Here is a 144,179-nt window from a genome sequence, read left to right on the forward strand (position 1 = left end):
ATCTCTTTTTTGTGCAGTCCTCATCCAGCCTCTGTGATAAATTGAAAAAGTATTTCACACTCAAATCTCTGTGGTAGCTTTAAAGAGATAAAAAATAACAAGTGTATAAAACATCAAGACAGTTCCCTTAGAACATCAAAAGAAATGATTCCACAGAGAGGCCAGCATTAACCTAAACTGAGATAGGGTCTTCAGCTACTCCTTCTTTACTTCTGTGTGAATTAGTCTTGGGGATTTTTTTTACTGCTGGTTTTCATTGGGGGTTTTCTGAAGCTATTTTCAGCAGCTGGTTGTCAAAACTTTTTCTGGAAAGCATTGCTGATATAAACAGACTACTGATCTAATCGTGCAGTAGCCCTGTATTTAATTAAACTTACAGTGTGTCTTCACATTAAGGAATTTTTTTAGCCCTTGAAATGTACATATATAGCCAAACTCTTGGTTTGCTGGAAATGCTTCTTTGGGAAGAAGGTAATGATTTGAAATGTCATATTTCAAAGAGTTACCACACAAGTAAATACAAAGCTTACCTCCCCTGGGAAATACCATATAATGGATTTAAAAGATGAACAAAATCCCAGTGTTTATTCACTCTAGTGGATAAAAAGAGCAAACTCATGACTTATCACAATGGTCAATTGTACAAGAAGCTGAAACAGGTCATTTCTGACAGCCAGTGAAAAGTAACGTTTGTGCTCATAAAAAAAACCCAAAAAACAACCAAACCACTCATGTTGTATTTCATAATGAAAAGCCAATAGAAGTCTCCAGCCAAGCTTTTTTTATCACTGAACTATCTTGATTTATACTTTTTTTGAAGTTCTCAAAATGAAACTTTCGGTCTCTAGCTCACTAAAAATAGCCTTGCTCTAGCTGGTTTGGGAGGCAGCTGAGGCAGGTAAGATTTGAGCATTCAGCCCTTAGGAGAACAATTGAGGCATTACTCTCTTGTTCTTTAGAAAGCAACCATTTCTCCTACATATTCAAGTCTGCAAATTCTTAGTAATAAATAGTCCATCTGAAGCTGATTTGTGAGATGGATTTGCAGAACCTGATTTTTTTCTGAGAAAACTCAACATTACTAATGGAAAAATGTGCCCTCTCTGCACGTATTTCAGTTCAAACACTTGTAGTTACCTATTAGCAGTTGAACCACTGAGAGATGCTGTGAGACCCTTAAAATAAAACAGCCCTTTTTCCTCACAATTTTTTTTTAGTAAGAAATTAGGCAAAACTCTGTCAGGACTGGTCTGCAGTAGCTGACTGCTCTGGGACTAGCTGACCTCTCCAGCATTCCACTTACCTATTCAGATTCGGAGAGTTTTCACATCAGAAAATCTGTTACTTATATAGGTAGGTACAGCATTGCTGGTTCAAATATGATTTATGAAGTTGGTTCTGAACTCAGACAAGGCCAACAAACACTCTCAGACCTGGATGTCGGTTCCTGAGCCACACATAAAGACATACCTGACCCTCTGACAGAAAAACATTCAAGATAATATTATAATGACCTGCAGGACAAAAGACATAAAAATATGGAAAATAAATTCTTAATCTTGCAGACGCTGTTCACCTTTCCTTGGATTTACTGTAGCTTTGTATTAGTGTTGTACTGAGGTCAGTTTTGTGGGGCTGCATGATGCTCTCATATATAAAACTTTGGAGTCAGTTGTTTTTTTTGCAGCCACTAATGTATTAGGGGAAAATTTCTTTTTTACCTTACTAATAAACAGCTTAGTTTAAAATTTTCTCTGTTCTCTCCAATTATTTTAGAACACTCTTTCTTAACCCAAAAGCAATGGAAGATAAAAGTGGAAAAGCTGCAATCTGTTGGATCCCTGCTTGTGCACAGGTCCTGAAATTCCTCGTTGTCCTCACCATTTCTCACACACAGCTTCATAAGCTTCAGAAGAGCCCCAAGGGACTATTTCATTCAGAATTTCACACAGCAGACAACGAGAAGGAAAGAAGATAGAGACATCAGAATTGACGATTGAATGTTTAAGGGATTCTGTTCAGCAACTGGGCTTATTTTAAGCATTAGTGCTGACATTGTTAGACCTATTAAAAAAAAAGTATTAGAAAATCAACTGCTGAAAGTTCTTGAAGTTCTTTAAACTGGGATAAATGTCATTTATGCTACGCTGGAAACTGCATCAGAAAGGGTGGACGTTGTCTTGCTTTGAGAGTATTCTAAATTAAAAGCCATAAGGAAACTATTGTGCTTGTGTTCTGCAGAACAAAGTACATGTTGTAGAGTATATTCCTCAATAAGTCAAACTTTAAAAGGTATGGTATTTCAAGCCTTAAAATAACAAAGCTACACTCTTGCAGAGGCTATACCACATGGGGGTGTTCATTTCCCTTTGTCTTAGCTGCATAAACTCAAAATCAACCCTATACAGTAAATGATGTCTGCCCTATTGTCTTGTATAAACACTGTTTTGTTTTTCTTCAGCTCAAAGCTGTGTTTAAAGAAAGCTCTGTACGAATTCCAATAAAGAAACCAGTGTAAGAAAACTGGATTCGTAAAATGACTTAGAACAGCTCCACTGTTACCTCGCCTGGTGCTGCAAAGCCAGCAAAGTCAGATAATATTTTATTTGGAGCTGAAATGAACTGTTGTGAACTCTGACAAACCAGCACTTCAAAGCATTCTGAGCATACTGCCACCAGCACAAGGAAATTTATCGTGACTAAGAGCCTGACTCTGACCCTCCTTGCACCATCTTTACTCGGATGGAAGAGCAGCAGAAAGTCATTCACGGCTCTCTCTGTTGTCTCTGATTTAGAGAAACAGGTCAAAAATAAAGATGGGAACCATACTCAATACATCTATTTCACTCCCAAGAAAAAGCAGCTCAGAGAAACCTCAGACAAAAATTTGGGCGACTTCATGGGTGGCCCATGAGGAACTGAAGAGAACTGATGGAAAGATTCAGATCTGGTGATATTGCTGAATCTTTAGAAATTCAAGCTTTCTGGGATTGGGATACAGCCCACATCATTATATTATTTTTACTGAGCCATAGAAATGCATCAACGTGGCTAAATTATAATATAAACCACAGTAAAAGTATTTGAAGGCTTTAAGAAAAGATACATATTTTTACAACCTCAAGCCCATTCTGGATTTCATGGAGACTGGTGTGTAGCAACTTGACATTATTACGATGATAATTTATTAATGATCTGTATATTTCAGTGCCCCTCTGGCTCTCCTGAGACAACATCAAGACTTCTCTCTGCTATGCATTTTGCAGACATAAAGAATGGACTTTTTTGTCCTCATAAATCAGCAGAATAATGCAATTGCTGAATGCACATAAAGGCCAGAACACAAGAGGATTGTTACAGAGCAGGGTATAAATTGTGTTGCCATTTATCCCTAAATGTTCCCTTTTTGGAGCTTTACAGGTTTTTTTTAATCTGTACTGTGCATAGATGTCCTCAGACATGAAAAACGGTTGAAAACTTGTTAAATTCCTTGATCACACACGAGTGAGTGAATAGTAAATATAGCGTAGCCACCAAGAAGAATTCAAAGGACTTCGAATCTTTAGATCTGATGTGTAATTCAGCTGACACATGGCACGTGAAATTTAACATAAAGTAATGCAAATTGGTTACAGAAAAGCAGTTCAGAAGTAAAAAGCGAAAGGGGAAAAAACACAGAGGGGCTTAATAACAGTGGACACCCAATAAAACAATCATAGGACCTGGCCTGCTGCCAGCACAGCACAAATATACACATCCCTGGAGCTGATGGAGCAAAAACCCCACCAACACCCCACAGGGGAGCAGGGTTAATCTCAGCCACAGCTATGATGTCATCAAAAGCTATTATTTTGTTCCCATTTTTTAAAAAAATTTAAAACTTGAGCACAGCCAAGACAAGTTACACAATGGAACTGCTCTCTCTGTGCTAACGTGTGCCAATGGCACGGTGGCTGGAATGCAGATTTAGGTGAAAACAGGGCGGAATTTTTAGGGATTTATCAGCACTGTGGGCTTTTCAACAGCATCCCTCAATACAGTTTTGGGGTGGCCTGTCAAGGCTAAGAGGACCCTCTCTACAGTGCAGTATCACACATCAGCCCTGCCCAGAGGACCACCACAAAGTCTGTGTACCGTGTGTACATTTTTGAGCTACCATGGCCCATGTTACCTCCTTAGTTCAAAAAAAAACCAAAGTCAGGATTAGAGAAATACGTGAAATTTTGTGGCTGCAAATAATGAATTGCTGGAGTCATTCTTTAAAGGTCCTTTGAAATTTTTTATATTTTTTTTTATCACTTCCAACTCCCTTCAAATTCAGATTATGTGTCTCTAATGAGGTTGCATTAAACACTGTGGTATCTTTGTCATTTTTTGAACTCCCTTACACAAAACACTTTTTCATTTCTCATTGTCCCACTATCTCTGAGCCTTCACAAACACAGCCTGAGATGCCAAAACCAGCAAAGAATCCCACGTTTGTACACACAAGACGAGAGAAGTGCTTAGCCCTGCCTCTCTGCAGTTGGAGCTTCGCAAAACCACGCTGCCTCGATAGTTTAAAACCTCCTTTCATTGACCACTATAATGTGCTTTTGCAAATCTCTTGATGAATCCCAGGTTAGTTGAACTGTTCAATTACAGCTTTATCCTAATCCTACTTGCTAAGCATTAATGCCAGCAACCTCCCACATCCTAATCCTGTGCCACTTGACACTGACCCACACTCAGTCCCACATGATGTGTGTGTTAGCACAAAGCCACGCAAACAACATATTAATCAGGAATGCAACAGGAAAGGGAAAGAAATAGAACAGAGCAGGGAAGAGTTTTTTAGCAAAAAGACACCACTGGCTCCACACGCAGGCTTGGCACATGCACATTTAAATACATCTTAAAAACAACACAAATGCACACACAAATGTGCTGAATGGTTACAAATCTTGCAGCTAAGCTCTTAGAAGGTCTCTTGATCATGATTTAAAACAAGAGAAAAATCCAGTCTGAGGTCAGATTGAAACTATTAGAATTAGATACAGTCTTAGAAAATGGAAAGACTTTTATGTGTGATAGATTCCCATCCTCTATAATTCACTGCAGACTGGGAAAGTGATTCCTTCAGATCTGCTGCTGACAGCTTAATATTCCCAACGATAATGTTGTCAGGTGATAACACAGGGCCAGCCTATACGCTTTGATCTGAATGGAAAGTTTGCTTTAACTGTAATATTCAGAGAGATTCTGCTTGGGAAAAAAGAGCTCAGCTAAGCTGAAAGATTGCCTGAAAAGCATTCAATTGTGGTCAAGTTAGAAATGCCTCAACCCTGAACAGGTCTAAGCTGCTTTCCCTGAACAAACCCTAAAGAGTGACCAAAATTCTCTCTCCAAAAATATTACTGAGGCAGACAAAGGCACACAAGAACAATCCTAAAGAACCTCATACCCAGTTTTTAAAGTGAGTGTGCTGTCAAATGTATTCTCTCAAATTTCAGGAACATGAATATATGGCTTGTAGAAACTCTTGGTTTAAATGTCTCTCCACATCTTTCCTTAGCTAACCACAAGACCAACGAAATTCCTGTAGGTTTCTACATCCATACAGCTAAATATGCTTTCAATTATTTTCCTGGCACAGTTAAAGAAGAATTTCTGTAGTGTAAGGCCTTTATATCAGGCTAGTAGAACTGTGTCTTTTAGAACGCTGTTGATACTGTTCTGCTCATGCCCAACACTGTAATTGCACTGGTGGAAGGCTGGACTGTCCCTGTGGGTACTTGAGCAGGAGGGAAGAGCTGAGCAGCGCTGCCCACCATACTTAAGGGCTAAGGACAATTATTCCCTGCCCATGGGCAGAAAGTGCACAGAGAATAGAGAAAATAAAGTGATGCAGGGACAGGATTCTTCTCCTCAACTCCATATTAACCATTGGAAAATGTAGAAGTACAACTGTAGCATGAGTAGTAGGAAAGAAGCAATATCTCCATCTTCCAGGGAGCTCTAAATTTTAGGAGGAAAGGCCAAACAGGAATGGCCAGGTTTTGCACTGACCTCAAGAGCAGCCCATTTACATGTTCCGAAGTTCTCTTGTTATTCAGAAAATCCTTAAAGGCTTTCAGTGCAGAGAAGCCGATTTGTGCTGTGTTTGAATCCACGCCATAATTGATCTGTCCCTGTTTTCCATGTCATGTTTCTGTGTCCAGTGTAAGGAACACTCTGCTTGAGGGTTTGGTCAGAAAACAAGAACCTTGTCAGTGCAACCCTCTAAAGTATCACATGCTGAAACTGAGGGGTTTGAGGTGGCAAGCAAAGTGGCACTAATGGTTAAAAACCCCCAACACAAACTGGAAATGGGATCTGAAAAATAACCCAACTGTTTTGGAGATTACTCTGCACTAGAAATCAGGGAATAATTTGGAAATTGCTTTCAAGTATTATGTTTACTAAAATTGCTTTCCTACCCTGACTGAATTGCAGAGTTATTATCACTTAGCACACATACTAGATAAGCTGTAGAATTTGTAACCTGAGCATTATTCATATCATAAGGTTTTCATTAAGAGCTTCCATGTGATACTCCGGTGTTTATGTGCACACATACGTGCCCCAGTGCTCTGTGTGTGCATCATCAAATTACTTTTCTTTTAATTGCAAAATCCAGGTCATCTTTGTGCTTAATACAGGCATTCTGGAGTGGGGAAAAAGAACAGCATAAGAATAAGAGTCACTCGATTTCCTGAAATTCAAAGTACTACTGTCAGTGAGCATTAAATGCACTTAGCAGAGTGGTCAGTGAAGTGGAAAAAAAAAAGAAACAACAACATATTTAAAAAAAGAAATTGAGTATATCACCTAAGCACAATAAACCACTTAATAACACAGAAACTTGAACTTCAGCAAGGAGAAGGACAAGAGCAGCCATTTCTCTTATCAGGGCCTGGTTTTGGCAGAAGTGACAGATTGGATTGATTTCTCATTAGGCTGTCAATTATTAATTTTAATCCTAATACACAAAGTGAATGTTGCATCTTTAAAATCTGGACTTGAAAAAATCATATTGTCAAAGGACTGCATCTTCATTCCCCCAAGGAACAAAGTCTCTGTGAGCTGAAGTCATGGTGCAATTTTCACGCAGAGCAGAGTGGCACCAGGACCTTCTCCTCACTGACCCCATGGGATTCATTTCCAGGGCAGTTTCAAAAATAAACCAGCTGAGTTTTGTTTTATCTTCCTCTATACAACAGTTTAAAGTTTCTCACTTGGACACACCTCCACAGGCAGTGGGATTCTCCCTGAAAGAGCAGAATCCCAAAAGGAAAAGCAGAAATAGTGCAGGTTGTCAGCAAGTCTGTGTGGAGACCCTCTTTGAACAAGGCATTCAATCCCCCTCAGATTTCCACTAAACCTGCTGGCCACCTCTAGGATTTTGCCTGGACTTACACTTGCTTTTTTTTCTTGTCACCTATACAGGGGTTTTAAGTTTTGGAAACGACTCTATTTTTTCCATTTTGACCCAACAATGGCCTAAAGGTGTCTGGCTACATATTATTATCAGCCCATTGGGGAGTACTGCAGAACAGGCTACAAAGATAGAGCTATCAAATCCACGTGAGCTTGGTTAGAACATGTTTCTTTCATGTAGAGATGATAAAAACCTGTGGAGTAATGGTAGGTCATGCATCATCAAAAAGTACACATGGAAGTTGTCCCTTGCACAGTTCTCCCCTTTGTCAGTCCATTATTTATCATAAATACACCTTTTGTCACTACCTATGTCACTACCACCAGGCTGTTTACGTTAATGAAAAGCAGACTGACAAAATACTGGTCTCATATACATGGAGAAAATATCCACTGATTTCAGAGTGGTCCAAAGCTACTAAAACCCTGTGTTTGGTTTAAATACTTACATATGGACATGTGCTGCTCCATGTTTTCTAGATCTTTTTAAAAGGATTTTTCCACATGGTCTTCTCTTAAATTTTCTGGTCTACAATGAACTTTTTCAAGCCAATGTTAAAGTCTCACCTAACTCACCAGATAAGATGGAATCTGTGCCTTCTGAGCACCAGCAACTCTCACTCTCTGTTACTGGGTGTCAAAAGTGCACTAAAAAAGAAATCAAACAATAAACCGCTCTAGACAGTAAGGAATAAAAGTATTCCTGCCTTCCCTTACCCCTTTTACAACTCTTAGTATATCTTACTGATGCTATACTGCTAAAAACACAGAGAAAGCGTTTCCATTTGTGCAGGAGTATAACATATAAAATAAGTTAAATAAATTATAAAAATGGTGGAAGACTTTACACTGTTCTCAGCAATATATTTACTTGCCTGTATTTATTTAGCATTGCTTGTTAATGTTTTTATTCTTCTTACTTCTAGTCTTTGCAACCTTTTCTGCAATGTAAATCTGACAGCTCCTCCTGCCACCCTTCTCACTTTTTCTTTAAACTTTCAGTCTTACGCTCTGCCCTCTTTCCCTCAAAACTTAACCACAGTTTTTGGGAGTGTTTCTGTTCCTGGCAGGGCTGCCAATGTCTGGTGGCAACCTCTGCATGGGCAAAGGCTCCCTGCAGAGAAATGGCAATGTTTTCCTTCTCCGAGAATGTTGTGTCCCCTCGCTGTTCCGCTCAGTGTGCAGTTCCTGGCCAGAGGAGCACTTTGTCCTAAGTGTCATATGCTTGAGCCCTCCCTCCTTCCTGCTTGGGATCATGAGATTACTGCTAACAATAATAATGTCAACATTCTGAATTTACAAAATAAAAGGCACAGAGATTAAGCCCTTTAATTAATCTGTGAGGGGAATAATCCAGACATTGCTACCAGAGATACTGATTTTTCAGAGGTGGGGGGAAAAAACCCTCAACCTTGTTTAAAATAATTTTCAGAACATTGCAAATTACTAAAACCTAAGTAGCAACAAGCCCTCTCCATGCTTCTCAGCAGACATTTAGAAGCAGCAGCTGCTCAGGGCAAATCTCCTTTATGGGCTAAGGCTGGGCTGTTGTACCCTGATGCAGGGAGATGGGCTGTTAGCAGCACAAAACACAAACAGGGGCTGTCACAGGCATCTTAGGCACTCTCCCAAACTCAGATGGAGTTTTCCTGAGCTGGTTCAGGCACTGGGGATTTTTCAGTCCAGTCCCACTTAGAGCACCCTTGAACGAGCTTGGGGCTCTCCATGGCTATGGACACGAGGGCACAGCGTGGTACCAACTCCTGCTCCTGCCCAGGTGATGCTGCCCCCTGTTCTCTTGGCAGAAACAAACCAGATTTCACTGTCAACAACAGAAATCTTTTTCCTGACCTTTAATGAGGGCTGAATTGGGTCTTTTTTCACACAGCTCCATGACTTGGTATGAGTAAGAACATTACATCTTCTTTTAAGGGTATTTAGTCACTGTTGACTTTTCCAGTATTGGTGCCAGCTTTTCTCATCTTGTTGGAAAAAAAACCCCACAGTGAAGACCCTGGCAGTGCTATAGTGGAGGTTTCATGGTTGTAGAAATCCTAAAACTATCATGTATTCTTCTAACACATGTGTTTGGGAGTGCTAAAACACTGACTTCACCCACAAGTAGTTCAGCATTTTACAGAGTTCCACTTCCCTGCCCTCGAGAGCATTCTATCTTAAATGGCAAAAACAAAAGAAGTGAAGACACCAGAGCAGAACTGAAAAATATTTATTTTTTAAAAAAACCTCTGGTCCTTTGTTTCATCATTTTTGTCAGTAGCTGTAAACAACTTTCATTGCAACAGTATATGAACTAGTATGTCTATGAGAGAGTACTGAAAACTATATATAAAACTATGTATAATCACTTTTTAGTGATTAAACCTTTCTTCTGTCCTTCAACAAAGCTTGAAGGTGGAAAATGGCTAGGAATTGCTTCATGGGCTCTAACAGGAGTCAGTCCAAATTCCATTAGCACTGGTGGGAGGAGGTTCAGACCCACAGTTTTGTTCTGTGAAATGAATGGAATAATTTCCCAAGAAGATGGCACTGATTCAGGAAGACTAATTGTAGAATTAAATATGAATAAAGGCATCTTTAAAATTATACCCCAATAAGGCTGGTGAACATTTCTTACCCTACAGCCATAAAATACTTTTCTATACTGAAAAAGTTCTTATAGTGTCAATGAATTTTTACCCCAATCCTAAAAATACTAAGAAAAAGATTTTGCTACATGAAATGCAAGGAAACACTTGGAACATGGATTTATTTGATTTATTAATGACATTAAGTACATTTAGGAGTTTCAGTATTAAGCAATGTATTATTACTACTGCTGTACTAGGACCAGCAGTTCTGCTCAGAGGGTGATGTTGATAAGTCTGAAAAGAAAGGACACCAAAGTTATGCAGATGTTCCTGGAACAGCAATAGGAAGCACAGCACCTACAAACTGAGTTCCTGGGAGGAGGAGGCGATTCAGACAGCTGAACTGGTATGCAGAGGACTGAGAGGGAGCGAGGATAAAGGCTGCAGTGGAACAGGCAGGGGTCTCCGGGTGGTTTTTGCTCCATGGCTTGGAACAGTAGGATTTGAAAGCATTTTTCCATCAAAAAAAATTACACAAAATGACAACAGTGAGGCCCAGCTTTCAACTCTGCGTATAAACATCAGTGCTGGTTTTGAAACTTGTGGTCCTTTAGACCTCCTATTTTATTTTCAAACAGCATACCCCCTGCCAAGAAGTTACATTTTTTCCCTCTTTAAATAAGCATCTAGGGTAATGGCGTGATGAACAAATTTCATTTCTTTCTGTTCAGTTTTTTCCATCTTTAATACAGCCTCCAGCAGGCCAGATGGCACCAATGCAATTGCTAGTAAGTCAATACATCTGGCTGCATTCCTGAAATGACAAATCTGATGGATAGAGCCCCAGCTCCTATACAAAGCCTCTTTTCAGAACGCTCTCCCTGGTACTTGTCTGCTTTAAGCAAAACCTAATGTGTGAAAACAAAATAAAATTGAGCTCTTTCACCACCCCGCGCTAACGTTTCATTTGCAGTGTTTTTATTAACGCTGCCCTGCTCCTGTACCTCGGCCCTGCTCTGCCCAGAGCTCACTTTTTGGCACAAGACAGGCTCTGTTCGAAGCCCTCCCTCCTCTGGAGCTGCCAGCAGTTCAAAGCAGGTTACAATAAACACTCTAGGCTTTGCTCATTAAGAGCTGCAAGATTGTTTAGGAAATTGTCCTCAAAGAGAAAAGAATCTGAGAAAAGCAGAAATTGAGCAAATGTTTCTTTCAGCCTCAATAATCTCTCGTAGGGCAAATTGGGAGTTGGAAATAGGTGTGACCTGCTGGCATCAGCAGAGCAGCAATCTGTCAGCCAGGCACTGTGCTGGTGCTGCTGCTGCAACCCCAGCCATGCAAGGTGCAAGGACTTGCACAGCATCCCTGGATTATTCACAAATCTGCAGATGAACTCCTGGAGGAAGTCGTTCAGACCAACAGGAGGGTGTGTAGCAGACAACCTACAGACAACAGCAAGTCAGGGGTTACCCACCTCCAGAAAATCACAGAGCACTGCACATCAGGTGTTCAGCACCTCCTAGACAACATTAGACCTCATCTTATTTTATAGGAATGACTTGGGAAAGCAACCAGCACCAGACAAAATGCAGAAGCCCAAAAATTTGCCACTCCAGCAAAGAACCGCTCTGTCCCCAAAACTGTTTTGCAAAAATAAAGCACTGTGTGAGGTGTGATGCTCGTAATTTGTGTTTATTCATCACTGACAGACTTGTGGAAAGGGAGAATTTATTTCTGTGGTAACTGCAGTCCCTGCCATGATAAATATCAAACAACTGACAGTTTTAAGTCACGGCCCCCAAGTTACTTATACAAGAACTGGCTCAGTCCTTGAAACATTTACCCTTAAAAAATAGTGCTTTGCCTCCTGACTAAACCTGCTGAAGGCGCTGAGATGGCTCAGGGAGTAACAAAGCTGTAAAGAAATCAAAATATAGAAATCAAGAAACTCATATTATACACACTAATCTCAGTAGTTAACAACTAGTGAGTAAAATGCTGTGTCCAGTGGGTTAAAGATCCATCATTCCATCCCAAATACAAGCCATGATTTTGAGTCTGAGCAGCCCAGCCCCATTATGAACATTTCTGTCTGCAACCTGAGCTGAAGAGTCTCAGTCCAGAATATTAGGAGAGCAACACGCAAAAATCTCTGATTTATTGGGTACAGTCTTTGGGCATAGAAACAAAAATGACGACAGTGAAGCTTTCCCAACCTTTGTACTCTGCACCAGGGCTTGGATTCCCTTGGAACTCGGGGTTTTCTTCTTAAAGGGGCAAACCAGCTCAGGTGGAGCATTTCAAACACACCTCCTGCAGCTCAGAGTTCATCTCCAGACAAAGAGCATTGTGTGTTCAGGGGAAAATCCCTTTTAAAAACCCCTGCCCTATTCTTCTGAAGGCTTTTAGGATTCATTCTGCCTTAGTTATATCCCATATGGCGAATCAAGTTACTCGCAGAGCGGCTTTTTGCATAGTTCAGTAATATCAAAATTTAACCTCTACTTAAGCAGATTTCATTGTTTTAACTTTATTTATTATGAATCATAGAAAGAAAAATTATCAAAGCCACAGCGGGACTCAGGGTCTGGGTTGTACAGCACAGATAAGGACCCATCTGTCCAATTCTCTGTAACACAGCATCCTTGGCCTGTTTCTCATATGTGTTTGGGGAAGAAAGGAGAGGAGTTGTGGTGTTTTCAGTCTCTTGCCAGATAATGTGGGTAGCCCTAAAAGTTAGATTCACATTTTTTGCATTTTTCAGTGAGCAGTGAAAATAAAATCCTTGGCCTTATCAGTAGTTTGTGCGTAAATTATTTCAGCCTTATTTTAAAAACAGCAGTGCAAAAAAATACTTCACATACCTCAAATATCAGCAATCAGCAATAAAAAAAGGGAACTTTTCCCTCACCATATAAATTAGAATGTAAATAGCTATACACAAACTTACACATGGAAACACCCAGCCAATGGATTATTAAAGGTTATCTCTAAATTTATGACATGAAACTGTGTCTTCAGAGCATGGTTTCCACTGGTGAAGACACTGAGATTTCAGACCTGAGGTTTTAGATACTGAGCTACTATTATTTAAAATATCACCAAACATCAGAGAGATCTATAGAATTATTCTCTAAATGTTTTACCTAAGAGTTTTAAAAAAACCCAAAATCTGACAGCTATCCTTATGAGGACAGTGTTCAGATGAGGAAAATTGAGACTAAGAGAGCATCCCATCAAGTATAAGGGGCTCTAGGATTGGAAGAGAGTGAAAGAACCTTATCCTCCACAGCCTTCCATCATGTTTCTCTCACTGTCTTACTGTTTGTAGTTCTCACTTCTTAACCATTATTTCACCTTTCAATCCACTGGCCATTAATTATTTGACTTTTAGATTCCTTTAATCTCACCAGGTTGCTTCTCTAGCTGTCCTTTGAGAAGATACTACATGTGGGTGAATATTTTCAATTTTCTTCATTTGTTTTTATCAAATGACATATTTTAAATTGCCTCATTTTTCCATGCAGTTTTTGCCTACCGGTGTAGTTGCTGCAAGGACTTAAATCATGTAATATTAGAACATTCTGAAATAGCAGTAATGATCTAAAAATAGAGAAGACTTGAAACAGCTTTCGGTTATGGAGAATCCAAATTATTCTAATTTGGAAATATATTTAAGCAAATTTGGATGTGTTGTGCAGCCAGTGATTTTTCACCACTTTCATTTTGCTCAGCTGCATTCCATGCTGATTGTCTGAAATCAAAACTTCACTGGCCTTGTCACCCTCCTTAACTTGCTCAGCAAAACAGCACTGAGAAATCGCCCTGTTTTTGAATATTTATCCACTGAGTCATGTACTGAAGCCTAAAACACAGCAGTTGAGGGGGAGTCTCCACACATTAAGTCACCTTTCAGGATTTGGCCAGGGAGAAAAGGAGAGCACACTGGCTGTGTTTGGAAAGAGGCTGGGGGGAGAAGGGGAATCAAAGTAAGCACCTTGAATGTGCTGATAGTAAGATGAGCATGAAAATCCATGTTTTATAGGCACTTACGTCCCATTGGAGCTTTTTTTATATTTTAAATCTGCCCTTAGATATTCAGGTGATAGGGACTGTGGAAAACAGATGGTACCCAGCCCTGGGAATACTAATTACTAGAAAATTAGCATAGCCGAAAATGACATAATCCAAGTGAGCAGGGATTGTATGTTAAAGCTTGTGCATTATACAAAATAATAACAAATGGACTTGTCTTCTGGTTGAGGGATAGGACAGAGGCCCTGGAGGTGGTTACTGCTCTCTCCAGATTTGATACAGGTACCTTTTTTCACTGGACTTGATGAACTTTTCCTGTATTTTCCCACTCCTGAGAGTGGTGCAGCCCCAGCCTCCACCAGGATTTCCAGCCATTACTGCAACATTATTGTTAATAGAAGAGAAATCAGTCCAAGCCACATTAGCAATGCAAATATATCTGAACTTTGGGTGGTTGTATTAGATCTGATGCCATTATGGAGAAAACCAGTAATCCCACTGTAATCTATTCCTAGGAAATTCAATTAGGTCGTTCGATGTGGGCGCTGCTACTTCGTGATTAGCACATCACAGGGATTCACCATCATTAGCAAAGGTAATGACTGTTTATCTCATCCCTCAGGATCACCTACCAGCTCTGAGAGCTTCACCTCTCTCATTTTCTAGTCTGAGTGGAGTCAGGAAGGTCTTGGAAAGGTTGTGGGATTTGGAGATTGCTCCTTGGAAACACGTGCTCAATGAGGAGAGGCTCAGGCATAACTGACATAGTTTTGATCTGAATTCAGACCCACAGGGTTTTATTCAACACAAGAAATGATGCTGGAATCACAGTTTGGGCCTTTGCCTGCTTGGGTTGATTTTCTTAAACCACTAGGTACTTTTATTCCTGTTTTTCAGCAAATAACACAGGACAGATAATCAGTTTTGACTGACGTTTTGAGGGATTCTGAGCTTTTTTGTGCAGCAAAACATAGTGGGTAGGAGAGCCCTATCTCTTGCTCTCACTGCACCTCCTCAGATGCAGAATAAATGTCCTGGATTCAGATGTCCTCCTCGTTGGAAAGAACCCCTTGGCACCTGATACCCTGGTGTATCTGTGTAAGAGATATCATGTTATCAGTGCTGCTCAGAACAAAGCAGCCCATTGTCTTTGGTTTAGAAGAAGTTATATGTATCAAATCATTCACCAAAGACTGTGATTCTGGGAAAAAAATGGAGCATATATGAACATAATAACCATGTATGTGCCCCACTATTTTGGGTTTTGTTTCAAGAGAAAACTGAAAATTGGAGATCATATCTAGGCAAGAGCAACCTGTGGCCATTGTAAATAAAGGTACTTTTCAAGGTCCATTAAGCACTAATCATACCTGAGATTAAGGGGAGAAGGGGGAACCATGGGTCTAAGGTTGTTTAAAGGGTACATTTCATACTATTAAGAAATTTAAGACAGAGACAGGTCAGGCTGAGTTCTGTTTAATTTAAAAGATACTAATCTCAAGCGTTAGTCAGAGGTCTCAGGATACTGGATGTCTTTCTCGTGACAGTGCACAAGGAAAAAGTGAGCAGAGAGAGTTTCAGGAGAAGAAAGAGGAATGTAGTCCTGCTCAGGCTTAGTTTCCTCCATTTCCCCCAGAAAAACACAGTTTAGGAGCCAGTTCTGGAATTATTCTCACAAATTTTCAAGTTGCTTGTCTAAAACACATATTTAAAATATCTTTATCCTCCCCTAACTTTCCATCTGACTTGCTGCACTATGGAACATCCCTCTGGGTGAGTTCTGCTGCTCTGCAGGAGTGGTTTTCTCTCAGTGCTTCAGCATTGGCACCACTCACCCAGGCAGGGACTGTCTGTCAACTGCACCCCTGCCCGCACACTGCTGGGACCCAGGCAGGCACCAGGCACGTGCTCCTATCAGATAAATCAGATAAATCTGATAAATCCCTGTGCTGTCAAACAGAAGCACTGCTTCCTGCTGAAAATGGTCTTGCCAACTACTGTACACAGTTTGTCGTGACTAAAATTTGAAATACGAGTGCAGTGATGAAGTTCTTTAAGCTGGAGAGGGACTTTTGACAAGGGTTTGTAGTGATAGGACAAGGTGGGACGGCTTTAAGCTGCCAGAGGGCAGGGTTAGATGGGATATTGGGAAAGAACTCTTCCTTGTGAGGGTGGGGAGGTCCTGGCACAGGGTGCCCAGAGGAGCTGTGGCTGCCCCATCCCTGGCAGTGTCCAAGGACAGGTTGGACAGGACTTGGAGCAGCCTGGGATAGCAGAAGGTGTCTCCCAGCCCATGGCTGGGGGTTGCAATAAGATGATCAAGAAGATGATCAACAAGATGATCAACAAGATGGTCCCTTCCAACCCAAAACACTCCATGATGCTAGGATTTTAGATGTCATTCATCAACATGGGCAATGATAATTTTAGCCTGAGCCTAATGGAGAGGATCTGGTGACTTAACACAGAGTTCTGGCAGCCTGTTCCCAGCAGCAGGTGAATTATCCAAGGGTACCAGCCACCCAAGCCAGCAGGCACTCATCTTCCTTCCAGCCTCAACACAGACCAACCACTCAATCCGTCACCAATTTGGATAAGGGACCAAAGCACTCAAGACCTGATCCAAACCCCAGTCAGACCCACTGGTCCCTCCTCAGCTCCAGCCCATCCTGACCTGCATCCCCCTCATCACACCCCCATTCGCAGCAAAAACCCGACCCAGGCACAGCAGTGCCGAGGTGATTCCAGATTCCTGCTCTGTTGGCTGGGCAAAACAATCCCAAAACAAGGTCAGGGAGGAAAATGTCGCCTTTGAAATAGAAGGAGGTTTCTGTAGCACATTATCACGTAACGTAAACAACAGTGACACCAGAGACAGCTAAAGTTTGCAGCTGTATTATAAACTTTCTTCCATCCCCCCCTGCCTAGGAATAAGTCATCCAAACAAGCCCTGGCAGTTTTGACTGCTCAAGAAACTTTATGGCTGAGAGCTGCACAGATGATTTACTGCCACGTCCCCTTTTTCCCCTCAAGCTCACACCAAACTGAAACCTCACAATTGTTTAATGGGGGACAGCACACCCGCCTTTTTCTCTTTTTTTTTTTCCTTCTTGCTTCTCATGAGAAAACTTGTTTTATAGTTCTTGTGAAAGAATCTATGATGTCTGATTACAACATGGAACTATAAATCCAAGTCTTAAAAACAGCGTCTCCCTTTTTATTTTCTTTCTTTTTTTTTTTTTTTTTTTTGTGCTCACCAATAGCACACTTGTTTTAATGAGCCAACTGTCTAGGTATGAGAGCACACGACTGGAGAGAGAGAGGAGATAAGACAAAGCTCCCTGCTGCATCCCTGACGTAGCTGTGATGGATGCTGCTCTAGCAGAGCACAGAGCTGGTACTTAAAGCTGTTTATAAACTTCAGGCCAGCTCGTTTGTGCTCGTGAAACAGCCTGAAAAATGAAGGCCCAGAGCAAGCCTTGATGCACTGAGGTGCTGCAGAGGAGATGCTGCTCCAAGTGCATTGCCTTCACTGGTCTGAGATTTAATTCTGCAAATACTACAAGAGTCTTCATTTAGTCTGTCAAAATTGACATATGAAAAGTAATTGGGTTTGTATTAATTTAAACAGAAGACAACATCAGAGGAAATGTAGCCACCACTTTTATAGGAACAGGTGTTTCACTGAATAAAATGCTTCAGATTCAGTACAAAATATTTCATCTTCTGTTGTAAAAACGGAAAAATCTCGATTTTCCATTTTCCGGTTTCGGGTTTTTTCCTCTCTCTTCTGTTATTCCTTTCTCTCTCCAGAAAGGATGAAGCAGTATGAGATACTAGAAATACAAGGAAGTCCAACTTTTTTATTTCACTAAGATTTTTTAGTTAGAAAAAATTATAAACATTAAAATGGTATAAAAGTGGGATTGAAGAAACCTGATTTAATGCTTAACCTCTAATTTAGAGCATTTTTAAAAGTTAATTTGATGTGTAGATCTTTCAGTAAGATATAATCTCTCAAATAATCACAGAACAATCAAAAACAATATTCAAGCTGATTATTTTATTCAATGAAGTTTTCATTCATCTCTAAATAGCATGGAGGTCTTGGGGGAATAACTTGTTTATTTTTTCATTCATTGTGACAAATGCTTGACTACATCATGAGTTTTTCTGTTGATACTAATAATTTATGTTTCAGATTCATGTACTGCTGCTTCAGAAACAATGGGGCTGACCCCTTTTGTTAAGAACCATCAATGAAACAGCAATGTTTATTTATTTAATAGGAAAACAGCCTGGTCTCTAAATTGCTTTGCTCAAGATAGAGCAAGATGTCAGCAACAGTTCACAAACTGCATTGTGTATTAAAAACTCAGAGCTGCAATTTAAATCTAAAGCAAGGTTTGAATCTTATTCAGAGAAAAACTCCTTAATTTTTCCTGTAAAATCAGAGCTTTTACAAGATCAGCTTTTAAACTGAGTTTTCAGTACCTTGCAAATAGGTTTCCAATAATATTTACCTGTCACTCTGAACCAAATCCCAAATGACTTTTGAATTTCAACATTTAAGATTGAGTCCTTGTGAAATTCAAAGGAACTGTAAAATGAGGTCTGTATCTGGTGGCTGTACATGGTTTTGTCTTCGTTTTTTAACAAAGAAGCAGCAGGGGGACACATGATTTCATTTTTTAATTCATTCATTTTTTTATCATCTTGTCTTTGATGCCTTGGAACTATATTCAGAATGCAGCAGAAAATGAAAAGTCATTTGGCAAAACCCAGTAGAGGCTCAGAGTTCAGGGGCAGAGAATCCCACAGGGCTTTGGAGAGCAGGGAGATGTTCAGATCAAAATTCACTATCTGGAATAAAGAACATCTCTAGTAAGCAACAGAGCAGTGGGCTGCCCTTCTCTCCCACATGAGCCAGTAGAGGGGACATGGACTCATATGTGAGATTAGATCCACATCCAGATCAGGATTTTAGCTGCAATACCATTGTCCATAAACAGGAGTGGGCAACATTATGGATTAAGTTCAGAATCCTTAAACACTCTATTGTGCTTTTATGTCCTCCCTATAAACCATATAAATATATAAATATAAATAGAAATAGAAATAGAAATAATGAATGAAAATAAAACTAAAACTAAAACTAAAACTACATATACATATACATATAACTAATGAATGTAAATAAAGATAAAGATAAATATAAATAATATATACACACACGAGGTCTGGGCTATCCAGGCAGCCTCCCAAGCCAGCCATGTGTAAAGTTAAACTTTCCACATTAATATATTTATCATGAGCTAAAACAAAATCTAGGATTTCTCAAATAGACTTATTACTAAAAAAAAAAAAAATCAAATAATTTGCAAAGAGATCAGAATTAGTTGTGTAGGGATCCAGGGACTCTGTAACTTTTGGAAATTCTAAGGAGAGAAGAAACGTTGCAGGCTGGGAAAGCACTGCCTGCCTGTTAGGAAGAGAAACTGTTAAAGTAAACAAGATTCTCTCATTCCAGAAGTATTTGAATATTTGAATAATGGTTAGTTTCAGTTTAGCTGCTGAACTTTCCAAAGGCTGGGTGTGCTCACAGCACAAGGTGTACCAGCCCTGGACAGCCATCCATCAAGCTGCAATGGCTCTGCATTTGCTGGTTGAGCTTTTTGACTCGGGCTGCACAATTTTAAACCAGAAAGTGTCAGAACTCTGCTTTTAGCCTGGATCTGCAGACTTTAAAGCTGAGCACAATTTCCTGCATCCCACCACCACCACCATCCCCCGCACCTTTCATAACACACACTCCACTTTTACTCACCACTGCCCCAAAAACGCTGCACACACATTTCTGGCTCCCAAGGAAAACATCAGGGAGTGGGTGTACTTCCTTCAGAGTGCATTGTGCTCAAAGATAAGCCAAACACAAAACAAAGAGCACATTATGAGCAACTGGAATAGCAGCTTCTGAGGTTTCCAGTGCTTCAGTAAGTTTAAAGTGAAGTGGATATTAATGACAAGCAGCTCCACCATTGCTTTTTCCTGGGTGAATCAGGAGAGGACAGTCCTTGCTGATAATGCTGAGTTTGTGGTGTTGGTCAATGAGGGGAAGGTCAGAAATGCTGTGGTGCACATCTACTGTAGGAAATACCACCCAGGATATGGACAGAGAGGTAAATTTACCCACTTTTGTTACTTTTCGGTGCATATCAGAGCTCCACAAAGCCTCCCAAGAACCTGGTTCACTGGGGTGGAACATCCTGGGTGAGATGGGTTAGGCAGGGCATGCTCCAAATGGAACTTACCTGTGTTGCATAAAATGTTTCCTTATAAAGGAGTCTAGCAAGCTTTTCTCAAAATATTCCTCTCCCACTTCTGACGTTTGCAAAAAGCTTCTGGCACTTGGCAAGCAGAGCATCTTTGAGTTAGGAAAAGGTCCTTTTATTTGTCTCATCAAATTCCTTTTGGTTTGTGTTGATACGAAATTGTTAAAAATCTCCATTTCCTTTCTCCAGCCTGCCAAAATAGCAATTAACTGCAAAAGGTGGCTGATTAAAGTCTCAAAGCAGCACAGAGTTTGGAATGATTTTAGCTTTAAGTGATAGTCCCTGCAAGTGAAACCATTTGTTTTAAATTCTGTTATCTGGAATGTACTACCTAAGAGCAGCTTGTAACACACAGAGATTAAAAGCATTGGCTTAGAAAAGAACTATGAAGGCTGCATTCAAATCTTGGGGGTTTTTTTTAAAGGGAGAAGAAACTACCATCGAGAAGTTCTCAGAACTGAACTTTACCATGAAATTGTAGAATAATTTGCCATCAGCTGAATAACTGCTTGCTAAGACAGCACAAAAATTCAGGATAGTTTGGGTCTAAGGGTATTTGTAAGTATTTTAGTGAATACCAGCCCTAACAGAAAGGGTAAGGGTTCACCACATTATTTTTTCCCCAATACAAAAGTTTGGACAGTGCTAGGATTGCCACTCTGAAGGACCTGGCTGGTTTAGGTAAGAATACACCGCCTTTAACCTCTGGAGAAATTCTGTCAAAGCTGTCCCCAGGTCAGTATTAGCACTGCACATGATGCAGCATTTGTCTAGTGACAACAGCAAATCCAGTAATGACAGATGTAGAGATTTCTAAAATTAAATTACTACAGAAATGCTTCCCCTGAAGCATCATCAAGCTAGCAATACCCCCAGAGCTGTGGGGTCTCTGGATCCATGAGTTACGCCAGGTACAAGAAATGACATAGAAGTCATGAAAGTCATCCATTGGCCATTGATTTTTTTAAAAATCACATATATTAGCAGGGTCAAGATATGAAAAATTAACAGTCATGTGGTCCAGAGCAACTGTGCTGCCCTGAGCTTAAATATAATGTGGAAAAGGCTGGAAGCCCACAAATGGACTCTTGTATTTACATTATGTGTTATCATAATCCAATCCAGCACAGAAACATTAATCACCTGTTTTGATGTTTTCTATTTTTTAAGTGATAGTTCCCAAAATGCAAAACATGAAAAAGAAGAACAGAGCAGGGGAGACTACAAAAGCAGTCAAATAATTTGGTTACACACCTTATGATTGCTCATATTACATTTTGTGTCCATGTAATTCAGATAATTAAGCATCAGATAATCCACACAGACTCTGCTTTGGCCATGTTACAGGGATAATATTGTAATAAGAATGATTGAGAACAACTGGCATGGTGCAATACATGGCTCTTTACAGCCTGCCAATACCCAAAAAGTGGGGAAAAGACCCAAAAATGCATATTTAAAATTAATGGCATAGGAAATCTAAAATGACAGGCATTTAACTGTGTAAGAAGGAACAACATTTCTAATAACCTACGCTTCAAAGGTCTTCTAGGCTGACACAAAACCTGACTTTGAGAAGCAAGGTACCACAGAGAATGCAGGAAGGAAAGTACTGGGATTAGAAGGAAACCACTTTTTCCTAACTGCAAAACCTGGTCTGTGTCCAAACATTCATCATGGGCAATCTCTTTCTTGCCACCACCCTCCAGTTCTCCTAGAAAGCCAAAAATCACTGATGTGATAAAAGATGCTGGATCTATCATTCTCAGCAGGAAATCCCAAAGAAAATACACCTCTGTAAAACTCAGCATTTAAACATGGCTTGGTTTTGAGCTTTCTTTGACATAAATAACTTGGTTCATTCTAATTTCATCCTTTTGCATGACCTCCCATATTCTAAAAATTTATTTGGTATTTTTTCTTAAAGTGTCCATGTTTAGAGTGATCATATGAGAACTTTGGGCTTCATTAGAAAAGAGGTCTTGTGAACATAAATGCTAAAGATCCAAACTCCAGAATTTTAATAAAAAATATCGGAGATTTTAGCTGTTCTATCACCTAGCTAAATATTAGAAGGACAGACAAGAGGTTTTATATATTCAGCTTTAGCAATATTGAGCTGCAGATTTAATTTTTATTGTCAGAGCAGATAATGCTAGTTTTAAGTTCAACACAATTTATATCCTCATCATGCCATAAAGTAGTGACTTTGCAAAATAAATAGTGTCCTTCCAATAAGTACTCCTACTGAAAAAATATATATATGAGTGAGAATTGAAGTTATTATAAAGCAGTTAAATATTTAAATCCAGTGTTCTGGGATTTTTATGGAGTTGGACTTGCATTAATAAGAATTGCTTAGAGTTTCCTGAAAAATCTGGATTAGAGAGAGGATGTGGAAAAAATTCTGGTTGGCAAACACAAGCCACACTTGAAACCAGCTCAGAAAAATGTCCAAAACTCACCTTGAGAGACAGTGCAGGGCTGACTGTCATGGAGCAAGGCTGAAAACTGCTGGTTAGCTTGTTAAATGCAGCTCATTCCAACTCTTTATATTTTCATGCACCACAAACATCAGCCTTGACTCCCGAATCCCTGCTCTGAGCCTTCCCAGTTCTCCTTGGAGGGACAATCAGAGCCCCATCTACAGCAGGAGACACATGGACCAGTTCCAGTCCGTTCCCTAAGCAGCCTGGCCAGAGCTGGCAGAGGTTTTTTGAAGGCATGGCCCATGTGCACATCTCCTGTGCAGAAAAGCCTCTTTGTTCAAAGCTCGTTGCCTCTTCCACCTCCCTCCAATTATCTGCACAGAGCTTTAACTTATGGTGTGTGTGCTCTTCACACATTTCCTCTGCTTAGAGGAAAAAGAAACCAAAACCCAAAAAAAAAGGCCCCCACACCCAACAAAACCACCACTTTCATGGCCATAAGCCAGGTCTTGCACTAATAATGAGATTTGTACTAAAACCAGCAGTCTGGTACCTCGATTCCTATTTTCTAGGGTCCTGTGATGTACAGAACAGCCATAAGCTGTGCTGCATTTGGGGTACAACAGACTCAATGTATCCTCTGTGCCTTGGTACAGGGGGGTCATTTTGCTACATATTTATTTCAAGTCCCAGTGAAGCACAGGAATGGGGAAAAGCAGTGAAAGGATTAAACTCTCAGTATGGAAGGAGAAGTTTGAAGCAGGATCAGCCCAGGAGAGACTTTTAGGAAGCCTAAAGGAGTGATCAAAGTATGGAACTTCCTCAGGACTTGGTTTGTTAATGTTACCACGGGCTGGTGAACATGAGGTATGAAAAACAGACAGATCCTTTAGCCATGAGGACAGATTCCAGGAAAAATCACCCAGACTGAGCCTCTGCACATGGCAGATGTCACAGCTCCACATTGCTGCTTCTCCCTCGTGGACAACTCCAGTTTGCCTAAGAAAATATTCGTCTTTATAACCCCCTCCTTCATCAGTATTCCAAAAGTTCGATGGCTTTGTGTGAATATGGTGGCATCCCTTATTTTAACTTCCTCCACAGCAAGAATCAGACTTTTGGACATGAAAACCAGCAATTTTTAGGCTTTAGAAGCTTAAAGGAAAGTGCCTTGGGGAAAAAGCCTCTGGGAATGGGGTGCAGGTGGACAGTGGTGGTGCTTGCTGTACCCAAACCTCAGCAGCTTATACTGTCTCTTCTCAGGTGCCCTTCCCTGGAAGCCTGCAGGAGTCCTCATCCTCAGGCTCAGCTTTCCCAGGAGTGATGAGAAGGACAGGAGAGGAGAGACAATTACGGCTCCTAATCTCCTTTGTGGAAGAATTTTAAGAATTTAGGTAAATATTCATCAGCAACAAGCTGGAGAGCCTAATTTGCCTCAACCATTTGGAAGGGGGAAGGAGAAAGGTCCCAAACACTTGTGAGGTCTCAACAGTTCTTGAAATATCCCAGAAGAAAAAAAAATAAAAGAAAAAAAAATAAATAAAAGGACCTGAAAATGCAGCTTTCAAAAACAGCTGACAAATTTTTCTCTTTGCCTATAGTAAGTACAAACCACAGGAGCAAGCTGAAACCCTTCTTTTTCTTTGCCCAGTTATTCAAGTGAGGCAAAAAATTTTCTCTCTCCAAGGTGAATAAACTTCAGCCATAAGTAAAGTCCTGCTTAAATATTGACACAGACCAGTATATTCTCCACTACCCAGTGTTTTGTTAGCAATTAAAGTATTAGATAACAAGGCACATGTACACAGCTGGATGGAGAAACCTCAAATTTCTGAACAGCGTCCCAGTTTCAAGAGTCGGCATGGAGTCCAAATGACCTTTATCTTGCCAGTGTTAACAAATTTAGATTAAGTACACAGATACCAAATTCCTTGCATGATTTATCGACTATGTAATGCTAATTTTTGTACCCCTACCATTTGTACAGGCTCATTTTACTCGGTACTGTATGAAGTGACACGTCAAGCATATGGCAGTGTTGAAGAATGAATAAAGATGTTGGGTTTTTTTTCTTGGATTATTTTCCTCTCTGAAGTAACCTGTGAACACCCTGATAACTGGAAAATCACACAGGACACCTTGCAGGTCAGGTGGGCAGAGGACTCACCGAGATGCTGCAGAGCAAGTGCACTGCTCTGAGTGGGATGGAGCAGGAATCCCCCTGGGAACAACGACCTGCTTGGATGCTGCCTAGGGGCTGAGGCCAAGGTCCATCTGCATTTTTAGGAGAGAGAAAGAGAGATGAAATATGGAAACAGCAACTTCCATTCTGTAAAGCAGAAAGGAATGAGAAGGCTGACATTGAGAACACAGATCTGTCCTGCTTTATTTAAAGCAATGCTAAGCACAAAGCAATCGTCATCGAGATGGAGGTAACAGTGAAGCTCAGAATATTGCTCTGCTTTCCAATGTTTAAAGTTTCCAATGTTGTTAGAAGTCCTCTCATGACATCAAATTCCAAAACAAATGTATCTGTTTCCAGGTGTCCACCAGTAGTACTTGAAATACATTTGTGTTTGTCTATGTACACCTGCATCTTTCTATTCAATGTTCTGAAATGATTACATTTTCATTTGTAGGTTGAGTCTGGCAATCAGGATGCAACAACATCAGCCTCCTTCCAAGTGTAAAACCAATTTTAAAGGTTTCTACTTTCACACCCTCCACACATGCCTGATCATTCCAACATCACTGCTCACTGCCCACCACTTGCACCAGTACAACATTTTGCAATGGTCTGCTAGAAATTGTATTGGTGAAGTCATAAAAGTTATAAAACTGAAAGCAAAAATGTGGGTGCAATCATTTTCCAGACCTATGACTGCAGAACAGGACTCTCAAAGAGCCCTTGCAGTGTTAGGTGAGTTCACACCACTCATTGCAAAGGGAACTCTCTGCCAGTTGATCTGACTCCTCACTAAGGCATCAAACAGCTCCTTGTATTTCAGAATAATTCACCTGACCCTCTCAGCCTTATAGCTTTTGAGACTCAATATCACTGTATAAAAACCCTCTCAAGCTCTATTTCATGGGGTATTACTCTTAAAGAACAGCAGAGCAGCACTGTAGTTAAAAGTGGCATATTTATCCATACTCACAGTGATAAGGAGAGACAGTCATAAATAACACTTAAGTCCTGGTAAAAATAAGGATTTTAAACATGGTGCTTTTAGTAGCTGTCTCTTGTAGGCTGGAACATGCTGCGTCTCTGACTCTCCTTTCTACAGCAACTCAGAATAATTATTTTTAAAATTAACCAAACACAGGTCTGTATAAAAAGAAATCATTGAAGTATACAATTCCCTGAATACAGCTGGGAGGTCAGGAGGTCAGACACATGCTGTGTGCCAATAGCAAAAGGTTAGAGTGAATTTTTAAATCCATTATGCTCAGGAGTGTGTTCAAAATCGTGAAGAAAAGGTTGGCTTTTTACTTGATATCCTCGCAGCACATGAAAATCCTGAACACCAAACATAGATTTATATTAGTAGACAGCTTCTTTTTTATGACAAAATAATTTTGTAATCAAATGCCACAACCAGATACCACAAGAACAACTTAATGATGTAGGAACACAGATCTGGCACAAAATAAAGTGCAGCTCACAACCTCAGGCTGTGTAAACTGATGCAACTTCCTTGGTTATCCGTTTATACTCTTTTATTCATTTACTTTGGTAATTCAGAAACCCAATTTAAGATTTAATATGATCTCAGGAAAGAATCCATAACCCTCAAACATCTGCAGTGATAGTCAACTGATCAATACAATGATGGCATTCACATGAATTTCAGCAGAGCACAATTGAGGGCTTGTGCTGAGGTCTGGGATATGTGTGAAAAAATATTTTGGTTTAAATCATTCTTGTCTGAAAGGTAAACTTAATCTAGCAATTCAGGATTCTGGCTTCTCCAGAAGGATAAAGGAAAACAGATTTACCAGGCTGCAGTTGGAAACTCAGCTTTCTGCCTTATGACAGTCAGTTATTCTAGAAACTCATGTTTATCTGCCGGGTTTTGTGTTAATTTAGGAGTTGAATGAACAACTTGATGGCTCAAATGAATTTTGAGACAAGAAAGTACTTGACAGGTTTAACTTCCTTGAATGCAGACACTCCATGAACAGATTACAACCCGTTTGGATGCTCTTCTTAGGAAAAACCACAGCAGGAATACTTTTCTTGTATTTCTCTACTGCCCTTCTTTCATCAATCGTTCACAGAGCTGCTATACTCTCTGTGCTGAAGCCATTTTCTCTGACACTGATCCACCCTTGTCTCCCCAGATATATTTTCCAGCCGCTGCTACCAGGTGCCCCATTCCCTTGCACCAATACTCACATTTACCCTGTGTGAGACAACCTGGGGACAAACCCTGAGCACAGCTTGCACCCAGGCACACAAACATCACCTAAAATAGCAGAAACTTTCACCAGTGGCAACAAAAATCCTGCTGTAGAGCCCCAGGTGCCAGTTCCCACTCCCACACTGTCACCTGAGATCTACCTCTCCTTTGGCATCACATACTGGTTTCAGGATTGGTGTGACCACCCTGGGGATGAAATGCAATCTTCAGCAAAAGGGAGGAACAAATACATTTTCTGTGCTTTTTCTTTTTCCCCCCAAAATTATCCTCCTGCTATGCTTACAAGGCAAAACTGGCAGCATTATTCCTTTCCTTGTCACTGCGGTGGCTTTTGTGATCAGACAGAAGTGCTGCACTCACTTTTTTCTCCCTTCTTCTGGAAGTGTTGGGCAACTATCTGCAATACAAAAGTGGCAAATACAAAATTCAACTTCTGCTGACGCAAATGATTTTAAAGGTTGCTTTTATACGTGGTCAGGGATGGCAAGACTGAAATGCTCTTGGTGTGTGAGGTTCACGGAAGGAGGAACAAAGCCAAAGTGAATTCGCTTCAAAACCCAAGCAAACATTCATGGAATATTTTGGCAACTATTCACCAGGTCTAGTCTGCATCACATTTTTAATCTGTGTCCATTTCTCATTGCCAAACCAGTGACACACTCCTGCTGTCGACAGTATTGTCCAGAAAGGACAGCATCTTTGTAATGCAGAATTTGGAAGGGGGTTAAACAAACAAAAACCCCTCCAGAATTACTTGCCAATGGTTAGAAGTGATTTGTTTGTAATTGCTTTTTCCTCCTTGGGACAGCTTTGGCTTGAGCACTGTCTGCACCAGCGTGGAGGTGGCTCCAGACAGGTAACCCAGACCTGTGCTATGTCCTGCTGATGTAAAATCAGTTTTGTGTTAAATTCATGAAGCCTGTAGTCACTGAAATAATACTGCTGAGAAAGAATAAGCAAAATATGTAAATGGAGCACAATTTATACTCCAGCAAATAATTTACAGTATGATCAGGAGTGACTGAGAGTTAACAGGAGATAATAATTCCCCTCTGCATTAAAACATGCTTGCTCCCCCTCCTCATCCTCATGGTTTTGATTACCTTAGGATAGACAGATTGTTCAGTAGGAGATAAAATAAGGACAACACCTTCAGGTTAGAAGTCTGCTTTATATCCTTAACCAGCGAGTTTGGCAACGACACTTTGTTATTAATGTCCCCTGATCTCAGTTTGCATGCCAGGTTATAAAAAATCCCAACCAAAAAAACCACATATCAAAAAGCCTGTCAATATTGTCATGATTGCAGTCATGGCTAAATAACTTTGGATGCCTCTTTAAACCCCCAAAAGTCCTCGCTGGAATTCCTTTATTGCTGCTGGCAGAGGAGGGTGCTTCATCCACTGGCTCCTTTTAGACTTCTGAGGTTGCTGACATTCTCACTGCATTCTGTGCCAAGTTTGTATTACTATATCTGTAACTTAAAAAAAAATGGTTTTTGGCATCCAGATATCCTGCTGGTCATATGTGCAATTTGAAAGTAGACATCCAATGAGAATAATTTATCAAAAGGCAGCTCCAGTAAGTTTGCATTAATTTAAGGGTATTTTGCATGTATTTGTTATAGCCTCAATGTCAAAACTACATTTTTTATATATTCATTTTCCTCTTTATCTAAAACAAAATATTCAAATTGAAGAGCCAGTCTTTTCAGATACAAACAAGAAGCTGCTGGGCTGTGTGTGGAGATTACTTCTACCCCAAGAAGGCAATTACTCCAGGCACTTAATTCCACCCTTATCAATTAACTCTTGTGATGGAAGGAATTTTATCTAGTGGAAATTGGACAGAGATCTGGTCTGAAAACTTCCAGCATTTTGCCAATGAACTCATAGCAGGAACACTACTGTGCATATCCAAAGTCTCCAACTATTTAAATCTTAACAACTCCTCCAACCAAGTATAAACAAAACACAACAAAAACTGTCCAGCAAGTTCATGAATCCCAGAGCCAGACTCAATACAATTGAAGGAGTCAGCCCTCATCCAATGAACGAGTCACCCCAAATCTTTCTTTACCACATATTCTTCAGTAAGTCTCATTAGGGGATCCAAGAAGAAATTAAATTGCTCTACTAGAGCAAGTCATTGCTCAGACACACCAGTAATGACAAGGATGTTGTGGCAGTGCGTGGAGCTCATCAGAACCCTTCATAAAGCATAGGGAAAGAAGAAACCCAGGATGTTTTTGTGCTCTATGTGCAAAGCTAAGTGACGGACCAGCAGCAGATGATATTGGTCAGAGAAGGCTGAACCCGAGTGGGTCCTTTTCATTGCCTGCCAAAACAGAGCAGCCTTGGAACGTTCCTGTAGGAAGGGGAAGAATTAGAAGTGTCTCTCTGAATCCTGCTGTTCCAGCTGCCTCTCAGACTTCTGACTTCAAACTACAATCCAGCTGCTGGTATTTTCATTCCAATTAAGTTCTGAGTGTTTTTTAAACAAAATATTTTCATAGACTGACTATTAAACGATTTCATCATGATCTGATTTCAAACAACAAATGCTTACTGAACTGCAGAGACGGAGTCCGAGAGATGAAGAAACGTGTGTTTGGAGATTATAAAAATGCTAAAAGGATTTGACTTGGCAAGTAGAGGCCTGAGAGCTCAGTTTGACTCAAGGGATGCCAAAGTACTGAGGGCTGTGGTAAACAGTAACCCAGACCTCCTCCATGAGCTGTCCATTAATAAGGGACCTGAGGGACACATTATAAAATTAACAATTGGAAAATTTAAAACAAACCCAAAATCCAGCTGAGTGCATGCAGTGTCCAGGTTATATGGTCAATGCAGTAGCTGTCTTTAGAAGATCATCTTGCAGAGACCCTGGAAGTGGGGTTTTTTTGTTCCAAAATAAAAGTGAGACACATTTTTTAGGAGGCAAAGTGGGAACCAGTAAAACCAGGATGAGAGCTGCTTGCTGCTGAAGCCAGTAGTGCTGATGTGGGTCTGGCACACGTGTCTTGGGGAGCTTTAACAAGGATGGGGTTCCCTTTTGGGGAAAAAAGCAAATGAGGGCGAACACACTCTCCTCCATCAGCTGCTTCTTCTGGTGCTGCTGCTGTAGGCAGAGAAGCTCTGGTGGGTGGTTCTGACACAGGAAGCAGAGAAGGTGTTCAGAGAGAGAAGATAAATCTTACAAGCAACAATCCTGTCAAGGAGTTGGATTTGGAGTTGCAATGATTTTCTCCAAAGCCTTCCAGCTGCCCTTCTGGAGACAGCAAACTGCCCTGGGCATGGAGCGCCAGGAGCAGCAGCTGCTGGACTCTGTGGTCCAAGACTCTAGTCCAGAACTGGATGTCAACCAGCAAACCACCTGTCACAACGTGAACATATCACAGGGCAACCACAAGGTTTTCCAGAGAATCCAACACTTTTCTATCAATTATGGGGAAAACATCACGATCTAGATGTCTGTGGCCATTCCACCAGCAGGAGAAGGTTGCTGGCTGCCTTTTTCAAAGCAGTGTGCTCGCAGTCAGGCATTGCACCCTTCAAATACTCCTCACCTCTCAAAGAATGGTATAAAATGCAGATTTAGAGATGGAGACAACTTCTCCACCACATTACCCTGAAACCATGAGAAACTTAATCATGGAGCTCCTTGCAAAAGGCCTGCTTTTAATGGCATCAAATGTCCACAGACTTTGCTGAGACAGATCCTTGTTTGGTTTTTTATGGTGAGTATTGAATACTGGCTCCGTAGCAGACTCAGTGCAGAAGTAGTTCAGATAAAGATAAGTTTGTAGGGAAAAATAAATATACAAATATGGGAATTGGCCTTTGTTGACTATCAAACACAGAACTAGGTGCCAGAAACACCAAAACATTTATAAAGTGACCTAACAAGCAGATCAAGTACAAAGACAAAAACTTATTTATTTTTTAAATTTTGTTTGCTTATTGCTGTGGAAGTTGAGTCCCTTTTTTTGCATTGTCAGAAAGCTGCCAAGATTTTTTCCACTAGGTAAGGACACTTTTGGGACATTGCAGCTTCCCAAGTGTGTATAGGAATATATTCTTTATCTCTTTTGTAAGAATCAACCCAATTTGTGAACTGCATATGAGCACAGGCACCAATACTTGAGTGTCTTTTTCTTTTCACATTAAATGAAGAGCACATGGTAATTTACATATGTTTGTAGTGGTAAGAGATAGAACAAAAATATTGACAGTTGTTAATATGTGCAAGATCAAGGAACACCAAGCATTTCTCCTCAAAAGACATACAATGGATGGAAGAATAAAAATTTACTTTTTTTTTTAATTTTCATTACCTCTGTATCACAGCTGCTTGGAGGAAAAAAAGATTGCTACAAATAGCAAATACATAAATGAATAAGTGAAATTAAGCTGCTTCTGGTTGTTGGTAGTTTCCTGGAAGTCATCTGGTGGACTAAAGATGTACACAGCAACACTGTGGAAGTCAAGAACTCCAGAGCTGTTCAAGAAAGGGTTTACAAATCCAGCAGGCAACTCTGTCATGTTTGTACCGTATCTTTTCTGTTAATTAATGAAGTGGGAATGTTCCTCCCAAAAAGGAACATGCTGTTCAAGTCTGCTGTGCCTCTCAGAGCAAAAGCAGACACTGAGCCTGCAGAAACCACACAGATTTAGTGACTTACCACTTTGTCATCTGATGCTCCTTTTACCCCCCACTTCTACTCCAGGACTGAAAGCAAACCCCTACAAGCCTCTCTTCCCCTTGGCTCTTTATTTTTTAACATCTTTTTAGACCTTTGGGGATCTTTGAGAGGCTGAAAACACCCTTGAAAAACCTGGAAAAACAACCATCTTTCCTTTGTTTTCACTCCAGTCTTCTCGCAGCCCTGGCTCTAATGACGTTTGAAAAGGATTTCACGAGCAGAATCTGGGACCTTCAGCCCAGCTGATTGATTGTGTTTAATTGCCTTTTGGTTTCATCAACCCAGAGCCATAAATCTGCTGTGTGTCAAACAGAGGGGGTTGATTAATGGGGCAGTGGCTGTCTAGTCAGGTTACAAAGAAATCTCAACAAAATACGGGTCTTTGAGGATGTATGTTTTTTAAACTGCTGATGTGGTGGGTACTGTGATGAGGGCAGGAGGTGCTGGAGGCTCCAGCAACACAGACAACGAACAAGGCCAGGAAAAGCGAGGAGCTGCTGCCTCTTTCCTCCTCATCTGCCTGCAATGAGTGAAACAAAGTCTAAGGAAAACCACAGCAGATTTTTCCTCCTTTTTTATTGCAACAGCAAGAATAAAGGGAGCTCAGCACACATGCTGAGGAGCCAGCTGACACAGGCAGAAAAACAGAGGTTACAAGACTCGAGTCTGCATCTAAGGGACATCCTTCATGTTTAGGGCTATGGCAAGAGAGGCCAGGCATGAAATTCTGGGGTGATTTTAAGGCTTGTTGGAACCATCCTGAACATAACTGTTGTTTCCCAAATATTAAGCCAGATGAGGATCCAGAGTATTTGTGAACAATGAAGGAAAAAGTCAAATGAGGGGCAAGCAAAGCAATGCCAAATAATAAGGGGGGAAAAAAACCCACTACTTTTAACTCACAATAGTAACATTTTTCCTTTTTTACCATTTTAATCTGGTTAGTAACATTTTTATTGACTCTTTCAGAACCCTGTCATGATTACATCTATTAAGTGATTACTGAACATTTATGTGGCATCAGCCTCCTGATTTAAAAATCTGCAAACCTGGACCTACAAAATTTCTTGTACAGACCTAGGCTGCATACATAATTAGAAATAAATATACTATTTCTAGTTAAAAATACCATAAAAGGGCTACGTAACTCTAAAGAACAAATCAACAGATTGTATTTCATTGACCAGTTGTTAAATAAATATTACCTCTCCACTGATATGACTGAAGTTTTGGATCACATCAGCTGAAGAAGCCCCACCATTTGTTATAACAGCTGTCAGGGAACAAGTCTTGGAACTTTTAAAGGAGAGAGGAAATACCAATTTGAAAAAATAAATAGGCAAATTTTTATTACTTACAGGTCCCAGCAGAAACCAAAATGTTTGGGGTTTTTTCTCAATTCTGTGACCTGAAAAATGAAAATACCTTTAAAAAAGAAACTTATGGAAAAATAAGTGAGATACACTCAAGAAAATTGGTAAGAACAGGGGGTATTCATGAAAGAAAATGCTTCAGCATTCTCACTGCAGGCCAGGATTTCCTCGGGAGTTTTCGTGGTGGTGGCAAATTGTTCTCAAGTGCTTTTGGCACTCAGGATTTGGCACATGACCCTTGAAACTCTGGGACCATGTAAGAAGATGCAACCCCAATTTCTCCAGTAGTGTCACCCCCACTCTGACCAGCCCTGGATGGAGCTGCTCTTCTGGACACTCAAAGCATCATTCCCATGGCAGATCCCTCACTTACTGAATTTAGTACAGCAGTATTCAGCTGGCAATTTGTGCATCTCTGTGCCAACAAACATTGGGAATAGAAAGTCCTTCATGCTGCTGAATAGCCTTAAAAAAAGTTATAGTTTTGCCAGGGAAACATGTCTGGACAAAATATTGCACCTTGGCTACCTTCTCTCAGATGTCTTTACAACAGTCCTTGGGAGTACTGATTTTTTCCCCATAAATTCTATTTCCTGTTGGTTCTGGTATAATGGGCCATCGATTTCCCCAGACAGCAGTGACACCGGGGCTCCTGTTTGCTGGCCTGTTTCTCCTTCCTCTTAGACAATTCAAAGGCATGATGCCCCAGCAGAAGGGATGAGCTACTCCTCTGCCAGAGAGAAATATTAGTCCTCCCTGGAAATCCTTTGAGGCTTTGGAGAAGCTTTCCCAGTAATTCACTATTTCAGGGGAGGCAACCTGGTTGCAGCACCCTGTGCTGGGTGAGGGAAATGGGACCAGGTTCCTCACAAATCATCCCAAAATATCCTGGCCCCTGGCCTCACTCACAGCCTCTGGTTCCAGGGAACAAATGCTGGAGCACCAGGAAAAAGCCTGTCAAAATACTGGCTGTCAATCTGAGCAATATGGACATCTTTGATCATTCAAAGTGCATTCTTCAAGGAAACCCCATTGTCAGCCTGAACTGGAAATAAAACATTTGAAAAGTGCAATTATTTGTGGTACCCAGTTGTCACTTTGAGTTAGTCTAACCACTCTGGTTTGATGAAGCCTAAATACTCCATTCCTTCTTTGACTTTATATGCCATTGTCCACTATGAAATAGCTGCAACATAAAATTACTTCATTTCCTTCTGACTCTGATAGGGTCATGTCATTCTGATAAAGTCAAAATACTCCATTTTCTGCAGGGCACTCTAGAAAGCTTCTGACAAAACACTGCTTTCCACTGCACAGGAATCCAGTCACAACATTTTTGGCTGGCTGTGACACTCACAAACAAGCCAGGACCTGACTTTTAACATCCTTAATAGAGGGGAATCTCTCTTGTTAAATGCATCACTAAATCGAATTTACTGAACAATACATCCCACTGACAGCCTCCACATGTGCCAGCCCAGCTTTCCAGGACTCTGCTGCAGATCTGGGTTACCTTTGTCCAACAACACAGATTTGCAAAATCACAGAGAAGCTTCAGCTGGAAGGGACCCTGGAGATCGTCTTGGCCAACCTTGTGTCGAAAGCAGGGCCGTAGATGAGGTTATCCATGGCCCTGGCAAGCCAAGTTCTTGAGTATTTACGGCCAGGAAGATACCACTGCTTCTTCAGGCAGTTTATCCCAGTGTCTGAGTGGTCCAAAAGTGAAGAAATTGCTTCTAAAATTCAGATAGAAATACCCTGAATCAACTGGTGCCTCTTCCCCTTGTTGTCTTAGAACTGTTTCCATCTTCTCTCTCCTCCAGGAGCCTTACAGAAAATCTGGTTAACATGTAAATCTGATAAAATGGGATAAAAAAGAAGACTTGTTCCATAAAATCTGTTGCATTTAAGCTGCTTGTGACATCCAGGACTCATGGTAACAAAAGCTCAGAAGTACAGACATTTTCCCAGGCACAGGATTGACAATCTTTCCAAGCACAAATTGTTGGAGGTAGCTTATGCTTCATCCCAACAAATTTATTACATTTACTGTGGAAAAATCAATGAATTTTTTCTAATTATTAGATCAAATTATGCAACTACAGAACTTCCTGATTACAGAATGGACAGATGACCTTTCAAAAACAGGTGTTGGTTGGCTTTTTTTCCCCTTTCTACAGCTGTTTTTTGGGGTTTTTTTATGAATAGCAACTATTTACTTTTTTTCCCCCCCCGTCAAGTATGTTTGGCTGCTTAAAAAAATGTAAACAAAACTAAAACATATTAAAGTTCCTAGGAAGCTTGCTGAAGGATTTGTCTTCTGACAATTCTTTACTTTTCCTGAACAGATGCACGCTTAAAATTTCCTGGACTACAGAAAATATCTCTTAAACTCATGACTGGTATTAACCTTCTCTTGGTTTAATTTATTCCTTTGAGATCATGGAACCTTTCACTGAAATGATGCTCCCTAAACCTCGGGGTTCTGTGGTGCTTTTTTCTCAAGGGCTAGACATGAAAACTGTGGAAGTGTGGAATACGTCCAAGGTGCAAATCTAACTCTCTGAGAGCTAAAAAATGAACAGAGAAAAACCAAATCACCTGTTTGAAACAAAATCAGGGTAATAATAAATTTACACTAATTAACAGCACCTTTCCATCACATTTCTGCAGGCTTCCATCCTGTTACTTTAAAAAGATATCAAAGTAATGAGATACACTTAAATCCACTTCAAAACAAGCAGAGAAAGATTCAAGATCTTCTGAGAGCCTTTAAAAAAATCTTAAAACCAGACGTGTGTCATTACAAACACTGTGGTTTCTGTCACAGTAGCCACTGCTGCTGCTAATAGTAACAGAGGTTGTGGGGTAAGGGAATTATGGTTTCCAGTGAAGTCAGTGGGAATTGTCCAATCAGATAACTCTTAATTGAAAACCACCAGTTTTTAACAGGAACTTTTCTAGAAAGTTTATTAGGGTTGGCATGAGATTTTCAGAGTAGAAAGAGGCAAAAAGGAACCAAAGAACAGTTTGGTGTCTGGAGCACTTCTACAGCACGTGGTGAAGATCACATCCAACATCCCTCTCCAGGCTAACCTGCAGCAATGTGACCATAAAGTTCCCATTTCTGCCTCAAGCACAGGCTGGTTTGGGGTGTCTTCCTTGTGTTTCCAAGCTAAAAAAAAAAACCAAACAAAACTCCAACAGAAAACTTTTAAACTCTTTCCATGATGCCTCTTTCCTTCTGCTATGATTTTTTTCAAATCTCCCATGCAAATGGTCCTCCAGCCTCTCCAGAATGATCAGAAACCTCACTAATTAAAGGATACAGCCTAAATAAAAAGAGAACATATTTTAGGTCTACATTATGAACACTTCAAGCCACTTTCCACAGAAGACTGTACATATGTTTACTCAAATAACCCATGCTGCTCACGAGTAGACATCTTACAAGCATTACTCCTGAAAGGATTGCTTTGTAATATAGGATCTATGATACGGTCTAAAGGAAGCTTTTCTGGATGTGTTCCATCACTTGATGTTCAGGAAACCATTTTGTATGACACAAAGGATTAGGAAAAATAAGCTGCATGACATTTATTTTGTACTTTTAACATTAATATCTGTAGAAACATTTTATTGTCAGTACAAAAGTTAACAGATTTTAATACTTATTTTACCCAATTAAAAAAATTATTTAAAAAAAAACCCCCAAAACAAAACAAACACACCACCACATAAAACAGTGAAATTTGCATTCATATTCCATGGCCGTATCAATGCGAGTGTTCTGAAAGTAAAAATACAAGATTCTGTAAAAAAAAAAAGACACAAACAACAGTGATATTCTAGCAGAGGCCAGTGCTACACCTACTGTTATGGACTGGTTCAGAAGGAAATACTGGAGTCAGCATGAATTAATCCCCTAAAAAGATGCTGATATTCCTATGGCAAGTTGTCATTATAAACAACTTCTCTCTTTTTAACTTAAGTTACAATAGAGGGATAAAGGCAAAAGTTCCAGGCCAAAAGGTCTGGAACCCATTATCCAACTGAGGCAAGAGAATTGTAGATAATTTGATGCATGTGCAACTCAGGGTAGAAGCTCAGCTCCTTTTAGAGCAGTCTGTTCTGCTGTGGTTATAGACAAACTCATGTCTTTCCTTACTTTAAGAACCTTCTTCAAAACGTTCTTTTTCTGGGTTTTTTTTTTTTTTGGAGTGGAATGACTCTGCTTTTTGGCCATGGGAAACCTTGCTAAAGGGGTTGAATTGTTAAAGTGACAGGTATTGAGAATAAAAGACTTTCTTGTTAAAGGATTTGGTTTTGATAAGAATAATCATCTGACACTGCAGTTTTTAAACACAAATAAATCAAAAGTTTAATTCCCCCAAATTAGTTATATACTGTAAATATTTCTTTTCTTAAAGATCTGAAAACTAGTAAAGTCTGAGCAATATATCTACTAGTCCTCTGTGCTGCCTGCATAGAAATGCCATTTAAATTACAAAAACACAACAACCCTATAAACGATTAACTGTTTTGTACATTACCAATTAGTTAATAAATTAATGATATACCATTTTCCCTGAAAGCAAAGTATTTTCCACCTTTGGATGGTGAAAATTAAGAAATTCTGTGTAAGAACAGCATTTAGCAAATAGCTGTTAAAAAAGAGACTAATTTGCTAGGTGGATTGGGACATCCATTTTTTAAATCAATACAAAAAATAATTCCTTGTAAATATATATAATATATATTTATACATATTTTTGAATATATTTACATACATCCAGCACCTATATACTGCATTTGTGCTCTGTAAGTGTGTGCCAACATATATTTTCTCCAAATATTACAAAATAAACAAGAAAGGCAGACCCAGAGTTTGCCTCAAGTCCAACTGGTCCATTGTACAAACAAAGTCTGTTGCAGCTCACAGGAAGCCAGAAAATGATAGCAATGGGTATCTAGACACAACTCATAAACATTCTTCTTTCTTGGGAACATTTAAAAGTTGCAAGTGATGAGAATCTTTATGTAGGTTCCGCTGCTTTCCTCCAAGTTTTCTTTTTTTTCCTTTTTATTTTTCCGTATTTCCTATGTACAAGCAGAAACGTTAAGGTCCTGGAGAAAAGCTTTTGCTTTTGTAGGTAGCTTGATGTTCTTGCCTCTTTGTTCCTCTGTGTGATCGCTGTTCATGTTTTCACACTCCCGTTCATGTGCTGGTACTTGGGGAGACAAGGTTCGTAAGGCATTGGGTCGGGAGAGAACACGGAGTCATCCCCCGAGGAACACGAGCTCCTCGTGTCGGGGTAGCTGGGTGAATACTGTTCCAGAGGTCCACTGAGGTCCAGATACTCCTGTGGCAAGAGGAATAAAATCCATTTTTAGACAGTGAAGAGAGCTGACAATAACACGTCAGCACTGCTTGGATTTTGGAAAAGAGCAGTTTAAAAATGACGCACGCTTCCGTAAATCAACTGCATTCAAAACTGCCTTGTTGCCTAAATACCTCATAAAACAAGGAGCTCGACTAGAGAAAGAAAAACCAAGCCAATAACACGGTATTTTCTGAAGTCCAACATCACCAGCATTAGCTGTGTCAGTGGGAATAAACATGGCAACCACATCAAAAGAGGACTTTTCACTCGCAATGATAAAAATGAAATTTCATCCTAAATGGAACCATTTTTCTTTAGCACATGGTAGTGATTTGGAGAGGGAAAGACGCTTCCAACTTTGTATTCCTTAGGTCACTTCGAATATCTGTTTTATATTCTGTGATATTAAATTTGTGTTTCAACATGCAGTGGCATACGTGCAAAAAAGATCTGAAAGAAAAACAAAACCAAATTCACACGATTTGGGTTTTTTACACTACATATTTGTGTGTTGTGTGCCCCAGAGTAGCCATGACCAAAGCAGTCATTAAAAAGGGAAATATCATCTGCTGAATCCAAGTTTTGGGTTAAGGCTCTTTTGCTAGAAACAACAGTTTTGGCAAGAGAATAAAGTTATTTTTCCCCTTGAAATGTTCCTTCTCTTTCAACTTCTAAAGGCAGCTGCATTCATTTAAATGCAATCTCTTCATTTGCTAAACCACAAGTCATGATTGTACTGATGGGACAAGTCTTCCACCTCAGTCAGTATTTTATGCTGCTGTGCTTAGGTTTGGGGTAATTTAGTCCTTTGGCTAACATTCCTTTTTTAAGTCAGAGATTCAATCATTACCATCTTACAGTTAAAAAATGGTCACCATTTTAAAAGGAGAGTGTGGAATGCAAGTTTTAAAATGCTGGAAAATACAACAGGGAGCAAAAGGAGGGAGTTTGGATCGATTGATTACTGACTATGTGGCAGCCCAGGATTTTGAAAAATCCACCAGGGCAATCCTGATACATACTTATGGATTAGAAAATCAGTCCCATGTGAGCAGAACTAATCAGACATTTTCTAAATAGACAGAAGAGGAAAGGACGCCAGTCTCTGAAGAAACGGGGCTTTCCCGAGAGCTATCAGACACAGCTCATCATATCAGACAACTTGCTGTAACTCAGATATGAATTCAGCATTGAAAGTAGGGTCCTTACCCAGTGTCAACAGCCAGAGTCACATCGAGGGCATAAGAATTAACACCAGGTTGGTTCCTGGTGTTGATAAAGCAACACAGCTACGAGGCTCACTCCTGGTGACTTGTGCATATGTGGATTACAGAAACATGGGAATGGGAGTCTTTTGGGGAAAAAAAACCCCAAGAAAATCCATTAAAAACACAACATGTGATGATTCAACATGGAAAAGAGCAAGACATTACTACTTAAGCAGAAATCATTACTTGCACAAGAGCAGAAGAGATTATTGGCTGCCCCAGCAAACTGAGTAGTTGGGTAAACCAGGCTGACCCTGTGCCAACAGTGTGATTCTGGGGGGAAAGTGGGGAGAGGATAAGCAGAAGTGAAGCCTGAAGGATCTGCACTTCAGGAAAATCATGCAGATTACATAGAATCAGAGATCTCAAAAGCTGTGGAGGAAAATGAGACACGTTGGAGTCCTCAGGAGACACCGAGATGACGACGAGTGTTCAGGACCACAAAACACCACGAAGACAAGTGGAATAATTTGCTTTCTATGTCCAGAGTAAATAGGACAAAAGCACTATCTGATGTTGAAAGATTAGAGATTAGGAAAACAAAGCAACAGGCTGTCAAGGGGCGGTGCCAAAATACGGCAGTGGAGATCTGTGAGGACAAGTTACATAAACATCTGTCAGGAATGACAAACGTATAGCAGGCCCTGAGATAGACCCATCAGATGGACTGGACGTGTTCCTAAGCTTTTTCCAGCCGTTTTTTCCTACAACTCTAGTCTAAAGTAATTTACATAAGCCTAAAGGCCTTTCCAGGTTAACTGAGATCATTCCAGGACTATGAGCAGCACGGAGTTGGGAAGGCACACACAAGAAGGTTAAACACACGCAAAAAAGAAAGCAGTATCCTTTCCCAGGCTTGGAATTGCAGCCCAGAACCTCCCTCTTGAATTTGCAAACACATATCCAGTCCAAGCCACCCAGCACTCCGCAGTGGCAGCCAGCCCACCTCCAACTGGTCTTGTGAAATCATATATGAATTAGGCAGGAAAAGATGCAGGCAGTACTGGATGAGGTGAAAATGGCAACAGGACACAGAGCTACATCCATGAGTCCACAGGGAGAGCATATTCCTGCCCCATCTCTGAGCCAGCCCTGAAGGTGCCACTTTTTAGAGTAAGCCTTAAAAACACAAACCAGATAAATTTACAGCTGCTACTGAAGCCAAAGAATCTTTTTCAATCAGATCTACTGGGCAAATTATGATCATAAAAAATGCCATCTCTTTACTCAGGTTCTCCTGTCATCTCCACTGTGCACAGCCTTTCCCAAAGCTGCTCCATAATCCGTTTTTTATTTCTCTGACAATTCTAAAAAACTAGAACACAGTGTGGAGGAGCCACATAAAGTGATTAAAATCTCTTTTTTTTTTCTACAAAGAAGCAATAACAACTACGAAAATCTTGTTTTGACATTGTCAAATCAAGTTGTTGCAATTTTCCTGTGTAACTGCTTTGTTCTTTTTTTGCTCCCATTAAACACTTCATTTCTCAGAAGTAATAGGAGTTTGTAGAATATTTCTGGGACACCAAGTATTTTCTCTCAAAAGAAATTTCCACGGAAAGAATCAACATTTCCATCACTGGTGATTTTCCTCAAAGGTGCATGTGGTTTAGTGATAAGAGGACTGATTCCTGTGTGAATACCCTAATCAGTGTGTTCCTTGCTAAAACTAATAATATCTCAGACCTCTGAAAGAATGTTCTTCAAATAAAACCTTTCTGCATTCACATATCCCAACCTGAAGCAGTGCTAGGCAGGACCTTTGGATAATTGGATGGCTGTTTGCACATCCCCCGTGGGTCCTCATTCCCTCCACAGAGAGCTATTTCAGTGAACCTAATTCACTCTCAGACACATCATCTGAAATCTGCCATTGACGATTTCTCCTCTTCTGACCTACATAGCATGGCTGGGAATCAAACTGAGCTGGCAAATGAGAACCACCACGAACTCCACATCTCTCCCTCACATGCAACTCCTGCTGAAACACAAACACTGCCCCTCAACCTGCCACACGCAGTCCCTCAACGCTGCTATGCTGAAAACATCCAGAGATGCAGCGAGAAATAACCAAAAACTGCTCAAAGATGTGTTTCTTTTTAGTTACATAATTCCAGGCATAGTGGCAAGAGACCGAGGATTTCATAGGATACATAGTTTCGCTGCTTGTAACCTCAGAGGGCAATGACAAACAGAACAAGAAGTGAACTTGAGCAGGATTTCATAATTGAATAAATTCCATCTGTCTCCTGAACCATTTGTCCCAATCAGCAGCTTATGGGGGGAAACAATTTACCTACCTCATTAGTTGTGAGAGTGAGAATCCGATCCAAGTCCTCCACCAACTGTTTGAAAGTGGGTCTGTGAGAAGGCACAGCATGCCAGCAATCTCTCATCATCATATAGCTGTAAGAAATACACATTTGCTTGGCTTAATTAAAATCACGCGTCCTCCTCACAAACCTTTTCACGCACAGTCAGTGCCTGCCCCTCACAAGGGAAGCAGACAGCACACACAGCTCCACTCATGGACCACTGAATCCCCAGACCTGGGCAGCACTCCCTGCCTGCAGAGGGGCTTTCTACTCCTGTCTCTCCCTTGCTCAGTGTCTAAATTACCTTCTTGTGGGCTCAGTTCTGTGGCCCAGACACTTCAAAGGTAATAAATCACACACGTGTCAGTATTTTTTGCATGTTAGGGATTGCACTCTTTGTGGAGAAATCAAAATAGGGAAAACAATAAATACAGTTAAGGTCTGTATTGAAATACCAGAAGTCACACTCCCACAACACCAGGAGATAATGCTGTGTTAACACAGAACTTCCCAGATGTATTTTGTTGGGTACAAAAGCAACCTGATGTACCTCACATTTGATTAGTGGTATGTGCAACATTTATGGATTTCCATGTTAGTAATATAAAAATCAAACAAATGTGGGTGTTAAAACACTGACAGAGACTGGCTTGTAGATGATTTCTTCTTTCTGCAATAGGATCACAGCAGGGTGTGCAAAGAGGCATCCTCTGCCAAACATTTCCTGAAATCCTTCCCATACCTTTTCCTTACACATCTATACCCTCACAAAAATCCACAATTTTAGAGTCGAGCACTTCTGAAAGTGTTTGATTCTTCTGGGGGTAGCATTAGACATGTGAATTCAGTGCAGCTGTGCCCTTCAACCCTGGTACAGCAAATCAGGGTCCTTACAGTTCATTGGTGCAGTTGGCAGGTTTATCCATTCGATGCCCTTCTTTAAGCAGCTTAAAAAGTTCCTCCACTGGAATTCCTGGGTAGGGTGACCCTCCTAAGGTGAAGATCTCCCACATTAACACACCAAATGACCAACTGCAAACCAAAGAGAAAACTGCATTAGTAGATCTGCCTGGCTGCTGAAAACAGACAATCCCAGTCCCTTGTAAGAGTTAAATCAGCCCATGCCCAGGTCTGCCTGCCCAGAACAGGACAGGGGTCTGGGAAGTGCATCAGATGCATGGACAGCATACAGAATGGGGACTGACCCCAGCATGCTCCCAAACACCCTCTTTGCCTCTGTCTGGTGTGCTCTGAGCAGCTGGGGGCTACTGCCCAGCACTGCATCTTCAAAGCTTAATGACTTACAGAGCACTAACAGCTCTGCTGGGGCACAATTATGTGGCAGGATATTTTGGAAAAAGCAGACTGTTCAAAACAAAAATATTTTGCATCACTCTGCCTTTCTTTCTTTCTTTCTTTCTTTCATTTTTTTTTTCTTTTTGTTGCTAACTTCTGCTAGGGAATGAAGGGGGATAATTTTAAGCCAGTTTTCCTGCCTCATCCTGCCTGGCTGGCAAGCTGGGGCTGGCTGGCAGGTGAGCACCAGCACAAAGCCTGCACTGGGCTCCCCAGCTCCTCTCAGCTCCCCCAGCTCTGCAGCACGGTATTTTAGTAAACCGTTTGCACAAACTTACAATAATATTTTCTTTAACCATCTTCAAAGCCACCATGGGGCCAAGAGTCTCCAAGTCCCAGCACTGAAATCCTTGTGCTTCCTGGCTTCTGAGGAGCTCAGACTGACTCTCAGCCCCGAGTGAAGTAGTTTACTTCACATTCACTTAAATATTTTGCCAAGATGTTATTTTAAAACACAAGTTTGATCCACCCTTAACCTGTGTATATAGTTTCCTTTGTAAATGATGTAGAGATTGCAGGAAACACCTCGGTAAATGGTTTTCTTAAGGAGAGAACAGCTTGGAAAGTGCACCCAGGTTAAAGAAAGAGGAGATACTTCTTATTTTCTCCATCCTGCCCTTTTCCTTTTTAACCCTGCACTGATGTGCATAACCTTTTGCACCTCTGCTGGGAAGCATCCAGCCCTTTACAGTTAACAGCTTCTCTTGGAGAAATAAAAACCAGGATCTTCATCTGTATTGCATAAGAAATACACCTCTACTTCAAGCACAATGCACACAGAACTGTAACAGGAAGCAGCACAAACCCTGAGCAGTTGCATCAGCCAATGGCCCTGTGCACACATTAAAAGATTTTTGAAGTGTCAGAGTCCAATGATTCCCTATTACATGTGAAGTACTGCTGGGAAGCAACACCACTTCTGAAAATCAGAGAAAACTTTTCCAGCATACCCAGCCTATGTTTTATTACACTAAGATTAAGATTTTTAATCTTAGCACAGATTGTTAAAAAGAAGTTTTCAGGAACTTTCTTTTTTTCGTTCTTTTCTCTCTCTCCTCTTTTTTAAAACCTGAAGGAAGTCCAGAGTATGTCAAAAGGCAAGCAAATTAGATAGACTCTTTGTAGCTGCACATCCGTAAATAAGTTCAAGGGGGGAAACTTCCGCAGTGACAGAAGGAGGTTAGCATTTTCCACCTTTCATGTGCTTTGAAGCTGGGCAGATTAGTAACAGAGCACTGGTTAGCAGTCTACCATAAAATCCTCACTTTCTAAGGGCAAGTCCTGTTCCATCTATTAATATGTGAAACAGAATGAAAACTCTTAAAGGTAAAGGACAACAGCAAAACACATTTGAAATACCCAAACTCTAAAAAACGCAAAGCAAAACAACCCCCTCCTTCCCACCCCCAAAACCCCATTGAAATCAGGCCACTTACACATCACTTTGATGTGTGTAAACTCTGTCAAACAGAGCTTCTGGAGCCATCCACTTTACTGGAAGCCGTCCCTGTGAGTTTGGAGGGGGAGAGAAATTAAAATGGCAGCAATTTACAGGATGATTTCTCTAAGAGCAGTCTGCTAATGCAAACCAGCACATAATTTACCTGTAGCATTTTCAGTGAGAAAATAGTAAAATGGGCTAAAGTACAGAGACTGTTATAAAAATGGATATAAGCATTGAAGGTAAAATTAAAAGCATTGAGAGTTCCCAAAATTTCCCAGACTGCTTGCTAGGAGAATGATAGGATAAGCAACCAAAATCAAAAGTATCATTCTGCTATAGCTCTTTAAAGACAAAAACCCCACAATTAATAAACTTCTGAAAAACAAGCTTGCCTGAAAATATAAATTGATTACTAAACTCAAGAATTTTGTTTTCCTGTCCCTTTTGCAGGGACTCAAAGCTCACAGTAAGAGCTGCCTGTTGCTTTGCACACACACAGAGCCCAGGAGCTGCACCAAGTCTGAAATGAAAAGGTTCAATTCTCTCCAGTGCTGCTGTACGTGGTGGTTCCGGCTTTTGGAAGTAGGCAGATGTTACCATTAAAATGCCACTAATTGCTTTTTGATTTTCATAAATAAGCCACTTAACATGATTGTTAATAAGAAGTCGTATTTATACATATAAAATCTGTAGTTCTGCAGAGCTCCCATCAAAATCCAAGTGCAGCTCAGCAGGACATTAAGAGGCCCCCCGAGGAGTTCAAACTAGGTACCAATGCTATATCCAAAATGTTTTATCTTCTTGATTTGGTACAGGCTAAGCAGCAAAACACTGACAGTGTGGGGAATACAAATCAATTTTCTCAACCTCTAGCCCCACTCTGAGATCACCACCACAACCTGTCCCTAACAAGCTAAGTACAGGCACAGGCAGAAGGCAGAATGTGACATCACCACAAGTAAACAGGATTTTTATTGTGGTTATTGCTGGCATTGTTTGTACAGCATTTTTCAAGATCCTAGGTTGGGTACTAAACCAGCTGGAATCAACAGCAATGTTTCCACTTATTACAAGTGACTGGAGTCAGGGACACAATAAAAAAAAGGTTCTTGTATTTTATCATTTCTAATCCTACAATATGCAGCCTCTTTGCTTATCTTTTTAACGAACTATCACTGTAAGAGGAGACAGAAATGCTCATGTCCTTGATCCCTGCCTTTTGTCTGGGATGAAAAGTGAGGCTGCTGTACAAGAAGCCCATTAAGTTTACAACCATAGCTCTGAAATGAATCACTGAAAGAAACACTTGTTTCCAGAGATTAGAAAACCATCCACTTACATTAGTAGTCTTTTTATAATAATCTATATTGTTGATGTCTCTGGCTAAACCAAAGTCTGCTATTTTCATGACATTGTTTTCGGTTACCAAAACATTTCTTGCAGCCAAGTCTCGATGGATGCACTGGAAAAAAAAAGAAGAAAAAAACAGCCCACTGAAATAAACTGCTGCAAAAGTGGAAGTGCTTCAACACCATAACTAAATCTCCTTTATGGATTTTAACCTAAATGACAAGGTGGGAAAGCCACACATTTACTACAAGGCTGTGAAATATGATTTTCTTAATTACTGCAATCCATCCCCTCAGCTGGTGTTTTCAAGCTGAACAATGGCCCTAAGGAGTGTCTTAGAAAGTCCTGGTCCACTTAAATGTGTATTTTTGCTAAAGCTGAAAGCTGGGTGGTGACCCAAGTTGTGCCAAGCATCCACTCTCTGTTACATGTGCCCAGGTACATATTTCCTTACAAATCCTGTTAATGAACACTTTTATTGTGTTGCTTTTCTTAAATTATATTGTCTCACCAGAGCTAAAACCTGACAGCCAGACTGGATCAGTGCAACCATTTTTAGTATTAAAGATATGAATACAGTTGTAAACTAGATGTCTAGGGTGTGTGTAATTACTTCAACCACAAGACTGTAAGAATTTAATTATGAAAAGGCAAAGAAAAAAATCAGGGTTTGACTGTTTGTTTTTAAGACAGCTTTGATAGTGAAACTAAACCTATTACCTCCTGAGAGATGTTTCCTTCATGTCAGCATTATGCTGACACTGAGGGGACTCTATGACTGCTCTGGATATTATTTCTGTGTTCAAATATTACTAGGGTTGATACAAGGTGGCAATGGGGCCATGGTAGGAAGCATTGCATTTGGAATTCCATCAGGATATTTGATTTATTTTCAAGTTAAAAAAAACTTTTCTCCTCCTCAATTTTGGACTACTCTTGATGTTGTACGTTTTATTCCAGCATGTGCTGGAAATGGGATACTGTTTCTAAGTACCACTGCTTGTAAGGCAAAAACTTCTTATAAGGCAAAGGGTAGGTGAACAAACATCACCTTCACCTTTTTCTTTTACTGAAGTCTCAGTGAGCCACTTACTGGATTGAAATAACAAGAACACTGCCTTTCTCACAGCTTCTGCATGATGGGAATACCATGAGAAGAGCAGCTCTCTCATTATTCCAGCTCTGTAAATGGATCCCTAAGGGGAGAAGAATGGGTGGAGTACAAACAGAAGAGGTGGGGTACCTGGAGCACAGGAATGCACAGGTCTATTGCGTGCTGCCCCTGTTCTCCCTCTGTCTTGTGCAATGCCTCTCATTCTGTCCAGCTCAGCCCAGCACCAGTCAAGTGTTTTTGCAAATAAAAAAGGCTGCAGTGGCTCTTGTGAGTGTCCTACAGCAGCACTTCAGAGCTCCTCAGGAGGACACTTACTCTCAAGACTACCGATTAAAAGATTTATGTTTTCCTTTCACATCAGCTCTATTTTCTTGGGACGTGGCTCACTGCCAGGCAGGAGTTTCATTAATCTCAGAAAGAGATATCCTGAGGTGTGTCACCTAATCAATACCCCTGCTTTACCCCATTAGAAGAGTTCTGCCTTGCTGTCACACACGTCACCCTGCTGACCCTACTGTGCTAAGATTTACTGTTTCAAAACAAAAGAATAAAAGCAAAATTAAACCTGGATTCCCTCTCTTCCCCAACCTCTACAAGTGCAGGAAAAAAACAATAACAAAATCATGACTCCACACAACAGGAATGGAGCTCAGCCCTGGTCTTTGGTTAAAAACAGCTCCATACTTGGGAGTGGATATGACTGGAAATCAGTGTAAATCCCACTAACCACTCCACACCCTGCAGGAAGTACTTATCATTGGTATCTGCTGCTCTGGTTTAGCCTTTGGGCCCAAACATCATCCAGGGTATCCAGGATTGCTCATCCACCAAGCCACAGTATGTTTACAGAGTTAGTTATACAGGGCTATTTAAGGTTTTATAACTATAATTTAATCAAAATGCTGGTTAAAAAGAAATTGTTTGAAGACAGGTTTTAGAAATAAGTGTCTGGGGACATGACAGGATAAATAAATTCTTTCAACAAGCTCACTCTCCTGAGAGCACCAGTTTTAAGTAAAGTGCATCATTTAAGTGACTAATACACTCCACTTATTTTTGCCTCTTCTACCCACTATTTTTGCCCTGCTGTCTTGGGTCTTCTCAACCCTGCCTGTTGTTATTCTGTAAATCCTTTCAGTCACAGAATTCATTTGTTTTACATCACTAAGTGATAGGATTTGGTTGGTTTGACTGGAAACAGAAGGCAAACAGAGCCTGCTGCCTCATGGGTGGAGTGCTCTGACTTGTGTAATCAAGTGACCACCTGTGCTTATGGATTCAAACTGCAGATACGTGCACAGTATTTACTTTAAATGATCCACTCCAGGCCTCATTTTAGCAATATTGCTAAACAAAGATGAAAAACTTCCAAGTGAATGAATTCTCCCACTGATCTGCAGGGGTGTGGATTACACAACCTGTTTGAGACAGCTCCTTCTCCCAGCAAATTCTTGAGCACAAAGGAGACGAGGACAAAATCAAACTGGAAAAAGTGCTGTATTTGCTGAGTTCCACCTACTTTTTGGGAAGCCAGGTACTCCATGCCTCGTGCCAGCTGGTAGGTGCAGGACACCAGGTCCTTGAATGTCATCTGCTCCTCGGGCACCCTGTTGATGTCAAAGGAATACTCCATGCCGGGCGGGCGGCGCGCTCGCAGGTACTCCCGCAGGTTCCCCTTGGAAGCATATTCCACTATCACGTACAAAGGACCTTGGGATGAGCAGAACCATGGGGAAAAGCAGGGTCAGGTCCCAGGGTAAAATGTTTTTTATGTAAAGAAGCTTTTAGTGCTCTAAAATAAATTAACTGTATCGATAAAATGGGAAAGCAGTAAGTACCACTTGAAAAATAAAAAACAAAAGGTTTGGATATGGGGAAGTGACTGCCCAAAGCTCCACAGCAGGAGAGTGGAAGAGCCACAATTAGTGGCTTAAAGTACCTAAACCCTGCCCCAGTGCCTGTTCCTTTCAGACCACGCCACGTACTGTAAAACAAACATTTTCAATCAAAAAACACACTGAGATCTCCAACAAAGGGAAAGTGCTTCCTAATATTTTTTTAATTTCCAGAGATTTATGCCATTCTGCATCACTTTATGTGGCATAATCAGCTTTTCCAAGAGTAAAAGTGCTCATTTCAAATTTGTGGGGTGCAAGTTCTCCTGAAGCAGGGCTGACAATTCAGAACAGCAGTCATGGGTAAAGGCCCTGCAAAAGGTCATTTGTTCCTTACAGCAAGGGATTAGAGAGTTTTCATATGATATAGGACCCTTTCTCATATTAAGGCTGCAACTATAATGAGAAACAGAAGTTAAAATATTGCTGTTAAACTAGAGAAATAGCTAAAAATCCTATCACGGCATGACTGCTTCCTTAAAACCTCTTGAAAAATTATGATTAATGAGACTTTTGCAGACCTGTTGGAAAGTCCTGGTTTGCTTTCTTCTCCCTACTCACCATCCTGGGTACAGGCTCCAAGAAGATTGATGATATTTTTATGCTTCCCAATCATCTTCATCATCTCCATCTCTGACACCAGGTCAGACAGGTCTTTTTCTGTGGCATCATCTGTAGAAGACACACGTTCAGTTCATATATTTTAGTGTGCCAGCCTGAGCTCCAGTAAGGCTCACCAGCTGGTGTAAAATAAGCATGGCCCAAAATGCAGAATGTGGGATTTGTTTTCCAGTTTACACTGCACATCATATATTATGTCTTAACAAAAAATAGTCTCAGCCTCTTTGGTGGACTGTCCAGCTCTTCGGTGTTATAATGTAAGGAGGCAGCACAGCAAGATCAGGCATAAAAAAGCTGTCCTTAGCTATCAAACCTCCAATAACACCACCTTTCCTGCAAACTAACCTCACAATTAAATTCAAAATAAATAGGCACCAACCACCTGGACTGAATGGGCTCAGATCTACACAAGGATAGCCTCTGACATGAAATAAACTGAAAGCAGAGAGACCCACACGATGCTAATACATCTCCTTGCTCCCAAATACCCACTGCTCAAGATAAACAGGCTGTCAAGGGTGCAGATTTACACCCCAGACTGCTGAAGGCTGAGGTCAGCTATGCGCTCTTTGACCCCCCCACAACGATGACAGAGTTCAGATGCCACAAAAGAAACTTCTGCAGATGAGAGCTGCCATATTGCCCATTCTGATCCCCAATCACCCAATTTTCTTACCTTTCAACATCTTCACTGCCACGGTCACTGCTTCTTTTGGCCTGTCTTTGTCAATTCCCACCGCTTCGGCCATGACCACTTGCCCAAAGCAACCTTCTCCCAGGGGTTTGCCCAGCGTCAGCCTGGAGGTGCAAACAGTGCATTAACACACAACATCTGGTGAAGGGGTGCAGCCAGTGAAATTCCAGGGCTAAATATAAAAACCTTTCAACAACTTGCTGCAGCGTGAGGCGTTTATCGTATGGAACCAATAAGGCCCTGGCTGCGCACTGGTTTCCACGCAGGCCGGGGTATGTATTCTTAGGGATGGTGGAGTGCACATCTCAGAAAGGCACATCAGTCACTAAACCCAGCTCTTAAGCTCTCCTCAAGGCTGCACGTGATGGCTTGTGGGGAGACACAATGTGGAGGGGCAGAGCTTTCAGAGAGTGGCTGGAATTTGGGAGCAGCCAGCAACAGGCCAGGTTCTCCGGTCACTGTAACACAGCTGGTCATCTTTGTTTCCACACTGACTGCAAGGAGAGTAAAGTCTCAGCCACAGAGGGTCCAGCACGGTGGCTGTTTCTTGTGCAGACTCTTTGCAGCCACAAGAGTCTTGGCTGAAGGAACCAGAAGATGCCTCCTGCCCGCAGAGCCCAGGCTCTGCTCAGAGAGGGGAGGCAGAGACTGGGACAAACAAATTCAGCTGTAATCACAGCACCAATATCAAACCCTCCTAAAAGGAGCAGTCACTAAGTGGGCTCTGCAGAATGCATTTTGTGGAGCATATTCCTGGTTGCAAAACCTGCTCAGCTCTAACAGATACAGAGATGTCGATCTCGACTCCATGAGGAGAAAGAGATGAAATTAAAAAGAAACTTCAAAGCCTCTGGGTAAAATCCTTTTGATTCCAGCCTAAGTCTTAAGAGCCAGACGCAGGCTCCTTTACTTGCAGAGAATACTACCTACCATCCAGCAGCAGTGCTGTGGCAGGAATCAGGGAGGGTGCTCAATGACTGTGATGCTGATAACATTATCCAATATAGGGGCCAGATTCAGATAAGCATTTTCATAAACGAGTTCTTAAGGACTTGACTCTCCATGGTCAACAGGAGGATTTCACAGATACCACAGATGTAGGGACTCATTCTTAAAAGCATGGACACCTGACTTTCACCATGAAATACAAGGAGAGGCTGTCATACCATCAGCAGAAGGGTTAGACCAGGGCTAAGTGATTTGAAACCTCGTTTATCTGCTCCGGCACGGGACAGAAGTGAGGTGGCTCCTCCTGAGGGCAGCCAGCTCACTCTGTCAGATGTGGGCTTTGACTTGGTGAGAATTCCTCGAGCTGTTTTGGATTGGTTTCTAAAGCAAATGCAAGTTTAAAAAGGTGCAAAGACTGAAGGGCAGCACATGCTATGCTGAGGTCACCCTGCGTTTTCTCCAGAACTAAAACTGAATTTAGGGTCTTGGCAGAGAACAAACATTTGCATTGGAAACTGGTTAATTTATGTGCTATTGCCCTGCTAGGACCAAAGTAACAAACCCCTCGTTGTGTGCCTGCTGCCCCCCAGCCTAATAAACTGCCTCTAAATAGCCTCCTTTCATTGCCCATCTGCTCCACCTACATTTGTGCTGAACACTGGGTTTAAATGTTTAGCAACTCTAAAATTTTCCGCATTTAGTGCATCCCCCCAGGGCCTGGGCTGACAGGAGCACACATACAGGCCCCCACTGTTGACCAGAATGCTGCAGGTGGCAATTACAGCCTTTTACTCCAGTTTTCAGCTAAATCAATAAAATAATTTCCAGAACAGTTGTCAGAAGGTTCAATACTACAGTTCTCCTATTCAAAAGTCACAACCCTAAACTTCCAAAGAGAACTGTCCATGCTAAAAGGTGTTATTTTCTCAAAGCCAACTAAAGACTTCTTAAAGTTAGCACTAACTGATAAATAATCATGCTTCTACCTGTGTTACCATTCTCTCTCTTTTGCATGTCTTTTTTTATAGTAGGCAACATGGTTACAATGTTAATTAGATTATTCAAAAGCTCATTTTGCATGTTAGTCAACAGTTTGAAGAAAATATTAGGTAGCCACACGAATTTGCATGTATTAAAATTCAGTACGCTCTGCTTGGAACCTAATACTTTTAAGCCACAGAAGTTGCACATACATGCACCCAACATGCAAAATGTTCCCCTAAATTAAAAATAATTGTCTCCATTAATACATGTCAGTACAAAGCCAACACCAAATCCTACCCAGAGACGTGACAGAAAGATTGTCTAATAGCATAATTTAGACTTTCTCTATCTCCTACATATTGCATTACCTGTTTTTTAAATATTAGCCAATTAAGCAGTCGACTAAAAAACATGGTTTAATGTTCAGAGGTACTGCTCAGGGAAATCTCCATTGCCCTGTAACAGTTGCTTGTATGTGGATGTTTTCCCCAGTCTAGATCATACCTAATTTTCCTGACTCTTTTCCTAATAGAGGAGCTACACTTCAGCAGAGAATCTGAAAACCTGCAAGAAATCTGAAAATATAATCAGGATGGCAGGCAGAGAAAATTTAGCTTCTATTTAACCAAACTGATTTCAGATAATTGAATTGAATCTTAATCTTCAGAGGAGCTTCAGGTGACTGAGATTTTTCTTTAAACTAGAGAAACCCTGGGAGACATGAGGAGAGATGCTTCCTCCTGCCATACTGTGTAAGGTTATTCAGACATGCAGAAGTGGTGTCAGAGGAAGCAGGCTACGTACTTATCTCTTGGGAACTCCCACTTTGGGTCTTCTGGCAGTTCATACTCCGAGACTCCAGCCAGCATGGGGGCATCAGCAGTGGAGGAGAGGCGGGTGGTGATCCTCACCAGAGGAGTGTTGGAATTCATGGAGGAGCTCGAGTCGGCCGACACCTGTGGTTGCAATGCAAGATGCAACAAGAAAAAAAAAGACAGAGATGTAATCTTGGCCCAAAATCTGAAAACCACCAGTACCTGATACCAAGCCAGCTCAGAACTATGGTATTAGGAAGTGGTTGGATCTACAGTCTTGATTCTAGTGCTCTGCTCTCACATTTAGCCTCCCTGTAAAAACAATACTGACTCTAATTGCTGCCAAGGCTGTCAGTCTGTCCCATGGGTCAAAAACCACATAAGTTTTAAATATATTCCCTCAGAAGATATTTTCAGTTACCACATTAAGATTTTTTTTTAATCAATGCCAATATTTACATCACTACTCTTAGATATCAGTGGGCATCTTATACCATAGGCAAAGGTGATTAAAACATTCTCTTCTTCAACTCCTAGTTGTCCATGTCACCACGTCTTTTCCCAAATCAGCACACAGCCAAGTGGGGATCCATCTCTTCTCCCAAGGAAAAAGCAACAGCACAAGAGGAAATGGCCTCCAGGGGAGGTCTGGATTGGATACTAGGAACAGCTCCTTCAATGGATGGACAGTCAGGCATTGGAGGAGGCTGCCCAGGGCAGTGGTGGAGTCACCAACCTTGTAGATGTGGCACATGGGACATGGTTTAGTGGTGGCCTTGGCAGGGTTTACATTTGGACTCAACGATCTTAAAGGTCTTTTCCAACCTATATGATTCTATTATTCTCTATTTTCCAAGCACTCAATATTGAAAGCATCAAAAAGCTATCACAATACTTCAGTTTTCAATTAGCTACATTCTTAGCAAAAGACTCTACAGGAAATGTGGGGAAGAGCTCCTAAAAATAACTCAGTTTTGAAACTTTGGAGTGTGATTTCTCATCAGCCCCAATATTTTGCTTAGAGTACCAAAGGTATTTAATGACAAACATTTTGAAGGAGGAGGCAGCTGCTCCATCCATGTAACAAAATTTGTTTTGGTGTGAATCTTCCATAAGGCTCTTCCCTCAAGCCTGCAAACAGCAGCCTGACATCCGCTGACCTCAGAGCTTCAAGTGAATACCAACACAAAATAAAAATGCTTGTATTGCCAGTCTTCCCTTCCCAAGTCTTCAGGAATCCTCCTTCTCTCTTCAGGCCATGATCTCTTGGCCAAGCCCAAATCCGGTGGCCAGGCTGGGATAAAGGTTGTTTCACAAAGCCATTAGGATGGCACCCATCCTCTCACCAGGCAGCAGGAGGTTCTTCTCTTGGACCCATCTGGAAGCCTGGAGCACCAGAGAACCTACATCCTCCTCACCTGGATGAAGATCGACTTCGGCACCAGGTTTGCTTATGTAAAATGTCACCAGGCTACAGTTTTGTCCCACAGGTCTTAGATTACAAAAAGTCATCTTTGTAAGACCAGAGATAAAGAGTGGAAAGAGGTTTCATAAGGAAGAAAATGTTAAGGATTGCTATCAAAAAATTAATCTTGATAACCAGATTTGCAGCTGACAGACCTTTCTGATATCAGAAACCGCTCCTGCATGCAAGATGTCCATGAAACAAGAGAGTAAAACTGACAAACACAAGGCCACCATTCAGAAGAAGAAAGGTGGACTGCTTCCCCCTCATTCATCCCACCATCACGAATATTAACATTTACTCTCAGCAAATATAAGTGCCTGGCACATTCCTCTAGGAAAATAAATCCAGTGACCACTTGGGATACAAACAGAAAAGTACTATTAAGGCAGACTATGGAGCTGTAAATAAATCAGTGAGTGAATACTGAATGGAGTCCTGAGAGAGAGATGCTGCCATGCCCAGCCTGCAGAGGGGAACCCACCTGCTGGACAAACCAGCAGGAGAACCAGGACTGGAATCTGATCTGCTTTTTTTTTTTTTTTTTTTTTTTGCTCATTTTCATTATTTCATTACAGTTTGAAACTGATGCTTCATGAAATGAACCATCTCAGCACAAAGAAATGTGCAAATCTCCAAGAACAATGTGGCAGATCCTCTGCCCCCAGCCCTACTGTCCTGAATTCCATTTTTCTGTTATTTCTGGCTTCCATTTTTCCATCTCTCACCACAAACCTATCAATACTCTGTGGCCACTTCCTCCATATTTCCAAACTCTGCTTACTATTCTCCAGTCATTCTACCAAGACCTTTATTAAAGTCTTGATTCATATACTCTTTATTAACTAACATTGCCTTTACTTTCATGCCTGTCTTTGCTATTACAGCCATTGTTTTCAAGGGACAGAAAGGCATGGAAGTGAAGCTACAAAATTTAGATATCTTAGGTATCAGAAATGGTCCAGAATTCTGGGTTCTGGTTTTGGGTTTCTCTTTCATGAATACAGTAATTGTACTAGACACTGTTTGGATCTCTTCCAGAGTTTCATCTTTTCACTAGTTTTCACACTCACCATTCAGCAGCCTCAGCATGGTTAAAGCCTAAAAATATAAACTTGCAATAAACTGAAATACTCTGGTGATGCGTTTTAAACACAGAGCTTAAATAGCAATAACGTATAGAAAAAAGCAGATTAAAGGCTCTGCCAGTTTCCCTTTTAACACTACTGCACGTGTTTACTTCACAGAAGAGCTGTCCATTGATGAGCCAGAGATGCTGGAGGTAACCAAAGTGCATTAATGTGGACAGGAATGATGAGAAATCCAGAGGAACTACTCTGTGTCTGGGAGAAGATAAATGGACTGTACTCCCAGGGAATATTCTCCTGATTGATTAACTGGAGCAGTACAAGGAGTTACAGGAGCTCAAGGGCTATAAAAATCCGCTCCAGAAAAGATGTAGCCAACCCAGTCTGGCCGGTGGCTGGGGGAGATTTTCTGTTTCAAAATGGCCTTTCACCTTTCCTGCAATAATAAAGAATTAACCTTTGATCTCCTCCCTCAAGCATCTTTTTTCACTGCCTTAGAGCACATTATAAAAGAGTGAGGAAAATCCTACCTATTCCAAAGTCAGTAGACATGGTCAGCTTTAATCCACATTTAAGTGGCAGCTTTCTATATGCTTTTTTTCTTTTCTCCAGCTTGCCACGTGCAGCTCTGCTCTCCACACAGGTTCACCTGATACAGGTAAATTAGGAATCTTGGAGGCCCACTCAGTGTGCTGACACCCTGTTTTAAGTGATGACACTGCACTAGGGAGGTATTTTGAGCGTTTAATTAAGGAAAGAAAGGCAAAAGTCAGCTTGAATTGAGCAGAGCACTGAAAGGACCATTATGGTCCATGTCAACCTCAACAGGAAGGCAGAACTCCACCAGAAAATATTCCTTGTGTGCTTCCTTTGTGCTTTTAGCAGGCCAGAAGTGAGAAAAGCACCAGGCTCAGACAGACCTTCAGCTCCATATCTGTACTCAAGAAGGAGAAAAGCCCACTGCATCCAAACCTCATACATCAATGCATGATTATATCCCCATTAACTTCATATTCTTCCTCTGGCCAACACACTGTGTTTAATCAGCTCTCAGTTAATGCTTTACAAGCATTTCTAAGCAGCGGAGCATTTAAAACAAACAAATCTTTGCTGGAATCTTTAAATGCCATGTGGCAAAATCAGCTGCAGAGCAGTGTGTAATTGTCTGTAATTGATTATGAAGGGTGTTTTTCCTCCACTGATAATTCATACCATGTCCTGGAGCCTGGATCTGTCAGTGCTGGCACTCATGCTGGGACATTTTAGCAGCCATGCAGTGATTTCCTATAACTGTCAGCCTTTCTGAAGGCTCTGCTGTAGAAGTTAATTTGAAGTCATATGCATATTTGTATATTACAATTAGTAAATAACGCTGTTAGCTGCTGGTAGAAACAGTACATCTGAGTGACCAGATCCAGGAAAATATGAGGTTAAATGCACTACAGAGAACTAAGTAATCCTAATGTTAAGCACTGACATTTAAAACACATGCACCACCCCTCCACGAAAAGCACTCATTTGGAAACACTTACTCACAAAATAATATCCAATGAGTGCTACTAGACAAGACAGTGGTTTCCATATAGAAAAATCCAAGGATAAAGAAAAAATAAAATAAATCCTTAAAGTAAATTCCATTCAACAATATCCTACTGACAGTTGTGTATTAATCTTTGTATTTCATAGTCTATTCCTCTAAAAAAATGATCATTTTACTGCTCCATATTACATGAAATACTACATTAGTTTCCTTTTTCCTGATCACTTTTCTTTTTTTCACGTTCCAGATGCTATTATCATTTTGAATTATTGAACTATCATTTTGAACTAATTTGCTGGGTGAGCTCAAGCCTTGCTTTAAACCAACCAATCCTTGTTCATCACAAATATTATATCTTATGAAGGATTAGACTCCACAACAACAATAGACATAAATTATTGGGAGTGTATTTTAAATACTAAGCATAAAAAAAAATCGTTGCTTCCTGTTTAAGACGCGCATGTTGAGGGGGACCAGATTTGACAGATTGACTGTGACAGCCCTAACAAAAACCTTCAGTGATGACAAACATTTGTACTTGACTTTGAGCAAGTCACAAGAGGAGGGACTGTCTTTTTGTCTGTTTCAATTATAATTTATTTGTTAAAATAAAGGTTCTACAAAATAGATGTACATCCTATTGAAGGCTACTCTTCACCTTTTGGTTCAGTGGCCCTGTCACTTAAAGCCTCTCCTGCAAATCAGCCTGTGAATCCTACAGATTCCTCATCCCCTTGCTCCTCTCAAGCTGGTGCCTCCACACAGGCCATGGATAACACTTGAGCTGCTTTGATGAAAAGAGGAGCTGCCTGCTGGATTTCCCTGGAAAAACCTGAAAACCGAGTACCAGATCCTGGTGAGGCTGAGGATTGCAGGGGATGGGAACTGATAATGTCTGACTTCATCCTGACCCCTCCTATGAATGCAAAAAGAACCACGTTTTGGCAGGAAAAAAATGCCTGCTTGTGGGGAATGATAAAATCCTGTAGTAGCTCAGGCTAAATAGCGCAGGAGAATCCAAACCAAACCATCTGTTACTCAGCAAGACTCTTCTCCTGCTCAGACAAGATGGCATCAGAGTCATGCAAATGTCTCTCTGTGAACCAGGATTATTTTCCAGCCCAGATCCTCAGGGACCCTGAGCCAGCAGCCAAAGAGCTTTGAAAACAGTATCAAGAATTTCCCAATCTATGGCCTCATTTCTCTGGAATTCCATCAAATCCCATCACCCAGCCCTGGATCCCTGCCCCATTCTCACAGCCTACCTGCCATGAGCATCTCCCTTGCTCGCTCTCTCCCATCCTCCCACCTCAACCACTTCATCCCTCCCCCTCACAGCACAAAGGGAGAACCTTCTGCAACCCACAGATACATAAAGGTTTACTGACAAAACCCCACCAAGTTTAAACACAATGCTCTGAAAGACATATAAACTGAAACAAAGTGAGCTTGGTGGCACAATAAAACAGGGTTGAATGATCCAGAAACATACACCCAATAAATAAAACATCTGGATTATTTTTCAATTCTTCACTTGTGACAACAGCCCTGAAATCCAAAACCAGCTTTAAAAGATGCAGAAACTAAAGAGCTGCTGCAACCTCAGCACCAAGGAGATGATCATGAAAAATTAAGGAATATTCAAGAGCAAGTCTTCAGGGACTGCTTGTCTCATCCTGCCTCTGCAAGCTGACCAGTGAAATCATCAGATCAGAAATTCAGATTTCAGGCAATGCTTACAGTAGTTACACTTTCTTCCTTGCAGACACAAAAGCAGAGAGACCTTCAATGAGCAACTGCTGCTAACAAAACAGTACCAGGAACAATTGGGAGTAGTGGGATTTTTGCTTAGGGGTTGAATCAGCGTTTGCACTTTCAAATATAAGTAGTTTTTCAAAAAACTTTATTCCCACTTTTAAAAGCAAAATGCCACTGCAGCTAAAAAAAAGGTAAAAAAACTGAAATTCATAAAGCCCAACGTGACAAACATGTTGTAAGACAGTTTTTTTCTTCTGTGAAAAACAATAGCTTTGGAGAAGGTCCATATTGCATCATTTAATGATAAATAGCTAAACTGAGGGCAGTGGTTGGCACTGCTGTCACATGAAATGAAATAACATTCTTCTCCCTGAGGACCTATTTCCAGCTGACACAACTGAGCTCACACCATACCCTAGGTATTTTTTATGCCATCAACTTATCTCTGAGTCATTAGGCTTTTTATATTCAGGCAGACATCTAATAAATGTCTCCTATCTAAGCAGTTGATATGTATCTCTCTCTCTCTGGCTAAGCATGCAACATCTGAAAAGCCTTCTTTGTCCAGAAATCTCCACAGATTTCTAGCCAGAGAGATGTGTGAATTGAGCTGAGGGCTTCTCATCACTCTTTCTGACACACTCAGAGTGAAAAGTCCCCTCTTTGTCCCAGTGATACTCAAGCAAATGAATAAAATCACAAAATTGCAAAAAAAAACCCCAAAACAAAATGAAGAAAACAACCCAAAGTGGTAAAGAAAGTCAGAAAAAAAAAAGAATTAACATTTTTGCTCATAAGACAAACCAAGTATTTTTCAGATTGAAAAAATTCAGGTCCCCCACCCCAGGATTCTGTAAAATACTGAATTCAGAGGAAGACAGCTAAAGCATTTCCCTGGTATTTTAAACCAAGGAAATTCAGAAACCATGAAACAAGGGTCCAGAAAATAGTAATGCTGTTCAAAATCTCCCACTCTGTGTGCCCATGCATCTCATTTCAAATACTTACCCACACTGAAGAACCATTTTTAAGGTACATGTATTACTCTGACAGTGACAATATTCTGGGCAGGCTGTAAAAACAAATCTGCAGAACTCCTGCACCACTTACTCATGGTGCACATGCACACAAAGTGAACCCTCATATCCCAATTCCCTGGCCAGAGCCTGGATCCAATCCCACCTAGACAGGGTTTTTTTGGCTGCTGAGGTGACCACAGCCTCAGATGCCAATGCCCTCCCATCCTGCAGGGCTGAAACCTGGGGGTGCAGAGGTCTGGCCTCAAGAACTACTGCAAGAAAATCAAAACCTATTAAACTCCAGCTTCTAAAAAACCCCAAATCTTTCAGGAGAGGACAGTATGTGGGAATGGAGGCTGTTTTGGCAAGTGGTGGCCTGTGATAAAGCCAAAGTCCTGTTACTTGTTCAACTGGTTTGTTGCTCACGGCACTGCCCTCTCCAGAACTGCTCACTGCCAGCCACAAACAATTGTAAAATATATTTCATGTGATGCTGTTGTGTGCATTTTAAGTCTGGCACTTGCTTTTGTTCCTTGCTCAAAAGCATCACTATGTTAATCAAGCTGTCCAAGGTCTGATATAGTATCTCCCCTATTTTTACTTTATTACAGTCTTTTTTCTATTTTGGGGTGTTCACTGGGTGCCCAGCTGTGAAACTCCCTCCCCTCGGTCTTCAGAAGTCTTCCTGAAAAATACCTCTCTGCATCTGGTACCTAGTTACCACAATAATAATCACCTTAGAAACATCATACATACACAATTAAATAGGCTTCTCTTCCAAAGCCCATTAAGTCAGCAACATTTTTTCCATTGACTCCAACAAGACGTGGGATCAGGCCCCAAAATGCTTGAAATACATTTTTTTTTCCCCCCATCTACAGCCTGCTAAAGCAGAACATATTTCAGTTTTCACACTTCTCCCCTCCCTAACAGCCCTACGCTGATTTCCTTGAGACACACATCGCTGTGCTAAGATGTTCTCTCTATCCCACCCCTACCGCAATTTGGTATCATTTATTTAATAATTTACTTATTCATTCCCCTCTCCAAAGCTCTCAGCAGAAGCATGTGCTGGCTTAGTAGTTCAGGTAAAAAAGTTCTTTGAAACTCTTTATCTACTTTCTGTTACCTGTCTGCGCAGGGGGATTCGCTTGGTCAGCTTGTGGACAGCGGGCTGGCTGCTGAAATCCGGCTTCTTGGTGGTGTTCTTCATGCGGCACAGGATCACTGTCAGCACCATGCAGACGATCAGGAACACCCCTATGCAGTAAATTGCTATTTCCAGGTAGTCTGGAGAGGCTGGGTATTCCTTTTCTTTCTCAGGAGCTGGATGGGAAGGTTTTAGGAGGGAACAATCATGCCACAGGGTTAACACACAGAACGGGCATGGTTTGGCACAGCACTTGGAACAAGTAATGCTGAAATATAATCAATTCTTGTGTGATATTCACAACACTGAATGTTTAGGCCATCTTGCAATCTAAGAGTAATTCTTTTTTCCAGATTACTGCTTTGACTTCTCAGTTTGCACTGAGTGTGAGCTTGTGCATCTATGTGTACTTACACAAGCACACATGTCTGCCTAGGTAGGTACACACATATACATTGAAATACTGCATGATCAAGGATAATTTTAGGGGGAAGAAAAAACTGTTCAAACTAGGCTCAGGTTCATTTTGTTACTTGAGTCAAACTTTAAAAGCACTGCAATTCTTGTGAACCACACAAAAACACATCTAAAGATAAAACAGTGAATTAGCCAGCCTGAAAGAAAAGTTTCTAAATTTGCAAGTAAGTGTTTGGGCTTGAATCTGCTTGAGACCGCCTGTTTATTCAAAATTTTCAGTAGGATCTCAAAATACAGAGGGAAGGGAGGATGAATCAGTCCCCCATCATTTCTGTAAACTCAGCTTAGGGCTTTCAAAAGGGTTTCAAGGACCTGACTGTCCAGCTGCTTAACCAGCTGTGCTTCATGCTGGGTGCCCAGCTCCCCTGAGGTCCTTTGAGGAGCTCAGTGCTGGATTAAAAAGCATAATTGAAGTGAAAAACTAATTGCTAGCAACACATTAATTAACGAGCCCTCTTCTGTGAGGACTGTGGTCTTTCAAGTAACCTCATCAGTGGTTACTGGTCTATGAGATTAGATTTTGGAGGGAGTGGCTCTACAGAGCTGTTACCCTGATTGAAACCATTTTGAGGCTATCTTCAAGACAGTTACACGTGCAAACAGTGTCCCTAATCCCTTATCTGGGATTCAACCCCCAGATAAACAGCATTCCACAGCCATCAGCGGTCACTCTGCAAGCAATGCACGTTTCAAGCTGAAATTTTCTGGTGCCTTTCCAGGCTTATAAAAATACTTTGTTTGAAAAAATTGGTTAAAAAAAAAAAAATGCTGTTCAAGCACTTGCAAAATGCAAACACTGCCAGCAGAAGCAAGCTCTACACAAGCACTGCTCTGCCTGCTTGGTGACACCTTGCAGGCTCAGGGTTCAATTCAGAGTGAGATGGAATAAAGCTGCCTTGTTCACTGTATTTTAATAAAAGGTAAGAAATTATCTGCAGACAGTGGGAACGTTTAACTCCCACCCTGTGAACCTCAGCAATATGCACATGCAGGTTTTGTACCTCTTACTTAGGATTAACAATTAATAAATGTTAAGCACAAGATGACCCAGCAAACCTCAGGTGGTTCATGCTTTTTTTCCAAAGGAACTCCTGAGGCAGCTGCCAACACTTATAAATGAGAAAATTTGACTAATGTCAAAACCAACTATGGTTACGTCTTCTAACAGCTGATAACAATTTTCAGGCAATAAAGAACATTGATGTTTGTTTCTTTTAAGGACAGAAACATCATCAACCCCAGAACAGCAAGACATGCTTTGCAGTAAAAGCAAATGACTACTTGTTTCCTTAGAGCATGCAATGTTTAAAGATGCACGGAGCCGATTCCCAAGATATGGAAGGCACTGCTTCTGTACATGATCCTCTGGCATCGAAATTGGAATTTCCATGAGAGATTTGCATGATAGGTAAAAATGAATTGAAGTACACTGAATAGCTCAGGTATTTTAATGAGCCAGTACATAATCGTGGCCAAATTAGCTCCAAACTTCGTAACGAGCTGGATTTCATCCTCTTGAAAAAGTTTACAAAGATTTACGGGCTGGTTTTCAGTTGTCTCACTGAAGTGCTAAGGAAACGCAGCTCCTTAGCATTTCTGACAATGTAAAAATATTTCAGTTAAGTTCAATAGCCACACACTCCCCTCCCTTTTGTTCTTGTTGTTGTTAGCTTTTCGGAGTTGCAAACAGATGACAGAACAACTCACTGGCTTGAGACAACTGCTTTTAAAAAACCCAAATCGTTGTAAAAGTCCTTTTTTTGAGACAGAAGCTGTGCTAATTCTGCAGCAATCAACAAGGGGGGGGCGGGGAAAGAGGAAAAACCACAGAAAGAGAGCAGTGTATACCTGGCAGAACTGTCAACCATGCAGTGTGAAAGGATATCCCAATAGAATTACCCGCCAAGCATGTATACTCCCCAGCATCCTCAAAAGTTACATTCCGTATATAGAGAACCTCAATTTCTTTGTCCGTGGTGTTAACACCGGCAGCCTAAAAAAAAACAAGAGGGAAGCAAGAGAAAAAGCTAGACACTGAGAGAATTTTTGTGGATAGGGAGATGGAGCCACGGGGCTTTGCACTTGGTAAAGGCAGAGGTGGAGAGATGCAAAGCTCCTTCCCCATCCACAATCCCTCGTCCAAAAGGCGTTTACCAACAGGTCCCAGCTCACCTCAGAAAGTAATCAACACCCTTCACCAGACCTAAACTCACCACCTAAACATGCATGCAACCAAAAGACATGGAAAAATTCACCCACAAAGCTTTTTTTTTTTTTCCTTCTTCTTTTTTAACAAGAGAAAGTTGAAAGAAAAACAAAGAGAAAATGAAGTAGGACAGAACGTGGGATCCTTCATGTGTAGATACCTGTTTGAGAGGAAAGAATTTACCATAAAAGCACACTCTAAAATGATCAAAAAAAAGATGTGAATTCTGCTCCAAAAGACAACTCAGTAGCTGTCTTAGGCTGTGTATGATCCTTGCATCACCCACTGCACTACACATTTGTGTAGTAACTACCACTGTATGTTGTGCAGATTTGCCAAATCTTGTTTTCCTCTCAAGTCTGGAAATATTTGGTGGTTTGCTTAGAAGCAAGTATCTCAAGTGGAAAGTATCTCAACTCTTGTGCAAAAATCAGAGTTCCTGTTCAGTTGTGGCTCTCACGGGTGGGAGCAAAAAGACTCCAAATGTTTGAGAACCAGGAGATGGAAATAAAACATAATTTTCTACATCTTAATGACTGGGGGGAAAAAATCTGCAAGTTTCGGGGTTTTTTTCTGGTCATCTTCCAGACTTGCTGTCATGACATTGTGCACCTAACTAAGTATAAGTGATTATCCAAACTCATACAAATGCAGCAAATCTTAGGCCTGGAACTTCCCAGCTGTCCCAAGATGGGCATATCAGGGCATCAGCATCAAGGTCTCAGTGATGGAGGTTTAGAGAAATTAATGTTTGCTGCTTTTGATCTCTCTTCCATTCAAAAATGATACTTTGAAATACACGATGAGGGAATAAATACCTTTTTATTGGACCATTTTGAGGTAAATTTAGTTGTGGGCAGGAGACACAGGGTTGCCAGTCTTTATTGTTACCGCTGAGTAAAAACCAGTTAGTAAGGGGTGAGTAACACCTGGAAAAACCCTCCCACCTGCACAGTCACAGGTGAGGTGGGAAGTTAGAAGTGACTAAACTGACCTGACTTATGCCTCAGTGGGTACTTATGTGAACAGTTCATATATATACACACCTATGTATATATATAAATACACCCTACGAGGCTGTAATTACATTATTCAGTGAGTACCCTCTGTGTGAACTGCAGAGTATGCAGAATTAACAGCAAAACTGGACACACACACACACGTATGCAGACACAAAGACACCAAAGAGAGAATAAAGATCAGCATCAGAAACCAAAGCAGTGCTTCTGGTGCACAGAGAATATTGTGGGAATTTTTCCATGGCTGCTGGTGTAACACCAGCTGCATCACCGAAGGAGGATTACACATATACCACCAAGGCCAGAGAGTATCCTACAAGCTGCCTGCAGTCTCCCAAAGCACCATTTTTTCCAGCTTGCTTTAAAAAACATTGTTACCTTGTACGCTTGGCAGGACAGAGAGCCAGGCAGACTGGTTGGCCTCCCCTATATAATTGGAGACCTTACAAATATATTCTCCAGCGTCCGCCTCTGTCACATTGTACAGTGTCAGCACTTCAGCATTGGAACTATTTATCCCCGAGTGCTAGAACAGACCAATAACACAGGAGAACAATGTCACTGCTGCCCAGAACGGACACCAATCTGTCTATGGTCCCACCACCAACATGTCACCAGAACATTCCACATCAGCCTCTAAACATTGAAGGGTTTGGGGTGGATTTTTTTTTGTTTTCCTTTTGGTTGTCGTTGTTTGGTTTTCTTACATCCGAAGCATCACAGGAGGAGTTAGAAAAGAGCAGCGTGGGGGGAGGAAAAAAAACCACCTAGGCAGGTACTGCATGGGACAAGCAGGGACAGCGCTGGCTGTCCTGACTGCCAGCACACTGAGTTCTGGCAATGCCACCCAGCTTGGAAAACTTCAGTTTCCCTGGTCAGGCTGGCTCCAAATGCCTGCTGGCAGGAATGACACTACCAATACACTGCTCAAAACCAGACACCTCTGCAGGCTCAGCATCCAGACAATACAGTCCTCCAGCAAGCTTTTGGCAGCGGATGACGTGTTACTTTGGAATCAAGAGGCTGAAGAAAAATGAAAGAAATGGAGTAGAGATTGTCCCAGGTATGTTTTGGATGCTTTCTACCCATACAAAAATGTCAATGGTGTTCTTTAGAAGGATTTTCAACTCTTTTCTGAATAAGTCATGCCTGAAGCATTTGGAAATAAAGGACTTTTTATGGAAGGAAAAAGGAGCAAAACAATATCTATAAGCTGCATAATTAGCATTTAGACAAGCAAATGTTTACCTAACTCATCATTCCATTTGTAGCATATAAACAAAGAAGTTCAGAACTCAAAATCCTTGGATTTACACCAAATAAACGCCACGCTCTAAAGAAGGCATCACCACTGCTGGCATCTGTGAAGCCTCACCTTTAAAACCTGGAGATAAGGCAGCCCATCTGGCCCGTATTTACTGCCATTCTTCTCCACGTGCTTTATCCACTGGATGTGAGGCTGGGCATCGCTGTAGACTTTGCAGACAAACTCGACGTCCCCTCCGACCACGGCAGAGGCGTTTGCAGGGAGCCCGGCCTGGAGGATGGGCCGGTGCGGGGAGCGCTCTGCTCCAGCAGGGAATGGGAGAGAAGGAGCAAGAGAGAGAGAGAGAGAGAGAGAGAGAAATAAAGATGCATAAATAAGCAGGGCTGCCAAGAAAACTGTAAGTGAACCCCAGCCAAAAAGCCCTGTAAGCCTGTTGGCTGACTCCTCCGAAATAACACTGCAGCCAAAACGTGTAACAAAACCTGCAGTTCAAAGGAGATGGCTTGAGCACTACACTTGTAATTTAAAGAATAGACATTTCAGGGGAGGGCAGGAACCCTGCTTAAACACTTTACTCATTTTCCATAGTTTAACTCAGCCCTAATTAGGTAAAATATCTCCTTTTGGGTTTTTTTAAGCTACCATAATAAAGTTACCTCTGAGTTCTAAAATATCTCGATTCAACTAAACCTCCACATTAAGAAGAAATAATTGATTAATTAACGAAGAAATCATTAATCATTGATTAATTTTAAAAACATGTTACAATAAAGCAAAGGGAATTTCTCCAAAGTAGCAGCAGAAGCCTCAGCACTGAAACTCCATGTGCACAAACCAGGCAGCTCAACTTCCTAAAATGCCTTAATCAGTGCCACCATCCACCATTGCTCCCTGCTTCACCCAGACACAGCAGCAGAAACACAAATCATTTTTTCTCTCACCAAGACACAGGGAAATACACAGTTCTCTGGAAAACTGAAGTGTATTTAATGTGAGCCAATTCAGCTTCTAATCTCTGCCCTTGCATAAGCATTTATCACACACTTTCAGTCAACCTCTCATGGGGAGCAGCTGAGGGAATTGGGGTTGTTTAGCCTGGAGAAAAAGAGGTTCAGGAGGGACTTTCTCGCTCTCTACAGCTCCCTGACAGGAGGTTTTAGCCTGGTGGGAGCCAGGCTCTTCTCACAGGTGACAAGTGACACAGCGATAGGAAATGGCCTCAGGTTGTGCCAAGGGAGGTTTAGATATTGGGGCAAATTCCTTCAGCAAAAGGGGTGTCGAGCTTTGGAACAGGCTGCCCAGGAAGGGCATCTAAAAGTCGTGTGGGTAGATGTGACACTTGGGGACATGGTTTAGTGGTGGCCTTGGCAGTGCTGGGGGAATGGCTGGACTCAAGGATTTTAGGGGGGCTTTCCCAACCTAAACAATTCTTTGAATCAGAAGCTCACTGCCCATCCCCAGCCTCAGCTCCCCATTCTCCCCTGCTCCAGAAATTCTTTCAAAGATAAGTAAAAAATAGCAGACCTAAATATTTATTTTTAGAGGCTATATACTGTAAAAGCTCTGACATTACGAGCCAAATCAGCTGAATTTCAAACCAAGCGTTCCTTCTTAAACATACTGGTCTCCAATAAATTGTTTCACAAGCAAACATTGGGAGTATAATAGCAAATAATGATGCCATTGAACAATGGGATCTTTTATACAGTCCAATATATTTGGCATGCAGCAAACATCTACTGGGAATTTATTCACTGAGGCTATGCTGGCAGCATACTACAAAGCAGCAGTCTTATTTTACTTGTGGCAAAAGTGCATTTGCATTGCAGTTACTAAATTATTCCATGGCTATGTGTGTCATTTTCGAAGATCTAGGAACAGTTTCATATTTTTTAATTTGTAAATTGCAGTAGAACATATAAATTACTATTTTACAGTTCTGGAGAGAACTTTTAGTTTCTCACCTTATACTAAATAAGCTCTAATTCCATCTCCCTCATTCCTTCATTTGGGTACAAAAACAGCAAGCAAAAATCTCTCTTTAATAGAAACCTTACACCATCTTCCAAAACTTATTACAGCTGCCTTCGGTATAAAATGAAACCTTAGAGAATGTTATTTAAAATGTTTTTTAGAAGTCAGTAGGCCTCATGTTTCATTTCTCCACATCAGGGTTTGATTTCCTTTGTGACCTTATTCTCTGCCCTTTAACAAACCAGAGAATGAGGCCTGAAACATCTTGGAAAAGTTCCTACTATGCCAGCATCCACACACGAAATGTGTTTAGTTTATCCCGATAGCCATCAATGATTTAATCATTTATTGATGACTGTCAAGCATTTCCTCTACTAAAAAAGGGGAGGCAAAGCAAAGGAGTAAAAGGAGAATTCTCACACTCTTGGTCCCCAAATTCATTTGAAAAAAAAATTAAATGTGTGCATATGGATGGGTATATATGCACAGACATTTGTGAAAGTTCTTCTCTAGAGGCAAATGTGTTAAAAATAAACTTTGGTTGCCCTCCCTCACATGGATTAGTGTTCACCAACTCCTCCACTTCAGCAGAGGGGAGTATTCCTGTGCCCACACAGGCACACAGCACAGGAGAACAAAACCATCACCATGCAAATCCAGCAGGGCTTCATGGCAAACCTGGGGTCCAAAGACCACACAAAATACACCCAGGACTGGGGAAAATAACTACAAAGAAACTTCCACTAATTACCAATGACCAAGTTTAATTTTGTACAGCATCTTTTCTTGGAAATACTCATTTCAGGACGTTATCCAAAAACATCCTGAAGTTATCCTACTTCTCTGCAAACCCACACACATTTAAGGACTCTGTTAAGCACAGGTACTGTCAAAGTCATATTCATAAATCTCACATCACTATTCAGCATTTAAAATACAAGCTGTACATTTGTAAGCAGATATCATCACTCAAACAACTAGCTGCACTAATATTAGATGGAAACAGCGTGCTCCTTTTTACTGAACACCAGAAAAGGAGTCAAAGTTGCCTTTAAAAAAATCTTAAAGGCTGGTGAAAGTGATTTTATCATTACCTAATAATTATAATCAGGATCATCACTAAAATACAGTGACCATATACATCTCTAGTTATTTAACTCAAACAATATTTTCATACAAAACAAGCTGGCAACAAATCTCATAGCTCTGTAGCCTGATTTCACTATTCCTCTTGTTCATTAATATTGAAGAATCACCTTGAGAAAGAAATCTTTGCTTCCTGAACACTGGAATTTCAGTGTTACAATCGCACTGCTGACACAATTTGTTATAAAATCAAGTCAAAAACATATGCTATAATACAGAAAATCACCCCCAACATGCTTCATGCCAGATCCCACTGTAAGAGACAGACACCAGCTTGCAGTTTAGATACCAAAACTAACATCCTCCCCATTTGAGGAATTAATTATCTACAAAAATGATTGCTCACATGAGGAATATCATATTCAAGGCCACAAGCACCTAAATTTTACACCACCATAAAAGTGCCCAGGGCTGGAGCACTTCTGGTCACTTATCTGTAGACAAACAGACTCGTTATCTGAGGGGATGACTGACAAAGAGACCTTGCCCAAAAGGCTTAGAAGAAACTGTCCTTCAGCCTGTTAATGTTAAAACTTCAGAATACCTCCCTCCAAAAGATAAAACTACAAAGAACCCAGGAAGGCTGGAAAATTCCAAATTCCAAAAAAACCTGGCACAATGGAAGGAGCTGCCCAGGAAGTTCCAAGCACTGCAGGACACCTAGAGATGGCGGGAGCCTGTCCTGCCACTGGAAATGACTACTGCAGCCTACACACTTCACAGGGAATCCTGAGAATTGGCTCTTTAAGGAATCTAAGCCCCTGAACAGAGGATTCTTACAAAAGGGCCTCATGTCTTCCCCATCCTTGGATTTATTTCCAGGTTTTTTTTGCTGGCCAGGAGAAATGAGAGAGGAGAGAAAGAAAAAAGTGATGCAGCCGCTCCAGGTGAAGATGCTGGGGTGTAGAGGTGGGTGGTAAGGGCCAAACCCCAACCTTCATGGCCAAGGGAGACCAGAAGACACAACCCCATCACTGCAGCCCCCGAGCAGGATGGAACAGCCGCTGGAAGGGAGGCTGCTCGCCAAGCACGCCGGCAGAGGGAAGATGGAGGGCAGGAATTGCTGCTGTCAGAGGCCAGGAGAGAGGCCCTGTGGCTGAGAGAGTGGCACTGCTGCCACCAGAGAGCGTTGGCAGGGAGAGCAGACAATAACCCCGGAAGGGGGGAGCTCCAGGACCCTGGCCAGGCCAAGTCTCCTTAGCAACCTGGCTGTGCCAGGGGCTGAGAAGAGCTCTGTGAATTGTCTCTCCAAGCCTCCTTGTCACCCTAGCACAGACAGTTCAGGACCTTTCACGGGAGCTAAAAGCCAGAACCAAAGCCCATTGAAGTCAGGGGGAAAACTCACATGGAATTCAATGGGCTTTGCATAAGGCATCCGATTCATTGAAAAAAAAGAAAATGAAAACTACTCTTATTTTCTCCTTTTGAATGTGCTTGTTTCCTCTCCTTGCAAATGTGTGATTCAAGTGTGGGCTAGAAAAATAAAAGCTTAATAGCAAATGCAAGACCAAGCATGAGTTCTGGGGACAACAGAGAGAACCTCAATTAAGAGGGGAAGAGAGGGAGAAAAAAATTACCTAATTCTTTCCCATAATTTTTAACTGGACACATTTATCAGAGCCTATAACAGCAGTTTTGAAGTGTTACTGCCTTCTAAGAACTCATCTTGACGGCTGCCACTGAGAAGCTGCAGAGGGATCCCTCAAATGATGCCTCTGAGAACCAAGTCTGGATCGATAGCCCCTAGTACAAGTTCTGTGTATTCAGTCATCACTGAATGAGAAATGAAGCTGTCACTGTATTGACTGGAAACACAGACCTGCCATACTCTCTTCTTCCCTTGTCCTGCTCAGCACAGCACCCTCAGCTCTAGTTGCTTATTTTGCCTGACTCCAAGCTTGAGAAATATTCAGCAGCAGCCTGGACGCTGTTTGGAGGAAACACTATCCGCTCCCAACCACCTTCCTTCAGATCCTGCAACATCTGTTGCTTTGGAAGATGCTAATTATGCTGTAAATTATGGTTCTCAAAAGCATCCTACAGCATTTTAGGCCAGACTGTAATCACAGCCTCTTGCATTACCTTTGGCTTCACATTGTAAACTTGCAAGATTGACTTGCAAGCCTTAAAAAAATTAACCACAGCCTCTTTATCACAGTCTTGGACTGAAGCATTCCTCCCCTGTGTTTCACCTTCACCCATGAGCAGCACTTTCCCACCATTTCCACTGAGCAATCTACCTGACCCAGGAGATCTCAGAAGGCTGCGGGGCTCTGGGAGCAGCACTGCTGTTGGAGGAGCATGCGTCTCTCCCCATCACAAGAGATCCCACATACAATAATTGCAAACCAGTTTATAAGCACTCAGAGGCTGGATTAATTATTGCTCTCCGAATTAGAGAGCCTTTCTGAGGCTAGTTCCAGGAACAACTCCAGCATGAGGAATTGCAACTCCGGTTGCTCTAAAAATCCAGCATTACCCAAGTTCATACAAAGGACCCCACTTGCAGCTACACTTGCACTCCACACCCCTACGTGGAGTGGCGTAGGAGGGGTCCAACCAAACAGATGTCAGTCCCCACAGGAATTTCCTCCTTCAAGGTAGCTCTCTACCCATGGGCCAAGCCCAACCTTTGCTTCCTCTACCCAGCACAAAGCCATTGCTTAGGGGAACCTGTGCTCTCTGAAATCCTGGAAGCAGAGCACTCCACTGCTTGCTCCATGGCATGGAGGAGGAAGGTTGAGTGCTAGCTGCTCTTCAGAAGGTCAGAAAGAACCAAGCAGGTGTAGGCAGAACACCTCTGCTAATTAATGTCATGTGCCAGACGTCCGTGAGCCAGGAGCTGAGCAGCCTCCAGCAGCTGCATGTCAGTTTGGGTTTCTCTCTGCACAAGGTGAAACTCTGCGTGTTGTTTATGGCCAATTCAGAAGTGCTGCTGAACTGTCATGTTCTATTTCAATAGACACACATACAAACCCCTCCAAAGCATCGCTTCCTGGGGAATTTATACACGCCAAGGTAGAGCCCACAACAAGTTAGGGACGATGTTCTCTTCCTAACTGCAAAACCACAAGATGCTTTAAGGCTGGAAGGATTAACATCACTGTCATAAAACAGTAAGAGATAAACACCATCCCTGGCAAGAGCACTTGACAAAGAACAGAAGCCTGTCAGGCAGACTTGCAGAATAGCTTACGAATCAGCCCAGCATTACCAGTACTGTTGACACCAAACCTTACAAATTTTGGCATCTTTTAATCAGTAGGCATTAGCCAACCAATGTTCATGCTACTCCATGTTCCAGTACAGCAGGAACCTCCACGTACAGCATTTCCTACTGGCCCAGCACTACCTGAAGAAGTCATTTTGGTGGCCAAGAGCTCCAAAGGGCATTGCTGCAGCTGGAGCTCCAGTGAACCTGCCACAGGGACCCGGGGCCAACCTCCATCACCACTTTCTAAGCTCCCTTTGTCCTTTAATTTAGAAGCCTTTTATACAAGCTTGAGGTACTTCTTGCTGCTGCTGTGTCTGTCACTTCACCATTGCCAACAACTGGGCCCCACCACCCAGCTCTGCTCTGGTTTGTGGGCAGTACCAGCAGTCAGCACCAAGTGAGACAGCAGGGAACCAGACTCCACATATCCCTGCTGTCACTGAATACTTTCGCAAGAAATTAAACATTTGAACACCATTAAAGAATTTTAATCCCAAAGATTAAACTTTAGTCACATATATCAAAAGCAGACCCATTTGCTATACATCGGAAAGCCTCAACCACCCCATCCAACCTCCTTGTGACACTCAAGCCCTCCTGCTCAGCAAGGCCAGCCAAGGAAAAGGCAGTGCCTTTTTAAAATCTTTACAGAAGTTAAGCAGGTGTATTCAAACTCTTTGTCCTTGGCTTCACCACCTTCATCTCTAATTTTAAGTAATGGCACTGTTTCCCAAGCAGGCAAAGCTCCCACTGACGTTATCCCATCTGTCTCCTTGGATAGCTCTACAGCAGAGCTTTAGCTTGCTGTCCCATCTGCATTTTAGCTAAAAATCCATCTTTGCACACCTGTACAGCAGAAGTGCACCTGCACACCTCTTCCTCACACAGGGAAAAGATAGCAAGCAAGACTGACCTATTTGGCTTGATACAAAGCCCACTGATATCAGTGAAAACAATAACCCCCCCCCACAAAAAAAAAAAAAAAATCAGAATCTGAACTAGTTAAAAGCCATCCTTTCAAATCATACATATATCTGAGGGTTAAAAGGAACAGGAACATCCAGCAAGCCTGGGGCTAAGGCAGGAAACATGAATGCTCTTGTTTTAAAACATGAAATTATCAACAGGGTTTTAAGACCAGTTTGTGCTTAAGAGCAAAGCCCTATTGTCAGGCTGACAGCGTGGGTTTCATCAGCCCCAAGGAGCAGAAAAAGTCATAGCAGCAAGAGCTGTACAACACTAATCTTGGAGCTCCCTTGCAGTATCCCTCATACAGTGCATGCATAAGCAAATGCTGCTACATGTCTGAACAAAGGGTGGAGGGGCCTTATTTTAGTGTGAAAAAATGATGGGAAACAGAACAATGAGAAGCTACAATTTTCATTGATATTCTTTTCAGAGTACCCTAAAAGAAAAAGGCTACAAGAGAATATGAAAAACAGCTTGTGACTTCTCACAGACAAGTGGTAAAATTTTATTGTTCTGGCTGTTTCCAGAGACTGCATGAATTTTTACACCCAGAGATATCATCCTTTGTACCACGCACAGCTCCCGGCACTCAGCTGCTGTATAATAACCAGAGACAATGCTGGGTCCAGCATCCACTGGAATGGGCTCTCCAGTAGGCTCTGCCAAAGGTTTACTGCATGCCTGGCAAACAGCATCCCTCCCACAGGGATGATGTCCTCTCCCAGCTGCAGTGGCTTTAACTCACCAGTGCACCCAGTGATGCCATAAAGCACACAGGGGGAGTTATTATTTCTGTTGTTATTGTGACCCAACTACGTATTTCTCATCCGCCAAATTTCCTTTCCTGAAAACAGCTCTGCCTTTAAAGTAAAATGGAAAAGATTATGTAAAGCTTTTAAAGCACTCCTTACATTTCTACACTTCTCCCCCCCTTTCCTTACACAGCACACTTGCTCCGTTGAGCGATGCAGGTGTGAAATTATTGGAAGCACTGTGGAATTCACCTTCCCCAGCTCCCTGCCAGGCACAGCCAACCAGCAGCTGACTGACCATACCTACTGTGCAGGTCTCAGGGCAGAAAAGAAGCTCCAGAGCCCAGAATTTCAGTGCTGGACAGTCCTGGCTCAGCCTCTTGACACGTCTGTGTCAGCCCTTTGGGCCTCCCTTCCCTGGTGATGAAGTTTGGAGACATCCCTCCATCAACACCACATGGCCTTCTGCAACACACAATCCACTGTTCTGAACGTTGGACCAGATGCTGAAGAAGACTGCTCATGGAAAGACCCTGATTATACACATTTGTCATACTTCCAGTAGTGTGGGTAAATCCAAGTAAAGCTCACAAGATGCAGCAGCGTTCACAGGCTGGCCACGCTTGGACACAACCTTGTGTCCAACTACACAGCTGATCTGTTAACTTGCTACAGATCTTGTCCTGGTTCTGGCTTGGGTAGGTAATTTTCTTCCTAGCACTGGTCCAGTACCCTGTCTGGATTTAGGATAAGAATAATGTTGAGATCACTGATGGTTTGGCTGTTGCTGAGCAGCTCTCACACCCACTCACTTGGCAGCTCTTAGTGCTGCCCTGCCAGGGGGGATGTGGGGGGCACAAGGAGCTTGGGGGGGACACAGCCAGGACAGCTGACCCCAGCTGACCAAAGAGATATTCCAGACCAGATGCTCAGGGTATAAACTGGGGACAAAGCTGGCCAGGAGCTGCTGCTCGGGATCTGGCTGAGCATCAGCCAGCTGGTGGTGGCAACTGTTTTTCATTTGCATCACCTGACTTTCTTCAGTTTTATTTCTCTCTCTTTTTCTTATTTTCTTTTTCATTATTATCATTATATTTAAATTATTAAACTGTTCTTATCTCAACCCACGAGTTCTCAGTTCTGCCCTTCTGATTCCCTCCTCCATCCCACGGCGAGGTGTAAGCAAGGGTTGTGTGGGGCTTAGCTGCCTGTTGGGGATAATCCACAATGTTCCTGCACCCCCGTTTTCCTGCCTTTCAGCATAAATGGACAGCTTCCCAGGAAGCAGAGACAGGAGCACCACCAACAGCCTCTGGCTGAGCAGCAGGTGCCAGAGCTGCTTTCTGAGAAAATGTCACTGAAAAGCAGTTGGGGCAGTAAAACCCATTTGTTGGAATATTCACTCAAATATAGACATAAGTATGTTCACAAACACCCAAGGTGCACAAATATCAAAGGAAACCAACTGCTGCAATGAAATTATGTTGCTCAGCAATGCATAATCCAACTGAGCAGCAGAAACAGTGCTGCAGGTGTAAACACTCATCAGTGCATGGAGATTCACTTGTAAATGCAGAATACACAAAACAACTGATGCTTTGATCACCTTATTTGTGATGGTGATTAAAAATCTCGGTAAGTATATACAATTTTAGACTTTCATAAGCATTTGTAAAAATGATAAATGACTTTATTTGAACTAATACACTGCCATGTTAAGTTCTTCCCTTAGCTAAAGTTCTGACAGTATCAAGGTTTTACTTTCAGGGAAAGCCAAAAATTTCAACATAGTCATGCCACCTTTCCAAGAGCAATCTGAAAAAAATAAACTCAGTATCTTAATTTTACAGAACAGTTCAATATTCAAAAGTGTTTACCAAACTCTGGTTTTTAATGTGCTTTTTTATATTTAAATGGAACAGCAGCTGTGGAAGCTGCACCACAGGAACGGTAGCAATCCAAGGATGACATAATGGCCTAAAATCCTGAAAAGCTGTAAATCACAGCCACCTCTGGATGTCAGGTCACACAGTGGTTTACAGAGCAGGGAGAGGAGAGGAGACCAACACCAAGGTTCTAAGTGCAACCTGTTTTTTTATTAGACACAGAATTTTACATTTCACTGTCCTTGCTTTGGTACTGCCAGATTCCTCACCCTCTTACGTTTCTCACCCTGATAGGATCCCTTAATGTTTCTTTCTCTCCTAGACGGTAAACCTTGTGTTCATCTTTAATATGGTCCATTCATCCAATCTGCATCACAGTTCATTTAGAACTTTTCTATATTTATAATAATTTTTTTAGGCTTTTTTTTAAAGTGTTTAAGAAAACATAGCTTTACCAATTTACCTGTGATCACACTGCCATTTTTTCACCAATAAAGCTGTTAGAAAAGCCTGGATCAGGTCAGAAAGCCCCTCTTATTAGGCACAGACATGGCTTATGACACGTGCCAATTGCACATTAACAAGGCAACAGTCTTGTGTTTGCAACTTCAGACAGCTCCTGCAAATTCCTACTTGCACTTCCACGAGTAGGATACTGCACAAATTAGAAGGCATAATTAAGAATTATAATAACAGAGCTGAAACAATATCCTGTTCATCACTCATCAAAAGAAAGAGAAATACCTGCCTTGGGGCTGTAATAAGATAGAAAGTGGGACAGGGAGACCAGTCCTCCCCAGCAGACTCTGCAGGAAGCATTCCAAACATGACAAATTCACTGTTCACCCAGCAGATGAAGTAATGACACTAGTATTTGTCCATAAAATGTAATTTAGCCAGACTACTCCAATGAAATCAGAAGCTTTAATGCTATAAAACTACAGGGTTGGAATATTTTTACCTTATTAAGGAAAGGGGGGGAAAACCCATAAGCTTTCATTTTCCCTGAGCTGAACCATCACAGTGTGGGCTTTGTTTTCAGGAGCAAACCACACAGCCCCCAGCGCTAAACAATTTGCGTAATTCCTCCTGCGATGCACACACCTTGCCAAAAGCCTGGTGCCAGGTGTAAAGTCCACACTCTGGGCTTATCAGCACATTAAATAAAAGCATCTTCCCTCTCAGCCTAACCAGATACCTGAGGGCAGGCATCAGCCTGGATTCCTTTCTGGCCCTGCCTCGTCATGCCCCACGCCGCGAGCACCAGGGTGAAGACATCAAGCCAAAGCTTGTCCATGTAAAGAGCCAGTCAATAACTACGAGAACATCTGCCAGAAATGCAAGTTTAGGCTTGGTTGTAATACCTGCCCTTAACTCCTGCCAGACACTAATGATGCAACACCCAAGGCATGTTATTGAGTTGGTGTCAGTTCCTTTTTCGTATGTAACCTGAATCCTAAAAACAATTCTTAGGAAATCAAAGAAAGAACTATTCTTAAGTCAAACTAATTCTGAACTTTATTCCAACAAGCCTCAGCAAAAAGCAAAACAACAGTACATGTGTTTTTATTAATTTGAGAATGACAAAATGGAAACATGTCCTTAAAAAAAAAAAAAAAGGGCTCATGCCATGTTCACAGCTAGACACTGCAAGAGCACATGAAAGTCCAAAAATAAGACTTGACTAGAAACAAAGGCAGAAGTTTTTCCTTCTGTCTAAATGAAGGGAAACATAAATAGTGAAGTACCAACAGCAAAATGTCGATTCCATTTTAATAAGATTTTTAACAACACACCATAAAAAAACAAGAATAAAATTCATCCTATAGCCCTCTAAAACCACCAAGAGTTCAGAATAAAAGTGTTTTTCTGCACAGCCATCAGTAAAATCACTCATACATGAGATTTCTGAGGCACAAGCTTTAAACTGAGAGTCATTTAAAATGCTTTCTGGATGAGAAGTTACTCTCACACTGGTTTTATATGAAAATGCGAGTTACTGTTAAGGGATGGCGGCATGGTGTTCTGCCACCCCTAGAGCTCACTCCTCAGCAAGGAGAGCCAAAGGAATGGCTATTAAGCAAATTAGGAACTGCTCAAAGTACTGCTAACCTGGCTGCAAAAGTGCTTCTTTTGAAAAAGAATATATCTGTGACACGTTCATTTTTATAGTAAACAGCACGGTCAGATTACACATTCTTTGTAGAGGTGTTGTGCTTTAGCAGCTGCTTATACATCCCAGTAAATGAGGTAACATGGCAAACTTCACCTTAAACCAAACCATCCTTTGTCTCCCTGGATGACAACATTAAATAGGGCAGAAATGGCTACCTGGACCAGGACTGCTCAAAGAGTAACCTTTTTTTCTTCTGTCGTTAAAAACCAAATTCAATTAGTTCCTCCACGCTCAAACAGAGCTGCCGCTGCTGAAATTGTACTCCAGCAATAATTGCAATCCAAGAGTGATCTAATTATATACAAGTCTCAGTGGCTGCATTCCCACGTTGCTTCCTACAACCCGGATTCACTACAATACAACTCATAAGTGAAAACCACATCGTTTTCATTCCTTCTCCCTCAAGACTGCACAACTTTATATACGTTTAATGAGAATGGAGTTAGTCTATTAGTAAGCTCACCATAAAAACCCAAGTTTCTACCTACTGTTAAATACAAAGGAGGAGAAAAGGCACTTCAGCTGCATGTAAAAAACCAGCTGATGGGCTGAACTATACAAGGGAGAGAACATTCTTTTAATTAAGGTACTGGATTAGGATTCAAAGACCAGCTTTGCTTCTTGGCTCTGTCACCAGCTTCCTGTGTGACCCAGGGCAAGAAATTTCATCACTCCACAGCTCAGGTTTTCATCTCTAAAATGGACAGTGACATTTCCCTCTCCTGGCCTTGCTGTATTTCTCGTGTAAGCAATTACTGTGTGCTGGCAGGTTGCCCTGGACAATAAGTATCCAATATTAATTGAAGCCTCTGGGTACTACTCTAATAAAAAGCTGAAATCGACTCATCTCCCTTTCTCAGCATCCTGGTGGAGTTTTGTACCACCACCATTTGCCACTACTGCAACCTAACACATCTGAGTCCCTGAGCAAAGCCCTGCTTGAATCCCTGCTTGGAAATGGAGGAGGAAGGAAAAGGCCATTGACCAGGGTATCCCAAACATTTAAAGAATAGCTTTGTCCAGCACAGAACATCCTGGCCAACTTGAATGGCCATTCCTTGCTAACAGAGTCACTGTGCACAAGTATCCTGTGCAACAGAGACTCTGCCAATGACTTGCTGCCTTTTTCCTTCCGTATTTTCTACTCCCACTGTAAAAAAAAAAAAAAAAAAAAATCAGTGCAAGGGTTTTGCCAGGTCTGTAAATTTGAACAAGACCATCTGAGCTGACTCTTAAGAGTTCTTGCAAGTAATTACAAGGTAAAAATGAGAATACTTCACACCTACATTCTGACAAAACTTCTCAGCCCTGCTGGCTCCAGGCTTTTAATTGTCAAAAGAGTTCAAGGTTTGGAAAGTTATTGGCATATTCCTAACTAGCATTGTGTCACTATTTGGCACGATTTTTGCTGGGATACCTCCCAACTCTGTGACATAATCAGAGGGTTCTCTACATTACAACATATAGTCAGATGCTCATGTTAGTGTAATATGTTACCATGTTTAATACCATTTGCTATTACTTACACTTAATCAGCTCTGGAACCAGTTAAACCATATAGGAAAAGTAATTTCAGAGGCTTTCAACTGACAGTTTTCTACACAGAACTTGACCTAAAATTACGACCTGAAGTTTGTAAGATGCGGTCTACATACGCAGTTGCCTCTAAACAAACATTCATAACTCTCCACAACCCTGTGGGAACTGGAAATTCATATGAAAACAGAAAAAAGGGCATAAAGTTAACTCTGTAGAACTGTCTCAACTAGAAAAACTGTCAGAGTTTCCCCTTCTGGCCAGCCTTAATTTACTGCTTCAGCAATTTTATGCTCCACAATTACTGCAAGCCTCCAGCCACACAGGAATGGCTGAGCACTCCAAGATCAACCCCTGTTTAGGCTGAAATCCCAGTCTCTTGAGAGATTCACACTAAATTCAACCCAGGGTGCACATTCCCATGCACAGGTTTTCAAACAGACTCACAATTATAACCTTGAACCCATCAAATGAAATGAAGAAAAAGAGTGGTTAAATTAGTAAGTATGCAGGACTCCAGAATGCAGGTTGTGACTTGCAGAAGTAATTTTTGGACTTCTGGTTTCATTTTTTACAAGACACAAGCAGGGTCCTATGGGTGCCATCAGTTGGGTATCCAGCACCCCAAACCTCTCATCACTTTTGAAAACCTCATTATTTACTTTTCTGCCTCTCTATAGGGAAGGACTAGACATTTAAATAAATGACATAATCCTTACTACCATTCCATTCATTCATGCAGGTCACTATAATTTACTGCCAGGAAAAATAAACTTCTGCAAAATATTCCTCAATGCAAGACATTCAAAAGGCTCAAAGCAGGAGAGGAGGTGAGAGGGCTTCTGACAAATATTTGCTCAAGTGACCGCATCATCCATGAACACATTTGCTAGGAAAAAAAAAATGGGTGAAGAAATTTATGGTCAACATGAAACACACCAGGCTGGGACAGGAAAACAAACAGGGGGTAGAGAAGGGGAATTTTCAACCAGTTTCATTTCAGCAAGGAAAGGTTTTGAGTCAGGCCTAGAGCCTGGCAAGCCCCTGCAGGCAGCCTGAGCCCTGGGTGAGGTGGGCAGCAGAGAACCACACCACGCAGAACACAACTTACTGCAGCAACTGACAACCATCCCCAGCAGCCGTTGCTGCTGCACCCTCCATAAACTTTGTTTAAACAAGTGTTCAAACAAAAATGGCTCTGCCAGCCACCCAGCTCACCTCAAGCATACCTACAGCTCACTATGTGACAAAATATTGCCAAGGCTATGGAAATCCTCGCTGCTTTCAGTGTCGACTCCCCAAACTCAAGCACAGGGGAGCTGGGTGGTCCACGGGCTCTGAAGACGTAAATGTATGAGGGCTGGTGGTGGGGCTTTAGTCTGATGGCATCCCCATCACAAAGTGATCTTTCCCCTCCTCTGCTCCACAAAGGCTAGCTCTCCTTGGTATTTTCACAGGGAATGTTTTCCTTTCTTCTGCCCAGAAAAGCTGACAATTTGGGGGTTTCCACAGATTTAGGTGGTCTCAGACAAAACAAGACACTACTTTTAAAGACCATCCAAAACAACGCAAGGGATATATTTTTACTCATGTAAAACCAATCAAGAACATGGGACATTAATATTTTGTCACCGTTTTAGTCACACAACCCCAAACTTACAGCAAGATATTCCGCAAAGGATCTATGGAGTTGGGCTGTCTGTCACCAGCTGAAAACAGCATGTAATGATCAAATTAATTTTTGCTTTCAATAGTGATTGATCAAAAGTTCTATTCACAGAGCTTGTAATGTTCAGATCATCTCCCAAAGCTGGAGAGAGCAAAGCCTAGTCAAGGCAAACTTCAGAAACCATGGCTCGGATCCCTAAATGTTCTACCAGCAGGTCCTATAAGAAAAGCCACACTGATTATTCTGGACAGCAATGCCTTCAGAGTCAATAAAATTGCTCACACCCATCCAGGCTAATCAGCAAGACTAGAGGCGAATAGAAATGGTTCCTGAGATTTCAAGCTCTAAGTTAGCTAAGCATTTAAATAAACATCTGTGATTCTTATTAAAGTCAACAGGATTTAGGTATTAATAAGGTAACATTATTAAGCCTGTGTTTAATAGTCCTGTGTAATCACAGCTTTGCTACTACTTAAAAATTCCCACAGCTGCTTAGAATTTGTCCTCAGGTAAAACACTTCTTCAGAATTTTTATCATCTCTGTTTTGGGCACTGCTCAGAGCCCACCCAGCAGGCTCCAGTCAGATCTCTGTTAGACTGCTGTGAATGCAAAGTGCCTTTCCTGAAGCTCCAGATCTGCTCTAGCTGCAAAGTCAGTATCTAGCTTTTCATTTAAAAACAAAATAATAATTTCATCTATAATAACAGGACTCTAAAGGATTGCTTGACAGTTTTCGTAACTGCAGTTATTAAAGTCTGTGTTAGTACAATTGTACAAGTAATAATTAAATTGTAATACTAATGATTAAAATTGCACCAGCATTTATTATTTGGTCGTCATAGTAAACTTGTGGGTGGATATTACACTTTTTGCCAAGGCAGGGGTAGATTAATCCTAGAGACACGAGTGAGACAGATGAATATATAAAGTTATGAAGCAATTGGCTGTGCAGTGAAATCTTATCTTTAGAGTACTGTGAAATCATCTCCAAAATAAATGCGGAACGTATCGGCTCAGTTCGAAATGCTTTAATAGAGAAAGTCATGAGTTAAAAACATTGTCCTGCCCATGACAGCTTCACTTACCAACCACATCGAGGTGGTAGGTGTGGTTGATGGACCCGTACTGGTTCTCCACTATGCACGTGTAGTTCCCCTTGTCCGACGGCACCACGCTCTCCATGATGAGGCTCCAGTGCTGGTTACGGACCTGGGGGATGGAACCAGAGAGCTTGGCATCTTCTCAAGCAGAGTTTCACCCTCTCCCCTTCCAAAAGAACTGTTCCCTGAGTAATTAACCTTGTGTAATACGTGTTTGAAAGCCTCTTCTGTGCTCGTTTGACAGTTCTGGACACTGAAATGATTTATGCCTGATCCAGGACAGCATGGCTTGTAGCAATGAAAGCTTTCACACCTTCTGCTATAAATTCACCTGGCCCCTGCTCTGAGCACTGCAGATGTCAGTGCACACTCAGTCCTCCCAGGCTGACCAGGATGGCACCAATTAGCAGCAGTTGTCTTACCGGACTTTACCTTTCAATCCACTCTAAAGTGAATGCACACCCTCAGGATATTCCCCATCTGTCTCCAAACAGCCAGCTGGTAATAACCACCCATGAGCAACAGAGGATGGGTATGATCCCCTAACATCTAAGTCTCCATCCTTCCTAAAGGCTCAATTACACAGCTCATGTTCTAGAGAAACTGAGGGGTGATGTTTGGGATGCCTCCCCCAGACCTCCTGCTGCTCTGGGGTACCACAAGTAAGAAATGAATCCTAGCCTAGACTCATGCTGCCTCATGAGAAATGCCTGAAGAAAACCCTCACGGAAACAGAGCATAAGGATATACACTTATCTCACAGAATCCTCTCAGAAAGAATTTATAAAAAGTTCCGATTCTGTTCCCATTTGAACTCCAAAGGAGCGCTGGCATTGGTCTCACAGCAAATAGGATCCAGCCAGTACTGGAAGGATACAGAGCCATCCGGTACATACATATATTTCCTGCATCAGAAGTTGGCTCCCAAAATGACCTTTTGCTGGCTATGGACTAATTCCTTGTTTTAGCATTACATTTTTGACAAAGTGCTCAGAAAGCTTTACATTCTGTAGCTGCAAAGTACAATTCTTCAACTGCAAAGTACATATTTCAGCAAATGGAATAAAACACGATCTGGTACAGTCATTTTAATCAGCCAAATGGAAAGCAGTAATTCAGGGCTGTACACCAGAAAAATTTATGGACCATTCAGTGATGCTTCCAGTAACCATACATTCTTAAAACATCATTACAACTATAGCTATGAAATCCTGCATCGTGCCTGACTATTCTGTAGGTCCTTATCCAGCAGGAAAAGCTGCACAGGGCCACATCCCAGTGCCAAGAGCACTTGCTGGAGGTAAAAGTGCCTTCAGTCCAAAGCTTGGAAGAGAAGTTCTCTCTATAAGGGCTCCTGGCTTTCCTAGTTCCCCCAGCCAGTAATTATCTCAACAGCTGGATATTACTATTATTACTCAGTTGTGGACTAATAATATTAGCTAATGACTGGCCATGTGGGCTTTGAAAAGCAAAGGAAGCGTGGACAAGACTCCAGCAGCAGCAGAAGACCATGGATGCTACCGTAACGTCAAAAAATGTGTGACATGGCCTCAAAACCTCCAGCCCAAACTTAAAGCTCCTCTCCTCAGCCCCTCACGTTAATGGTCATTGATTTCATCAAAACGGTATCTTGATTTTTCTTCACTGTGAAGAGCTAAGGAATAAGTTTATAAAACTAGAAAGAGTTTATCAGTGTTACTTTAGCATCTCATTGTTCAGCTAAGCAACTTTGGAAGTCAAAGCTTGGGACAGGAAGAATCACTGTCGTAAACTGTTGGTTAATAACAAATACAACTGCTGCATGTTTTGAATATTTTACTTCTTAGGGAGTTATTTTGAAGGACACTTGGTCAAAGTGACCTGAACTTTTTGCCATTACAAGTTTAAAACACACTTCTCAGAATCAGAGCAAGAGTTTTTAACCAATCTGACTGCAAAACAGGAAGAACAGATCACAGTTCCACTAAAGTTAAAACAAAATAAAAATTGTAAACAAGCTGCAAGTAATTAATTTGATAGGAAAACACAAGAAATTATTTATGTTCATTAAGAAAACATAACTAACTTAGACCCACAAGTGGATATACTGGATGGCAATATTAAAAAGTATTTGTGCAATTTCCCTTCTTGTAACTCCATGGACAGAGATAATATCTTTATAACAAAACAACAGCTTAAGCCACTTCGGTTTAAGCTAAACAACTGTTGTAGAGGCCCAAAGCATTTATGACATATTGTCACACAACTGGATTTATGTCAGGGATCTGGACTCAACAAGATTCAGTTTGTTGGCTTGGTGCTTTCTGGATACAAGTGCAGCATTGCTAAGTCCAGGAAAAAGCCCTTTGCTGGGGATGAGCAGCCTCTTCTCGCACTGAAGATTTCCAAATTCAACATTTCACTCTCAGACATGCCAGAGTCCAGCCACATCCCTGCACCCACACAGCTTGAAACACAGGCTTTGGTAATGTGGCCTTTTTAAGTGAAAGGCCACATCCCTTCATCCAGGCTTTTTCCTGACCAGTTACAGATACTTCTAGAAAATTACTGACATGCCTTTTTTTTTGGAGGGGGGGGTTGGGGGAATCTTCTCCATCAAATCTTTAACCATTCTTCCAAACAATCTCTCTGAAAGATTCAATTTTTAAACTAAATTAACTATATCAAATGCATATAAACTGCACCCTTAAGTTATAGCTTGGAGGTGGGAAACAAATTGGAATCAAAATGCCAAGAAATATTGGTCAGAGACCTAGGAAAGGGCAAGGAATGTTTCATAGAAAAGTTTTGCTTTTGGAATATCCCATAAAGAATAGTGGACAGTTCTGTTCAGTCTTAAAATGTGTGTCTTCACTGAATAGATAATGTCATGAAAAGTTGTCACTTAGCTAAAAATGGATCAATTTTAAACTAATTTCGAAGGAAAGAAGGATTAGAAACCAAAATAGAGCTCTCCACAAAATCAGCACAGTTCAGACCACAGACACACAGCGGTACTGCTCAGGCAAAGAGAACAAGTACAGAACATCCCTGCAAAGGCCATAGGCTTGTGCAGTTGTTCCTATAATCAGAACTTTTCTTACTCTGTATTTACCTGGCTGAATTGAAGTGTGTGTAAGACGACTGCAGTGATGAAGCTTATCCAAAGGCATAGGTGAAAATACACACGTGTTAATGCTTAAACAGTAACAGCTGATAGAAGTACATTTGCTTTCCGGGTGGTGTACAGGAAAGAAAAGGCTCCTGTGGTCTCAGAGAGGATTTAGATTATCAACTCAAAGAAAATACTAAATACCTCTAAAGGCACAAACAAGAGCTATCATCACTTCAAAAAATCAGAGTAAAAAGGATTTCGATGTTCAATAACTGATCCCATTCTCTTTATTTTAAGGAGATTGGGTATATCTTGAAAGATCATACAAGGATCAATTTTGAAATTCACCACCCACAATTAGTCAGAGTGCAGGAATTCCGCCCTGAAAGCTATCTTGGCCAGCACATACACCCTCCTGCTAGCCTGCCTGAGTGCAAATTGACTCAAGACATTCCCCAGTCTGAGGGACAAAGTGCTACAGGCCACTATCTGACTTTGATAAAAACAATACACCAAGGGATTTCTTAGCTCTTAGCAGGAAAGAGGTGGCTGAAGGATTACTGGGAAACTTCACATTTTCTCTCCCTTCCCTTTGTCCCTTAAGGCTTCAAAGGATGATTGTTTCTTCTGTCAGATACGGTTTGGTTTCAGCTATTCTATCCCAAAGTACTGTGAATATCTCCAGAAAAAATGCCCTCAGATTCAAGACAAGCTAAGGTGCAAGACTTATGAGCTGCTGTGATACCTGGCTGAAGACAGACCAACACTGATAGACTCAGTCCTTCCTGAGGATTCCTTCATTAAAAGTTCCGTGGTTATAGTGTTGTCAAGAAAATGCAATTTTCTCTCTATTCTGGTATAATTTTGCATGAGCCCACAGTGACTTCAGCCTGCTCCCCTGACAAGATGAGGACACAGGTTCCAAAAGCTCTGGAGTCCTCACTCTTTAACACCCATACACTGGAAACAAGCTTCAATCTTCAAAGATGATTATTCAAAATGACAGAATGTAGAATATACATGGATTTGGTTGATTTGACAATGGTAAGTAAATCCTCCAGCATAATTTAAAATGTAATGTATTTCTGAGCAACAAGAAAGTCTGAAATCCTCAGCTGTGTGCCTTTTTTTTTCCTTTGGACTAAAGAGATATAAGAAGTTATGATTTAGAATTAGATTTATAGGCTTCACTTATCCAGCTGGCTTTAGGAACAGGCATCTGTGGTTCCTTCCCAGAGTACATACATACCTAGGAAATTGAATACATTTAACAAACATGACCAGAAGTTTAATTTCTGCCACTTAATGGGCACAAGTCTAAATGATCTCACCCAGCTCCCCAGCACAGACTAGCAGTGCCAGCATGGGAGCCCCACACGAGCTGATTAACCCACCAAAGATCCCCCTCCCAAACCAGACACCAGGTATCTCCATCCTGCCTCTCTAGACACACATTTTCCTTCATGGTCTTCAAGAGTCATATCTTCATTTCCCCTTCATCAGATGCAAAGTGTTCAAATAACAGTCTGGTTAGTACCAGAACAGTTAGTATTATTTTCCAAGACAGGATTAGTTTGGTTGGGTTTTTTTTTCCTTAATTGGCGCTTTTTTTGTTTTTAAAAAAGCACTGAGAAGGGCAAAAATCACTGAATTGGAGCCAATTCGTTAACACTCCACAGAGTTATGAAAGGCAGAAGGTGTTGCCAGGTGTACACTCATAAGCAACAGTAATTTATGGTGCAAGCAAACATAGATGGAAAAGTCTACTTAGATAATTAGTGCTCATGCAGGGAGACTTTCTGGGCTTCGCTCTCTGCTAGCACAAATGTTGGAAAAACTGACACTTTCTACAGTAAATCCAGCTAGAGAGGAAAGGAGACTGAGGCTTGTCCTCCTCTGCACTGGAAAACAGATTTTTTGCACCGAGCAGGACCTGAATCAACAGCACAAAGCAATGGCTCAACCAAGGCAGCCCCCGAACAACGCTGCAATCATGGGGCAAGGCAGGGGTGCAGGACTGGGGGGCAGCCTCAGGACTCAGAATTGAGCTCTGTCTGGCAGAGCCAGTTAACTTGCATCTAATGACGACTGCAAATTGCTCGGAGCAGCTCAGCACAAGCTCCAGGCTGGGGATTCCAACCCTGACACGAGGTGACTGCCTCAGAAACTTCTCCTCCTTGGGGAGGAGCTGCTGAGGTGTCGGGGACGTGAGGAAGCTGCTGAGAGAAGACCCAGAGAAGAGGTGAATGGAACTCAGAAATGGCAACGCTTGAACAGCAATTTGCCATCAAAGTCATGCATTCCCAATTCCTTGGAAGAGTGGGATCAGATGACCGAATCCTGACTTCTGACCTGACCTAGGCAGATACCATGAGGTTAAAGGTCCGTGCACTAACACAGAGAGAGAGCTGGCCTCCCTAAAACTCTCTCTTAATCAGTAACCACCAACTCAAAATAAGACATCTAATCTGAAGCTGTTTAAAATTCAAACAAACCCTTCCAAGTAATTGCTGTTACTTTCCCTCAAATTTTTCCCATTTCAGTTTCACAGGCCATAAACTCTATAGAAAATAATAACTTTTGACTTCCAAGCCTTCCTTTATTAAACTGCCTTACACTCACCAAAGCGAATGGTCATGTTTTTAACAATGCAGCCAAAAGTGAATAGAGCAAAACAGTCTTAATCTGCTCTGCAAAGTCAGTCTTTAGTTTTCCAAATACATCTCTATAAATAATCCTTAGCTGCGCTGCTAGGCTAGAAGCTTGAATTTCAGAAAAAAAATAAATATAGAATTAGTGTTCAGTAACCGCCAAAGAAACCACCCACCCTTCCCCAGAAGAAAACAACTACCTCCTTTTGCTTCCACGTTTGATCCAAGGCCATTAAAAGATTTTCTGTTGACTTCAGCAAGTTTTTGGTTTTGATTTTTTTTGAGAGGGAAGAGGGCTGGGTTTGAGAGGTTGTTTTTTGTTTTACAGCTTTGGTCAAGAACACAAATTACAAAATCCCATCATGAGCCCTTACCTTGTACCCGCCAATGCGATGTTCCTGCTTAAACTCCTTCCCGTTTTTCAGCCACCGCATGGTCGGCGTTGGGTTTCCCATGGCCGGGCAGCGGAACTTGACGGTGTTGGCGGCTGGCACGGCGTGGAGCCTCTTCTCCATTTTGTCCGTGTGTGTCCAGTAAGGTGCCCCTGTTCCAAAGGGAGACATCCAGAAAACATCAGCACTCAGGAACTGAGCTCCCTCTCCAGCCCCTTCCACAGCTATAAGGAGCCGCATGTACTCGTTTTAAGCACGACTTAGGCAGAGTACACGACTGGAGATCATGTGCTGCAAGTGTCAGCCAGGGTTTTGCAAACGGGTCAGTCTGCTGCTCTGAGTATTCAATTTGTGACAAAATTCCAACAATTAACCACAGACCACCTTTGTTTTGCATACGTCAAGTAAGACGGAGGGACTGAGTTTTCATCAGATGCTTCTGACCTCAAGCTGAGTTACTATGAGGGTTCAAACTCAGAATTCCTGGGCCTCAGCTGTGAAGCCAGACAGACCAAGACAGAAGTCTCTTGGAAGCATCAGCCTCCACGTTTCCCCTTCTGTGAGACGGAGGATAAAAACACCCACCTGTCTGACAGCACGCTAAAATCTACAGGGTGTGATGCCAAGGTGACCCGTGCTGCTACTGCCATTGAAACCACTGAAATGTACTTACAAATGGAATGTATTTCTGAAATCTTAACCCAAGAGGAGGAAACCAAATGAGTAAATGTGGATCAGCAAAAAACATTTATCGTTTTGCAGGAATTTCGCACACTAATGAGCCTCTTGAAGTCCAAAGGGTCAGTGACATCCAAAAACATGGCATAAAATGAGAGTGTCTTTCTCAGCCCACATTGTCTGAGGTGATCACCCTTCACAGACCCTGACATGGCTCTCCTGGCTCTCACTCACTCCTTGCCATGTCCTGGTCCAGCCTGCACCCACATTAACATCGTGAGAAGCACATTTGTCATGTACCAGTGGAGAAAATAGCAGAACAAAATTTACAACTACCCACACATTTTCACCCTCCAAAAAGTAAACTTGGATGCATAGATCCAAAAACAAGGTTATCCCATGCTCTGGATCCTTGCACTACTTCATCCACATTTCTCAACAACTTCATAGCATTGCTTCAGTTGTCTCACCATAATAGTTTTTTTTAAAAGTTAAAGATTCAAGATCTGTTTAATAGTAGGAAACATTAATTTCTTTTACAATGGAGTTTTCCTGAAGCAAATCAGATTAGCGTGGAATTTTTAGGACTAGAGGGGTCCAGAAAAATAACTCAATTTCTCTCAGCCCTGTTTCATTTCCTTCATTAGCAGGCCAACACTCCACTATAAATAAACCCTTCCGTTCCTCAAATATTTATAGCAGTTCTTACAATCAGTGCAAACTCAGAAATCCTGCTACCCCCCTCTCTAAATAAAAATACAGCTGGACAGAAAATACAGGAATAAATCCTTTAACAAAGTCTCTCTCAGTATAAAGAAAACATTCTAAAAGCAAGTCCTATAATGATGCTATGAACGATAAGTGTTTCGGGGTTTTTTTTGCCCGAAGTGGCAATTAGTGTTAAAATTAATGAAGTAGAAAAGCAAAGCAAATTTGTGCATGTAATCAAAATAGAAAATCAAGTAACTATTGAAAATTTAACTGCAACACTAAGGAATTGTTACTCAGACTAAAGTGAGTTAGGGATGCAAGGAAAATCACTGTTAACATTATTTGCTAAAAGCAGGATCACATTAAAACAACAGAAGACTTTAAACAAAGACAACCAGAGGAATTAACTACTACACTCAAAGGCCAAATTACATTACAAGTACACCAGGAAAAGGCAGAATTACTTGCTGGTACTGAGGGATTAAAAAGCTGCTTTCTCTGGACTGCTAAAAGGTCTTGCACAAGGCAACACAAGGTGACCACTACTGGTCCCTACCCACAGCTCCCACAAAGGCAAAGCAAACTGGGGCAGGTCAAAGACAATCAACCATCCAAACCAGTTTTATCACCATCCCAGACAGAGCTGAGTGCTTACTTTAGCCTCCAAATGGGTACTGCCAACCCAGCCACTCTGCAGCCAGCACGGTCAGTTCTCATCTCGTCCATCACATGCACCTTTCTCATACATATGGAGCATAAAAAGCTCAGATGCAGCCACTGTTAGGCACAGCCTCTGAGCCACGGGCTTCACAGCTCACCCATGGCAATGCTGCCCTGCAGCCCATGGGCTGGATGGGCCAAACTCTGGGAAGCTCCCATCAGGGTGCAGACTGGGACCAGGGCACCGGAGCCGGTCGGGATACAGCCACCGGCAGCTCCCCAAACAAAGCTGCTTCATGCAGCCATGTCTGTACCATGTCATAGTACAGCCCAACCTCTGGTTTTCTTGAAAATAACTATCCTTTCCATGAACAATCTGCTCCTGGAAAGGCTCCAATACAACAAATGCACAGGGAGGGAAATCTCTGATGGAGACGGGTGCAGAAAAGAGGCCAGGAAGAGGCAGGCAGAAATGAAGAGAAGCGGCTCAGTTTTGCCCCACAGAAGAGGAAAGGAAACACCCCACTATGGGAGAAAGGACTGTTTGGAAAGTTTCCCCTCACACAACCCTCAGCATAACCTGCTATGCTCCTGAATTACAGGTCAGCTTGCAGAAAAACTTGCAGACTTCACATATGGAAAAGACCATCTGAAAATGCTCCAAGACATCCTACGTTTTTACTATTGGCAGCTCCTCAGCATGTTTAAGCAAAAGAGGAAAAGGCAGCAATGTCCACAAACCATTACACTTGCCCTCAAATTGTGCTTTCATCCAGCGATTGATCTGATTAACACACAGCTTTCTTCTTTATAGATTAAATCATCATAACCTAAGAACACCTTTTACTGCTTCAATTTGTCTTGAAAGGAAAAACACTGAGCTTCACTAAGCCAGTAATGAACATAGTTAATGAGCAGATACCACCAGGTGCTGACTGCTCTCACGGGCCATGTCCATCACATCCCATCACTGCTACCAGGACAGGTGGAAGTAGGTGGCACCACTGCTAGAAGTTCACAGTAACCACAGGGCAGACTCCAGCATGAGGCAGTAACAAGCAGCAGGGGAACGGGTGGGAATTCCTGATTGCTTTTAGAGTTCTCATTAGTGAAGAAAATATCCTGCTGACCCACACTGCACTCCGCTGCAAAGACATTACATCTCATCAGCCAGATCTCCTGCATGTGGAATTGAAATTAGGAAGCCCAGGGGACCACTTCACTTCAGGACTCCTCAGTTTTTATTTGGGCTTCTCTATACAAAGAAATACAAAAGTAGTCAACTGCAAGCCTGCCTGACAAGCACCTCAAGCAGGCAATAGAGCGCCTGAAGTGACCACATCAAACCCCTCCAAGGTCTTCAGTACTATTGTATTTGACCTTTAATTAAAAAACACTTCTAGGCAACATCCAATTTTTGCTGCTCCCCTGAGTGGATTTCCACTCTACAGGATTTGATGAATTTGAACCTTGTTTCATCCTTTCTGAAACTCTTCAAGGCATGAAAGGAACAGCATGTGGATTACATTTAGATACTTTTTGTTCTTGGTGCCAATTTACCATTGCTTGGCCCAGAAGAAATTGTTTAAAGGGCGATAAGGAAAAAAAAATTGTAAAGCTTCCAGTTGCCTGACCAGGCAGAGCAGCAGCATCTTCAGGGCTACCCAGGAGTCTACAGATAAATTAGTTGGTGGACTTGATTGCAGCCACCACAACAGCAGCTGCTGTGCCAGCATCAGGTCAGGATTACAGAAATCCCTCAAATTAGGGCTACCTCTCAAAACCACAACGAGGATGAGGCAGTAAGGGCCAGTAGTGTCTTTTCCACTGCTGCCAGAATGATGATCAGCACCTAAGTTTGTAAAAGCTAGTCCATGGAGATGACTCACCAGAACCAAGCTAAGGCCCATCTTTAGGGTAACAAAGGGGAAAACTCAAGTTGCTAACAAAGCCATTTTGTGGAGAAAGGGGACTGTTTTGCAGTGGAACCAATCCCGCACCTTCCCCACAAGCACTAATCCTTTCAACAAAAGCTGGAAGTAATAAAAAGCTATTCAGGATGCAGTCTGGAACAAATCTACCACAGTGTTTTTTAAGACAGTTAAAATATCTGTCAAGCTAAAGGGACGCCAAACCCAGAGTGAAATCTGCTCTCCATGCCTCTTGCTGAAAAATACACACAGGGCCAGTGGTCAAATGCACACGGGTACACACCAGTGCCCTCCTCTCCCAAGGACGAGCTGCTCCTCACAGCTACAGAGTCACCTACAGCCTCCACTGACTTCAAGAGCAATTGTATTTTCTGGGCAGCCTTAAAAATTACACTAGATTTCCTCAACAGCCTCTCCACCTGCATCTGAAAACCTTGGCCTCTGAAATATGTATCTGTAACAGAGGCAAAGAAAATAAAACAGATTAAAAGAATACTTAGCAGCATAAATAAAACACTTCTAAAAGGTTTGTTTTAGTTTTAAGTATGCAGGAATGAGAATGCCATGGTTCAGCTTCCTGTTGAAGGCACTACAGCCATTTCCTGCCTCATCTCATCATAATTAACATGCCAAGACAGCTGGACTTTATCAGAATTGTTTCATCAAAAAGCAACAACCTTTGAAGACCATGGCCTTTTGTTTCCATCAGTAAAGGCATAACCAGGCCAATTTCCATTGCTTATGCTTAATGATCACAGCTGTAATTTGTATGTAAATTATCAGTTAAATCGTTTGAGATCTGCAAAGCTCAAACCATGATTCAGGAAACACTTAAAAGGCTTCTGTAAAAGAGCAGCAGCCAGGGGCTCTTGTGAAGTCGTGGACTACCCCAGGCTCTACATCTCATAGGCAGGAGAAGGTAAAAGACATTGGCCACTGTGTACCACTGCCTGACCCCCAGCACACCCAAGGAAGACACAGCTCCTGGTTAACTCTTCCATCTGCCTTGTAACACAGGATGTGATAGAAAATTTCGAAGAGGAAAAGAAGGCTTACAAGGCACTAGCCACACCACACCAAGTCCCACCCCTCACTTTCATACAGCTCTGATCTTGCCAAATCACAGCCCTCTTTCAGCAGCCTTGTATTAATCCAAGGTGGTCACTGTGATGCAACTTTTCACTGAACACAGAACACTTGGAGGGACGCGGTGCCACGAGCCTTTGGTCGTTGTCCTGCTTCCAGCTCAGGCCACGGGAGGCTGCGCTGCTCCCTCAGCACACAGTGGCCACCTTTTAAAGAGCAATCCAACAAGGAATTGCTTGTGGAACACTCTGCTCAGGCCCAGATCTGTCTTCTTGCAGTCTCCTCCCTTCCATCTCCATGGCTGCACTTTCCCCGCCATCCGCGATGTTTAAACGTTTGCGCTCAAGAGGCATCTTTCACTTGGAACAGGGAGTGTGCCTGGCCCCTGCTGCAGCACACACCCCTGTCCCAGCAGATGGACACTGTCAAGGGCCTTTCACCAGCTCCCCAATCAAGATTGATTAACAGCAGCTCAAAATGATAGCTCGTTTTACAAGAACGTCATTAGCGCAACCACTGAGTACTGCTCCCTGTCGCTGGAAGGGCAGGAATCCTTGTGAGGCCATTACAGAGCACAGCTGCCTTGAGAGCAGGTCCTTTACGTATTCCAAAAGCCATTTATGCTCACGATGGATCACCAAAGCCACCACTGCAGATCAGAAGCACAATTGTTACTGAAAATATTGTAAGCCCTTTTCTGACCAACACCAACAAAGCTTTAAGAAATAGCAAACATCAGAAGTGTTTCCTAAAGGGAATTTCTAAACATGGTTCCATCTCAGGGCAGCACGAACATTGCCTGGATTGGTGGGTTTTGCCTAGACAACCTCTTTTAAAAGCAGTATCCCTTTTCCAAACTCTCCAATTATCTTCGCCACCACATTCCTCTGTCAGGGCAGCCTCCAGCTGCCTGATCTCAGCCCCTTCCAGAGGCACCTGTGCATCAGCCTGGGTTAATCACACTAACAGATGGCAGGGGCCAAACAGGCAGCTAGGAACTTATATCATTTTAAATAGCATCTAATGTTTCACAGCCTCAGACCAGGGGCAGCCGCACACAAAAGGCACTAACCAGGGGAGCCGAAATCAGGCTCGTACTTTATCACCTGAACAAGTGTTCCAAGCTGCAGTGCAGCTGCCAGTTACTGATCAGGCTGAGCAGCACACACACTCCCTGCCCACTGTGGGTGCCACTCACTGGCATCTCCCCTGAAGGATTTCTCTGCTCTCTGTGTTATTGACTTTACCAGGCACCAGCGATAGCAAACCACCAGGCACCGAGGGGGTTTTGCAATGCTGCACAGCGGCATAAGGAACCAATATGAATTTTACACACCTCTTTTTTTTTTTACTCTTAGAGAGTGCTCTATTTAGAGCTTATTAATAGCTTTCCAAATTCTCTAAAGGGGACGAAGTTTAACATTCAGATAGGTTTAAGGCTCTTTAGCCCATTTTCATCATGTATAAGTAACACAAAATGTGGGTTTAGTGCTGAATTGCCTTCTTTGCAACAAACCTTAAGGTCCTTTGCAGACAAAAGAACCTCATTGTCTCCAAATTCATTCTCCCTGGGTAGTTTTCTGCTGAGATTAAGGATTGAAGGATTTTCCTCCTTACAACTTTAAAAAAAAATTAAGTTTCCGTACCACCTTTTAACAAAATGAGCTGGATCTTTGTTTCTTCTGTTAAATTTCTGCTCAGGTTCAGGAAAAGTTAGTTCATCTGTGAGAGTCTAAACCAGACAAAGACCAAACTTCGATTCAGGAAGAAAGGAAACGCAGGAAGAAGGGAGGAAAGAAAGTACAGACCAGAAAAGCATGTTCAAAAGAATATTAGTTTATTTTTATTTTTCTTTTCCAAGTTACGAGCTACGTGAAACAGAAAACGGAGGAGGACAAAGATATCACTATTTGACAGTACATGCAGTTAACAATCAGGAAGCTCTGAAGACAGGAGTGCAAAAGATGGGACATAATTTTCCACGTGGATCTTGCTAGTGACTTCTGGCAGCTTGCTGTTACTTACTCATCTGATTGCTGTCATTCACAAAGTCCTCGGACCCATCATTGTCGTCTTCATCATCCCCAGAGGAAAGAGCATCTGCACATTAAAAACAACCAAGTCTTTAAACCAGCCTGGTTTTTCTTTTACAAATAAATTGATAAGCTACATCTTAGACTGTATATCAAGAAGAACAAGTGTTTATGTTAGTTGTGCAGAAGCTAGAGAAAAAGAAAATCCAGCCACAAAATGTGGTATTTCTGCATAAAATTGTAACAACACTAGCTAATAGTCCTGAAGTGCTACAAAGTTTCCCAAGGGAGTTTGCTAATTGCAAAAAAAATCTCTTTCCACTTAAAATTTTAATTTCTGTTAAAGAAATTCAGTTGAACAGAACTGAGCATCTCCAGAACAATTTATCTCTAAACTTGAAGGATGTAGAACACCTTTTTTCCTCTTCTGATGCAGGGGGCAAAAACTGTATTCATTCTACTGTCTTTATCATCATCACAGCAACTCTGTCTAATTTAATCCTGTCAGAGTGGCATAAAACAGAGAGCTCTTCAGCAGCTGTTAATCACTACAGAGCCCGTAGATACAAACTGAGTCCATTTCAGGGTCAGGACAAGGAGAAAAAACCCCAAAACAGCTAGAGAACTCAGCTTAACTCACTGTGCCCAAGTGGACTGTTTCATGTTATGTCATAATGTGTCTTAGCATCACATTTTACAGCTTCTACATGCAAAAACCTGTGTTTGACTCACTCACCTGTAACATTTACAATGAAGTACAGAGTATCACTGTCTAGGGTCCTAACAGCAGTGCAAGCATAGAGGCCCGAATCTCTGGCTGTGGCATCCTTAATTTGTAAGTACTCCCCAATAATCACTGTCCTATTGTCAGGCCCCAAAGGGAGCCCATCCTTAGTCCAACTGATCATGACGGCGTCTCTCAATTGACAGCGCAACTCAAGCGGCTCTCCTGGAAGTGCTGAGTAAACATCTGGCTGAGAGATTTGGTATTTGGTTGGCGGCTCTGCGAAGGTGGAAGGAAAGGAGGAAAAAATAGAAGAAAGAGAAGGGAAAGGAGAGAATTTCCAACACAAGTCAGTGAAGGCCCTTTTCATCCACGGAAATCAAGTTACGTTAAACAAAAAAGTTTCATCCAGATCAGCCCAGCATTCTGTGTTGCAAAACTGAACAGCATGCGAGTTATTTTCAAGAAGTTAACCACAAGTAAAGCTCAGGCACTTCTGATCAGTGTCTTGGCATGTCCCTTGTCCCCAGTGCCACACTAACACACCACCCTTCTCATCAATCACAGAGAGCTGGGGACAATGACTGGGGGCTTCAAAGGACTTGTAGGAGCAAGAGGAGTTCAAAAGGCAAATTCTAGTTCCTATCTTAGCTTTGGGTCCACAATTCAAATGAGCAATTATCTTTCCTCACCTGATTTTATTATAAGTGGCTCTTTTGTTTTTAAAGCCTGAGAAGTGCTGTTTTGAAAGAAAAGGATACCCAAAAAACCTTTCACTCACCAAGCTAATAAACATGAATTCCTATACACAGCATATACGATGTCTTTAATTTTCCTCCTTGTGCCCATCACAAAGTCTCTACACTTGCCCTCCTACACTGCCAACACTACTCTCCATGACAGTAACTTTTTCCTTTAAATTCTTTTTTTTGCTTCATTACTTATTTCACAACCTCTCCCAAGTGGAATACAGCAGAAACCCATGAGCACAAGCAAAGCTTTCAAAGTCAAAGTACGCACAGAAGTTCAGAACGAAATGGCTCATCCGTCAGCTCCCTTTTGTAACCCAATAACAAGAAGAATGTCAAACCACAGTCATTTTCCAAAAAACTACATCTGCCTATAGTTACTAGAGCTTCATCCCCACCCCTTACAAGGCCAGCTCTCAGCAAGGGGAAAGGAACTGCAGCCCCGGGCAGTCCAGACTGTCTCCACAGTGCAGTGGGAAGGCTCAGCACACCTACGATGGACTCAGGCTGTCCCAGATACAGGCACTGCTTCTGGAACTGCTTCCTCCCTACCACCCCAGAATCCCTCTCCTAAGGGCCTCACCAAGGGCGGCAGGAATGGTAAATAAAGGGAAGAAGCACCGAGGCATCTTCTGTTTGCTCAAGGGGAGGGTCAGAGCACACAGACAGCTGCTCACCGTGCACCCTGGACACGTCCTGCCCTGCACAGGCACCAACTGTGCACCCAGAAATAAAACACCTCTCTGCCTGCTTGGGACTCTGAGGGACTACCAAGAGGTGGCTCTTTGATGTCCACGCTTCCTTCTGAGAACACCAAAACCCTGAAACTGGCATTTCCTTATCCTTGGGGCACAACACTGTCATTTCTTCTACCACAGGTTCAACAGGAAAGGCTGAAACAAGCACCACATCTGAGCGGGCTGTAGATGGGAGTCTGGAAAAGCTGAAGTTCTGTCAGTAGTTGAGTTTTGTGTAGCCCTGCAAGGAGCAGGGAGTTGGACTTGATGGTCCCCATGGGTCCCTTCCAACTGGAAATATGATTCTGTGACCACCAGAAGGGGCCAGCACAGTGGGGGACTCATGCATTTTAGATACCAGGTTCTACTGATGGGCTTGGAGACAGCATGCCCAGTTTCTCTCCCACTCATCCTGGAATCCTGTTGTTCCAGGCATGTGCCCTCCCAAAGCTTCTCTTGCCTTTTTCCTTAGGGCAAACATGTTTTCTCAAAGAACAGGTTTGACACATGCATCACACCAAGGTGGCACATAAAACCCATTCCAACACGGCCAGTTATGGAGACTGTAAAGCTTCTTGAATTTCGATTTTAAAACAAGGTCTCTAAACTTTCTAGCGTGCAGAGTTCCATCTCAGAGTCTAGGACAGGCTCCAATGCAGCTTTATACCCCTTATAAATGAATTCAGTCTTGCCAATACAGTCACGAACCCACAGATCTGCAGCGCAGGTGTTTCACTGAGTGCTACATCATGCTCTTAGAAATCGAATTTCCAGAAGGAGCATGAGCTCCTTTCTACATGTATTTTGTCACAGTAATGAGTGCATTTGAGTCTGCTTGAGAATTTTTTTTAATTAGATTTCACTGCGAAATAAAAAAGGTACCTGAAGCCAGTTACCTAATTTACTTTGAAGTTGGTAAGACTTCTTTGTAACGCTCTACCTGCAAAGAAAATTTCTTTTACAGAGTTTACACTGTGCCAAAAACGTACTGGAGTCTAAAAATGTCTTTGTTTAAACTTTTTAAAAGCCACCTTAGGTGATGATACCTCAACCCTCCTTTAAGTGCATTAGAGCCTTTTGCTGAACAGTGCCAGGAAACTCACAGGATGAGCCCACACACAATTAAAAGGAAATTAAAATGAAAATAATTTTTTAACATCAAATCCCTGATTTCATCTCTTTTAAACTACTAACCCCAAGTTTGCACTGAGTTTTCAACACAAATCCGAATCCAAACTCTAGAAGAGTAATTTATTTCAAAATTACAATTAAAAAAAATTCCTCTTACAAAGAAAATTAGTGGAACACTCAAGAAAAACAAGTTTCAAAGAGGTATTAGCATTTGGTATGCATTATCCTCCTCCATTTCTTTCTCTCTAGAGTATCAGGGAAGATGCAGCAAAGTGTTGTCATGATATAATGAAGTCATGTTTGGAAATTGTGAGTTATTTCAGGTAAGCTTTTGTGATGCCAAACTACATTGTAGCAGCACTTAAGACTGTCACTTTTTATAATGTTTGCCTATAAACTTTTTTCCAGTGTGGGTTTGAAATGGTGCCCAAAAGCAAACAGAGAACAGGTGGGATTCTGAGGCATGAATCCGCCCAACAGCTTCACTGCAAAAATCAACCAGTTCAAACTGTTCAGAAGTTCCCAGCAGCACTTAAACAACCTATGCTGCAAAGTTAACTCTCCCTGGGACACTGCACATGGGTTTTTGCACTGCTCTGAAGTTTAGGGATGAATTTTGAACTCACGTCCATGCTGTACCATCAAACCAATGGCTCCCCTGTGGATAACCCACTATCACATCCATGCCCCTACAGCCCTCTTTGAAGCTCTGCCTTGGCACTGGATCCTCAGCCATCACCAGATGCCTATGAACCAGCCCATTGCTGGATTTGTCACATTAGATATAAATAAATTTTTACAATCAGGGTGGCACTGGCACAGGTTGCCCAGAGAGGCAGTGGATGCCCCAGCCCTGGAAACATTTAAGGCCAGGCTGGACAGGGCTCTGAGCAGTCTGGTCTGGTTGAAGATGTCCCAGCTCATTGCAGGGAGGTTAGACAAGATGGCCTTTAAAGGTCGCTTCCAACCCAAATCATTCCTTGATTCTAAGGCAGCACAAGGTTCCTTTTTAAGCAAATCCTGCAAATCCAGTAACTGTGGCATTGGTCCCTCCTGCAAAGGTGCACTACCTGATGTGAATCACACCTGTCAGTCACCTCTTAAAACACCAAACAAGCAACAAAGGCACATGCAGAATGACTCTGGGTGTTCTTAAACACTGCAGGACAGGGGACACTGTTTCTGCTTTTTCTGCTCTTAGCTACATCCTTATTTGCAATAGTGGTGCACACAATGTATTTAAACTTCATAGGTGGAGCTGTTGAACAATACTGCCATGGAAAACCAAGCTGCACTTAAATAAACAGCTGTGAACTTTTTCTCTGCCTGCTCACACAGCCTCACAGCATGGTTTATGCCATCCAGCCAGCAAGTGGAGTAAAGACTATTTGTATAAAAGCCATGACCACAATAGAGGACTGGGGACACTCTGACTGCTCTAGTTCAGATTATTAAGATATGCAATTGTATTCCAAATCATGTTTCTGTTCCAGATTGGGTCACTGAGAGATTGATACTTCCTTATGTTTTAAATTATTATCATTATTATTATTATTATTATTTGTCTCTATTTAATAAAATGTTAACAAAGAGCTGCTTATCTTCAGTCTCAAGTCATTTAGTTACTTAGTTACAGAGCCAAATAATGAAACGATCAGCTAATAGCTAACCCCAGCAAAGATTCTCACACAGCTCTCCAGAACACAAAAGCCTCAGACCCCATCAAGCCACTTTCACTTCAAAAGGCTTTAGTAAATAACTAAACACTCACCACAGTGTGCCCAGAAGGGTCAACAGACCTGACCTGTCAAGAATCCAAGAGGTTCATTGCAAGATTGAATGTCCCCACAGGGAACACCAGGCTGCCAACCACCACCACTCCTGCTTCTCCTGCCCCCCATCATGGTTTTCCTGTCACTGAGAGAAGTCCAGCAAGACCACACCGAATGAACAACATGGAATGGGGATGTCAAATAGGTCTCATGACTTTGCAAGTCAAGTCCAGGCTTTAGGCTTTCTCCAGGAGGCAGCCCAAGTGTCACCAGTCAGGTGCAGCTCTCCCTCCCTCCCACCTCCCAGGAACACGATGATGGGATTCTCCCTTAATTTAAGCCAGAAGACCAATATTAAGAGTATCTCCATGTCCTCTTCTGACAATGGATGATAAATTCAGCCTGTAAAAGACAACAGCCACCAGTTTAAGAATGCAGAGTCATTCCTGGCCATGGTGACCATCTCCTGTTAGCCAACGGCAAACCAAAGCCACAAAGGCTAAGCACATCTCCTCAGACAAAGGGGCACAAAACAGTGCTTGCAATTCATCCATCAGCTGCTCCAAAGCCACTGGATTTCTGCTGTCCCATTTGTACTGTTTCTGCCAGCCAGCTGCCGGCTCTGCCCAGCTCTGCCTCCACCAGGCACCATCAGGAAGTCTCTGTTTCGATAAAACACTTTCCAAATTGCTACAGTTCCTCCCATAATTTTAAAACATTGAAGTTTTTTTTTTAAAAAAAAAAACCTTGTCCCTGAACAAGACTCCAAAGAGCATGAATCATTTCCCTGCACCTCTAATGTATAAAGACATTAGATGCTCAAATAAGATGAAAAAGACATAGGCCTTGTAGAAAAGCTTTAAACACAAAACTTGAAAGAGCTATCCATGATAGTTACAATCATTAATATGTGGCAGATTCTAAGTCTTTACTTGTTCTTTTAACACACACTCCTGGGCTGCTCTATTTGATAGCAGTGACTTTCACAAAACAAAGTGCCAGATTCTCCAAAATAAATTTTTCCTGGCACGTTTGTTAATCTTGTTATCCTTATAGAATAAGGACATAACCATCTGACGGGTGAAGACATGAAAACAGACAAAAAAAAAAATTACGTAAGGAACAGGAATAATCTTCTTGCCCTGGAAATGAACACTTGCAAAACAATGTTGCCACATCATACATGGCTGGTGCTCCAGCAAGGATAAAGCTTCCAGCCACACTGACCTGCTGGAGCTTGGACCTTCACACCATGTCAACTCCTATTGAGTGCTACATATACTAAAACCATTTAAAAAAAAGTGAATCTCCTCCAGTTGCAGTAACTTGCCAATGTCATCATGGGTAAGGGAAAATATTACACTGCACTATATCTTGTTTTCCTAAGCTTTGAAGGCTTCAAAAAATAAAAAATTCTGGTGAGCAACAAAGCATTTTGCCACTTGCTGGACTCCTCAGACAAGAAAAAAACCTCTGCACAGGCACCCAGAAATTATCCCCATGTGATTATATCCCATCTGCCTTGGGTCATACTCCTAGGCAGCAGGTAACTGTCCCCAAGCAGCACTTGGCCCTGGCTACAGCCACCCAGGCCCCATCACACTCAGCAGGACAGAGCAGCAGGAGCAAACCTCATGAGGATGGTCCCCTGCTACGTTGGTTGACACAGGGTGAGGGACATGAAGAGTTTTATCAGGGCTTTGATAGCTGCCAAGCAGTTGGGTGGATGTGTCTCACTCACTCCATGGTTAAAGAAAGACTCATTCCCAAAGACAAAGAAATTGTACTTGTCTAGGCTTCATGCAGAGATTAAAAATTCCTACAACTTGTAGCCTGCTTGCTCCTACCTGTCTTTATAGACATGATTGTTGAGTTACGGCTGCACAACCACGCAACCTGCGTCAAAAACACCAAGTATCACATGCTCGTGGGCTTGGCTGTGTGCTTTATGCTGCTGGAAGCCAGGCCAGGGAAGACTCGGAGCATGCCAAGTTCAAAGCAAACAGCAGAGAGACCAGCGAGGCCACCTCCTGCTGCTGGGAACTGCCCTGCCACTTCTTCCTGTTTGCCCCCGTTCCTCACGGTCTGCTCCTCACAGGATGAAGAGTTCTTTACACAGCAGCACCACAGGATTGATCTCCAGATAGTGCAAGAAACAGGAAAGCACCAGGATGGCTTCTGCACAAAGACTTGGAGACCATGGAGGGAAAGAGCACCCCCCCCAACCTTGAGAAGCCACACCAAACCCCCTAAAATTATCATGCTGCCTTTTGTAATTTCATCAGTTTGATAAACTACAGGCCATCTTCAGGATGTGAATGTTTGGTTCCAGGCACCAAGTCTTGACCATTTCTGTTCAAGTCATAAATGCCACTATCTGCCTAAAGTAAGAGAGTGGAAGTCTCTGTGTTAAGTGAACCGAGGAGTACAACAAACCTAACACACATGTAACACAATCTCAAAAATAATTAACTGCTCTTCAAACTCATTACAGAAGAGCCTTCTCATGTAATCTATTATACAATACAAAGGGGAAATGAATCACTTTTTGCCAGAACCTCAAATGAAAAGCTGAAAAAAAAAATTAATCTCTCTCTAAAAAAGCAGAATTTGAAGCTAGGAACATTTTCTTATTGTTTCTTCTTTCAGCAACAGCAGAACTTCAAATCTCCCTGACCGAATTCCGCACGTAACCAAGTGGCAGAGCAATTAAACCAGGACCTGTTGTTCAGCCCAGCCTTAAAGTCTGCCTGGGAAAGGCTCCATAATAAGATATACGGCCTTGGGAAAGTGTACGAGCACGTATATTTGGTTGCAAAAGGTTTTTCTTGGGTTTGATATTTTCTTCCATCTATTCCAATATGTAGCTCTTTTTTCAGGTTCTTTATTTGCATTTCAACAGCAACATAAAACCTGGACAGAACATAGCATAGATCCAAACATAAAAACAGAACCTTTGTCTTCCAGGTTCGCCAAAGGCCATGCTCAAGACTACTACTGCTCAACGTGCAAAAGAAATAAATTACAACTGGGAGGTTAAAAATTGCACAGTTCAAAGTTGCAGTGTTAGTTCTGGATGCAGAGAACATCTATTCAGATTCCCTACAAGCAAGTCAGCAGTTGTTTCTTTTGTACACAGTCCCATTTTTACTCGACTATACAAATCCTCTTAATTTTAGCAGCTCATCTGGAAGTCTCATCTTGCCTGTTCCCCTGAAATTCATCTCCCCCCACTTCCTAAAGTGGGATTTGAAAAAAAGTCACTGGAAACAATATCCCCAAAACATCCTCTCAGCACTTTTGAGAGTCCCATCCACAACACACATAAACCACGGGATATTCTCCAAGCACTTCAAAGCCTCAAGGCATACCAGGCTCCCTTTCAACCGAGAGCAATATTTAGGCAAGAGGCACCATAGCTTGTTTAATTCCAGCTCCACACAGAGGACAGTCTCCAGTGGGGACAAAGAACACAGCACAAGCCCTGAAGTGAAAAGCCAGGCTGGCTACCTGCCCTTCCAGGTGGCACACAACCACTCACACAATGCTTCACTTGACCTTCCAGACACCTCCGTCACTCCTGACAGTAGCTGTGGCTCCTGGGCACTTTGCCATACTAATGCAACAGGGTTCAAATGCTTCTGAATTGCTAGCAGAGCTATTACTGAGCTGTGGTTCACTGCAGGTTTATTAGAGTCTCCATGTTAATCCTGCACATCTGAAATACCTGTGCTACCCTGCTGAGTAAACAACATCAGGGAAATCTGGGTGCTTCCATACTGTAGTATCTAAACAGCACTATATTTCATGATTAAACAATGTTTAACAGAACCAAGCTCAAGAACTACTCAAAATTTGAACTGGGGGGCTAAAATTATTTTCAAGAACTGTCGGGCGTTGTTCAGAAGTAGAAATCATATTACTTTCCTTGAAACAAATTAAATATTGCAACACTGAGACACTGAGCAAGGCGCTTTCCAAACTTGCAAAGCCAGTCTCCCAAGAGCAGGCTCTCCTCCTGCCAGCAGCTCACCTCTCCACACAGCCCATCCTGAAGCAAGCGTAGCGTGAACCTTACCGAGTTCCTCTACCCCACAGCTTTTTATTACATTTAAAAACTAAGTTGTTGCGTGGTGCTCTGATCAATTTCTGTCCATCCAACCACAACTGAACCTCCTACAGCCTCATCCTGGTTGGTGCAGCCCACTAAGGCATCCCCAGTCACAGCATCCCACTCCAACCCCACTCAGAAACAGCCACAACTCCCCTGGGAGAAAGCCTGAGGTGTCACAAAACTCTTTTCCTACCTTTTCCTTCCATGTCACAAAACTATTCGAAATAGAAAAGAGGAAAAAAATTAAAAAAACCAACCAAAATAAGATTTTCTCCTCCCCAACCATCCTCTCATGCTCATTTTTCTCCCTTCCTGTCCTTCAACACATTTCCCTTTCCAGTAAGCCCTCACAAACACAAGCCATTTCCTTGGTACAAAGGAATTTTCCCCTCTTCCCAGTTCTTGTGGCTTTGCTTGACACAGTGAATGTCCCAAACTGACGTTCTTTTGTGGGGGAGGAAAAGCAATAATTACACACAACCCGCAACGTGTGAGGAGGGGAATGAAAGTAGGTCAGGTCTCAGCTCCTCAGCTTCACTGGGGTTCACCAAATGCTTTCACTTACAGTCACTTTAAAAATACAATTAAAATAATAATAGCACAGCAAGTGAACAAAGCAGCACCGCAGAATTCAGCATTCTGTCCCTTTCTTTGAAAGGGATAATGGCATTTGTGTGGTGACAAGAGGCAGGAAAACCTGAACCAGCAGAAAATGAAGCCCACAAGACACAACCCTGTACCAGGTGCTCTGATACTCAGAAGTCCAGGAAAAACAAACCCATAAAAATAGGGTTCTTTGGAAAAAAACCAAACCAAACAAAACAAAGAAACCACCAGTGATAATTAAGAGATGGGAAAGGACAACCTGGAGACATACATAATCGGTTTATGAGTTATGAACTGGTTTTAAAAGTTTAAAAAAAAAAATCCACATTAAAAAAATCCACTCCTCTTACAGAATCTCTTGTTTTGCAACTGTCCTGGTTGGGAAGCACAGTCCCCAAGGAACAAATGCCAAGGCAGTTCTGCTGATGCTTCCAGCTCCGATTGAAACCCGAAGGGCCAAACTTCCAGAACAGCCCCGGCACTCCCAGAGCACGTTTTGTAATTATAACAGGAGCTGTTGGCTGCTGCACTCCTGCAAATCTGGTCCTTATTTATGATCTGACTCTTACAAAGTTGCTCCAAAGTTGCTCAGTTGCTCCAACTTCTCTTTCAATCAGCTTAAAAGTCAGTTTAGTCCCTGGTACTTCAAGACGGCGTCTCTGATTTGGGGAGCACGCTGTGCCAAATCTCCCAAAAAAACCCCACTACAAACACGCATTGCAACGTGCTGAACCTAAATTCAAAGGTCTGAGTTCCAAATCAGTTCCCAAATTGCTGTGAGGATGATTTTACACTGGCAGGCTCCATGCCAAACCAAATATTGCCCCGTTTCCCACCGCCACCACTAACACAAATCAGTGTCCTCTGCAGAAGATGCTCCCACTTGTCCAGCTGGGATTCATTGTCCCTTTTTCAGCCTGAATTTTGCACTTCTTTAACTACACTGAAATAAATTCTCTCCTGTAGTCAAACCAGGTGTGCTATCACACACAGACAAGACATAACTCGCCAAAGTGGGTGATGCTTCTTTTAAAAACACAGATTTAAACTGCTCAGGAGCAGTGCTTCACTGTAAAGCTTCAATCTTGAAGAGTTTCAAAATGTTTAACACTTAAAAATCTGATGCTTCCAGTAAGGAATTTTTCTCTATACATGATAGAAAAAGACATGGTTAAGTATTTTTCTTACATTCCCATCTGATCCTATTCATATTAAGGAAACACTAATCCTTGAGTGCTTTTGGTTAAAGACATTTAAAGATCAATTCTACTGAAGCTGGGAAGCTGGATATAGGAATAAGCTCATTAAGAGCTATGCTATGGTTATTATTAAAACACCACAATAGTCCATCGTCTCATGCGTACACAACCTTGCATAACTGGAGACGTCAGCATTTTCATTGTAAATTCTGCTTTCAGAGGTTTCTAACTTGCCTGTAAAAAAGCTGCTATGGCCTGAAATTTGTTGCTATTTCTCTGCCAAGGGAGAACTATTTTAACATTAGGAAACTATGCATTCATTGGAGTTGGCCGCTGGTTTGGGGTTTTATCTATACAAGTGGTTTTAAGATAAAAAAATCCTCACAACTCAGCATCTCTGAAAACCTTCTGGCTCAAAAAAAAACCCAAAAAAACAACCCCACGCTAAAGGAATCAAATTCCTAAAAGTTAATGATTATTATAATAATTATTATACCCCTTCAAAAAACTGCAACTGTATGGCAGATAAGCCTAAAACATGCAATTATTTCTGCTACTTTGCAAAATTGTAGCCACACTGAGAGACTACCAACTCCCAGTGTCTCATCAACACAGACACTGTAAATAACAACCCTACCCACGTCCAATTAGTTTGAAGCTCAAGACCATGCCCCTGCTAAAGGGCTGCACATTTTAAACACAGAATGGACACACTAAGACTGATTTAATCTGGCTGTTCATACAATTCCCCAGAATCTCAGCTAGCAAATCCTGTACTGGGCCAAATAACTTACTGAACCAGATCCCTGAAAGGGCATCCAGCCCTCACCCGAAGCTGTGGGGATGTCACATTCCTCCATAATGGGCTTTAATAATTGCCCTGCCTTGAAATAAAATTAAAAGGAAAATAAATTAAAAAGATAAAGCCGGCTCTGATTTAACTAATCAGTTTGAATTATTAATTTAACTTGCAGATATCAAAGCCGCTGTTGTTGTTTAAAAAAGAAAAAGCCAAAACAAAACAGTAACAAGGGAACCCAGGGTGAACGATTTGCTTTATTTTTTCCTACCAAACTGGAAGCAGAGTCCTGATGCTTCTACATCACCTCTGTCCCAGGAAAATGATGGATGTGCAGGATTCCATCAGCCCTGTGACCTCTTGGCAGGGTGGCACTGGCAGGAGAGGACCCATGGGGACACCCTGGGATGGGGAACAGGACAGGCAACATCCCACCACCAAAGCATCCCTCCTCCACACACTGCAGCACCTCACAAAATCCCACAGCCTGACCCAGGCAGGTCACAGCAGCTAAAGAAGGATCTCCAAGTGGACAGTGCTGACCACTGTGACCACAGGTGACATTAGCCTTTAAGCACGGCCAACATTTTGACAAAAATGAAGGTACAGTGCTCATATGACTCACCATTTTTACAGAAAGAAGGGTACTGTGCTGAACACACTTATTTTTGAATGCTGTTTAGTGTCAGCAAATGGCTGTGACCAAGTTAAAACCCAAAGGACAACTGGTTACTCACTTCCACCACAAGCACACGTCACCCCTTAAAGGGGGTCTCTCCCCTTCCCTGGTCTCCTAGGAACCTCCCAAATGTAGGACCATTCTGAACTACTGTGTTTTTCACAGGACACAGAAATAGGCTGTCCCTTGTGGAAAGCTTTAAATTAATCCTTTGAAATTTGACCTAAATTAAAAGAACTGAAACGCATTGTCACCACACCGGGCAGCGGCTCCAAGTGGGTGCTCCAAGGACGGTGTCAAGGCATTGCATGTGGGTAAGAGACCAAATTAGCTACCCAGCAGGATGATAACACACAGCCTGGGCAAGGGGAGGTCAAGGGAGAGCTCACTATTTATCAAATATATGTCTAAACTAATTATTCAGTTCACAAAGTAACCCTTCAACCCATGTGTGCGGTCAGAGCCCTTGTGAAACGCTGGCTATCATCAAAGGCCTGGGCACACACAGGCTGAGAGAATGGTGCCTTTGTACACGCTGGGGGAGACTTTATTTCTAAACATTTAAAAGCAGAAAAAGTCTTTCTGCTCCCTAGGATGAAAAGCATATACATAAACACTTGATGTGAGATACAGTTTGAGAGCTGACAGTCCCCAGAGAAGTCCTACAGGTCCTGTTCCTGCTCACACTGCGCAACAGCCTCGGGTTTTGCCATCGCTGCTTGGGAGTAAATAAAGCGCCGAGACTCCCCACACTCAGGCCCCTCAGTGAGCACCCACAATATCAGCACCTTTATCACTCACAACGGCTCAGGATGCCATTGCAGTGTGAGCACTTTCATATGGACCAGAGTAATGTCCAGTGGTCACAGAGGGGTATTTATTTACTCAGGATTGACTGTGAATAGCCCAAAAGCACAGCACCTTGATGTATGACATCTTGCACATATCCTGCCTGTACCCATGCAGCTGATTACCCTATTAGCTAAATACTGCTCATGCAAAGCACAAACTTTAGTATTTTTTACACAAACCCAGACACTCTGAAGAAAATTATTGCAAACGTCCCTAAAGTTACATATAGCTGAGAGAAGGCATTTTCTCTGTCACAACCAAAGGAACAAATCTCAATTCCTGTTAGCATTGCATACAGCTTTTCCAATATTCTTGAGTCGCTAAGACAATAAATAATAACAACCAAAGCACCTTGTATTAAAAATAAATAAATAAAGACAATTCAGGGCATGTCCATGAAGGAAGACTCAGGAACAGATCAGCAAGTGTCACCAAAGGTCATGGCCCTGCCGACCTTCTCAGCTGGCATGAAATGTCATAGCTCTAATGACTGCAGTCAGCAGCCCCATTGAAAATTTACATTATTAGAGCACCTGACCCCCCAAATTAGCTGTGCCCAAAATGTTTTGGCATTTACTAAATTAAAAAAGAAGTCTACATTGTCTTTGAAGAGATCTTTTGAAGAGGGTTTTTTTTTTTTGTTTTGGCTTGGAGAGCTTGTGGGTGGCAGTGATAGAACCCAGAGAAGGTGATTGTGTAAAAACTTGGTTTTGTTTTGGTTTGGTTTTTTTTATCAAAGGGTTTAATGAAGTACATAAAGGAGGTTTTATTTCCCAAATCTCAGATATAAATCCCACACAATTCCCTCTATTCTGCAGCATAAAAGCTCTTATTATGCCATTAACTTAGAAGCGTTTTCTGATTTTTTTTTTTCCTTGTTTCTGGTAATGATTTGGGTTCTCACATCTAAAATTGTTTCATGTCAGTAACGTTCCTGCCCAGGAAAGAAGTTTTAAATCTTTTTTAACAATTTACTCTTTGATAAACCCCAGATTCCACCCCCTACATACTCACTGTGGAAACAACATATATTTTCAAACTGTTCTTTCCAAAATAATAAAAGCTATTCTTTCCCTGAAAAGTTGAAAAATTACCAGTCACCATGCAAAAAATATTACTCTTCTTCCCGAAAAACATTTCACCAATCTTGCAATCACGTTCTTTCTGACTTAACCCTAAAACTAGGGGACCTCACTACAAAGCTAGTCTGAAACCAGAATTATTCATGATTTTGTCATTCCCCTGAAAAGCCAGAAAGGCACCAGATGTTCAATTAACAAATCATACAGTAAGTGGCAACAAGAGTTGGGTGGTTTTTTTTTTTTAAATCTCAGGTTACCTTCAAAAGGAGAAAAAAATAAAATCTTTGCTATCAACAATTTCTATGGCTGACAGATGACAATATTGCTATTCTTTGAGAATTTTTTTCAGGAATGCTTGCTAGGGAAGAGGGCTCATCATCTTTAAATAGTTCATCCCCTGCCATCAATAAAAATGTACTTGGACTGGATTCTAAAAATGTGTTAGCTGGTGATGTCTATTTTTAGAGGCAGTGGATAGAAACAAATAAGTTTTGCATGAAGATGTATTAAATAAAAACAAAACTGCATCTGTGGACACGAGTAGCAGAATGTATAAAGGCCAAATTCTCTGCAGCAAGCTTGCCAGGTCAGAAATGCTCTGTGGACTATTATATCAGCTTGACAGCTGAGTTACTAGAACTGTGATCACTCCTCTGAAAGACAGATACAACCTTATGAAAGAAGCCTCACTTCCTCCCCCAGATGCTCACAGAGCAGGAACGACCCAGCACAACACAGTAAAATCATTCTTCAATGCAATCAGCTCACAACAATAAAAAAGCTGCCCCTCCAGAGCTGTCCAGAGAAGAAAACCACTTTGCAAGGCTTGAGGAACAGATAAAGCTAGAAGAACATACCAACAGGTGCAGGGTCAAAATAGGAGATTTTATCAAAACACCTCTTCCAGCGTGAAGGTCTACATCAGCCTTTGCTTTCACAGCAATAAACTACAGCCCTTCTATTCAGACCTCAACATTTACACCTTCAGAACTTGTGATCCAGGCACTGCTTGGCTATCAACAGCAACAGGGAAGTTTGTTCTGAGTACAAACCCCAACAAAGCTGCAACAGTGTTTTTGCAGAGTGCCCAGCAAAACTAAACATTCACAAATAAAAACTAATGAGATTTCTTTTTCTTGGGACTCCTCAGGTTCATGACCAGCAGCCACTCAGCTGCTTCGTTCCTTCAGACAGCAACACGTAACACACACGAAAGTGCCACAGACTGGTTTCCTTGAAGACCCATTCCTGAAAAACTTTCATCTGTGCACTTTGATTATACAACGTGATGACAGTCCCAAGTGAAATCACTGACACCACTGGCTTGCATAAGAATAAACAAACACATGCTTGTACAAACACAGCCCAAGCGAGAGCAGGGAAAGTCAGAGACCGTAACTCTCCTGGGCTGATCTGTTACTTGCCTTAGATTTACCAGAGCACATGGAAAGATCTTGACTTCTATTTCAGATGTTCAGGCATTTTAAATTAAGTTCTTTTAAGGAATTAAGGATTCTAGAGTGATTTACCTTCGGGTTCCACTGTGGTGTCTTCGACAACTAAATTAAATGAAGGTCGAGCCAGGGAAAGTCCAGCCATGGTGACCACCACCAGGCAGATAAGGCAACCCGAATCCCAGCGGACCATCTTTTTAGAGTAAATTCCTGGTCCATTTCCATATCTCCATGTGGACTTTAATCCCATCTGAACACCTCTAGAGAAGCATGGAGAGAAAGCCGTGCCTTCGGCCAGGGTAATGCCTCCTCCCTTGGAACGACGGCTGCTGCTGTGGGGAGGAGAGAGATTTAACACTGTCAGCAAAAACATCTCCAAACACAAACCAAAAACCTTCATAAAGCCTCGAACCGAGCTGAGGTGAGAGGGAGGGGAGGAGGAGGATGGGAAAAACAGTTTTCCAGCTACAAGAATATGTGAAAAGTGAGTGACTTTTCATCTTCTGTTAGCAGTTTCCATCATCACCTGAGGCGTAACCAAGTCCTCCTTGTTTTCACAAAATCACTTCTCAGCACATATTGAGAGCTATTTTACTGACAGAAAAAACATACAGGTTTTCAAAAATGAGAGGCACACACATGTGCAGGCACATAACCTGTAATGCCACAAAATTACCACAATTATACAAATTATATTCTTGTTATTATTTGAAGGTTTATGTGAGTTTGCCTTGTTTTTCATTCCTTCACCTAGGTAGTTCTGCAGCCAGATGAATTTGCAGGAATTCAGTAATTTTCCACAAGGAAAACAGTTGAAAATATACTCCTTAGACTTGGAAAAATCTGTAAGACTATTTCAATTCAGGACTTCCAGCTCCCCCATGGATGTACCTTCTTCTAACTCAGTTTGCTGTCCTTTGGAAGCCTGAAAATCCTGGACAGGTGAAAGGCTCTAGTCTTCACAGTGATATTGGTTTGCTACTCTGCATTACAGGCAATTAAAATCTGTATAAAGTATGGAATAAATTGCAGGAAAGCATCACTTTCCATCCAAACGTGCCAAGCTGTGTGCACAAACCTTTCTTTTCTCAGTCTCTCAATGATGCTTTATTGAGGTATATTTTTCAGAGGTAGGGAAAAAAAAAAAGTCTATTTTATTCACAATAAAGCTAATTTAAATGGATGGAGTTAAGTGCTAACCCAGGCATGGTCTGACAGAGAAAAGAAATGGCACCAAAGTAACTGGCACTCCCTTCAGAGGACCCTGTTGCCTCAACACTGAGATGCCAGGTGAGGGTCAGGAGAGCATCCTCCTCACAGGGTGGTTTAACAGCTCAAGCAGAAGATTAGACCTGATTTTCCGCTTCAGAAATAAAAGACGGGTAAAACCTCAGTAAATGGATAAAACAAGTAACTGCAGCAATTGTTCTAATCTGGTCAATGATTCATCTTAGATGTGATGAAACCCAACTGAAATTTGGAGAGCACTCATCTTGAAGGGAAAAAATAACACAAAACCTCTTTTTCCCTCCTGCCCTCAACACTTGAAAATTTAAAAAAACTTAAAAAGGCGGGGAGTGTAGAGATAAACTTCTCCAAACCCCTTGTCATTGGGATGTGGTGTGGTACCTCAGCACACAGGAACAGGGACACAGATTCTCCTTTTATAAAGCCAACCATTAAAAAGTTGATTCTGATTTTATTGCCTTTTTGCTGCCTGTTACATACAAAATTCATAGTACTAAGGACAGAAATGCTGTTGAGGGACGTTTTATTTTGGGTACTATATACAGTAACTTCTGAGGTCAGTAAAAACAGATTCTGGTTGACATAAATAAGGCACTTGATGAAAATAATTAATACACGGTATCCCCAGGTGAATCCCTGATACTTCAGGGCAAGCTTTTTCCAACTCAGTTGGTATCACTTCAAAGCCTCCTTTAGAGATTTCAGCCTGTTTCAAGCATCCCAGACCACAAGCTAGCAACTACCATTAAATCTCCAGCAAAAACACCACCAGACCACTGCACAAACATTTGTGAAGAGTTTGCCCAGCTCTTCTCTAAATAAGCACAGAGCAGGTGTAGAGCTGAAGAGAGCTCTGTCTCTGGGACCAGTTCGTGTCTGGAGCAGGACTGGAGCAAACCCCCCCTGGATGCTGCCACCCAGGTCAACTGCCCACCTTGCTGTCTGGCAGCCACAGCCCTGCAGCTCAGTTTATCCAGCTGTAAAGTGGGTAGAAACCCCTAATTAACAGCCTGAATGTAATCCTGATTTAATTTCCATAAATCGTCCTGTAAACTCTGATTAAAGTCTGTGTCGATAAATGCAAAATCCAATCATGATTTTGCAGAAAGAAAACATACCAGAATGCCAGCATGTATTTCAGACTCCAAGAGCATTAATTCCACTGGCATTCCTGCAGTTTCAGATTTTCAGACTGCACTAAACGCCACTGAAAACACGTTTGTGGTTCCTATCCTCATCCTAAATCCTGAAGCGTGCCACAAGGCTACTTGGCCATGCGTCTCCTCACCTGAAGATCTTTGTTGGCTTCTGCATCTGAACATCTGCCGGCAGAAAGAAGGGATTCTTCATCCACAGGGCAGCAGCAAACTCAAAATCGTAGCTTGCAAAGGTGCAACAACGCAAAAACCAAAGCTCTGCACCCATTCATGGAGCCAAACCACTCTTCACCACCACAACAGCAAACAGGTTTCAAGGATTGCCCTTTCCCAAAAGTGCAGTCCAACGAAGATGAAACGAAACCAAATTCTTTTCATAGTTTAATTGCCACAGTCGCTGGGGGACGAGTCTCTGGAAAGACCTCCTGTGCTGGATAATTATGTACCTCTATCTCAATGTTTGGAACACAGCCCCAGCATGCTTTTTGGCCTCCACAATTCTGGCTTCCTGACTACAATACCATAATCCCTCCTGGAGTCTCAGACTCAGTGAAAGCCACACGTAGTGTTTATTTTTCCCCTTGAAAGGGAACTCTGTCTCTCTTCTCAGCCTACACTTTGGGGAGGAGTTGTCAGCCCCCAATGATTGATGGTTCTCCTTGCCACTCGCTCATCAAGTCAATTTTCACCTCGTCACATACCTGCCCAAATTTTCTTTGCCAAACTGACAAGCATGGGAAAGCAGACTGGTTTGGGAGCCCAACCAAATTCCTCCAAGCTGTACTTCAGTTTAAACACACACACACACACACAAACAAGTAGTACTTGTTCAGCAGTGGCATTAATTAAATTCAATGCTCACTGTTCTTTTTAATCTACTTGCATTGTTGTTTATAAGATGTTTATCACTCCCCAGGGACAGTACAATTTGTTGAGTATGTTAACCAAATCAATACATTGCTCACTGTATGACTTTTCAGCATCTTTCTCAATTAGGCGGGGAATAGCAAAATCTGAGTGAAATATGGATCTTCACAAAGAACCCTGAAGTCCTCTAAAAGCCCAGTAGCTACATCAGAAAAATCCAGGTAGATGAAGCTTTACAGCTAACAGCTTTATATACACAATTCCACTGACAGGAATTCTGTGTGGACAGAAAATGACAGAAATACACATCCGTCTATAAGAATATATATACACATATATCTAACAAGACTCTTCAGCAGAGTTCAATCTCCAAGCAAATCTGAGCATCACAGCTATTAAACATTAATTTTGGAGGACTAATGGAAACCGGCTGGCAGCTTCAGTACTTTTTCATTGTTTGAACTTCTTTCATTTGCTTTCCAGGACTACCCTGTTTTTCTCAAGTCTTTTGCCACCAAGAGATCGGGGGGGGGGGGGAAATCTGCATTTTAATTGACATTCCAGAGAGAGGGAGAAGTCCAGAGGCTGCTGATTGCTGTCTATTCAGCCCAAACAGGCTTTTCAGATGAAAATGAGAAAAGGCTAGTGGAAGATTTACAGGGATTTGGTACAAAGGAAACAATGAAGTTTTAAATGTTGATAGCGTTTCACACCAAACGCATAATGGGTCCCAGTTTGAAGGGGCCGTTTTGCATTTAAATATATATTTCACTGACGATTTCTCTCCCCCCTTATCTCAGACGGGACGGTTGTGCCCCGCGGACCCGCTCCCGCAGCACGGCGGGGCAGGACCGGGCTGCGCCGGGCTCCGACCCGGGGCTGGTACCGAGCCGGGGCTGCTCCTCCGGGGACGAGCCCCCTTTCCTCACCGGTGCTGCCCGTCCGGCTGTCACCGCTGGAACCGTCCCCAAAAACACCCGTGCACCCACTGGGATGCGGGCAAGGCAGCAACACAGCGGTGCTGCTCGGGCTTCCCCCCGCACCGCAGCGGCGACCGAGTGACTACAAACCGACCCGCAGCCCCGCCGGGGAGCAGAAGGGAGCCCCGCACCGGCACAGCCCGTCCCGGGCACCCCCGAGCCCCGATCACCGGCACAGCCCATCCCGGGCATCCCAGAGCCCCGCACCGGCACAGCCCGTCCCGGGAATCCCAGAGCCCCGCACCGGCACAGCTCGCCCCGGGGATCCCCCGAGCCCCGCACTGGCACAGCCCGCCCCGGGCATCCCAGAGCCCCGCACCGGCACAGCTCGCCCCGGGGATCCCCCGAGCCCCGCACTGGCACAGCTCGCTCCGGGCATCACAGAGCCCCGCACTGGCACAGCTCGTCCCGGGGATCCCAGAGCCCCGCACCGGCACAGCTCGCCCCGGGGATCCCCCGAGCCCCGCACTGGCACAGCTCGCTCCGGGCATCACAGAGCCCCGCACTGGCACAGCTCGTCCCGGGGATGCCAGAGCCCCGCACCGGCACAGCCCGTCCCGGGGATCCCAGAGCCCCGCACCGGGCACCCCGAGCCCCGCACACCGGCAGAGCCCCGGGCCCCGCGGAGCGCTGCAGCGCGCACACGGCGCCGAGAGCGCGGCGGGACCCCCAGCCCTGCCCCGCCGCCTCCCCGGGGCCGCCCCTTCCCCCGGCCCGCCCGCTGCCTTTACCTGCGGCGAGAGCGCCGGGCGGGCGGGCTCCGCTCCGCGGCGGCTCCCGGGCTGGGGCGCGGTGCCGAGCGGCGGCTCCCGGGACGGGGCGAAACTCCCGTGCGGCCGCGGTCACGGCGCGGGCGGCCCCGGCTGGCGAGCCCGCAGCGGCGCAGCGCCGCGCATCCCCCGCGGGACGCGCCCGGGGCAGGCAGGAGGGCGGCGAGGCGAGGCAGGAGCCGGCCCGGCGCCCCGTCCCGTGCCGTGCCCTGGCTCGGCCGCGGCGGCTACCGCCTCAGAGGGGCGAGCCCGCCGTGCCCGGCGCCAGCTGCCTCCTCCCCCGCGCGGGCATCGCCGAGCAGCGCGCCGCGGGTCCCGCTCCGCTCCATCCAGCCGCCCGCCCCGAGCCGCCGCAGCTTTGTCACGCCGACAGCCGCCTCGGGTGGGAGGTGGGTTTTCTCTCCCCCCCCTTTCCCCCTCTCGGCGCACTCCTCCGGCTCCTTCCTCCTCCCCCGGTCACTCCCCCCGCTGCAACCCGAGCCGTTTCCTGGACGGCGCTGCCGGGCTCTGCCAATCGCCGCCGAGCCCCTTCCCCCGCCCGGCCTGCAGAGGTGCGGAGCCGGGAGCCCTCACCCTGCCCGGGGGTCGCGGATGCTCCCGCGACGCGGACCTGGCGCACTCAGCAGCACCGGAGAGGGGCAGGAGGGGCGCAGGGGAGCCCCCGCTCCGGCCGCTGCCTGCCCGGGGCAGCGGGGCAGCGCATCCCACGGCGACCGCTGGGCTGCAGGGGAGGAAACCCGCGCAGCCCCCGGACGGTTGCTCCACTGAAAGTTTTCCAGCGGATTGGAAAGGAAAGATGGGGGGCGCGGCAAGTACCTCCGCAGTGATTGAGCCTGGGCTTCGGCACTGCCAGTCCGGCACTGGCAGCATCTGCATCCTCACACAAAAATGGTACCATCACAACAGCCTTTCCCGAAACCTCTCCTGAAGTGTTTCTGGCTCAGAAGCCATGGCTGGTCTGTGGCCACTTCTGTCTAGGGAGGATGGCTGGATAACACCCACTCCAGAAATCACCCTCAGGAGCCTCTCAGTTCAAAGCCTGATTCCAACTGCCCCGTGAATTGGTCTGACAGTGCGCCTTTAATACCTGTCTGTGCAGTGCCCAAATGGGAAAAGTTGTTGAAAAGTTACGCAAACGTAATTTGCTTGGACACACAGATTTAAAACTGCATAATATGGGTATTCAAAATTCAGTATGGCTTAACGTGATCCTTGGTTAATAAAACATTTGCTTTAGATACCATCAGCTAAAAGGTTTTGAATATGGAGTCTGTGTAATGCTTGCTTGTGTAGAGTCAGCTTGACAACAAAATCAATAAGTGGTGGTTACCTCAAATTTAATCAGTGTTGATCAATTTAATGTTACTTTACTTAAGCTCTATTGTACATTTTATATGTTGTGTGCAGTATTGATCAAGGGGACTTTCAAGGACTGTGGCCACACATCATAGTGTAACTCTATTTACACACTCCTAGACACCAAAAACTGGAAAACAAGTTTCTGTAGAATATGTTCTTACCTCCCAGCACGTATTTCCCACCAGTACTGCAGTCTTTATGAGGGATGGCAGACAAATTTGTAATTGATTGGAAACACAGGTTTAGTATTTTTTGATGTTGTTCCTAAAGCAACAGACATCTGAATGTTCTAATTGAGAAGCTGAGATGTCACAGTCAAGATCCAATTTTCCCAGCTCCGGGCATGTCCATCGCCCATTGGAAACATTGTTAACACATTCTCACATAAATTATTGTCCGGCACAGGAAGCTGCAATACCTTTCCCCATTCATCGATATCTTTGCATACTCTGAAAGAAAAGGAAGCATTCCACTAAAAATGACAAATCAGAACACCTATTTCCAAGGTCTGGAAGCACTTGTCAGAATTTATTCTTTTGGAGGATGAAAAGATAGCAGTCTATCAATAGCAGCCTTTTCTCTTAAATGAGCCACATTCTCCTAAAGTGGCCCACAACAGCCCAGCTCCTCAATCTGAGAAAAGCAGAAGCATGTTTGGAATTAAAGGGGTGGGGGGGGAGATCAATTCTGTCATCATATTTAGGCTTCAAGAGATCTCAGTGGGCCCAGGGAGCCTTTCATAGCAGTTAGGCTGCTGAATGAGAGCATAATCTCTTTACAGTTTTTTCCTCCTCCTCTCAAAGTGGCTGGGATCTTTTCTGTGAGCCCTCCTGCACGTGAATGGTGTGGCTAATAAGCCTATTAATGAGGTTCCACAGCAGAGTGTGAATAGGTAAATAAGCCCCAATCTGTTGAGGTTCAGGAGCAAGGGCAGTAAAGCCATCATGAACTAAAGGTGACAGTTTGAACTGAAATAGGAACAACAGCTCCAGGTTTCAAGCGAAAGAATAGACAGACAAGGCACACATTCAGGCTCCTTCTACCCCCTACCGAGTCCTATTTTCTCTCCCATTCTTCCTCCTTTATAAAATGTCTTGAGTAGTCACCCATTTTTTCAAAAGCTCTTGAGACGTCCTTTTTCATCCTGGCAATGATACATCAATAGGGAGGAAGGAAAATGAGGACACCAATGCTCCTTTGCCCCGCAAGTTTCAAAAGCAGAAACAGCGCTGTGTGCCCTCGCATATGGAAGCGGGGGAGGAGAAAGAAAGTTAAATTGAATCTTTCAGCCCTGCCAGCTCTTTGTGGCTGCTGTCAGCCGAACCCCGGTCCTCCCTCTGCACGCAGGCGGGGATACAGTTAATGTTCAACAGGGGCAGGGTCCAAGCCCTGCTCCAGCTGCAGGGAGGGCACAGCTGGGCTCGGCCAAAGCCCCAGCGAGGGGCACGCAGAGGTGAGGAGATGAATTATTTCCCACCCAACATCTCCTTTACCTGGCAGGGTAAGGTGAAGATGTGCCTGACTTCAGGCTGCTCCTGGGCTGGACCCACCAGAGCCCAGCTCATCCATAAAAGCCCAGCTTGAAGGGATGGAGGCAGAAGGTTGAAGCAGCTGACGAACAGCTCGTGTCTGTGGAGAGATGAGGTGAGATGGGCAGCCAATGCCTCCGAGTAATGTGGGAAAAGTCACCTCAGAAAAAAGCACAGCAGAGCTTCTGAGCACTCTCAGTTCTAATCCTTGCAGATTCTCTGACATTTCTTTTAAGTGCTGGAGATATCAGTGCAGCCAGGGCTCCACGGGAACTGGCTCCTCCATGGAGTTCCAGTGAGGAACCAGCCCCAGCTCCTGGCACGTTGCAGGCAGATGGCAAGGGAGGCCATGGGTACCCCAGGGAAGCAAGTTTGGCAGCACTGATCTATTCTCCAGGTGCAGGACCTGCTGACTTGCCACAACTCCATCTGATGAAAATAGGAATAAAATACACAAAGTTGAATTAGGGGGAAAAAAAGAAAATGAAAACCCACAAATTCAAGTCTTAGAGGTCTATGGGGAGAAACCCTCTAGATCCAAATTCAACCACACACATCACTGAGGGTTTTCTCCATAAAAGACAATGGGAATCAACAATTCTTCTCTGTTATTCAAACTGTCCCATCCAGAAATTTCTCCTGACCATGCTAGATACAATTAAATGCTTGTCTAAGATTTCTTTAAAGTTCTTCCAAGGCTAAGTGTCTAAACCCAAAGTTTGGCAGCTAAAATATTTACCTGGTTTCCAAAGTGTTTATGGTTTTCTTACCTGGCAGCTTTGGTCTTTTTTTTAGGGTACCAAAGAGCAAATCATAGGAACCCACTTCTGAAAATATTTCTCTGTCAAAGACAGGCAAAGCTGCTCTATAGATTTTTCAGTGTCTTAGAGGAAAGTAATTTCCTACAAAAACAACCCCTTTCTGAAATGAAAACTACAGCAGAGCAGTAGTTCCATCATTAGTTCTCACCAAGTATTAGTTCAAGATGCTGCTAAGCTGAAAAACTGAGATAAGAATTAATTATTTTAATGCCAATAGATCCAATAATTATCCATGAAACTATGAAGCAGATAGGCTACCAAGTTCTTTCACAGCAAAATGTGTATGGGAAGGGGGGCTGCAGTTCCTGGCCCATCAAGGGACAGTTTTACTTGTTGTTTATCAAACAAAAAAACCTCATTTTGGTTAAGCTGGAGAAGGGGGCAAATTAATTGCTTTTGTCTATCAATTTTTGATCTTCCTCTGCATTATGAAGAGCTGAATATTCTAGGAGATACTTTTTCAGGGAGTAAGGCCAATCAGTTGAGAAAAAAATTATTTTCACTGCTGCTGTGTCAGTGTCTTGTAATGGCATTTGAGCATCAACACTCCCCTCGGATTGTTATGCCTTGTAGCCATGTAACCTTTCTGCTGCTCCTCTCATTTTGTGTGTCTTAAGGAAAATATTCCAAAAAAATATTTGTTGTTTTCATTACAGTGTTGCAAGATATATTTAAGCAGGAAATGTGGTGTGTTATGAGCAGGGATCCTGGACATTCAATGATTTTTGCCCTTCTCCATTGGCTTTCCTGAGAAAGGCACTTAATTTGTCTGTGTCCAAGCTCTCCAGCTATGAAATGAGAATAATAGATGCTTCCTGTCTCCCACCCTTTATCCAGTTCATCTATTTAGATGGTAAGCTCCTCATCTCTGACCATGTTTTTATGCATGGCTTAGAACAATAGGACACTGATCTCGGCTGGAACCTCCAGGCACTTCCATAATGCAAATATTGAATACTAAATAATCAAAATAAAAGAAAATCCTCAATTTATTATGGATTCTCTCATAAAGAATTTGTCACATGCTGTCCTGGTAGAGCACCCCTGGCTCTCAGGGAACAGTATCATTTCCAAAAGAGTGGAAAGCAGCATCCACTGGAGAAGATCTTTTAGCAGTGAGCTCCTTTAAAACCCTGTGAATAAACTCCTCTGAGTGCTGAGCAGGGCACAGCAAGACAGAGCCAGACTTATAAAAACGAGAGGACAAAGGCTGCAAAGAAAATTTCTCCTTCTTTTACAGAACTTGGGTATATTTTGCTTGTTGGCCCATGCACTTCTCAATTCTGTTTCCAGCTGATCAATAGCCGCTGGTTGGTTTCACTGGAGCCCTGTGTTGAACTCGACCAGCTGTGGTTGTGGCAGCTTCCCCTGCAGTGTTACATCAGATCAGATTCTTCTCTGGTGACACCGCAGGGTTCAGCAGAGGTGCTCGAACTTTCAGGCACAACCTCGGAGCAGAAGGTGTGAAGTCAACCTTACACCAGGGTTCATGTTACAGTTTAAACCCTGGAAGGAGCAGGAAACTGTAAGGCAGGGACCCACAGTGTGGGCACACTGCTCCTTCTGGGCAGGGACCTGCGACCCAGCTGTCCCACAGCTGGGTCCCACCAAATCCCAACAGATCCCTCCTGCTTCCCAAATCCTCTGCTGCAGTGCCAAGCTCTGCATTTTCGCTCTCCCACAGGCCCAGGTGCAGACACAAGCAGGCACAGTCACTCTGCAGCAGTTAAAAATATAAAATAAAAGTAATTCTTCTACTTCCCACCTTGGGTAATAAAGCACTAGATGCCTACAACTATTTTCTTGCCTCATTCTTCTTAACCCTCAAACATCTTTCAAGTCAGCATTCTCCAAGCAGTTAATATTCTTCCTCCTCGCCCTGTCCTTTGCACATAGTTTCTTGTCCCTATCTCCTAACATAGTTTTCACTGGAATTTGCTTCTTCCTTTATGTGTCTCTCTCAGTGAAAGCCATGTCTTTTATCAGCTCCAGTCCCCACTGTAAGATGACCTCCTCCTCCACTTTGCCAGGTGATTGTGGTACCCACAATTTCACTTCAGAGACTGGACTGCCTTGGAGAGAAGCCAGTGACCTGCCCAAGAGAGTCTCCACATAAACAGAGATGCATCAAGGTTTAACAGCCCTCATTTGTTAACTCTGTAACCACATTCACAAGCTGCAGTCCCAAAAATGGGATGAAAAGGTAGTGGTCAGGCAGATGAAGCCCAAAGACAATTTGATACAGGCATGGGGAGTTCCTTAAACTGAAGTCATAGAAAGGTTTCCTACACACAGACCCAAACTGTCCTTTTTCCCTGCTCCCACAGCCACAGAAACACCCTTTTCTCCTTCATTCTTTTCTGTTTTAAATAAAGGGTTGCAGGGAAGCTTGCTTTGCATGAAATCCAGACTTGCATTACTGAATATTCATATGCATATGAATGAATATTCATATATGTATAAACACACAGCCATAATTCAGGGCTTGAAGAGAAGTCCTGCTTTTGATTTCGATAGCCAAGCTGAGGACAGATTCCATCTCTTAAAGGTTTACAAAGGTTGTATTGGTGATTGCTGGATGAGAAAAACCCAACAACCCTCATGCTGCTCCCCTGATGCCAACTGAGCAGAGATCCTGCTGGAGACTCCCAGGACTGCTGAACACAGTGGGTCAGGAAATGTTTTGCTCTGTGGGTACAAGTAAAGAGGCCAGCAACTTGATTACAGGGGAGGCTTAGTTAAATATTCACTGGGATTCATTATGTGAAAACCACTAGTAAGGAACAAGTTTCTACAGGAAGGGTAGGGCTGTTTTATTCTTGCTTCTGCCGTGAAATGCTGCTGGTGGCTGCGTGCACCAGCTGCTGTCCTCTAGTGGGAGGAATACAACAGCTCTGTGTGGATGTGCAGCAATGGTTTTGCTGGTTTTAATCCTGGTGCTCCTTTAATTTGCCAAAGAGAGCCTTGGAGAGCCAACCCTGTCCCACGGGTGTCCCCCACAGGGGTCTCACAACAAATGGCCTCTCCCTACCTTCCCAGGCTGGATGGGTCCCAAAATTTTGGAGGTCCTTTGAAAAGGGCTGTACTGTTGATTGGTGACAATGACAAATCTCAAAAATCTGTCAAAAAAGGAGAATTTAAATGGGGATCCAGTTTTTCAGCCTCGTTACATGCCAATCAGAGCAATTCAGCAATGGATCTGAAAGCAACAAATTTAGTTTTTGCCACAGAGGACAAGAAAAGAGTAGTAAGGACTCAGGAACTGGAGAAACACTGATCCCAGATCTACAGAAGGCATTAGCACTAAAAATAGTTTTTCATGGCATGCAAAGGGTGAAATCCTGTGTTGGCCAGCAAGGTAGCTCTGCCTTAAATACATACAAGGCAATTTCTCTCCTGTAAATTTTATTCCCTGCAGCCTTACATTCAGCAATCTACTTTCTGAGGGAAGAAAAAAAAAAAAAAGAATCAGCAGTCCCGCCCTGCTCCACATGCAGCAACAAGCTCCTGGTTAATTCTAGAAAACAGAGAAACTGAAACATTTTAAACAGAAACTGCTGTGATCGCCAGAGTACAACAAAGGGGCGGGGGGGGGGGGGGGAGGGGGATGTGAGGAACAAGTGGTGAAAAATTGAGCTAAAAGTGAAGGAGCTTCATTTGTACTTGTGCTCAACAGGAAAAACATCATTTACAGATAGGTAGTAATGCGGGTGTAACCCTCTCTGCAAACAAACAGACAGCAGGGACTGCAAGCAATGGGTCTCTCTCCATGCCACAGGGGTGCCCAGGGGTCAGGAGAAAGGACAAAAGGGAAAAGGAGCTGAAGGAGGAAAGGAAGGCACTCATATGGTGCTCTCACTGAAACTGTCACGAACCAGGACATGATGTGGAAATACAAGGCTTCTCTGCACATACCCTGCCCCAAATCCCTGGGTTTCTGATGGTTTAAGGGGTAAGGAGCAGACCAGGACCTTTTTGCAGAGGCGTGTGAAAAATGGGCTTAACCCCCACTTTCCTCAGGGAGTGACTTGCAAAAGACCCCAGAGGAAAATCATGCTGTGATCCCATATGCTTGGAGACATCGAGTTGCTTTGTACTCTAGGAAAATCTGTCTGGTCATTGGATATGTTAAATGCCAGGTTTAGTACTGGGGCTTCCTTTTCTTGGATGCTGAGAAGATCACCAAACTGGCCCAGTAGAAAATACCTCCTAATGCCCTTGCATCCAAAATTCTGACAAATTTGCCGTCCATTTGGAGCTCTTCTCTTAATACAGAGAATGGTAGGAGAAGGGAATTAACTTCACCAGAGGGAAAAAGTCTTCCAAAATCCATGTGTCCATTTAGAATCATGGAATGGTTTGACTTGGAAGAACCTTTAAAGGTGAGCTAGTCCAACTCCCCCTGCTGTGGACACTTTCCACTATCCCAGGTTGCTCCACACCCTGTCCAGCCTGGCCTTGAGCACTTCCAGGGATCCAGGGGCAGCCGCAGCTTCCCTGGGCACCCTGTGAGTGCTGAGTCATGTCCAGTTTCCCTCTCACTTTCCAGCCTGCAGTACAGAGCTCCAGCTCCAGGAAGGGATAAGCCCAATGGCCTGATGCTGGAGGAGAGGCAGGAGCCTCCAGGCACTGCAGACCCCACTCCTGGGGGCTGTGCTGTCTCTCCCAGCCAGATCTGTGGGCTGGGAGCTGAATCTCATCAACAGAGCAGTGAGGAGAAGCAGTGCACAGCTGTTTGCATGGTACATATCTTGTGAATAAATAAACCTCATCTCCAGTGCTGCTGCTCTCTAAACATCTGTAGAGACGTGCATTCACTCAAAACACTCAAAAAATAAACAGAAAGGGAGCTGCTCAGGGAACCCTTCTCCAGCCAAAACCCAGCCCTGCAAAAGTGTCGCCTCTTAGCAGAGTCCAAAATCTCATCAGACCCCGAAATTTCTCTTTTTAAGGAATGCTCTCCGTTTTCTGATGCCAAGACACCTCAGAGGTTCTAGCCTTGGGTTTCCTAAGTCTGATGAGGGTTTTTCCACAAATACTGGGAGGCAGAAGGAGGTACAGAATAGTTAAATGCAGCACAATTGAAAATTAGCTCAAAATGCCGCAAGCTGCAATTCAGATGGATTACAAGATAACCTCAGTAGTTTCAAGAATGTAACAAGAACAGCCCTAAATCAACATAAATACTTGCTCAGCCATTTTCATCTCTGGATTAATGTCAGATTTTTTTTTTGTTCTTTTCTCCTGCGGCATTAAAACCATTTTCCAGCTTTTTTTAGGGAAAGCATTTGTGGTTACTAGGAAAGGGGGTGAGAATGGTGATGGTGCAGGGGGAGTGGGGTGTGTACACCCTCTGGAGAGTTGGGTTGTAGCTGGGCAGGGAAAGGCTGATGCTGGTGAGTGCACCTGGGGGATTTGATAGAGTTTGGAGGGGACACAGGCAGATGCCTCCTGCCACCCCCACTTTGTTTCTGCCTGCTCGGTTTTGTCACGAGGCAGCTGTGACCATTTTCAGTTTTTCTTGAAAGTTGTTGTTTAAATCTCGGTGGGCCATGCCCACAAGGCACTGTGATGTGGCCCACGCCAGAGTCCCACTCACACTCAGCAGCACTTGACAGCCTCAGAAGCCCTTTATTCTGGGGTAACTTCTGGGGATTTCTTGATAGTCAGAGAAAAAAAAATCCCCAGGGAGCCACCTGTAGCTTCTGGGATAATTTTCTGCTTTATGGTCACCTACAAGCTGGCCACGAGACACACCCTTGCTTGCTGGAGCAAAGATAAGCTTCCAAGGACTTCAAAGGGATTGCTGAAACAGACTGCAGTGGATTTCTGCAGAAATGTAATGCACAGCATGTGTCTGAGGGAATGGAGAAGAGCTGGGGTGGTTTAGATTAGATAGCACTATTTGGCTTTAGAGGGACTTGAGGAAGTGAAAGACACGTAATTGTCTTTTAAAGTGTAATATTTGATTTCAGTTCACCCAACACTGCTGAAGAGCTTGTAGATAAGCAGTGGAAATTATTTCCACGTGAGGGCTGGGTACCACTGCCATATGATGAATCTTCCTAAGAGCATTTTTCCATCCAGGGTGTCACTGTGCTGGGGTAAGGCTCAGTTATACCACTGTGCAGTCCTAGAAATGCATTATTGGATTTATTATTGCTACAGAGCACCCCAGGGCCACATCTCCTTTTATTCTTTATAGAATTACAGAGTCCTAAAATAGTTTGGGTTGGAAGGGTTATTAAAGATCATTTCATTACAACACCCAGCCTTAGGCAGGGACGCCTTCCACTATCCCAGGTTGCTCCAACTCCAACCAGCCTGGCCTTGGACACTTCCAGGGATGGGGCAGCTTCTCTGGGCTACCTGTGTCAGTGTTTCACACACTCACTGTAAAAAAATTCTTTCTTATATCAACCTTCTTTTAGTTTAAAACCACCCCCCCTTTTCTGCTCACAACCAGCCCTGCTAAAAAGCCCATCCCCATCCATGCTGGGCCATTGCACATTGCCTCATCTACTGGAAGTTTACTGATGGTCTTTATTCATTGGTTCCAGCTCTGCTCTGTGAATACAAACAGACAGGATTTTACGTATTTGTCAGGAGGTTGCAGTGTACTCTCAATGTTTTTTTCTTTTTATTTAAAGTCAATAACATCTTTCAAGAGTTAAACAGAAGGATGAGTTTCTTCCCCCAAAGGAAAGTACACCCAAATAACCAATAGCCAACCTTTACTCAGTTCCTCCTTAGGTGAATATTCCCTATTTGATATCAAGATTTATTTTCCTTGAAGAAATGTGCCAGACCATGCCAACAACATGAAAAATCACTGTAAATTTGTCAGCAGAAACATTTGCTCTGGAGTTAAGCTTGAAGAGCAGAGCCAGAGTCAAGGCTGGGACTGAAGATTAACTGTTTGTTCCATTAAATAATTTACTGGCCAAACACAAAGCATTGTAAAGTGTGTGTGTCTCAGGCCAATAAAGGAACATCTGCACAGCAAAATTTACCTACATGTAGTCCTCAATTGCATGCTTTGAAATTCCTCGTATAAATCTCATCTCCCTGCCTATCTGGAGGGTATTATTCCCACTCTTTAGCTACAATCTTAAAATGCCACCCTGTGCATCTCTGCTGATGAAAGCCACGAAGGCAGCAGAACATAGGAATTCTCACAGCTGCCAGCTTGCAACCCACCAGAGCTTTTCAGGTCTGTGCCTCATTGCCAGTAAAGAGAACCTCTGTAAGGAGAGTTTTTCTGTCTATTTTCAGTAAACACAGGGAGATAAACATATGCCATTTTCCCCAAAACACTCTTCAGCAAAGTATTGGTTTTGCTTCAAAAAGTAAAACTCTTGCCGGTAAATAAATTTGTTTCCCCAAAGCGAGCCACTTTCTAAATGAAAGCCTGAATTTTTCTGTTCATTTCAATAACTATTGGGCAGTAAGGTTGAAAAACCAATAATTTGTGAAGCTGTGTTGTACACAATGAAGAATCATTTAGCATTTGCAAATGGATGGATCCTGGCTTTGGCATGCTGACAAATGAAGGAATAATTTTCCAGTATTTTTATCCCTTGGACATTGCCTGCTTTTCACAAGACCTTCACATGAAGTAAATTGGTATTTCAGTTCTCCTCTAGCCCTGTCCTGCTCACAGTTTAAAAAACCCAACAACATTTAATAGAATGAACTCCTAAAGCACAAGGGAGGGAGTCTGACTGATGTCATTGTGGAGACATGGTCTGAGGATTCATCAAACCCACTGATGAATAAATCTAAGCATAAAGTCATGGGAAGTACTGGAATCACTACATCCACGTCCCCAAAAAGCACTTTCTTGTTTACCTACTAATTCCAGAGTATTAAGAGAAGACTTATTATTCACAGACAGCACAATAAAATTTGGCATTCCCTGTAGGCATTCCTTCACCATTAGCACAGAGACAGGGAAAAGTCAACTAGACCTCACATATAGGCCTTTATCTTAATTTTCCTTCGAGGTCCTTGTACAGAAACAGCTGAAATGAGTACAAGGGTTCATCTAGATCATGAACACTGGATTAATTTAGTAGATTTATACAATGCTGGGAGAGTTCATAGGGTACTCTTGGGTTGTAGGGGTGGTTTCTATGGGATTGTATCAAAGGTCCTCTTCTTACTTGCCTTTTTTTTCCCTTCTCGTCAAAATCCTGTTGCTGACTGTTCAGCTCCTCTGTGGTGACAGCCCTGTCAGCTCCTGCCAGCCCAGGTATTCCCAGGGATGCAGCAAATATTTCCATGCCCATACTCTCCCCAGCTCATCTGCAGGGGCTCATGGATTCAGGAGCCACTTGGGCAGGCAGCAGTGGTTTGGATGTCCCTGCAGCTCAACCACAGCTCCTCTACAAGGGCCAGGAGGAGAAGGAGAAATCCTGCTCCAGCCAGGGAGGTCTGTGCCCACCACAGGGGCTTTTGTATGCTAAGGGAAGAGAAGGAAAATAGACTTTATAGCTCCAAAAGTCACTACCACCACTGTATTTTGCATTCCTTAAATATCTAAGCACACAAGGATTGTTTTTGCAGGAAAATGAGTAGAAAGAGGGCTGCTGTGCTGTGCAGTTCATTGCTTGGCCTGGGGTGTTTCCTGGTGAATTATCCCTTAGCACTGGCAAGCAGTAACCCATTCCCCAGGACAAGAAAAGGGATCAGGAGGCTCTGTAAAGGTGAGACAATTCCCTTTAAGCCAAGTTATATTTAATGTCAGTGAGAAATTATTGGAGGAATAGATACAGAAGTAAAAGTACATCACAGAAAAATTCAGAAAATGCCATTTGTTCTCACTTTCCCCCACTTCTTCATGCAGGGGAGACTGAGTTAAGACTTAAAGCATGAGGGCAAGCAATGCTTTAGTACAGCATTTAAAACATTTTATTTCACCCAAGTGGAGACTTGCAGCATCTCGTCTGAACTCCTGCATCGCCTGGGTCAGATACTTGCTACCAGAACCTCCAGCATTAAGACCATAACTTCTGGTTGAACCAGATTGTTTAGAAAAAAATAACCCCATCTTAATTTAAGTTTTCAAAGAGAGAATTCGTCATATCCCGAGGCAAATTGTTTCAGATATTAAATTCCCCACTGGCCAAGAATGCACACCTTATTGCTGGTCTGAATTCTTCAGCTTCAGCTTTCAGCCACAAAACCTCATTATAATTTTACTTCATTGCCCTTTCCCCACACCAGAACCCTTTTGCACCAATGGTTTGTCACACAGAGGAGCGTGGGGTGATGCACATGCTGTCAGGGAGAGACTGCACGCAATCGCCAGTAAACTGTGTAAATTTACTGCATTTAGAGGAATTTCCTGAGTAACCTAAATCAGTGTCAATTATCCCATCTTTTATTTAGACCAATTAAATATTTGAAAGAAAATAAAAGCATGGTCAGTTGCGCTTTCAGCATGCACCAACAGCAGGGACAGCACTGCATCAAATGTAATTAAAATTATATATTTGTATAAAGGTTTAGGTTGGGTATCAGGAAAAGGTTTTTCACCCACAGGGTGGTTGAGCACTGGAGCAGGAGCAGTGGTCACAGCATCAAGCCTGGCAGAGCTCAGGAGGATGTTTGGGCAATACTCTTGGGCACAGGGTGGGATGCTTGGGATGTCCTGCACAGGGCCAGGAGCTGGACTGGATGACCCTGACAGGTCCCTTCCAACTCAGGATATTCTCTGACTCTATGAAATGGCAATATCAACACAGACCTAAAGCACCATGGCCTGGCATGGCTGTGGCTGCTGCTGACCCCACAACCCCAAAGTGCAAAAAGCCCTGGGCTGCGGGGTCACAAACCAGCAGAACGCACTGCGAGTGGGCTGCTCCTGTGCCTGTCTGCACCTCACAGCACAGGGAATCTGTGTTGTGTTTGGCACGGGAGCTTTGAAGGCAAAAAATGCAGCACCTGATTGTTATTTTCCACTGGCCTGTCGGAGGCTGCAGGAGGAGCAGCGCGGGTGAGGCGAAGCCATCCCGGGAGCGCTGCGGCGGCTCCGGCGTGTTGCAGCTTGACGGCTCCGGCGTGTGGGCCGTGCTCCTCCTCAGAGGCTGGCTTGCAACTCCAAGCGATGGCAGAGCACAAAGTTAAGTCCCTGCCTGCCTCCTGGACCACCACACGGGCTGGAAGGACGACCTGCGCAACAACGGCGCTGCTCCCTCGCTCTTTCCTCGTGTGGTGGGGCCCAAACACCCCCCAGGGGGCTGTGGTTCACTGATGGTCACTGTGCTGGGTGAAGGACAGAGGTGAAAGAACAAACCCCACAGGCACAGCAAGGCCTCTGGTTTTCCACGTGGTGAACATGTTTGGAGGCGATGATTTCTGCTGTGGTCAATGGTGGTGGCATTGCAGCCGCCATCGGCGTTCCCGGAGGAAGCTCTGCTCCAAAGCAGGCGAACCTCCTCAGTGCAGAGGCCACATCTTAAAGGAATTAAACTGCACAGGTAAACAGCAGCAGTGTGATAACACACCAAATCTATACCTTCATGGACAGCATGAATGGTTCAGGCAAAGCAGTGAGGTACTGGGGGCTCTTGGTGATAAACATCCCTTTACCTATGATTCTTATAAACCCAGAGATTTTGCAGAAGGGACAGTTCATTTTCTCACTCAACTTTTTATTATTAAGATGTGTTTTGGCTCAGAGACAGCTGAAACTTCAAGAGTTCTGCTGGTTGTATTTTTTTTTTTTAAAGGGCATGTAGTGACAAGACAAGAGGGAATGGTTTCAAACTGACAGAGGGCAGGTTTAGATGAGATATTAGGAAGAGAGTATTTACTGTGAGGGTGGTGAGGCCCCGACATGGGCTGCCCAGAGAAGCTGTGGCTGCCCCATCCCTGGGAGTCCAAGGCCAGGCTGGACAGGGCTTGAAGCAACCTGGGATAGCAGAATCTAGATGAGCTCTAAGGTCCTTTCCAACCCAAACCGTTCTGTGAGTCTATGACCAGTATATTTTAAAGAAATATACTTCTTCGTCTTCACCCTACTTTTGAGCAAAAGAATAGACAGAGCCCAGCATTTCCAAGAACTCTTCCAGCAGAGAGCCAGAGGGAACTTCTTAGGGAAGCTGGAAGTGTCATCTCAAACTGAAAGAGAGGACACCAGCATAGAGAGCATTGAAGAGGAGAGTTCCTGGACACTGAGTTTTAGGTTCTTAGAGAACTAGATTAATACTAATACTAGATATTAGATTAATATTAGATATTTCATTAATAGTCTTGGCACAGAAAATAGGAGCACACTGAATTTTGTTGATAGCATAAGATTGGAAAGGACTGTCAAACAGAGGAAGATAGAAATTTCTGTTCAGGGAGAATGGGATTAGAGCAGACAAGAATTACAAAAAAGACTGAATTCACTGGTACAATGAATAGAGTTGTGCTGCTCAGGATTAACAGTGACAGTTATGCCAAACTTTACCAGCTGGCAATGATGAGAAAATGTAGAACACATGGAAGTTAGCAAGTTTTGAGATACTGAGAGAGATTCTGGAGTAACTTTTTAGATAGTAGAGAGGGAAAATTCCTGCTTAATCTTAGGCTGACTCTGGATACACAGAGGACAAGTATGATGAGCTGATGATGGGGTTCAGCATCTCCGGTAGAGGCAGGAGCTTTGAACAGCAGCTGCTAATGTCTGCTCTACAGATCAATGTGTGCTTTGCTAATTAAACCCTTTTTATGATGACTATCTCCACTACCATTTTCTACATTTTTTAGGGTCACCACTATAATCAAGCTAAACACCATGTCTCCATATATACATTTCTTTGCAAAATATTTATTCAGAAATGTTCAAAGCAGACCTCACTCCAGACTGAGGCCTCTTCTTAGCTGACAGCAGAGATCTTCCTCACCCCATAGCAGCTGACTGAGGAAACATTTGTCTACAAACAGGTAATTTGGGGTGATGATAGCCTCTGTGTATACAAAACACTGTTGCATTAAACACATCACACGCTTCAGAGGGAAACAGCAAAGTACATCAGGTCAGCAGCTTCTGAAGTTTCTGCAGCATGGCTGGATGAAAGTAAAAGCCACCCTTAACAAGGGGGTTGATACTGAACAAACCAAAAAACACTAAAAGTAAAGCTGGGGTGTGAGTAAACACAGGAATATGCTTTTAGTACTCACTTCTAAGCAAGTTGCACTCAGTACACGAAGGCTCTATTTCTCCTCTGAGCAGTAAGATGTTTCCAGCAAAACCTGGGTTAGAAATAGAGATATTTGCAATGCTTTTATTACCATTATAGTTCATCCAAGATGATGTGTCTGGTTTGAAAGTCACAAAAAAACATATTCTTGTTAAAAATGCTGCCAAAAGGCTAAATGAAAACAGCCCACTGCTGAATCCCATGTTTGCAGCATTACCAGTGGGTTTTTTCAAGGGTGTTTATATAGACGGAGTTTCATTTAACAAGGCAAAAGCCGGAGCTCTCACATACTCCATTATTTCTCTGCAGGTCCTTCTCACCAGGGTTAAGTCTTTACACTACTTCCAAGCAAAGCAGCCAAGAAAAAGAAGAAACAAATGCTACTACTACTGAGCACAGAGGCCTCCTTTGCAAGAAATGTGATTTACGGAATGAAGTTCCTGGCATGTCTGCCGCGGGCTGTCACAACGTGTGCCTAAAATCCAGGGCTGAAATATGATCCCCGCTCCTTCCAAGATGCACTGTGGCTTCTAGCAAGTTCTTCTGGAAGCACAGGCAGCCCTTTGCTAGGGAGCTGGGCTTCTTCTGCATGTTGCCTCTCTAAGAGCTCTTTGGGGGGGAGGACCCTCTTAATTCCCTATGAAGCTGGTGAGCCCTGCTTTGTTGAAAGTTCTGGTAACTTTTCTGTGTGGTTTGGAGAACTGATGCACTTGGAGAGACACAGAGCAAAGCTTGTCCTGGTACCCAGGAGAGGCTTTGTGTTTGTCCTGTCTTTAGCTCCCACACTTGTGCATCAGACACCGGATTGCTGTGAACTGATCCACGGTGGAGATCTCTTTCCATAAGTTCACAAAATGGCAAGGAAGCAAGAGAAGCTTGGGGGCTCTCTGGCCTTTGCTGGCCCTGTTGAAGTTGAAAGTATTTTCACTCTCTTTCTGCAGTCCTTTGGGTGTTCCTTTTCCTCTACATGAAGGGAGTGCCTTTTCACCATTAAACCTTTCCTCAGCTACATTTCAAACCCAAAAAATATTTTACCTCTAGCAAATTTTACCTCCTCATCATTTTTCTGCTATCTTCAAAGCCAGCAAGACAGCAGCATGGTCTGCCTCACCTTGCAGCAATAGAAACCCCACCACTATAAGACCCCTTTTTGCCAGCCTTTCCCCAGCCCTTGCCCACAGGTGATCCCATGGGAGACATCCCCCTCTCAAAGGGAACTGCTGAGAGTGAAGGTCACCAGTTCCCTTTCACTTCATTAGTGAAAACACACAGATAACCTCTCTCCTGTGATTTTGGGTAAAACCCAGTGTATCAGTTATACAAAGGAGTTGCTAATGAGCATTATCTGCTGATTAACAGGTATTTTCTAAGAGTAGGAACAAAGAAACCTACAAAACTTTCTGCAAAACACAAGAGCCAACAGGAGTCAAACCAAGGCTGCCTGACCGTTGACTCTGTGTTTGCTTCAGCAGGTTCTGGCTCTGGCCCCGCTTGAGCCACGGAGTTTTGAAATCCATGCGTTTCTTCATTCTCATCTTTCAGTCTTGCAGTAGAAATTTTTTCCCCCCACAAATGTCTCCGAGGCTGTGTGGGATGTGGTCCAGCTCCCATTAAGGTCAGTGGGAGTGCTGCCACTGCTTCCCTGTGGGTCTCAGCCCTATCCCATTGTATTACATTTCCAACTGCAATTGGATACAGATTATTTCAATTTTTTTCCTCTCCTAGTGCCCACAATGGGCAAAGTATTTTCCAAACAGAAAAGGTCCCAGTGCATGTCCCTAAATCTCTAGAGATACTGGAAAAATTCTTCTAATTAAATACATTTGACATGCAAGATCACAACTGTTCTCTAATAATTTTTTTAAAGACTTCTCTCTCATGTAGCTTTTCTTAACTGCACAATAGCAGGAATTAAATCCTGATTCTGCTGAAGTTCATGGGAGTTTTTCCAATTAACTTTGTTGGAGCCATATTGTCTTGCTTCATCTCCATCTTTAACACTACTGGGTCACTGCTGAAAATGTTCTGGCAGGAACCATCACAATAATGCCTGGTTTGGGTGACTGGGCTAATCTTCAGCAAAAAAAAAATTAATCAAGTTTCCCCCAGACAGCAAAACAATAAATAGTAAAATGTTAGTTACACTAACCTGATGTGAAGTGTTAAGGAAAACAACGACTACCAGGTGCTAACCTTGACCTTTATATGAAGATTTGGAGACAGATGGTTTAAAGACATCACAGACATCCCAAAGTAGGGATTTCGTGAAGGAAACACAAATTTAGAGAGTTTGTGAGTGGAGGGCTCAGTCTCTTCTCCCGAACAAACTGAGCAGGGGGCAGTTTGGGACTATTTGGGACTCAATCTAGTTACTTAGGAAGATTCAAGTGACAGCTGCCAGCCAGCAGGAAAAACCTGACAGTCACTAACTGGGGGAAAGGCATGGATTTTCCTTCCTGTGCACACAGTACAGTACCAGAGATGGATTACATCATACAGCACTGCTGCTTTGTCACCAGGATGCTCCTCCTCATCTGGAGTTTTTACTGACTAACAGAGCCTGCTCTGCTTGCAAGGCCTGACACCCTAAAAGCAGGTTGTGATTGATGGCAGCTCCCTGCTGCCAGAGCAGCCTCTCCAAGTCACCAACTGTGTGCTGGCCTCAAGTTTACACACACGCTCACGCTGTATTTACTGAGGTCAAGCAGGCTGCATGCATGCTCTATTTACCAAAAAAATATCCACATTTGGGTGGCACAAACCCAAAGGAGGAACTCTGAAACCGCTTCCTGCTGCTGCTGGAAAAAGGAAAGCCTGGATGCCTCCTGTTCAGACAGATCTTGTGGGAAGGAGCCCTGACACTTTCCAGCAGAGCCAGCATGAAGGTGTGTGGTAGAGGCCACTTCTGCACACTGATATCTGGTCATACTCACTGCCATTTATATCAGCCTTTAGGCTGGTTAACTAATTGCCGTGGCAAAAGAAAAAAAAAATAGAGGTTTGGGCATGCTTAAAGATACATAAATAATGCCACTAATTAAAAAAGATGCCTGGAACTTGCACAGCGATATCTAAAGCAATGGATATCCCTGCGGATTCGTCCCTTCTCCCAAGTAACAAGCAACAGGACAAGAGGAAAGGTTTGTGTCAGAGGAGGTTAGACTGGATATTAGGAAAAGTTTCTTCGTTGAAAGGGTCATCAAGCATTGGAGAAGATTGCCCAGAGCAGTGGTGGAGTGATCATCCCCAGAAGATTTAAAAAAATGTGTGGATGTGGCACATGGGGACATGGGTTAGTGGTGGCCTTGGCCATGCTGGGTTAATGGTTGGACTCACTGACCTTTGAGGCTTTTTCCAACCCTAATGATGTCTAAATTCTGGGATTATCTGATGATGATATTGATCCATAGCATCTACTCTCCAAGCCACAACCCAAAAGTTTTTGTCAGAGAGTTTAGATTTTGCTAATCACCGAGCAGAGGACTTGGAGGATGTATTAGACTTCCTTTCCCTTTATCCCCCTTGTCTGTCCTCTGCATTTGCGTAAGTGGGGAAAGAAGAAACAAAGAGAAAATGCTCTGCCACATCAGCCACCTGCCAAGCCCTCAGGGTAGGGCATCAGTAGCATCAGAAGCATTGGAATAGCTGCTCTGGTCTTGGGTGTCTGCTGTGTTCTCATGTCCCCTTCATTTATTTCCAAGGATGTTAAGGAGAGAGAGAGTTCACATTTCCAGCATGATATTAGCCCTCTCCCATTTTAGGCAGACTCCCTCAGCCAGCTGGTGGCTTGTGAGCCACCTCAGTGAAATGCCACTTCCTACTGGAGCCTGGACAGAGAGCTGCAAATACAACATCCTTGGTGGGAAGGTCTTTTGTTGTAAAAGAGAAGCCAGAGATTTTTTCACTAGCACCATACCTTGGTTTGATGTGCTCAGATGCACCAGCAAGGCAAACAAACATGCAAATCAGACATCTCCAGGGAATACAAGAGGGAGAAACACACTTTGTCTATTTCTTTAACACTTTTAAGCCTGAAGAACACTACTTTGAACACCCACAGTGGTTTTATCTGTAGGTCTCAGGACAAGCTGGACAAATGCCATTGTTCAGGACCTGAAAAGCAAACCTGGAGCCTGAATTCAGCAGAGTTTTTATTGTACATAGTTATTGAACACATGTGCAAGCCCCATTGAAACTAATAACCTCAAAGATATACTGACTTTATTTGTTCAACAGGGATCAGGTCATGGATGTACTTAAAGTACTTCCAGGGCTCAAGGAACTGGGCTAAAATCACAGATCTGTCTTCTATTCTCATTACTAAGATACTGATTAAGAAAGTTCTTCACTTTTTTCTGTGTCATCTTTTATAATAAAGGCACCCCACAACAGCTGTAGACAAGATTCCTCTCCTGTTTAAGGGCATATAATCCCCAGCATGGGCAATATAAACAGGCTCAGCCACATAAAACAAATAAGGATTTTGCTGGTACTTTTTCCATATCTAAGAAAACCTACACTAGTTGCTTTTTTCTTTTAAACATCAAAAACATTTGGCTGCATAAGCAGCCCAGAAGTGGTTATATACTTTGCAAGTATATTAAAAGTTAGAATAGTTACTCATGAACATACTGAATGGATTTTACTCATTTCCCATAATGGAGCCCAGGCTGGCATTGCTTTAGACATTTTAGTGCAGAAGAATTGTCAAGCATGCACTCATCCCCTGACTGCAGTTCAAATCAAACAAACCAGGCTAGACAAGCTAATAACAAGCTTTGTTCACTCCAGAATGGCAGCTATGGAAATATGCCTCATTTTGTATATGATTACATGCACAAGCTGAAAAGGCCACTGAAAAAACAACCAGCATTGTTTTTCTTTTTTAAATGACCAGTTCCAAACTACTTGTTTAACCAAGAAATAATAATAATAATTTTTAAAAAAGCACATAGTACTTTCAGCATGGATATCTTCAAAATTCAGTTTTCGCCATCACAAATTATGATTCGTGTAAGTAGTCTTTTCTTACTACTAGAAACTGGAAACATATATGGAAGCCAATGTTACCAAAATTTGAAAGTAAATTAGTGCCAATTTTGGGGTTAATTTATAAAGGCAATATGACATGCCTTGTTGTTTGCAGCTCTGGTACCAAAATAAAAGCAAGAACAATTTATAGTTTGCTTCTTATATAAAAATTAACATTTAAACTTGAATTATTGTGCAGCTATACTTAAGAGGTGATCTGCCCTCAGGGTGGTTTGCAATTTCCCTTTTTAGGAACCAAAAGCCCCTTTTCAGCTGGTGTCTGACAGCTTTGCAGGGTTCCTGAGTGAAGATGGAAGGAAGGCACATTCCCCTCCATGTACTTCCCTCTGCTCTACAGGAAATAAACTGGAAGTAGCCCTGGCATGGCTGGAGATGCCTCCAGAACTGAACTCTCAAAACCAGCAACCCAGTACCTTGCAGAAGTACATATATTAACCTCTTTCCTTCTGACTTCCTACACCTATATTCGAAATATTTACCTGAGTAAGCATTGCCCAGCTATGGATTCCAGCTGCAATCATCATCCTGCCTCCCTCGGCATGGATGGTTTGGAGGCCTTTCCAAAGGCTCCTAGGTGCCCAAAAGCATCAGATCTGCTTTTCCCCAAAACAGCTTCTTATCACAGAAACACAAAAGGTCACAGAAACAGTCTGCAGCCTCTCTCAGCAAAGGGAATAAATGTGCAAACAAAGCCATTAGCAGTTTCCAAAATAAGCCCCTATTCTCTGTCGCCAGGAGCACAGAGTGCCACATATGCACTGCACAGAAATGCCTGCTCATGTGGCAGCTGAGCAGCTGTGGGGAGCTGGGAGCCAAAGCAAAGCTCTCCCTTTGACCACAGAAATGCCACCTTAATTAATTATTTTGATTCTCTATGCTTAATAGCATTAGAGACAAGTACAGGGAGATCAAGAGGAGGGTTTTCACCTGCCAGCACTCTTTATTGCCCTCTCCAATTAATACCCACATACAACAGGTGTCACTTAAAAAAAGAAAAAAAAAATTTAAAAAGTGTCCTGGAGGACATACACAGAAATTACCAGGGAGCCATCTGTGCCACAAAACTTTCAGCAGAGACACAGCAGCCAGAAAAAAAGAGAATCAACAGCAATAAAAGCAAACATTCCGAGGTGAGAAATGGCAAAAATGTTTGCGTCAGCACTAATAAAGATTTTTCCTGGTTATTATTTTCCTTATCAGCCTGGCAGGGACAATTCACCCCTCTTGCACTCCCCCAGTGCTCCAGGGCAGGCGACCCTCTCTCCCCCCTGGCATCCCCATGGAACTCACTCCCCTGTTACTACACTCCCACTGCCCAGGAATGCCTCATTTATCTGTCCTCTCTCCCAAAGTTTGTTTTCCTGCTGCTATGGTTCTCCCGTTGCTGGAATAAACACGAGCCGAAGTCTCCTGCATGACTCAGGCTCCATTTGCTTTGGTGGGAACTCTTTGGCACATCTGAGAGACCCAAACCAGGTCCTCCAAACTCCAATCTTCTCAAACCTGGACTCTCCCTAGAATTTTCCCATGGATTTTGTAGCATCAGACCAAAGCACCCCATCCTTATTGTCTCCCACTTAATCTCTTACCTTCAGATTACAGAGTTTATGGAGCAGAAAACACATCTTCTGGTCAGAAACAAATAAATAAATCCATGTAAGGCCCAGTTTGAAACAAGCAGCTGAGGAGGAATTAAATAATTGATAGTGGCAGGTATTAAATGGGCAAACAAATTCAGAGAGGCTGCAATTATACCCGGGTTGTATTTGTTTGAAATGTTAACTGTTTGATGAGACTTAACACCCAGCTAATGAGCTTTTAAAAGTAATTCCCACATGCAGCCACCTTCCTTTGCTCACAGAAGGGAAGCAGAGTGTCTGGCAATTGCCATGGCCATGAATCCAGGGCTAGCAGCTAATCCTATTTTATTACCACCATTAGCCAAATACATGGACCATCCACAGAGCAGCTGCCTGCTCTTACTCTTTCTCCCTCTCTTCCTCTCCCTGCTCTCCAACCTCTGCACCTCCACACACAAGATAATGCTGTCAGTTCACCCAGGTTACTTTCTCCAAGTGTTGCTTTTCTCCCCGTTATCCATCCCACAGGAAAGGTGTTCAGCTAGCCTGGGTCCCTGCCTTCTGCTCCTGCATGTACACCTCCTCCACCTGGAGCTCCAGGAGGGGCTTCCCTACAGATGCATTTAGTTCTGAAGGCTAAACTCCATTTCCTGAGGCTGGATGTGGCCACTGTTCCCCCAAAACTGTTCCTCTGTGTCCAGCAGCTCCTACCTGGATTCACTCAGTCATCCTCGCTACTGCTCTTACACTTTGCCCTCTCCCAAATTCTCTGTGCAGATACCATTACACTCCCACTAAAAGGGTGTAATATCAAAAAGTGCATATGAAAAAAATCCTCACAAAGTTTAAAATACAAAAGTCTAACAGAACCAAGTAGAGAGCGTGTACAGCGTCTGCACTCAGGGGGAGTCTGTGGAGATTTGCAACACCTGAGAGGTGAAAATGTGCAAAGATCTATGCCAGGAAGCAAAACTGGGGAGAGTAATCCATGAACATTCAGTTTAGGTTATTTCAGGGAGAGGTGAGGTGAATAAATGAAAACCATCGTTAGAGCCTTGCGTGAAACAGTCTGCAGATTTTATTTATTTAACTTTAGCTGGTCCTTGGACTTCTTTTTTTCCAAAAGGCATGTGCCCCTTCATTAAAAAAAGGTGGCTAAAGAATATTCTTCAGTACTGGAGTTATTTTACCTGCATGGCAAGGAGCAGGCAGGCTTCCTTCCAGCCTGCAGAAAGAAACAAAGACCGAGCTCACACCTGCGTCTCATGCCAAAGTAAGTAAACAAATGCACTGTGAGTTATGGGACCTTCATTCTCTCAGCTGCCTTTGCTTGTTTGCTTGCCCAGCTCCATTTCTTTATGGCAATGGGCCATTTAAAAAAAAATTCTTTATCTGCTACTATTTACACTCAGATTTTGGTTTTACAAGGCGTGTCACGGAGAGCACAAACCAACATCTTCAAGCCCAGGTGCCTAATGCTGGGTTTCTCAGAGTATAAATCCTCATCAGGCCATTTTTTTCCTCAGGTGCGAGTTACCTTTCCTCCATTCTGAATGATTTAGGCCAGACCTCCAGTTCTGGATCCTTTCAAAGCCTGCCCAAGGTGAGCCACCCTGAAAATTTCTGGGTGTATTGATCCCTGGGCAATTGCCAGTTAACAGCTAACTGGGCCAGCACTGAGGCTGCTGTGGCAGGAATCCCACCATCCTCGTGCTGCCTGATAACCAGAAATATCACCAGATGAAAGGAGTAGAGTGGTCTTCTACCAGACTCTGGGGGGCAGAAAAAGGGAACAGAGCAGAAAAAGCCATAAAATAACCTTACCACCATGATGTGCTAACTTAGCTGGCTACAAGCACTTTCTTTCTGCATTCTTCACCCGGCATCAAATGACAGAACCAATAATGTTATCATGTGCCAGCCTGCACAAGCCAAGCCTTGCTAATCTCTCCTCACTCATTCTCTCTGCTCCATGCCACTGTATGCCATCCCAAAGAGCTGAATTGTCCCTTTGTCATATCAGGTACAGTCACTAGCCCTGGTACAAGCCCACCCCCCCCTCCCCAGAGTCCCCATTGTCCCTGGTTGTTTACTGTGGGTGCATTTGCTGTGGGACAGCTGGTGACTTGTGGCATTGGGCATTGTCCTGCTGCCCAGCATCCTCGGCAGGGCACCAAACAAAGCTCATCAGTGTCCCTTTGTACACCAGCATCTCGGATGAGGATGGACAAGATAAAGGAGGTTGCTGAAGCTGTGGCTTGTCTTGCATTTCCTTCATGGTATTGTAACCCCAGAGAGGAAAGCACTGTCTCAGTGCAAGAAGTTCAGCTGCCTGCATCCTGCACTCCCCCAGGCACAAGAGATAAAGTGATGCTAATCCACGCAGCAGCTCTGAGCTCTGTTTGCAATATATATTCTCACGTCACATCGTGTAATTCAGTGATCCCAGGCCAAAACCCTAATTCAAAACAACCAGCGGGTGGGGGGGTTTGAATTAAAACAGAGTGGTGGGAAGAATTTCAGACCCTCAGCAGTGGCTTCAATGCTGGTTGAGCCCCAGTTCCAGCACGAGGGGCTGTGATAAGGGACCAAGTACTTTGGAAATGTCCTACCAACCTTTCCTGCTTGGTGGAAAGATTTTCTGCAGCATGTATTGTCCAATATGTAAAGAGGAGGAGATGAAGGAGCAAGGGAGAGCCAGAGTATTTGGGGTTGCCAAGGAATGGGAGAAAGCAAAAGCAAATGAATAAACTGCTTTACTTTTACTTGCATGAGATAACTTTACAGACAGAGTTACAGGCATAGCCCTGAGGAGCAGCAGAACAAAACTCATGGCAGAGCAGGAAAAAGTATCAGGCAGGAAAATACTGAGAGATGAAAAGGTTAAAGAACTGGGTCGTTTCATCAGTAAGGCAAATCCATACCTTGAATTAACTGCATTTATGCAGTCTGTAGCAGTTTGTAATTATGTTTTGTAATTGTTTTATTCCTTATGGGTGGCATGATTGGAAAGCACATAGGAGTGGCTGAGTCAGATCCATCCCACTTCCCACAGGACCAGCAGTGGATGCCTGGTCCTCCCAGCTCCTACCAACTGCCTGGGAGCTTTCTCAGCAGCTCTTTTCACCTGAGTCATTGCATTTCATAATAAGTGACAAATCCAGCCTTCATTCATTTTCTTAATTTAAAAAAATCATTTCTATTTCTGCCCTTCGCAATATCCTGTGGCAATGAGTCCCCATTAATTTTGTGGTGGGCTAAAATATTTTTTCCTTTACTTGCCTTGCCTGCTGCTTGATCTTTCTACTACTTATGTTTGTTTTTATTGTAGCAGTCAATAACCGTGGTCTAATTGCATCTGCCTTATGGATCTGATCAGGTTTTCCTCTCTCCTCCAGATCAGTAGGAGGGTTGTTCAGCAAACAGCTTTGGAGAGAGGATATTTCCTCAAGGAGTAGGCAGCAAGGAAGAAGGGGGAAAAAGAGACATTAAGAGCAACGTAACGGAAAGAGCAAGGCTGTGGGAATTGAAAAGGTGTGAGGCACGGCTTGGGGTTGAGTGATTGATGTGAGGTCTTAAAGCAAAGCCCAGAATGTGATGAGTTTCATTTTCATAAAAAACACTGCAGTCATTATGTGTGGCCAGGAGGCCGCACGGCACTAAATATTGCTGATGTTTAAGAGCTTCTTTTTAAGAGCTTGGACCTTAAAATATCACGTGTGGGCACCAGTGAGCAGTTATTTGTGGTGAGTGGTTACCAACGGACAGAGAGCCCAGCTGCCATAAACATTGCAACTTTATTTTCTTCCTTTGTACTGCTATTCCCCAAAATGTGCCAAATAAAACACGTCCTCCCAAACAGACCCGCTCTTATTTTATGGTCTTGCCATGCTGGCTTGGAAATTGCAGTGTCATGAAAACATCCTTTAAATAAATAATAAAACATGATATTCCTAAGGCAGGGGATTTCATCTTGAAGGAGCCTGCACAGCCTCACAAACCCCCTGCTACATCCACTGCTGGGACAGGTAACAGCCTTCAGCAGCACTGCTCAGTGGTTCAGGCCAGCAAATGTGGAATAAATATTATATATGGCATTTAACAAGGCCTTTTCCAACCTAAATGATTCTATGAAGTACAAATTCCACTCCATTTCCATGCTCTGCCTTCATCTGCAGAAAAGGAGCTTTTCTCTGTGAGCACAGCAGTAGCCCATGAGAATACACAACGTGCCCTCTGCACCGTGGTTTGCTTATCACCATGGGTGTGTTTTTCTAGAAGTAAAGTTTCTGCCCCACAGGTTTCACAATCTGAATTGCAACAAGGCAAGGTAATGAAAACAAAAGGATGGAAAGAAGAAAATTGATCTCGAGATATAGAAATGAAAATGTGATTATGTCAAATGTACACGTGCTGCAGGTTCCAGAATGAAGGGCAAGATGGAGAGAACCAGAAGCATACCAAAAAGGATTCATGATAAGAAGTTTACAGAGTTTTTCCAGAGGAGGAAAAAGACTTTGCCCAACACAGTCAAATGAGTCAGGAAA

The 144,179-nt window shown here is 42.7% G+C and overlaps 1 protein-coding gene across 1 annotated transcript; it reads right to left on the reverse strand.

Moving 5' to 3' along the window:
* Positions 1-38,539: 38,539 nt before the first annotated feature.
* On the reverse strand, positions 38,540-112,340 carry FGFR2 (fibroblast growth factor receptor 2; the record flags this gene model as incomplete). The annotated part of the gene is made up of 17 exons (XM_082286593.1): positions 112,151-112,340; positions 96,914-97,180; positions 96,170-96,244; positions 89,061-89,230; positions 82,927-83,050; positions 66,627-66,817; positions 63,875-64,019; positions 61,529-61,725; positions 53,519-53,670; positions 50,765-50,886; positions 50,029-50,139; positions 49,092-49,282; positions 46,448-46,570; positions 45,101-45,171; positions 43,203-43,340; positions 42,294-42,399; positions 38,540-38,704 (listed from the first exon to the last, which is right to left on the reverse strand). The coding sequence occupies exons 1-17, from the start codon at positions 112,323-112,325 to the stop codon at positions 38,540-38,542; spliced, it is 2,523 nt and encodes an 840-aa protein (XP_082142719.1). The 5' UTR covers positions 112,326-112,340.
* Between the last annotated feature and the right edge of the window lie 31,839 nt (positions 112,341-144,179).

This window comes from Coloeus monedula (genome assembly GCF_965178545.1).
Source record: "Coloeus monedula genome assembly, chromosome: 8".
Classification (NCBI taxonomy): Eukaryota; Metazoa; Chordata; class Aves; order Passeriformes; family Corvidae; genus Coloeus; species Coloeus monedula.